Source organism: Brassica napus, chromosome C9 (assembly GCF_020379485.1).
Source record: "Brassica napus cultivar Da-Ae chromosome C9, Da-Ae, whole genome shotgun sequence".
In the NCBI taxonomy this organism is placed as follows: Eukaryota; Viridiplantae; Streptophyta; class Magnoliopsida; order Brassicales; family Brassicaceae; genus Brassica; species Brassica napus.
In genome coordinates, this window is record NC_063452.1 from 22,457,593 (window position 1) to 22,561,365 (window position 103,773).

Genomic DNA, 103,773 nt, shown 5'->3' on the forward strand with positions numbered 1-103,773 from the left:
CTTAGCATGATAATTTTTTAATGTGGTTTTCAACTAAAACGTGAAATCTATCTTATCCCTTTGTAGTTATCAAATGAAACTAACTTTTAGTTCACAACAATTACCACTGAAGTTAACTCAGTTTCTAATAGCATGATTGTTGGGGGTTCTTAGGATGGTGTTCTTAACGAAATATAAGAACTCATTTCTTAACTTTTAACTAAAAAAACTAAGAACCGGTTTTTAAATAAGAGTTTTAAGAGCCGATTCTTAATTTTTTTAGTTAAAAGTTAAAAGACGGATTCTTATATTCCGCTAAAAATCCCACTTTAAAAATCCCCAATAATCATGCTCCGAGCTTTATCAAAGTTATTTCAGTCATATTTGTTACATGTATAATAAACATATTGTGCATCTAATCACATGTGATTATCTATACCTTTTCGGGTTTAGGAAATAATAACTCACGAGCATGATTTGTCATTTTATACAGTAATGTTAATTTATTCTAACTCCAAATTATGCGATTATATTATAAGATTTTCATACATTTACGAATAGTTACTTAATAATCTAAATGTTGTTTTGGTGAAAGAATCCAAAAACAAATCGACAAAAATACGTAGCATAGTCTTTCCACTACATGAATATGTTAAAAATATTTTATAGCATAATAAATGATTCTAACAAAAATATATAGTATAATGTTTATTATTTTAAAAACGAATTTATGAAATATTAATAAGTTTTTATTTTTCTGTCTTACTAAATTAAGAACATTTTCAGTTTAGCAATATACTACCTATACTCTTTAAGATATACTGGAACACTTCAGGTTAAAAAATTCATAACAAATATGTAAAATCATGACTTCGCTTAAAATTCTTAAGAATATTCTTCAGTTGATAACTTGATTTTTATTTTTTCGTAAAAGTAGTTGATAACTTGATATTACTAACACTGTAGAATACACACTTGAAGCACTCATTATTTTTCATCAGTTTCTAAATTGTCAAACTAAATGAACAAAAAATATGGCAAAACGTGAATCAAACGACGGGATGAGTCGGTTCTACTGGTTAGAGTTTTGGGGGCCAATTGTCATGCTTCTGGGTTCGACGCCAGCCGGAGGCGAACTGCTCATCCATGTCACGAAGCGGGTATTGGGCCTTCGGGCTCAGGACTTACCCTTCCGGGTGAAGCCGGCCCGCTGCCTGACCGGGCCCACGGAATGATCCGTGAAGCGGGGAACCCTGGATTACCAAAAAAAAAAAAAAAAAAAAACGTGAATCAAATTCTTGTTTATCTTAATATATAGAGATGTTTTTTTCAAAAAAAATATATATAGAGATGTGGAAGAAGGTGGGAACAATCTCGTGTGTAGAAGCCGATGACAAATGTTAAACCGGTTACCGGAGCGGTCATATTTATGTAAAGAAGGCAACAACAAAGGCGAGTATCGTGAGGCTATTAGGATAACACGTGTTACTTACAGCAGCGGAATTTGACCGTAACCGACACATGACCTGGCACGTGGTGGACTATTCCATCTGGGTCCCTCAACCTTAATAAATATCAATACTAGACGTTATTTTATGAATATAATATTTCATGTCAAGGGGCATGATTACAAGTTAAGAAACTTTCTTATAAATACTAAATAAAACTAGAAACTTATAAAAAAATTCTCATGGATGTAGTTTGTATGTTTTATGTAAATCAATTGGGACTAAGCTTAATTTAGATGTACAATAACTCAGTAACTAATTTTAAAGACTTAAAATATGACAAAAGTATGTTACAAATATTCATTTACGAAAAAAAAGGTTACAAATATAAGATTGAAATTGCAGGATAAGGAAAATATGACTGATATGCTGACAGATTACCAACGTCATCAACGCTTTACAAATCTCTTTTCGGTCTTCACATTAGAAGTTGGAACTATCCTCAAACATGTAAAATGAACATCAATATAATAAAAGAATATATATGGTCAAACTAATGAATTATCATATACTCCCCATGTTTATATAATGTTCTAGCCTTAACACACAAATTAAAAAAAAAAATTACTTTTACCAGAAGCCAAATGTTATCAATCATTGTTATTCTAAACTAATAAAACAAAAACAACATATTAACATTTAATATTTTAATCACTTATTTTAATAGTTTTACATTTCAAAACATCTTACAAATTGAAATAAAAATATCTTCTAAAATATCATACAAAAAAACAGATGGAGTAAAATATATTTAATGCTTTTAAAAATAAAAATTATCATTGTATATAGTAAAAATAGTGGAATTGTTGGAAAATAACATATAACAAAATTCCAATAGTGACAAAGAAGTGAGCATATATTGACTTTACAAAGTTTACATTTGTTCGGTCAACATGATTTTTTCCTCTTTCTTTTGTCAACTGATTTTTTTCCTCTTTTAATAGCTCAAAACATCATATCTAAGAGTTTTTTTTTTTTTTTTCTGATAACTCTTGTATCTATACGGCCACATTCCCAACTATCCCTCCGAAAAGGGTCCAGCACCCCAACGGAAAGGATGTTAAATCCGTTGTGGCCAAGACTAAGAGTTTAATTCTTGTGTTCATAGGCTAATAAAATGATAATGGCACTTACGCTTCTTTGTGTTTTTTTTTTCTAACTCTTTTGCAATCAAATTCTATAGAAGTTACCTTAAGCATAATGTTAAACAACAAATATATGTGGTCATGTACATCTCGATCTTAAATTCAAATTACGAACTACAGCAGGATGCATATATATAGTGTATAAGAAACTTGGTTACATCATTCAAACAATTAATCATAGTGAAAATGTTTCTGAAACCCGAAAATGATGAAAACGTTTTCCAGAAACCGTATATAACAACTTCGAAACAAAATGTATAAATTTTAGAAAAAAGGAAAAAAAAACAAAATGTATAAATAATTGACTGGAGTCGTACATAACCATAATTATAGAAATCTTGTGATAGATTATCGTTGATCCCAAAAAAGCGACTAGTGCCTATTGAGTCATGATTTCGATGGATCATAAACGTCAATAATTGCTACTATAGTTCTTGATTCTTTTTTTTTTCTTTTCTTTTTGTCAACAATTTTTTTTAATCCACCAAAAATTAAGTAAGGATTTCAAGTACTATTTCCTCGTGTTGGTTTCGTGCATTTGGTCTCCATTTCACCTACAGCACTGAAGTGACCATTTTAGAAACTTGTCTTCTGCAGTATGAAGCTGCACGGAATGTGAAGTTATCTAGAGCACTGAAGTGTTCATTTCAAAAAAATTGCATTTTGCATTTTGATGTTCTAAAGATATTTGTTATGTTTGGGCCTTAGTAACTGAAACCCATTAGTGTTAAGGTTTAGGGAGACAATATATAAAGTATAAACTCTCTAAACCTAATTACTTGCTACTCAACACAGATAACACTCACTCTACACAAATCTGAGATTAGAGAGAGAGGCAAGAAGCAAGAGCAAGAAGAGGAGATTGAAGGAGTATCTACAGAAGGTTGAGAAGAAGCAAAGAGAGATCTGGTCAAGAGTCTCAAACTATTTCTTCTTCTTTGGAGTGTAGATTTCATCTCTTATACACACATGTTCAGTAAGCTCAAGTCTTAGCTTATTGTTTGTGTTGTTTCTAGGTGAATAGAGAAACACAGAGGTGGTTGTGTAAGTAAGCTCCTGTATACACTTGATACTAGTGAATCTTTGAGAGTACTGTCCTCTCCCCAGATGTACCAGTAAAGGGAACTGGGTAACCAAATCTTGTGTGTCTTTAACTAACTCAAACAACAACAAGAAATGTGCTAAAGTTAATTAGTCAAGTGAGATGCACCGGTTAATTGATTAAAGAATTCTCAACACCTTATATCCAAGGTTGAAAACAAAAAAAAACATCAAATGTATAATATATATATATTTATTCATAGGGTTAAACTTATCAAACTAGATTTATAAGTGCTTTTCATGGTTTATACATATGGTATAACTGGATTCGCTGCAGTGACATTTTTTTCCGAAGCAGCCACACAGTGCATAATCTTTTCTTTTTGTCCAATCGATTATATTAAAAACTAAAAGCTCGATGAACTAAGGCAATTATACAATAGAAGGAAAAATTAACGAAAAACTGAAAAATGAAAATAACCAAGATATGACAAAGGATAGATCATGGCTAAGGAGAGAAAAGACTAATAGAGAAGTTCACTTGTATTCCTAGAACCTGCATTCGAAAGAACACGCTAAAGTCGAGATCGACGTTGAAGAATCCAATCAATGGATTTTGAGAGCAGCTGGAACCTATTTTTAAAGATATATGAATCTCTCAACGTTGCAGTGAGGTGCAGAGAGACAATTGGAATAGGACTACAAACAAAATCGTCGATGGTACAATCTCTAAAAAATAGCAGTTGACATAGTCGGTAAACGCTGAGCTTAAGTTACGCTGCAGTGAGATGCGCAGGTACATAACCAAGACTCTGAATAATAACAAACTAGGTTTATATTATAACTATATATATTACATTTGCTTACTGCTTTTGGTTTTCTTTTGAAAAAGACCTACTTCTATTTTGCTCATAATCTTATTTGTCTACGCGTTCGCATCTTCATATCCAAGAGGTTTCTATGTACAAGATTTTGTAAAGCTTTTTATAATATTTAATTTGAAATTTTAGTATATTTTCTTGGGCAATTCTCTTAAATAGACCATTTTCAAATTTTGGTCACAAAAATAAACCGCAAGGAGGAAAATGACCAAAATGTTTCATTTAATAGGTAAAATGACCATAATACCCTAGATATATAAAAAAATAAAAAGATAAAAAAAAAAAATTTATAGTTTTAGATTATATGTTTTCAAATTCGAACTTTTTTATAAAAAAATATTTTTTTTTGAAATTTGTTTTTTTGAAAACTTTTTTTATTTTTTTTTCAAATTTTCTTTTTGTAATTCGAAAATACTTTTTGAAACTATTTTTAAAATTTTTATTTTCAAAATTTTAATATTTTTTTTTATTTTATAAAATTTTAAACCTCAATCCCAAATCTCCACCCCTTAACTTTAAACCCTAAAGTTTGGATTAGTTAACGCTATGGATATAAATGTATATTTACCTCTTTAATGAAACATTTTGGTCATTTTGATCCTTAGAATCTAGGGAAAATTAGAAGATTGGACAACTTTTAAGTTTGAATTAGAAATTTGGGCAAGCCCATGTTTTAATTAGGTTGTTGGGCAACCTAGTAGGAGAAAGAAGAAAAAGTGGATAGTTTTAACCTTTTTGCCCAACAATCTTGAGCTGAAATTCGTGGGACCAGGATGTCTTTTGCCCAGAAAAACTTGCCTCAGGAATACCGACACACGCGCGCCGGATGTGCGTGTAAGAGACGAATTGAATACTATATTATTTTAATTTCAGAAGGAAACATGGTATTGGGCTTCGTTTTTGGGCTATTTGACCCCAAAACTTGAAGGCCTTATATGTGATGATTTCTCGCGGGAAACAACGACTCCAAGGTGGACGAATGGCCATTAATGATTGGTGACTTTGGAAAACATGTGTTTTACTCTAATTTATTAATTAAAAACAGGGCAACTATTAATTATTTAATACAAAAACGTACGAACCCTATCTCTTTGTCTGTCTCCTTGTTGAGGAGTAAAAAAGGCTATCGAACCAGGGAACTTGAGGCAGCGAATTTTACACACAGAGGCATGAGCTGCATCCAATATGGTGAGGGAGAAAAGGGTATGGCGGATGGTGGGTGTTCTGTATCTAGCATCGAAGGTAAATCATATATAAGCCGTACACCATGGCATCTATGACATTATAGTTATTGCTGAAATCATTTATTACAGATTTGAGGGTGTTCGGAATTCAAGTGTTTTTTTGTGCGAAACTATATTTATTGCTTCTGATTAGCACATTGAATTTTTAAATAAATTTATGTTTTATTTTTCGTAGGTGTTCACGATTCATACATCGTTGTAATCTCTGGACGGTGGATTATGTACGACACTGGTGACTGGGATTTTAAACTTGATAGCGACCGTACGGTGAGGGCTGTCTATGCGAAGTTGATAACTTCTGTTGAAGACTTGAAGCGGGCCATTATTGAGTCATACGGTCTAGTTGGAATGTCTGTTGCCGTTGAGATGTCATATTGGCTTGGTGAACACGGATCTTGTGCTGTTGGTGAAAGAGAAGCTCCTGTTCAAATTTCCAACGATAAGAATTTCGACTTGTTTACTTCGGCACGTAAGGTAGACAAGTACATCAACGTATTTGTCAAATTCAAAGAGGAAATAAATGGGAAAACCATTTTCTGAGGCCAATGGGGAATCTTTTGAAGTCCAAAGAAGTTGCCAGCAGCAACGAAATGCAAGTTGGGAGTACGTCTGCTGATGTGCACACCCGGAATGAAGTTAATGACGGTGAGACTGATTTGACCGAAGATGAAATAATTCTGATGGGAGTTGCGGAAATTGAAGCAGTTTATGCCTCAAATGGTTTTGGGATGCGTGAAGTGGATGGAACTGCATGTGAAGTTCAGAATAAAGTGGACACGACTGAAGATGCTGCGTTAGGGGAAGGCGAAGATGACGACGATGAGGATTATGATTACAATTTATGGCATGATTTTGTTGGACGAAATTGCGAATGGGACGATGATAAGGATGAGGATGGAGGGGTAGGTGGTGGTGGTCGAACGAACGTAACATATGGAGGTGTACGTGGTGAGGTGGTGACTAAAACGAGGAGTGGACGAACTAATCCTTCTTCAAACAAAGGCAGTGGTTCATCTACAAACAAACAGCGTACCGCAAACCCACCATCAACTTTTGAAGATTACGTAGATGAGGGTAGAGATTACATAGGCTCATCTACGATTTCGATGGAGAATATTGAAGAAGCAAGTAACAATATAGGTGTCAAGTCAAGTGATCAACTGGCCGACACTGAGAATCATTCAGATCCAAATCAAGAAGAGGACCCAAGTTTGGACAACAGCTCCCAAATGTTGGTTCTCCAGACTCCTCCAAAGCCGTTCAACATGCATACTCGGGAAGTTGACGACAGTGATGATTTCGTTGGGCAGGTCCCTCAATGTGTTTCGTCTAGACCGACACATGATACATCTGATGGAGAAGACGAGGATGACAACTTTGTCGAACCGGTACCTATGTGTGTTTCGGTTGGTCAGACGCATGAAACTCCGGTTGGAGAAGACGAGGATGACGACTTTGTCGAACCGGTACCTCAGTGTGTTTCGGGTGGTCAGACACATGAAACCCTGGTTGGAGAAGACGAGGATGATGACTTTATCGAACCGGTACCTCAGTCTCGAAGCCGTGAGGAAGACGTCGTGAAAAGGATAAGGCTGATGACGAATCACTCATGAAATCCGTTAGAGCCGTTGAGCTATATGGATTTGAGGATGTAGAAGCTTCGTCTAACAACGAAGCAGTTAACGATTATACCGTCGATGATATTGACTTCACTCTAGCAGATGCTGATATGTACACTGGGAAGCTATTCAGTAGCAAGCAAGAATTCAAGATCAGTTTGCACATTTATGCCTTAAAGCAGGTGTTCAGGTTCAAGTTCCACAAACATGCGTTTAACTACGTCGCAACGAAATGCATTGATAAAAACTGTAAATTTTATGTTATGGCTAAGCAATTGGGGGAATCTTCGACATATCAGGTGAGGAAGGCGCAACTGAAGCATGTCTGCACATCTGATGCTAAAGCGCAATATAAGAAACATGCGACGTCGAAAGTAATAGCTGCACTAATGAGATCGAAGTATGAAAGGCTCCAAGCTGGACCGCGCGCATCTGAATTACCCGAGATGCTCCGGAGTGAGTTCTTGTTTACGGCCACATATTGGAAATGTTGGAAAGCAAAAGAGTTAGCAACTGTAGCTGCACAAGGAACAGAAGAGAGCTCTTACAAGCTCCTGCCAAAATATTTTTATGTTGTAAAGTATGCAAATCCTGGGTCCATTACTAATATCAAAACTGAAAAAGATGATAAGGGTCAGACAAGGTTTAAGTACGCGTTCATGGCGCTGAAAGCTTGCATTGACGGGTGGAAGCATCTACGGAAGGTTATCGGTGGATGGTACTCATATGTTTGGGAAGTACAAAGGGTGTTTACTAACTGCAAGTGGGCAAGATGCCAATTTTCAGGTATTCCCTATAGCGTTTGCTGTTGTAGACAATGAAACAAATGAGTCTTGGAGTTGGTTTTTTGAGAAGCTGACAGAGATCGTAGAAGATGGCTCCGATTTATCTATTGTGTCTGATAGAGCAAATCAAATATGTGTTGCTAAAGATAAGTGGTATCCTCTTTCACACCATGGGTGCTGCCTCGTACACATACAGAGAAACGTCGATGCAAAATTCAAGAAAAGGAATCAGAAGCAAATGGTTGGCAGGGCAGCCGAGGTATTCAAGGTATCCCACTTTAAGAGACTTTACGCGGAGATCAAACTTACAGATAAGCGCTGTTGGGATTATCTTGAGAAGATCGATCCTAGCATTGGACAAGGTCACACTTTGAGGGCGAGCGGTACAATCTAATGAGCTCGAATATAGCTGAGTCTCTCAACAAAGCACTAGTTCCTGCGCGCGATTCCCCGATAATGGCGCTATTTGAGTTCATCAGACGCATGATTAGTCGTTGGTTTGTGAGTAGACAGCGAAAGATATCGAAAATGAGTGGTGAGATCCCCCCGGCTGTTGACGAGTTGATGGAGAACAATCTAGAAGACGCAAGAGCGTACGCTGTGATGCCTCTGTCTGCTTTTGAATTTGAGGTAACTCTAAAAACAACCGGCTTCGGGAGTTCTGTTAATTTGGAAACCAGGTCTTGCACATGTCTTGAATTCCAGAAAGTTGGAATACCATGTCGACATGCCATTGCTGCGGCTATGTTTCGGGACTTGCAGCACTCAGAGTTCGTTGCAGACGCCTATCTAAAAAAGACATGGAATGAAACAACAAAGGGTGTTACACTCCCGGTTCCAGATCCGCAAGATCTTTTCATACCTTCGGAGGTTAGTGACCTTATCATGTTACCACCAAAGACGAAGAGACCACCAGGACGTCCACCGACCAAGCGTAAACGTTCTGCAGGAGAAATACCGGTACGACCTAATCTCATCTGACTGTAGTCATGGATATTTTCTGAATAAAGGCTGTTATGTTTTTTTCAGGAGGGGCCGAAGAAGAAGAAACTAAACACATGTAGTCGATGTCATATCTCAGGTCACAACAAAAAGTCTTGTAAAGAACCGCTACAATGATGGGTTATGGATGGAGGAGATTTTATGTATTGTTGACAAGGGAGTTATTGTTTAGGTGTTTCCTAATAACACATCTATAATGCTATTTTGCGAACTGATGAGATATGGATTACGCAGTGCTTCTTCTTGAATTTATTAGATATGTATGGTTTTATTGTCATTCCTAAATATGGTGTTCATGTTTATGATTTGATGTAACTTGTTTATAACTTGAGGTGTACGATATCTGTGTAGCCAATCTAGCCGTTAGAAAGACATTTAAATACAATGTAGCCGTTGTATTGTGGTCCAATAATAATATAGCCATTACAATCTCAATCTATTTAAGTATGAGTGCTTGTGTCGTCTATATTTCAGATTTTTAGCGATTCTCTCTTTACTCTATTTTTATACTAAAGATGGGACTTGATTATAGCTATAGCCAGCCTTCGGAATCAGAGGACTATGGTGGGAATGACTCCAGCCACACAGAAGACCGTGAGGTTGAAGATCTTATTCGTCGGGACCAAGCTGAGCTAAATTACAATTATGCTGCGACGGTTCAGTACCCTCCGCAACCCGAGGTCGAATTTGGATTCCCGCAGACATGCTACTGTGGTGGTCGGCCTAAGCTAGCAACATCTCGCACTGTAAATGATCCAGGTAGAAGATACTACACGTGTGATTATGTTAATGATGGAGACTGTCATGTTCATAAATGGTGGGATGAGGCGGTTATGGAGGAGATGAGAGCCAGGGATACGCACACACTTCAATTGTCTGAAAAGGTAGATTATCTTACCTTTTGGAATGACTATGACCCACAACTTAACAAGTTTAAGGATCTCCAGAATGAGACTGAGCAGAAGCTGGTTAGGCTAGAGAAGATAGTGTCTGAGTTAGCTGAAAAGAGAACAAGGTTAACCAATGGCTTCGAATACTTTGTTGGTGGAATGGTTATTATATTAGTTTTACTTGGGTTGGTGATCATATTCAAGTAACTCTTTATTTTGTAATGTAATAAATCGGATGAGTAATGAACTCTTGATGTGGTTTTTTGTAATGTGTCATTTTTTTATGATTCTACTAAAATTCTATGAACCAATAAACACGTTTGAAATAAAAAATGGTGAATATATCCCTCTCAATATTATATTCTACTATTTAAGTAGAAATGCTTTTGAAGCAACTTACCGTTAGAAATGCTTTTGAAGTAAAATATAGCCGTTACAATCTTGCACTATTTAAGTAGAATTCAGAACACCCAACAATCTCTCTTCACAACACTCAACAATCTCTCTTCACCACACTCACCAGTACCACAAAATGACGGATCCTTACTATAAAGAGATGAAGCATCACAAAAGGGAGTATGACTGGGTGAGCAATTGTGTCTATGCCAATTACAAAATTCCAACGAAGTGTATCTGCGGTGGAGCTATCACCGTGGAAGCTGATGACAGAGGAAGAAACTATTACGTATGCAAAGATTTTAAGGTAATATTGGAGTTCACAATACTTAAATTTGCCTCCATTGTTAACGGAAATGGTATTGTTTTTAGCTAACAAATCTAATATATTTTCTTGTAGAACGATGGTTTGCACATCCGTCATGACTGCCTTACCGCCCTCGAGGAAGAGCTGGATTGCTTGAGAAGTCAGTATGCTGAGGAGGTGTCGCTCCGCCGTGAGCTGCAATTTGAACTTGCGCAAATGCGTGAGGAGATCAAAGAGCTTAAGCAATTAATTATGGTGGATCGCTGATCTTAGCATTTGTCGGATCTATTATGTAATTTTCGCACTCTTCTATCAAATTTGTACTCTTTATGTTAAGGTTAAGGGATTCTAAGGTTAATTTGTACTCTGTTATGTAATTTTATATTAAGGTTAATTTGTACTCTTCTATCAAATTTTAACTGTTTATCTCATAATGGGCCTCTCCATATCCAATTAAGAAGCAAACCCATTTGAATTAATGTAGTTTCATAATGTGTACAAAAGTCATCATTATAGACCCTCGGTTAAGGTGTACGAAGTCATCATTATACCCCCTCGGTTACGTAAGCTTCATAACGTAGTTTGAAATTAGGGCTACCTTCTGACACGGAAAATACGTCTTCTTTATACATATTTGTACTAATTAATGTATGAACTTAAGGTATTCTCATCTCTCTCTTCGTTGGTGTACGAACACGCGTACACTAATGGTTTTAACACGAAAATAAATTTAAGTGAACTCTGTCTAGGACAAGAAAGTTTCCTACTTCATTTCATATGGTCTAATCAGTCGGAGATTTAATTCTACCGAGGAGTCGCAACGTTTAAATTCGCATGGTTTAAACCGAGGAGTAGTAATGGAACGCCGCGTCTGTTACCAAAAAATTAATTAATTATTTTCGTAATATATATACTACTCTGTTGTCATTTAATATCTTTTTCATCTTTCTAAACACATTCTCTGCAAACCTCTTTCTCTGCAAAACTCTTTCATTCCAAAAATGGTGTCTGATATCAGCCAGGGCAAAATGACCGTCGCAAAATACAAACGATTCTTTTACAGTTTGCCTATAGTCGGCGAACGCACCGAGCAGCAGTTGATCCTGTTGGCCAAGGCCGGTTTGAAGGAAGAGATCCGCGACGGTCTGGAAACTGAGGAGTTCGCCACACTCGAGGCCCTGTTCGAGGATGCGGAGGAAGTCGAGGAGGGGTTAAAGGAAACACCTCCATCCAGCCCTGGCAAACGCCGCCGCACAAGCCCCGATCACCGCAGTAGCAAACGTGCTCGCAAGGCGGAGAAAAAAGGTGACCCGGAGGATGAGGGTTATGGATACCCCGGCGAAGGAGAGACGGGGTTAAAGGACGATGAAGAAGGTGACTACTGGGAGTGGATGCAGATGGACACGGACGTGGATGACGACGCTTCCGACTGGACCGACGACACATTGGGTTCTGGGCAGTTCAGGATGGACAACTACCCAGACAGCTCCGGCACCGACTCCAGCACCTCCGACTCCGACTAGGAACCTCCTCCTCTTTTAATATTATTAAATATTTTGAATTTTATTGTTTTTTTGTAATTATGTTGAACTCTTTTTTTTTTGAACTCTTTATTATATTTTATAATAAAATTTATGATTTCTGTTTATTATTGCTATCTTTTTATGCATGTTTAATATTGGTAAAATTAGGAATTGCTAATTATACGAATACTGACGGTATACGAATACTAACGATATTCGAATACTGACGGTATACGAATACTGACGGTATACGAATACTGACGGTATACGAATACTAACGGTATTCGAATACTGACGGTTTACGAATACTGACGGTATTCGAATACTGACGGTATACGAATACTGACGGTATTCGAATACTGACGGTATACGAATACTGACGGTATTCGAATACTGACGGTATTCGAATACTTAAGGTCTTCGAATACTGACGGTATTCGAATACTTAAGGTCTACGAATAATTCCATTAATTACTCACTTTTATTACTCAACAATCATAACTAGGGATGTCAAATGGGCTTAATGATCATGGGTTAACCAAGACCAACCCCAAATGGTCTGACCATATTATGCCCAATTGACATCTCTATTCATAATTCCATTAATATTTATCTTTACTCACTTTTCATTGATTAAACGGTATACGAATACTGAAGGTATACGAATACTGAAGGTATACGAATACTGAAGGTATACGAATACTGAAGGTATACGAGAGAAAACATATAACATTGACGAATACTTTAGGTCTACGAGAGAAAACAGATAACATTGACGAATACTTAAGGTATACGAATACTTAAGGTCTACGAATACTTAAGCTATACGATAGAAAACAGATAACATCGAGGATAACATAAATAAAGTCCTAGAGGATGTGAGAAATGTTGCAGCATATCCAAAATAGCCTGCAGTTTTTACAAGAACCTTCAAAATCAACTGTGTAATCATGGCTATAAAGGCAACTTGGTGACTTGATTACCTCATCATCCGGAAATTTGAAAGATGCACCATATCTGTTCATGTATGGCGCTCCAAATGATATCAATCGCCACTCTAGATCAGCTCCCAGTCCAACTATCGCATCCGAGCGAAGGTCATAGTGATTAGCTTCGAACTGCTGAAACAGTTTACTGGCTTCCTTGTCATTGCCAATACACACGTTGAAAATGCCGACTGCTAAAGTTGATAAATCATGATTTGGGACATTTGGTTGCAATATTCTAATACATTTCTCAGGACCTACGATCAGTGCTGCATAGAGCCCTTCATAGTAGATAGCGTTTGTGTTGCCAGCTGTTACGCACTTGATGAAAAACTCCCGAAACTGACCACCAGTGCAGATTTGACATGTTGCAAAGGTGACCATTGGCTGAACATTACACTTCCTTAAGACGGAGGGTTCGTGGACAAGTGCATAACCGCGTTTCCCAGCCCGCAAAATACCACCAAGATAGTAGAATGAATCCGCTCCCACCATCTCTATTATTTTACACAAAATTTCTTCTGGAAGATTGGGGATGTTTAGAGATGCCATACTATTGAGTTCTGTTGGAGATGTTTATCAGAAGCATTGAATATGTATATATAGAATAAAGAAATAAACAAATGAGTCTTATGAGTTACTAGGAAAGTTATTGTCCCCTCCCACATTTTATACCTAACACACTCAGAGAAATAGTTATTGCAATCAATTTTTAAATTTTACACTAATACTTATTAAATGAAACAGTAAAAACACCAACTACTTCTGAAATTGTTTTCCTTTGAAACAAATAACTAACACACTATGGTGAGATCTTGCATGGATATTATACTCCAATAACCCTAAACCCTAAACATGCAACCCTAAACCCTAAACACTAAACCCTAAACCCTAAACCCTAAACCCTAAACCCTAAATATATAAGAAATACGATATAAAACCTTCAAAGATAAACTGATCTGTTTGAATTATAGTGTCTGGATGAATGAAAAGATACAATAACCGTTAACAATTCGGTTTAACAAACGAAATGAAGCAGGTAGTATACACGTCTTCAACCATTGTTTTGAACTTTTGCGTTTCCAATAAATTCTTCATAGGTATCCATCGCGTATTTCTGACGGAATATGTCCACCTTTTTGTCATCGATCTGCCCCATATCCTCATAGGAGTATCCCGCTGCATGCATTTCCAGAAATTTGACCGCGCATGGTCCACAGTCGCCAGACCTTTCGTTGAAGTAAATATTGTCTGGACGCACCCATGAAAATGCTTGGTCTTCTTCAGGATGACTACTATCGGAAGGAGGCGAAAACGCAGCTAAGACATGAGGCAATGCGCGTAGAAGATAAGCCATGTGCTTGTTCACCTCATTATCGGACTCATTAAGGGGAATGTTGCAGTCCAAAATCTCCACTTGTCTGCATGTCAAGTTGATCACAAGACCAACCCAATGATCTTTTCCCCACATCATTGGGGCGTACACCCTGTCCACATCAACCAACAACACCTTCTTGTCATTCCGACGCGGCGTTTTTCCGGTGAAACTGAAACTGACAAGCCCTCCCCAGTTGAATCCCAATTTATCTGAGGCCTTCTCGAACTCTGCGAACTTTGATATGATGCCCGCAATACTGAAGTAGTCTACAAATCTGCACCTCCGACTCAGATAATTGCGTCCATGTCGCCTTACTAGCATACTAATTAGCACAGAAATGTGCTGAAAAATATGTACAAACCATTAGAAAAATATGTACAAACCACTTGAATAAAACGGATTAAGTTCTGATGAATTGAATACCTCGGTACTGACCCAATTTGTTGGCCGCGCCAACGACAGGAAGAACTTATTTGAGACATGGATCCCAATAACAATTTCGAATTCCCTGAAATTTGAAAACAAACCAAAAGTCAATATTAAACATTTGACAGTCCAAGAAATTTATACAGTATATCCAAACAACTTACTGTGCCGGTTTCTCGCGGAGAATTGACTGAAACTCTTGAAACTGCGCTTTCTCCAAGTCTGCTAAGGGCGTATATTTGGGTTTCTTGCAGCTTTGGAAAAGCTTCTTCAATCTCTTGTCTGGGGTGTACACTCCTCCAATCTTTGTTGAACGTCTCGGAATACGCTTCGTCTGGAGGTCATCTTTTTTGGTTGAGCTTATTGGAATACATTTCCCTTCTAGCTCTGCTTTTTTTAATGACCTAGTCAGATATCGACTCAGCTTCGAATTCCCAACGTCTGGTGTGCGAGATTCAGTCATCGGATCATCCTCTGGCGGTGTCTTGTAATCTTCAGAATTTGTCGGTGACGCTTTACCACCTTGTTCCTCCGGCGGAAGGACGTAAGATTCAGGATGAGACCAAACGGTAAGCATCCTACAAGTGTTCTCCTGTGGATCTTTATAGACATTGTCACTCCGTGTCCCCTTTTCAACCTCTTCTGCTAACAAATTTAGCCCTGATATTGGAGACTCATCTCCCCCCTCGCCCTGACAACGTTCAGATATAGCTCATTCAAATACTTCGATTCAGATGTAGTTTAACATTAAAATACCTAATCAACATAATCTGTACACCTGGCAAAATTATCTGAACACTTGACTAACTAATATGAATACCTCTGATCTCTCACCTGAAAACTATCAAACAGATCAGTATACCTGACTACTTAAGCTGAACACCTCTTAAATTAACCTGAATACCAGACCAAACAAATGAGTATTCCTGTAAACCTCATAAATTAACATGAATACCTGAACTATTAACCAGAATACCAGACCAAACAAATCAGTATTCCTGTACACCTCAAAAATTAACCTGAATACCTTAACTAAATAACCTGAATACCTGACCAAACAAATCAGTATTCCTGTACACCTCACTAACTAAAACGAACAACTGATAATCTACGCTGAATACCTGGCCAAACCAAGCTGAACAGCAAAACATAATATATCTAGAGCCTATAAATTCATTGTTATAATCTATTTACCTCCAACGGTTCCGGGAGAGTCGGTTTTGCTGGCTTTGATACAATTTCTGGTCCAATCGGCGTTGAAACATCGACTTCTGGAATGTTTGCCGACTTCGAGAAAGAGGGGCCTTCGCCCGCCATTGAATCTACCTACACGTTGAATTTTCCTCAAAAAAGTTAGACCGGGATTCAGGCATTGTTTATCATTAAAAATTGTAGGAGCAGTTTGATTACCTTTTCCCAGAAGCGAGCATTTGGCGTACGGCCATCACAATGATTATCATGCATTCTCATCGTCTCATCGTCGCTAAACCCATCGCCGTTGTTCTTCTTGTGTTTCTTACTATCAGACCAAAATATTTCAGCTTCATCATTACCATCACCACTGAACGGACGTCGCTTCTTTGGACCTTCCATGCCGGTAGGGTCAGCGTGACTGTTGTCTCTGTTTGTTTTACCGGCTGCTGTGTTTTGCGGAACCGTGAACGAGCCTCCCCTATCATGATGCAACCAGTCAAAAATCTCGTTCCGCAATTTACCCAACTGGGTTTTCAGTTCAACTCGTATCCACTCTTTCAGCTCTTGCTCCTTATCTGATAAGTTTCCTGGTTCAGCCTGTTTACATATCCCACGACGAGGTCGAATAGGACGCTGAGGCGCCTGAGTCGAACTTCCAGGTTCATCACATGCTTTCCCAAACCACCTAGACGGCTTTTGACACTTCTTTTTGGCTGGCTTCAGAGGTGGAAGGGATGAATCACCTCCTCTAAAGTCTGTTGCTTTGAACTCATGCCCTTCCCGCATTTGACGAACTAAGTTATCTATTTGGGGATCGATTACTTCTTTCTTCCACTTTGGATCCCCACCTTCATCTGGGATTGAATACGTAACAATAACCTCAAACAAAGAACACAAACATTCATAAGTACACAAAGTTTGAGCGTCTTAACTTCTGTTTTGCAAATAAGATAGACAACAGCATTGTACCTCAGTTTGGGTTTCCACCAGAAGTATGTCTTCAAAATTCAGAAGTGCATTTGTTGAGTTGCATCCTTCTGGTTCTTGCAAGACAGAAGTGGTTTTATTAGGTTCGGGAATTTTCTCAAGCAATGAGGGGATAGCTTTAAAAGCAAAAAGTTGCAGCGCCAGAGGGAACCCATAACACGCTGTTGACTGCTGTTTCAAACGAAGGCGCATGACCGAAAGGGATTTATCCATTTTAGAAGGATCAGAAGGTTGAGGTGGTGTCAATCTAGACAGAGTGCTGACGAATGCCTCTCTCCCCCATGGATATTGAAGAAATGATCTGGTGTCTTCCAGCATCTCGACGTAAGCAGGCGTCACACGAAGAAGTTTGTGACCACAAACCAGGAGCCCATCTACAAGCGCAATGAGAGCTAGTGGCAACCGCTTCCACTCAGGAAGACTAGGCTGTTCAAGCATACGAAGAACATCTGGTACAGTCACGTCTTCATCTTCAGTTTCAAACAACTCTTTCCACATACGTCCAGGTGTGGCATCGATAGATTCTGACCCGTTTCCAACTTTTTCCCTTTCAGGCTCGCATTTCAGCCCCGTGATGTCTCCGAACTCACGCAGAGAAAAGCGTAGTGGCTTGTCTGCAAACAAGAACCAGAGCTCATATAGGCGCATCGTAACCAGCTGACGGCTGAGGAGAGAATGTACAAGTTTCGCAGAGTTTGAGCAGCGCGATACAGGTAAGTGGAACAGAGCTCCAAACTGACTTCCTAGCAGACAATTCATTTCAGGGGAGCCTCTTAGCAACTTCACTAACGATCCAATGATACTCGCCTTTGAATAGATGTTCAGTCGAGGTTTGCCAGGATAGCAATTATGTGCGAACAGTCTTTCCGGGAAAGTCGGCGTGGTGACAATAAATTCCGGCTCGGTGGATGCAGCTTCGTCTTGTTCAGTGGATGCAGCTTCTTCTTGGTCGGTGGATGCAGGTTCCTCTAGTTCGGACTCCGTGCTAAATACTGAAATACAATGACCAAATCAAGACATTTACCCAACGCTTTATTTTTAAAAACTTTTTCCAAAGAATTTCACAGCGAAGCTTAGCGAAAGGAGATACCTGCATAACGAGACGCAATTTTGCCTAGTCGGGGAATTTTCTTGGGATTTGCTTCTCTATCACTGGCGGATTGACTACGAGTCACCCTCCTCGAGGGCGTTACGCTGGGGGGGGATACCATGCCGATCTGGGTACAGTCGAGAGTGGTTCTTATGTGGGATTCTTCCATTCTTCTTATGTTTAGTTCTCAATTGCAGCTGTTTAAAGGTGGTTCTGGTATATTTTGATATTAGAGATGTTTTGGTTTTTCTAATTTCCTTCTTTTTTATTCTTTTATTAGGTCTTTTTTTTTATTTTTAAATAAAAAATCAAGAGGTGGCACGGTCGTAATATCAAGAACCACGCGCGCCCTCTGTCGACATTTCACAAGTCTGGAAAAGGCGATTTGTCCAATTTGCTTATTTAAACTTGAGGTCGCCCAACTCCCTAATATCAAACTTGCAATTTGCCTAATTTGCCAATTTTTTCTAGAATCTATATCTTTGACAAAAACTTTTTTAGTGCTATCTTAGGCTATTTCTCTATTTTTTTTTATATTTTCAAGCCTTACTGTAAATTACCTAAATTACTTAGCAGCCAACCTCAACTTTGATACGAGACAAAATTCGAAGCTTACACAAAAATACATGTCCTCAGTTGATATTTACGACCAGTTGTTTTGTGGAATATGCATGTGCGGATGCACCAAACTTCTTAAATATGTTGGTGCGTAGGAATTTTCATTCACTATCTTTGTTTGAATTTATATTTCTTTTTATTTTTTGTTCAAATAATTGTTGGTTGAACAGTTAATTATCGTATAAAAACTGAAAAGCATAATATTAAACATTATTGAAATCTACTCAACGCTAACAAAAAATAGTCAATGTGGTGATTGATATGTTAAATAAATAGTAGAATTATGTGTTTAATTAGAGCCGGAAATGAAAAAGGACACAAATTGTTATACTGCATACGTGTATTAAAGCTACAATCCCTTATATATTAATTGAGGAACATTTGAAAAGATGTAACCTCAATTTTGTATTAATTAAAAGAGGCCCCAATGCATAGGTGACACTCAATTAGGTAGTCAATTACATTCAATTGAAAAATAAGTAGGTCCACATTCGATTTTTATATGTTGTTAGATACATAAGTTGGTCAAACTATATGATATAATGATATGATATGATATTTTCTTTCCTTAAATAAAACCTACGGAATTATTATAAATGACTAATATATATATGACAATTAATGAGTTTAATAATAAAGATTTGATAACAATGTATATCTCCTCCATCATTTTTTGTTTAATTTTATATTATTAAAATAAATTAAACAATCAAATTAGCTATAAAAATAAAATTTAGATTTTTTCGTATATGTTATATTTTGAATTTTTAAAAACGACAATAAATGACTAAAACTATTAAAATTATTATGTTAAAAATTAATAATCAATTGGTTTAACATTTTTATTATAAGAAGATACACATGATTTTTTAAAACCATATGAGTAAAAAATATCATTTAATAATAAAATAAATGATATTTATTAAACACTATATACCATAAGATTACATAAATATTTTAATATTAAAACTTTCAATGAATTTTCAAGAACATTTATAAATTATAAATTTATTAAAGATTTCAGATTGAAAATTTTGTTATCGATGATTTAAATATTTTGTTATAAAACGATATGAACGATCATAAAACTGTATGATTATAAATTCTTATTTAATAAATAACTATACAAAATATACTATTCCTAGAAAAATAGGTTGGTTCATCTTAACTTATATTACACTTTTTATTAAACTAACTATCGAATTGATAAATAACGTACCAAAAAATATTTTGCACTTTCCTTAAATAAAAGCTACGAAATTACCTAATATGATTAACGTATATGTGAAAATTAATTATAATGAATAATAAATATTTGATAACAATTTTTGTATCTTAGTTCTTTTTTTAATTTTATATTATTAAAATATATTTAAAAATCACATTAAATATATAATAAAAACATTTATAATTTTTCTTATATGTTATATTATGAATTTTTCAAAACGTCTATAAATTATTAGAAATTTGAATATTCCCACTCTGAAAATTTTGTGATCAATAGATTATTTTTTTTGTCATAATAAGTTACAAATGATCATAAAATTGTATTAATATGAACTTTTATTTAATATTATAAGAAGATACACATTATTTTAAAACCATATGAGTAAAAAATATCATTTAATAATAAAACATATATATTTATATATATATATATATATATAGATTATACTATATACCATAAGATTACATAAATATTTTAATATTAAAACTTTCAATGAATTTTCAAAAACATTTATAAATTATAAACTTATTAAAGATTTCACATTGAAATTTTTGTTATCGATTATTTAAATATTCAGTTATAAAATGATATGAATGATCATAGAACTAGAGCTGTATGATTATAAATTATCATTTAATAAATGACTATATAAAATATACTATTCTTAGAAAAATAGGTTGGTCCATCTTGACTTACATTATATTTTTTATTAAACTAACTATCTAATTGATAAATAATCTACCAAATTTTTTTTTGCACTTTCCTTAATTAGAAGCTACGAAATTACCTAATATGATTAACGTATATATGAAAATTAATTATTATGAATAATAAATATTTGATAACAATTTTTGTGTCTTAGTTCTTTTTTTTAATTTTATATTATTGAAAGATATTAAAAAATCACATTAAATATATAATAAAAACATTTATATTTTTTCTTATATGTTATATTTGAATTTTTCAAAATGTCTATATATTATTAGAAATTTGAATATTCCCACTCTGAAAATTTTGTGATCAATAGATTATTTTTTTGTTATAATAAGTTACAAATGATCATAAAATATAACGCATATAAATTTTTATTTAATAAATATTCAAACTAAATAATATATATATATAAACACTAATGATTTAAAGCAACAAGATTGGCTGATCAATTTAGTCGTCCAGTTGAAATCTTTCAAAAGTATGTGAAAGACTAAAGTCAAAGTAAATATTGATTTAGAATAGTAGTTATATTTTACTAACCAAATACCGAAAAAAACCGAACCGAACCGAAACTAACCCGATATCCGGGTTGAACACCCGTAATCCAAATGAAGCCAAACTATTGTTTCATTCTCCAAAATATAATAAAAATAATAACTTAATCCCGCGCAAGGCGCAGATCTTATCCTAGTTTTAAATGTATTAAAGCTACAATTTTAAAGTTACAGAAAACTACAGATCTCACAGCTCAGATTTTAAAGTTACAGAAAGCTACAGATCTCACAGCTCAGATCGTTAAGGGCATGCAGCTGTCTCAAACAAGCAAACCCACAAATATCTATGAGATCGACCTGCAAACATCATGTTATTTTATTGATGTTAAAAATACTACTATTATTTTTCAATTTTGTATATTCAATTTGCTAAGTGATATTATATTGCTTTTTCTTTGTAAATTAATTGTAGTCTATAATAGAGACTACAATTCTTGTATAAGAACAATGAATTGAAAAAATCTATATATTTTTTTCTATAAGAACTAACTGGAAAATATACCTTTTAAAATGCTTAAACAAGAGATTCTTTTTACTGAATCTGTAATATGTGGGTCTCTAACCATAAATACTGTGTTTAGCTTTGTTGTACCTAAAGGTCCTAAACTAGTTTAGTTTTGTTGTCGGGTGCAGGGGTGGACACTTTACCCGATATCCGAAGCCGCACTCGAACCCGATCCGAAAAACCCGAACCGAAATCCGAACCGAAGTAGAAAATTATCCGAACGGGTATTGAGTTAGGAGAGATTGGATATCCGAATCCGAACGGGTAATATCCGAATCCGAATGGATATCCGAACATATGTATAATAATCTTATATTTCTAGTTTACATCTCTCATCTTATATAAAATGTTTATATTGATATTACACATACTTTAAATTCATATGATATACATACAATTACGGAGAAAATGATTTGATACTCACTTAAAATGCATGTCAAGCTTTTTATTTCAAGAATTAACAAAAAGTTACATCCAAAACTTAAAAACAATAACCAAATTAATGTATTTTTATTTTCAAAATGTCATGTCCAAATTTATTAACCATTTAATCTATTAAAAATAAAAAAAATTAGTTATGTGAAAGTTATAAATTTTAAATACAAGAAATTTGAGAAATGAATTTTTTTTTTCAAAATCTAAATATCTGAATCCGATCCGAAATAACCGAATCCGAACTAAAAATACCTGAACCCGACCCGAAGTACAGAAATACCCGAACGGGTTCTACACCTCTATACCGAAATACCCGAAAATCCGAAATACATGATCCGAACCCGAACGGGTACCCGAACGCCCACTCCTAGTCGGTGTTTTAAAACAGATTAATTAGTGTTTATTAATTATGTTGAGTAATTTATACACTTAAATCTAGTTTTTATATGATGATTATTCATCTTAGTTGAGTCTGTATATCGATGACAAAAAAATATATATGCGTATTCATCTTTGTTACGGTATAATTTTAACATGGACATTAATTATATTCACTTTTCAAATGTAAACGAACTAGAATAGGTCGTCTAAGGTATCTATCTATATATATAAAGAATAGTTTACTTCTCTCCCAAGGCGTCCACAGTCGTTTGCCACATCGCTAATTCGAAGTTTCCTAGTGCGACACATGTCCCACCATCACAAAACTCATCATTTCATTTAAAAATAGGCATCACGGGCTTTTTGTTAATCATCATAATTGTAGTCCAAACAGAAATGCCCAAATCTGATAACTCACATGAAGCGCTAGGGTTTCTGTTCTTCTTCCAAATTCGCTACCTATCAATTTTTTCCTGCGTTATCTCTCACACAGTCAACGGTGTTTCGACTGTTTTAATTACTGAAATCGTGATGGAGAATCTCTTTGTCTGTCTCCTCTCGCGTCGTTTAGCATTCTATTGCACTCAAACGAAACCGTCTGAGTTACAGATTCAACACCATTATGGCCTTCTTAACTCCAAAGAGCGACGTTTAGCACGATCTTGAAATTGATTGTGAGTTATCTCTCTGCAAGGCGGTCTATTGATCACCTATGAAAAGGTTAGCTTTCTTCACTTGAACAACATCCTCACAATCTGTGAAAACACTAAAACGAGATTTGCTTAATTCTTTTTTATTTTGTTTTGTTCTCTCACTCATCCTCACAAAATTCAAGCTAAAAACTTTTACGCTGCTAACAGATCGTCTGAAATCACCGGCAAGGGTCCTTCATCACTGCTCTTCAATGATGTCTAACCAGCCCTAGGAGATCCGTCCAAGTTGGTTTTCCGTGTTATCCACTAGCGGGAAGCAGGGAGCACAACGTCCTAATCGGGCTTGAGTTGCTACTGATTGATGAACAGGTATAGCTAAGGCCTTAGGCTTTCATATTTACTTATTTAGTAGCAAATACTCTCTCAATTTAGTATCCTCAAGTACATCACCTACAAATCAGTAAGATAAGAGAGAGCATATATTCACAAAATTCATCGATTGTTATTTTGATTTCTTTGCAGAGATCATGAATCGAGATGAATCAAAATTTATTGATTAGACTTTTAGTACAGAGCAAGTCGTGGAACTTTATTTAGTTATAAACAACGAATCACTCATATTGACATCTTCCAGCTTTTAGCTCTTGCATTGGTCTGATAAGGTTTTGATTTTTATGTGTATCATAAAGATCAATCTCCAAACTGGAGAAGAAGAAGCTGTCGTCGTGAAGCTGGTATAATTTATGAGCTCAGTTTTGGTTTCTCATTTAAATAAATGTTCTTTTTTGCTGAGAAACGTTTCAATTTTGAGACTTTTTGTTTGAATTTGATAGTATTAGCAAGACTTCATTGCTGTAGATGGTCATGTTTCATTGTTCCTTTATTGTTAATTGATCTTTTGTTGCATTTATGACACACAGGAACCTACGAAGACGAGGCTTCTCAACTACACTATGAATCGTAAATACTATTTTAGATGTGGGGAAGAGAGTTGGTTTCTCTGGTCATTTATATGAATTTTAATTTTCAACCCACTATCTCTGCCCTCTGTTGGCTTGACCTTTTTGGGCCGAGCTTGGAGACGTATTCAACCTCTGCAATCAGATGTTTACGTTCAAATCTATTTTAATGCTTGCAGATCAATTGGTAAGTACTGATAAAGATAAATTCCTCTTGCCGTTTTGTGATTGTTGACTTGTCAGATTCTTGTGGTTTTGGTAATTTGATTGACCTTTAGTGTTTGATTCTTGTTTTTTTTTTTTTGCTTATATCACATTGTATCCTAATTAATTTTGCTTTTGATTGATGTCAGGTTAATAACATTGATATGACTGGTGTAATCTTAGCCCTATGCAGTGTTGGTGGTGTGCAGAGTCAGTCTATTACAGTCGACATGCAAATGAGGAGATAAGAAGTTGCAAGAATCTACAGCAAATGGAGTTTACCCCAGGTAGAATTCTTTTACTCCCCTCTATCCTATGTAGACCTTCTCCTTGAAGATATTGTCTTTTAATTTTCTGGAAGCCTCTTATTCTGATATTTTGGGGTTTGGAATACATGTTATTGTAGGTGTGCATCCCAACACCATTTTGAGCAGAATCAAAATAAAAAAGCAAACAACAATGATGCACAAAAGCAGCTGGGAAGAAAAGAAATCGTAATAGCTCAGAAAAATGTAGCTAGAAACATTTTTCTAGCCTAAACAGGTGCTTTATGTATTTCGCTAACGATCTGGAATGTTACCAATAATATTTTTATATGTTAGTGTAATCTCAATAAGATTCACAATTGGTTAGGCCTTTAGAGGATCATATGTACAAAAAGAAAAGAAAAACAATGCAAAAATTCCATGTATATTGATCTGTATGAGAAAAGAATAGAAAAATAGATGCCAAACCATATGAAATTTCCTCTATACACACAACGCTTGCTCAAACATAATATAGGCTCTCGGGGAAAAAATATTCCCTATAACGTATAAAATGCAATTTATGATATAATTACTATAAACCAAGATGTTAACTAATATACTTTTATCATAAACCAAGATACTTTTATCTAAATGTTAAGTAATCAAAAAGACATGTGGATTTAGAAATGTCAATTTGAGAAAAAAAATGACTATCCTTCCAAAGTTAGAAATGCAAAGTTTTAATTTTGCTCACTAACCAAACAAAAATCAATAATCTATTACGAATATGGTAAAACTCTATAAATTAATATTGAATAAATTAACATTTTTTTTGGTTTTGAATTGTATCGATTCAAAATATGATATAAATCGATACGATAATAAGATAATAATTTGTATATATATGACCTATTTAACATTATAAATTTGTAATAAATGTTAAGTAATCAAAAAGACATTTGGATTTAGAAATGTCAGTCAACTTGAGAAAAAAATGACGACCCTTCCAGAGTTAGAAAATTCTACTTTTGCTCACTAACAAAACAAAAATCAATAATCTATTACTAATATGGTAGAAACTCTATAGATTAATATTCAATAAATTAACAATCTTTGGTCTTGAATTGTACCGATTTAAAATATGATATAAATCCATATGATAATAAGATAATAATTTGTATATATATGATCGCATAAAAATATAAGTTATATATATATATTTAATATAAGTACAAGCAAAAAAATTGTATTGTTTATTTCATACTCACACCATAATTTACCTCTATTTTTTAAATATTTCAATATATTTTGATAATATTTAGTAAAGTAATATCAAAAAATTTTAAAATCTATAAAAAATATTTTATATACATCAAATAATAAATAAAACAATAGAAAGTTGATTTTCTAAAATTTAATTAATGTATATGCACAATAAAATCTAAAAAAGGAAAGTTTTTCTAAATCAATAATTCTATAAATTAATAAAATACTATAGCAACAATATTCTTAATTTATAGATTTTTACTGTATTAAGGTTACCATACAATAGATTAATCATCTTATTAAGGATCCATCAAAAATGAACTTTTTGTGATTTTTTATTTATGATCAAGTGTAGAAAAAAATAAATAACAACAAAGCAGTAAGCGCAAATTGATAATAAAAATCCGCATAAAAAATTGTTGTTTAACAATAGATAAAGTACCCATAATAACTCATTATAACATAAATACAAAAAAAAACAATTGTTAATAATAGCAATTACTAACATTGTCGAAAACAACTATATTAACTTAGACAAAGAGTTCTTCTAAATTAAACCTCTTTTTCCACTATTTTATAAACCCTCGAAAAGATACAATGGTATTTGAGAACTCAATCTCTGTCTCTTTTGATCGATTTCAATTGATTTATGTATTTTATATTTTTATAATACTTAAAATACTATAAAATCTTACAACTTTTAATTAAAACAGCAACGATAGTAAGAATTCAGTCATTTTAGTTATATAATTGAAATTTGGTGTAGACAGAATAATCATACTCACACCCTTCTTAACATATAAGAAAAATTATACAAAATTATATATTAATAAAAACCGATACATCAGATCCCGCGTAGCGCGGACAGCCCTAGTTAATTTATAAAGGAAGAAGTTGAAGATGAGATTGTTGACCTTTTCCGTAGTTAAGACAGGTTTTTTCTTAGGGTGTGTGATAACTTAGGAACACAGTTTTTTTTTTTAGATATTATGAAAAATGTAAGTAAATAAACACAATACATTAAATAGTTGAGCACAAAGAAATTGATTGAAAATAGTCAAATATCATATTGTTCCCTCCATTTTTTAATATAAATCGTTTTAGAACTATGCACATAGATTAAGAAAATCATTATTTTTTATATTTTTTAAACAAAAACATCATTAATTATTTACCTAACCACAAATCAACCAATAATAAAATAGAAGATATATTATCATTGGTCATATAACATTAATTGTTAATAAATTTTACATACAAAACCGAAAACGTCATATATTTTGGAACATAAAAATTTCTCTTAAACAACTTATATTAAAAAACTAAAGGAGTATACATTAACATTTACAGTCTAATATTTGGACTTATATTAAAAAACGAAAGGAGTATACATTAACATTTACAGTCTCATATTTGGGAACACAAGTTGCTTTACTTCAAACGGTAACAACTGACTTCAATCAAACCGAAGTATTATCAACAGTATATGCATAATATAAACCCGTCAACTCCTGAACCCTATATATCAAACCGAAGCAAGCCATTGGCAATGTACCCATTTGGTATGACATCGAACAGGTCAAAGGAAACCAAACATCAAACACCTTTCTCTTCATCATCTTAGGTGAGAAGGGGACAAACGAGAGCTTAAACCGGTTCAACTGCATGCAGATAATTCATTGTTATGTTGCATGCAATGTGGGATCCTAAACCGAAGTTGCAGAGGGTAACTCGTTGGTGCTGGTTTCCAATAAGTCTAAAAGAGTAATCCTTCCACTATTGGTTTTGTCAAGCCTGTCAAACTGGTTACCGATCGGATCAATGTCCTTATCGGTTATCTTCTCCATCTTCTTTAGTTTGTATATCACAAACTCTGCTTTACTGCAAAACCAAGATGATCATTAGACCAAAGATCATGATATTAGTTTGAAACTTTACTAATAGCATGAGTACCTAACGCAGCCATTGTGGTCGATATCAGCAGCAAAGAACTGAGAGATAGACATGTTCTCACCAAGCACTCTCTTAGCCCTCTCCCTATTCCTCTTATCAACCCTCGCCTCAGCCAAATACAAAAACGCTCTCGCAACAGCCAGAGTAGACACAAGCAACCACACCGCAGCGAGAAGCCTACCAGGCAAAGTCTTAAACGCCCTGTCTCCATACCCAACCGTAGTAACCGACATAACCGAGAAATAAAACGAATCCAACCAGTCAATCCTCTCCACAAAATGCATAATCAAAACCCCAAATCCAAGACACAGCATCACAACGCCCAAAGCCAACCCAACCTTCAACCTAATCCTCATCCTCCCTTTCTTCACATCGATTATATAAGACCTCTTCCTCTCCGGCTCATCGAAGCTATCGTTCTTCGCGGCTTCTAGCATATAGTTTTCTTGAAGATCAAGAACGTAACTAACCATCGCGCTTAGCAATATATCCACGAAACCGAACCCGACGAGGACGAACAAGATAGAGAACATCTTTGTCAGGACCGTATCTGGAGTTATGTCGCCGTAGCCGATCGTGCACATTGTGACGATGCAAAAGTATAAACCGTCGACGACGGGGTGAGTGTGAACCACCGAGTAGCTGTCCCGGTTCAGCCAGTAGATAAGCACGCCTAAGGAGAGGTAGACGACGAGGAGAGCAACGGCTTGTCTCACGACGGACTTGGAGTCTGATCTCTCCGTTTTGAGATCGAACGGGTGTGTCAGGTCGTTGATCGCGACCATGGCGGGAGCTGTTTTGGAGCGGTGGAAGGTCGGTTTGGTTTTTTTAGGGGGTAAGTTGTGTTCCGGTGGCGGGAGGAGGATGTCGACGGTGGAGGTGTCGGAGAAGGAAGTGTCGGCGGAGGAGGACGGCGGCGAGAGGTTTTGAGAAATGGCCTCGATGAGGAGAGAGGAGTCGCGTTGGGAGCGAGGGAACGGGCCGAAGATTAAACGGTTTTTGAACTCCGTTGGTGTCATTGGCGGCATCGGGACGGTTACGTCGTCGTTTTCGGGTAAGGGAAAGAGAGGCGGTTGTGGTGGGTTGGTTCTTGGGCTGAGAAGGTATTGGAGTAACGGGTCAATCTCGTTTCCGCCGTTGGCCATGGTCGGAGAAGATAAAAGGACGAAGCTTTCTTTTGAAACCTTTATGATGGGGTTTGGCTTATTCTTGTGGAGAATCGTTCATAGGGACTGTGATTATTATAGGATGATAGTTAGTTTGCGATGTTGACAGATTTTAATAAAGGGATTAGTTTGACAACGCCGTATTTTGATTGACACGATTATTCTTTCTTTCTTTTTTTTTTTTTTTTTTTTTTTTGGCAACACACGATTATTCTTTCATAGTTGTCTGTGTATGTGTTATTATTGTTTACAGCTCTTTTGTATTCTTATTTAGATGGTGATTAGATTCTTGTAACTATTTTGATTAACGAACCATCTGTTGTTGATCATTTATAAATTAGCACCATAACTTTCATTTGTTTCAATCGAGCCAGAGAACTTGAACCGAATTCAACGCAAAATATAGTATTCTATAGTTTCTTAGGGTTTGAATTTTATATAGACTGGACTTAGATCTAAATAGATACTTGAAAAACTTGAAAATTTTGGAAAAAATAGTTATAACCAAATTCGAATTCAGTTTCAAATAAGTATCCAAAATATTCAAAAATTTCAATAACATAAATTAGTATTCAAACACAAACCAAACCCATATAAATTCAATCTGTTTAGATTAATATTAACTTATTAAGTGATTTGGTGATTTCATGTATTTTTACTAGGATCTATAGTTAGTATGATACATGTGGCTATTAGCTATCTGTCAATCAGTATTGATGAAAAATGTTTATATTATTGGAAATTTGAAAATCATACAAGTTGGTATTGTTATGGGCGAGATACGTTAGTATTAGAAATGAAGGGGTCAAAACGTATATACTATGGAAATTTGAAAATCATACAAGTTGGTATTGTTATGGATGAGATACGATAGTATTAGAAATGAAGGGGTCAAAACGTATAAACTTGGGGTGGACGTCCGGATACCCGTTCGGGTTCGGATCGGGTATTTCGGTGTAGAGATAGAGAATCCGTTCGGATATTTCTGTATTTTGGATCGGGTTCGGGTATTTTTAATTCGGGTTCGGTTATTTTGAATCGGGTTCGGATATTTAGATTTTAAAAGAAAAAAAATTATTTTTTTCATTTTTTAAGTTTCTTGTATTTAAAAATATAGATTTCACTTAACTGATTTTTTATTTTTATAGATTGGATGATTAATAGGTTTGGAGATAATATTTCAATAACAAATAGATATTAATTTGGGTATTGTTTTTAAACTTTGAATGTAACTTTTGTTAATACATAAAACAAAAATTTTGACCATTTTAAATTGAATATCAAATTATTTTCTCTATAATTATATATATATACTTTGATCTTGTGTAACATCAATATAAATATTTAAAAAAAATAAGAGATGTAAATTAGAAATATAAAGGTAAGTATATATATGTTCGGTTATCTTCGGATATCCATTCGGGTTCAGATATTACCCGTTCGGGTTCGGATATCCAATCTCTCCTAAATTAATACCCGTTCGGGTATTTTGCTACTTCGATTCGGATTTTTTGGGTCGGGTTTGGGTGCGGCTTCGGGTATCAGGTAAAGTGCCCACCCCTGGTATAAACTATGGAAATATATACCAAGTTAGTGCATATCATATAAATTAATTGAAGGGTCAACTTTGTTTGTCAGCTCTCAGCGACACCTTGTCACTTTCTAGGTGCGAGTGACAAACGGCACGACGTGTCGTTTTCGCCGTCCCAGATTACGTGGTTTCGGCGATTTGAGCATTTCTTACACCTTTTTCTATAATATCATTTGACACCTTACTCATTTTGAGAAACAATCAATCATAAAGAATATTTCTATTGACAGTTTCATCAGATAAAACAAGTGATTTAAAAAAAAATGATTTATCGTAATGTATATCTTGAATATTTGATGAACCTAGTATTAACAAAAAAGAAGCATAGAACGTAGTATATCCACAAAACGTTATCAGAGTATTTTCGAAGGCACAAACAAAGTAGCTTAAAGCCATCTAAAGAAAGTCATTAGTTCTGATATGGTTGATTTTTGACTACTCTAGTTGTCTCTTGGCCTTGACCGTTGTTGGGTTTGGTCAGATGGATCACTCCTATCGTTTTGTTGGTCCAGAGATGCATAGATATCATTCCAAATTTGCTGTTCTTCTGGGCTGTGGCTGGAATTAGGTCGCCACGCATTTGAATCTCCACTCTGAGAACAAAACAACGAGCAAGCGAAAATAGAAAGCAAGAGTCACGGATCATACCAAACCGAAATTTTCAAAGGCTCAAATTAAGATTTGATGGGTTTCACACCTGATGCGGCTGAATTGATGGCAAGTAGTTGCTCGAGTCACCACCTTCATACCCAAACCTCGAATTTGCTGGGTTATTATCACTCCACGTGCCAAAGGGGTTAGCAGAACCATAAACAGAAGGAACCATAGAGGCAGCTGAGTACTGAGGCATGTTGTAGCTGCCGTGCTGTTCTGGCCGCCAGTAAGGAGAGTTCGTGATATTACCATAATGCGCCATGTTACTACGACCATGTTGCTGAAATGCTGCTGCTGACTGAGGAGGCATGTTGTAGATATCGTTCTGTTCTGGTCGCCAGTAAGGAGAGTTCGTGATATTACCATAATGCGCCATGTTACTACCACCATGTTTCTGAAATGGTAGTACTGCTGATGGTGGCAAGTAAGGAGGTCTCGTGATATTACCATACTGCCCTGAAGGAACTTGCAACTGAGAGTAATGAGGGTTTATGGCTTGTGGGTTCCTCTGTGTCTGTGGTAGTAGGTTCATGGCTTGTTGGTTCCTCTTTGGTACAAAGTCAGTGGATGTTATAAATGCCTGCGCCAAAAAATGAAAATCAAAACTAAAAGTATGAAAGAGAAGTAGTTTTAAAGAATGTAAGAAAAAAAAATATTAATGGTTTATGAGAAAAAAGACTTTACCTTGGTCATGGGAACGGATAGGCTACGACCAGGTGAAGATGCAGTAGTAGTAATGGTTTGTCTTGCAGGCATTGGCTGATTCACCGGCTCATGAGTTCCATACTGCACATGTTCTGCTTCAAGATGGTCCGAGGAGGAGGGATCTCTGTGAAATAAAAAAAACATTTAAGAGATTATTAATAGAGCAAATAAAAAATGGAGAGGAAGCTAGAGAAGCAGACTTACATTTTGCTCAGCTCTTTTGAGTCATCATTCTCTATAGGCATTTTAAGTCGATCTCTTGTTTCATCATACTCACTAGATGTGTAATCAATTGAATTAGTAACGTCTTCATCATCAGGCAAGCGACGTTCATTCTTGACAGGAGCTTTAGTTACAGTCTCTTTGATATACTCATATCTCGTCTTCAAAGCACCAGCCATTTTTGGCGCCCCAAAAGAGGAAATCATCTCGTCTTCACCTGAATTTACTGGCACACTCTTGGTTTCAACATTTGTTATGTCACTGCAAAGAAAAAAGGAATGTTGTTGTTACAAAGCGAGATACAACCATTGATTGGTACCAAGCAGATTTAATACCTAGAAGATGGCTGAGATGTTGTTGCTTCAACCGAGGTTACAGGCACATTATCAGTAGTAGATGAAACAGCCAATAGTTGATTAGTACTGGTTCCTTGCTCATTACTCGTCTCTGAACCAACAACAACCACAAAGATCAAGTCTTTTTGCATCACATGATCGATCATCTAAGATAAAAGCTTGTTAATTTTCACTACCTTGATCACTACTAATATTCTGGATGCTTCTATCAACTCCTAGAGAGCAAGAATCTGACGTGTCCGTGGTCTTGCAATAATAATAAGCAAACAGGGAGAGAGAAAAGGTGAAGCTTTTTAAGATTAAAGATTCACAAACAGAAGGGTCTGTTGATTATGTTTCTTCTAATACCTCTTTCTTCTCGCCTGGGTTGCTCTCATCTTCATGAACAAGAGGAGCTGGAACACAGGTAACGAAGCAATATCAACTTGATGGACAAGCAAAGATAACTCAGAAGCAAAAACATTCGATGGATATATTGAAAACAGAGCGATCTTGCAGCAACTGTACAAGATAAATGCACAGTCGAAGAATAAGAAGACGAAAGCAAAGGGAGAAACCTAGAGAACGAAGAACGTCCGATATTGCCTGCAACAGCTCATCCATCTCTCCCGCTTCCGCCAGATTACCATCGGCGTTTACGTTGCCGTCTTCCTCTTTCGCCGCCATTTTTGTCGAAACTTGTCAGAGCTTTCTTTCTTTGTTTCACAGTCGCATGCAAGAAGAAGGAACAGAAAAGGATTCTCTCTCTCTCGCGCTTCTTCTTGAGTATCAAGAAACCTTCTTGTCTCCTTTCCCTCTCTGTCTCACTCTTTCAATCTTTGAGCTTTATATAGTTTTCTTTTTGGATACCAGAAGAAAATATATATTCCAATTAAGTAGACTTTATTGAAGAAACTAGTGACGGTGACCATCAGTTCCATTCCATTTGTATTTGTAGTCAACGTACTCATTGTATTTTTTTGGGCAACTCTCTCTATACTATTAGTATTAACACATGAACTCTTTTTAAGATTTACCCTTTATTTGCTTTGAACATTACATCTTCTACCATTCCTATATCTCTATCTCTAATACTAAAACATGATTTTTTTCTTACATTTACACTATTAGTTTGAAAATTTGATTAAAATACCATTAATTAGATATCACTTTAAAAAAAAAAAAAATTATATATATATATATATATATATCATAACATTTGGGTTTAAGGTTTAACGATTATTGTTTAAAAATTAATATTTATTAGGTGGACTTGGTTTATAAACTTTAATTAATATTTCTTAAACATTTATCATAGTTAGTCTTTAAAAGTAAAGTTGAAAACTTGTATTAAATTTGTGGTAAAATTAAAATTCTCCCCATATTGTGGACAAATTCTAATGTAAAACTTTGTTCTTAATAGTTTCCATGGATCTGAAAGAGTAATCTATCCACTAATATTTGTAGTACATAAAAAAAACATAGGCTAAGGCCTTTATTATTCACAAACAAGCAGCTTAAAGCCATTAAAAGAAAGTCATTGATATATGGCTGATTTTTGATTACTCTAGTTGTCTCTTGGAAATAACCGTTGTTGGGTTTGGTCAGATGGATCACTCCTATCGTTTTGTTGGTTCAGAGTTGCAAAGAAATCACTCCGAAGCTGCTGTTGTCGTTGTTGGCGGCTACGTCTGGGACTCAGTGGCCACACAAATGAATCTCCACTCTGTGAACAAAACAACAAGCAAGCGTTACTTGTATGCCAAGTCATCCACACCCTAAGAGATATTTGTTTGGGTTTCACCTGATGCTGCTGAAGCGATGAGAAGTGGTTCCTTGAGAGACCACCTTCATAGCCAAACCTCGAGTCTGCTGCAACGTTATCACTCGACGTGCCAAAGAGGTTAACAGAACCGTAAGCATAGGGAGCAATAGAGACAGCTGAGTACTGAGGCATGTTGTAGCTGTCATTCTGTTCTGGTAGCCCGTAAGGAAAGGTAATCACATTACCATTATGCGCCATGTTACTACCACCTTGTTGCTGAAACGCTGTTGCTGATGGTGGCATGTTGTAGCTCTCGTTCTGATTTGGTGGCGAGTAAGGAGAGTTCGTGATATTACCATACTGCCCTGAAGGAACCTGACGCTGAGAGTAATGTGGGTTCCTCTGTGTCTGTGGTACAAACTCAGTAGATGTTATCAATGCCTGCGCCAAAATGGAAATCAAAACTCAAAGTATATATGAATCAAAGGATGAAAAAAGAATAACGCTTTATTAGAAAAAGACTTTACCTTGGTCATGGAAACAGATGGCCTACGACCATGTGAAGATGCAGTAGTAGTAATGCTTTGTCTTGTAGGCATTGGCTGATTCAAAGAAGAAGCTGAGTATCCAGGATCCAGTTCACTTGTGTGTCTTTGTCGATGCTATAACATATGGAAGACACAAGCTTTATATATAAAGATCTTGATTTCAGCTATATATATAAAGAGACATTAAGAGAAGCCATTTTGATCTCTCACCATAGCGTTCTGCCTCTGAAGACTTGGTTTAGGAGGAGCTTGCGCAGGATTAATCACAGGTTTCCTAATGTCAAATGTGAAATCAGAAGCATGCTCATGAGCCTGTTCTGCTTTAGGATGGTCTAAGGAGGTGGAGGAATCTCTGTGAAAAAAAAACATTTAAGATATGATTAGTAGAGAATATATAAAATGGAGAGAGAGAGGTAGAGGTAGAGAAGCAGATTTACATTTTGGTCATGCACTGTTTGAGAGACGCATACTCTTTTGAGTCATCATTCTCTAGAGAGAGTAGAGAGAGTTGATATCTTACAACATCGTAGTCACTAGATGAGTAATCGATTGGATTAGTAACTTCTTCATCATCAGGCAACTTGTACTTGGATGCCAAATCAGAAGATGGCACGGACAAGGAAGACACTGCTTCACCCGAACTTACAGACACATTCCTCGGTTCTAGATTTGCTAGATCACTGCAAAAACAACAAGGAGTGTTAATTAACAAACGATGAAGATGAATCAACTGTCAAGAGAAGGGGAAGAAAAGAAGGAACCTCTTTGTATATGCAACAAGGACATTATAAGTAGCAGATAAACCAGCCAATTGATGATTACTGGTTCCTTGCTCATTACTCGTCTCTGAACCAAACACGGCGTTGATAAAGTTTTATAGACTTTTTCTGTAAGATACAGAACCAAAAAGATAAGTCTCGTTACCATCTGAGTTAAGCTTGTTCTCACCACCTTGACCAACACCTTTCTTCTCGCTCTCATCAACTTCATCTGGAAACAGGTATGGAAGCAACATAATCAGAAATCAACTTGATGGACAAGGAATTGTACAAGAAAGAAGTAAAAGAAACAACACAGACGAAGAAGAAACAAGTGATCCTAAGGGCGTTGCTTTCATCTTCGGTTCACTTGAGCGCTTAAAACCCAGAAAGAAAGAAAGAAAGAAAGAAAAGGAAGAAACCTTGAGATATAATTTGCTGCATGAGCTCAGCGAGATCTCTCAGTTCCCCCAGAAAACCATCGTTGCCGTCTTCCTCTTTCGCCGCCATCTCTTGCGAGCTTTCTTTGTTTCACAGTCGCATGCAAGAAGGAGGAACAAAAAGGATTCTCTCTCTCTCTCGCTCCTTCTTGAGTATCAAGAAACCTTGTTCAGTTTCCCTCTCTCTCACTCTTTCAACCTTTGAGCTTTATAGTTTTTTATTTTGGGATACGAGAAAAAATATATTCATGTTGTATTATATACTACTTTCCACACTTTATTGAAGTAGCCATTCCAGTTTTAGTCAACGTCCTCATCGTAAACTTTTTGGGGTAAATACTGTATCTTATAAAGTTAGTATCTGTATATATAGTACTTTAAAAGTAGGAGGGTATATATTGCAAATACGTCGTACCATATATATCTGTTACCACCAAATAAAAACTAAACCGTTAAAACAAGATGAGGCTCTTGCTCCCATTCTCCTCGCCGTTATCCACCACGTCACCGCCGTCATTACCTGAACATCCACCTCCGTCTAAAATCGACTGCTCCGGTCTGACTAAAATTTTCAAAAAATCGGTAATCGGAACCCTAACCGGAGCTCTCACGCTCACTCTCGTGCTCTCGTCGCCGATTCCCTCCGTCGCTGCTTCCATCGATCCTTACCTATCCATGACTCCGCCTTCGTTATCGCCTGATTCTTCTCCGGAAGATTGCCCTAACGAGGAAGAAGCTGATACTGAGGTGCTAGAAGATGACGTCAGGCCTCAGTTAGTAACTAACGAAGGGATTGTTGAAGAGGCGTGGGAGATTGTTAACGACGCCTTTCTGGATGCTCGAAGCAATAGATGGAGTTCTGAAACGTGGCAGGTAGTTAAACATAGATGTGGGTAATGTTTAATAGCTTGATGGGTAGATAAAGGAAGGAGCTTTTATGTGTAAAGATTGAATGAATCTTTCTACTTGTTGTTGTTACTTTCCAGAAACGGAAGGAAGAGATATTGAGTAGTCCAATTAAGAGTAGATCAAAGGCTCATGAAGTGATTAAGAAAATGTTGGGAAGTTTGGGTGATCAGTACACTCGCTTTCTCTCACCAGATGAGGTTTGGATTCTATGAGTTTGGTTGATGGAAAGTTGTCTCGGTTGCACATCTCTTTGGTGTTGAGTCTTGAGTGATCTCAGTTACACATTTTTTTGTTTGTTTGTGTGACTTGTTGAAGTTCTCCAGGATGTCCAAGTATGACATCACGGGCATTGGAATAAACCTTAGAGAAGTTTCTGATGGTGGTGGAAATGCAAAGCTGAAGGTCCTTGGTATTGTGTTGGACGGTCCTGCTGACATTGCTGGAGTGAAACAGGTTAAAAAGACTGCTCTAGTTTCTTTCTAAGTAGCTTTGTTCGTTGATAATTTCACTTTCAAAGTGTGCAATGCATTTATCTTGCTAGGGAGATGAGATTCTTGCTGTCAATGGAGTTGATGTTAGTGGGAAATCATCATTTGAAGTGTCATCTTTGTTACAAGGCCCTAGTAAAACTTTTGTGGTTCTCAAGGTTATTGTTCTTAATCACAAGATAAAAACTAAGCTCATGACTAAAGATTGATGATGTGTATGCGTATTGCAGGTGAAGCATGGGAAGTGTGGACCTCTTAGGACAATTAAAGTCCAGAGACAAGTTAATGCGCAGACTCCTGTCTCTTATCGGCTGGAGAAAGTTGACAACGGGAAAATCTCTGTTGGGTATATCCGTCTAAAAGAGTTCAATGCTCTGGCTACGAAAGATTTGGTGATTGGTAAAGCCTTTCCATGTTTAGTCCTGTCACATCTACAGTTTTCAACTTGTGGTTCCATCCCTTGATTAACTTGTGTTTATGCTTATATATTTGCAGCAATGAAACGACTCCAGGACAAGGGTGCGTCTTATTTCGTAATGGATCTTAGAGATAACCTTGGTGGACTTGTGCAGGCTGGAATAGAAACTGCTAAGCTGTTCCTAGACGAAGGAGATACGGTAAATCACAAAATAGCTTACTTCAACTACAAGAAGAGATCCGTTGAAAGTTACTTAAAACTATTGTTGTATGTTTCAACTGCGTGACAGGTGATATATACAGCCGGGAGAGATACAGAGACTCAAAAGACTGTTGTTGCAGATAAAAAACCATTGATCACCGCCCCTCTTATTGTATGTGATGGATCATGTAAGCCGTTTAATTTTCACACTGATGATGATTTTTTGCATCATGAGCTGATTAGAATCCTTATCATTGTTTCAGGTAATGGTAAATAACAGGACGGCAAGTGCTAGTGAAATCGTGAGTAATCTTAGTAGATATAAGCCACTTAGACACGTCTTCTTGGATCTTTGAAACGAAATGAGTTTGTCTGTTTTTTTTAGGTGGCCTCTGCACTTCATGATAACTGTAAAGCAATTCTTGTGGGCGAAAGAACGTATGGAAAGGTTACTCCAAAGTCTTAATAGTTTTATATTGAATCTATCCTTTTGAAAATGTTTGTGATCAGCTTCTTGTGGGTTGAATTTACTGGTTGCAGGGTTTGATTCAGTCGGTGTTCGAGCTCAGGGATGGATCAGGAGTTGTTGTGACAATAGGAAAGTATGTCACTCCAAACCACATAGACATCAATGGTGGTGGAATTGAACCTGATTTCAGAAACTTACCAGGTTCGCTTAATCTCTGAATCTTTTGATATTTCCTCTTTTCTTTTTTTGATGACCATTTGAACATTTACTCATTGACCTCGTTTTAAACTCTGTGTTGGATGATACGGTAATGACCAAAGCAGCTTGGGATGAAGTAAAAGAACGTTTGTCTAAGTGCAACACTCTCCAACAAAGCTGAAACGTGATGAAGTTCATCAGGCTATCTCCTCTTATTTTTTCCCCAAGCTACAAACAAAAAAACAAACTATTATCTTTGGGTTATATATTATATAGAGTTATTCTTGGGTTCACCCTATAGCATGAACCTCTAGGTTAACCAACCAATAAAATTTTATTATTTCAAATTTTAAATTCTATATTTTTTAAAAATGGAAACAAAATATTGTCAAGTTATATTATGTTTTTAAAATAAAAAAAGTAAAAAAAAAATAGTAGTTACAGAAAAAATATTTTTTTAAAAATTTTTTTTAACGTCGTCAGCAAAACCCTAAATTCTAAACCATAAACTCTTGGTTAAACCTTAAACCTCAGGGTAAACTCTAAACCCTTAGGTAAACCCTAAAATAAAAAGCCACTAAAACACTAAAACCCTAAATCCTTGAGTGTTTTAGTGTTTAGTGATTTTGATTTATAGTTTAAGATTTATCCTATAGTTCAAGGTTTACCAAGGATTTAGGATTTAGGGTTCAGGATTTAGGGTTTAGGAATTTAGGATTTAGTGTTTTGCTCACGACGTTAAAAATGTTTCTTTTGTAATTACTACTATTTTATTTATTTTTTATTTTCTTATCTTTTAATTGTAAAAACATAATATAATTTAACAATATTCAATTTTTTTTTAAAGATATCGAATATGAAATAAGACAATCCTATTGGTTGGTAAACCTATAGGTTGAATACGTCTATTATATATATATATATATATATATATATACACTAGGGTAAAATCCGCCCTACAGGCGGGTAAGCAAATAAAAAAACTGTTAAAATAAATTAATTGGTAAAATTCATTTAAATTATTTAGTTTACTCTATATTGAAAGTTAAGTTATATTGACTAACTGTTTTTTTAATTATATATATATTTATATATATATTATTGTTTAGTTCTCAGAATATAATTAGTTCGGCCGAGAGGTATTAGTATTTGTAATATCTAGCTAATTCTATATACTGATTTATTTTATTTAAAATAATATTTGTATTCGTTAAATTTAACGTTTACATTTTTCAATTTGTTTGTGTATTATGTGTCAATTGTTATTTTATTTATTTATGGTATCCTATCTTTCTTTTGGAACCGTTTATGTGAAAATATTTACCTCGTCTTCAATAGATAGATCTTTTATAATTCTTATTTTATTTTATACTACTCTAAATATGATCCAAGTCGAGTTGTTTTATATTATGTCTCTTGTTCGAATTGTGTAAGTACATATTTTTTTTATTTTCAATGAGTATTTGAATTATTCGAATCATTCTTAAGTTTTGTTTTATTTTTTCACTTTTATTTGGTACAACAATTATAGATCTTTTGTCGATTCCATGGAAACAAACTGTTTCATTTGTTTGTAATAATAATGTGTTCCACATCTATTTTCAAATCATATATTTATTTCTCAATTATTTTATTTAATGAAAGTGTTACCGTTTTAGTTTGATTCTAATGTTCATTCTACTTTGATTTTGATAGTAATTAGAATGTTTTTTAAAAAACTTTGGTCGGCTGAGTTTAACACAGAAAACATAGATTATTATTTTTATTTTATTTTTTGAAAAAAGGGCTAACATAGATTATTTTTCTCTTATATGTTTATTTTAAATTCACTGTTTTTTGGTACATTTTTGTATAATTCTTGTTTTTAGACGATGCAGACAAATAATAATAGTCATTTTATTATAATAAAAGTTATTTTAAGTTAGGTGGGTAGCATGATAACCTAATATCAATAGTTACTATTTAGGAATATAGATATTTATTTGAATTTTTTATAAGTTATTACATTTGGACACCAAATAAACCATGTTATATGAGTAACTATTTAAATTTTTTGATATGTGTTATTGATTAATTTTCTGAATATGAATTTACATTAACTTCTTACAGTGACAATTTACAATCGTCTTTCATCGTTCACATAGATTTAGAGCTTCCTTCCTGATTTATAGAGTCAGTTTGAGTACGTATATTGATGACAAAAAACTATATTTTATTATTGAATGACTTTGAATTTGTTACAATTTTATTTTATTTATTTAATAATTAATTTCTGTATATAATAAATACATTTTTCTCTATGTGAATCCTTTTTTTTAAAGTTAACTTTATATGTTTACCGTTTTTCCTAAATTTTTCTTCTGCTGTAATTGTTATTTTTTCTATTTAGAATTCTTTGTTGGTGTAACACTGATGTGCTTTTACTGTAAAATAATATTGCATTATATTATAATTCCTAAAAGAAAGATACATAAAAAATATTAAATAAGAGGAAGGTGAATGTATGGTCCTCATCACATTATTGCATGATTTAAGTATATCCGACTGTTCGTGACAAAAAAAAAAAAGTATATCCGACTGAAGTCATTGAATCGGCTAATGGATTATTTGCAGCAGCAAAAAAAGGGAAGACTACCACAGGAAGAGGTGAAAGACTTCACTTGTCCCTTGCTGATATGAGCCTCTCGATTATAAGGTCACCACCTCAATTTTCCTTTAGGCCAAGTAGTGAGATGTCGTGTCACCAAGAACCGTAATCCAAGCATTCTTAGCCATCTCATGTCACATGGATGTTTCACCATCAACATAGCTAGCAGTGATGAGATGCTTCTTCAGCTGAGGGAGTCACAAAGTGGAAGCAGAGGTTACAATCAGAAAAAGAAAAACGAATGTGTTATGCCAAGGGAATCAAAGTCTAGTGTTTTGAGGATAGTATTGTACCTCAATGCATGTCTTTGATACATCAGCATGAAAACTTAGAGGTGATAATGACAACATCAACCTGCTCACAACTCTGAGAAAATAAGATTTGAGGGATGGTAAAGTTTGAAGTTAGGAAGTGACATCAAATTTGATTACTTAGACACTGATGCTCGAAACTTACTTCTAAAAAGAGCACAGATAATGAAATAGGAGGGATCCTGCTACTCCGCTCTTGAGAATGTTTTATGAGATGACTCCTGATTACTGACTCTTGACAGAGAGATATGGAATGAGTGGTTGTGTAGAATAAGGTTTTGACTCACCGACTGGTCCATGTATGACAGTGTGCCCACCAGGTGGTTGACCTTTGGAGAGAACAATACCGATCTTCAGTTTTCGTGGCGACGAAGCTGCCCATAGTAGTTCGTTCTCTTACCCCGTTGAACTGTTGTCATCACCTTAATAAGCATAAACCAAAAATATTAATAAATGATCATCTTTAACATCATAACCATTGTAAAAGCTTTATCCTTTCAGAGAAAGGAGCACTATCTCCGTCATTTTCATGCGCGGAGGCGCCTCTCACGACTGCTTCTGTTAGTTTGCCGTTACTCTTCCTTTGTTTCTTTGGTTGTAGGCTGAGTTAGTAAGACGGCCACCTTTAAGCTCCACATATCTCAAACTCTATGCAATCAAGACATGATAGCAAGAGTCCGGTCATTATAGTCCGCCGCAAACGATGGTCTGAGATAGAAACGGAAATCGATTGTCTGATGAGAGTTTCGATTGGGGAGGTTAGGGTTCGCCAGTTTGGTTGCGGTGAAGAGTAAAAATTATGGATGAGGGAGAGAAATAAGTTTTACAGAAAATTCTAGTGTTTTTAGGAGTTGTGAGGATGAGTTTTACGGGAAGAAAGTTTACCTTTTTATAGCTCAAGTTCCACCGCCTTGATGAGTTAAGATGCATTGAATGAATTATCGTGGATGGAGTGAGGCTAAGGAGTTAAGAAGGTCGTCAATGGCATCGCATCAATGCATTCTGTAACGGTTGCCTCCAGAATCTACACCGTCGGTTGCCCTGATTACAGAAAGACGAAGACGACGCTATGAAACCTATGAATCTGTAACCGGCCATTGTTGAGGAATGAGAGCTTAAGAAGAGGCCGATGTATGAACCCTATTAATCTGAAGCAGCCATTGTTGCAGAAGGAGAGCTTGACAACTGGGCTAGGTTTTTATTACTTTTCGTAGCCAAATAAACATTTATCAAGACCAACAATAATCTTTTTGGTTCAGACCCAAACTTGCGGCTAGCACACGAGTGTAGTAGTTTCTTCATAGTTTAATTAAGAGCCCGAAAAGAAATTATAATGGGCCATAACATGGGCATGAGCCCAATTCATGTGTAATCAGAAACCCTAGGACACTCTTACAAAACATTTTTTTCCGCTGTCAAGTAATACGCCTCTGGGATCCCATACGCAAAGGAGCAAAAATGGCGGTACCTTTGCTAACGAAGAAGGTCGTGAAGAAGAGGTCTGCCAAGTTCATCAGACCCCAGAGCGACCGTAGAATCACCGTCAAGGTAGCCATTTCAGAGTTACTGATTTAAACTTTCTCACTGGTTCGTTGAAGCTTTAACGATTAGTGATGATAGTCTAGCTTGTTCAGTTTCTTGAATTTATATAACAATTTAGCTGAAAATTACTATTCTTTCTTGATAGTTTCAGTCTCCATTTGCATATCTATGCAATGCCCTCTGGTATCTGGTGGCCAGGATTAAACTCCTGTTTCTGGTCACTTCGTTTTTTCAAGGACGTATAGTGAACACTCTTACAGGTCTTGCGACACAGTTTGCTTTAGTTCTATAATCTTACTGTTACTTTTAACCCTGTTTACATTTCATATTCTCGTACAATCTGCTGACTTGTATTGTTTCTTTTTTTATTGGGCTCAGACATGGTTTTTATTTGTTACTACTGTGTTCAGGAAAGCTGGAGGAGGCCAAAGGGTATTGATTCCAGAGTGAGGAGGAAGTTCAAAGGTGTCACTTTGATGCCCAATGTTGGTTACGGATCTGACAAGAAGACCCGTCACTATCTCCCCAACGGTTTCAAGAAATTTGTTGTTCACAACTCTGCTGATCTTGAGTTACTCATGATGCACAACAGGACTTACTGCGCAGAAATTGCCCACAACGTTTCCACCAAGAAGAGGAAGGCTATTGTGGAGAGAGCTTCTCAGCTAGACATTGTCGTTACCAACAGGCTTGCTAGGTTGCGTAGTCAGGAAGACGAGTAAAAAAATGCCCTAACTAGGGTTACTTTTATTGGTCATTGCCAATTTTTCAGTTTATTATCTGTTTTGTCATTCGATACAATTTCACATATTTTTAAAGTAAAACATTGAGCCGTAGCTTCAAACTTTTTAGGCCAAATCTGTCAGAAGCTTATTTTGTTAGAAAGTTCAAAACATTGAATATGTTGGAAGCGACTTTACGTTTATCGTTGCATTGTTGACAAATGGCCCTGTTCGTTTCGAGAAACGCCAGCGTCTGCGAGCAGCAACAATAAATTTACAAGCATGTCAAGTAATTTTCTTCTAAATAAGATGCCGCTAGCGTTCATCTTCAAATTCAGAATTTTGACTTGAACCTGACCTGTCACATAAAATCCCTTATAATATCTTTTAATCGCTTGTCAGAATAGGGCTATGTTGACATGAAGTATAATTAAGCTGCCAGACTTATAAGGTTTTATAAAGTTTTTATAATGCTTTATAAGGTTTTATAAGGGTTTTATAAGCTCGATTTTATTGAAGAGAAGAAAAAGAGAGAAGAAGATATTTTATTATATTGTGTACTGAGGTCACTTGTCTTTAAATACTTGTACCCAGATCCACAATTAAATTAAGGAAATTATTCTCTCCTTCTCTCTCTTACATCTTGAGATCTATTTTCTCTCTCTCTATGTTCTTCATGTTCTTCATTCTCCATAAATAAACTCTCAATAATTCTCTCATTCTAACATGGTATCAGAGCATTAAGCTCCTGAAACTCACAAAAGCTTCCGCAAATTTCTTTCTTTCTTTCTCAGATTATCTTCAAAATCTGTTGGATACATCCTTTTATCCACTGGTCCAAAGGTCTTTCAAAAGGGAAGAACCTCACCAGAACTCAAGATAGAGGAGTACCCTATTCTCTGGAACTCAAGAAAGCTTCAACCATATCAGGAAAAACTTCTTCAAAGTCCAGTTTATCTCAAAATCAGTAGGAACAATCTATTGTCCACTGGTCCATATCTCTCCATGAGGGAGAACTCCAACATGGTGTTGTTTCCAGAGTACAAGAAGGCTAAAGAACAACATAAGAACCACAATATGCCAAGAAAAAGTGACTTGAATCAAGCCAGGAATGTAATCAAAGAGTTTGAGCATCCATCGATTCAAGGTCGAACCATGTATTCATCTGTCATTGGTGGTTCAAATGAAGAAGGAACATGGAGAAGTACTGATAGTGCAGCCAACACTGATGGTCCAGCAACCATGAGTGACCTACATTCCCTTATTCAAGCCTTTATCTCATCCAAGAAGGCTGGTATACACTCTCTTGACCCTAAACCTATCATTATAGATTCAGGAGCAAGCCATCACATGATTAGTGATAGAAACTTGATGAGTGATGTCCAGCATGCCTCAGGGAATGTTCAAATAGCAAATGGTGATAAGATTAAGATAGAAGGGATAGGGAACCTGAGGTTATTTGATAGGGAATCTACTGCCTTGTATATGCCTCAGTTTACATCAAACTTGTTATCTGTGAGAAAGGCTACTGTTGATCTGAGTTGTGAGGTTGTCTTCAGACCAGATGAGGTTGAATTTCAAGACTTAAAGACATGCCAAGTGATTGGAAAGGGGCACGTTCACAATGAACTATATCATCTTCAGAAGACAGAGATGTCTAGACCATCCACTTCTCAGTGTTTGGCTAGTACATCCAGCGGGGTTGATAGCACACTATGGCATGCTAGATTGGGACATCCTCATACAAGAGCCCTAAACTTGATGTTTCCAGGTGTGGTCTTCAAGAATGATGATTGTGAAGCTTGCATATTAGGGAAGCATTGTAGAACAGTCTTCTCACAGTCTAGCACCATCTATGAAAGATGTTTTGACCTAGTTCACTCTGATGTATGGACTGCTCCATGTGTGTCCAGAGAGAACCACAAATACTTTGTCACCTTCATTGATGAGAAATCCAAATACACTTGGGTGACACTGATTCCGTCTAAGGACAGGGTGTTGGATGCTTTCAAGAATTTCCAGACCCATATCTGCAACCATTTCAATGCCAAGATGAAAATTCTAAGGTCAGATAATGGTGGAGAGTATACAAGTCATGCATTTAAGCAATATCTTGCTCAACATGGGATTACTCACCAGACAAGTTGTCCTTACACTCCTCAACAGAATGGAGTTGCTGAGAGAAAGAACAGACATTTGATGGAGGTAGCAAGATCAATGATGTTTCACACCAATGTTCCAAAAAGATTCTGGAGTGATGTTGTGATGTCTGCTACTTATCTGATCAATAGAACTCCAACTAAAGTCCTCAACAACATGTCTCCTTTTGAGGTTCTAAATAAGACCAAACCATCTTTGGACCATTTGCGTGTGTTTGGATGCCTCTGTTTTGTGATGATACCTGGGGAGCTGAGGAACAAGCTTGATGCTAAAAGCTCAAAAGCTATGTTCATTGGTTACTCTCCAACTCAGAAGGGGTATAAGTGCTATGATCCAGAGTCAGGAAGGGTTATTGTCTCGAGGGATGTGAAGTTTGCAGAATCTAGAGGCTATTATGATGGAAAGAGTTGGGATGAGCTCAAAGATCTTTCTCAATCAGCCTCAGATAGAGCAAATAACATTAGGGGAGTAATGGAGAGCCTGGGAATCAGTATGCCCTCTTTACCAAGTGTGGAACCTGTCCCTGAAAATTTATCATCTACTGCAGCTGATAGTGTTGAGAGCACTCATCCTAATCATGAGGGGGGCAGTAGAAATGTTGAGCAGTCTACACAAGCTCAACCTGAAGAGAGCTCTGTAGCTCATGATCAAGATGAGATGCCATCAGAATCAGATGTTGAGACTCAAGTAGAGGCGCCAAGTGAAGGAAATGAAGCAGAACCTGAGCAGATACAACTTTTGAGAAGGAGTACAAGGATCAGGAAACCCTCACAGTGGATCAACACAGAAGTTTACTTCAATGCTGAAGCTGTAGCTCACCCAATAAGTGCAGTATGCTCCCTTGCTCAATATCCAGAAGATCATCAAGTCTTCATCAGTGAATTGGATCAGGAATACATTCCAAGAACATATGAAGAAGCTATGCAACACAAGGAGTGGAGAGAATCTGTTGGAGATGAGATGGGAGCCATGATCAAGAATGATACATGGTTTGAGACTGAACTTCCAAAAGGAAAGAAGACAGTGACAAGCCGGCTTCTCTACACTATCAAGTATGGAGCCAATGGAAAACCAGAAAGAAAGAAGACAAGACTGGTTGCAAGGGGATATACTCAAGTGTATGGTGAAGATTATCTAGACACTTTTGCACCAGTGGCCAAGCTTCACACTATAAGGATTCTCTTATCTCTTGCTGTCAATCTTGAGTGGGATTTATGGCAGATGGATGTGAAGAATGCATTTCTTCAAGGAGAATTGGAGGATGAAGTCTACATGAGACCACCTCCTGGTCTTGAGAACATGGTGAAGCCAGGAAATGTTCTCAGATTAAAGAAGGCAATTTATGGCTTGAAGCAATCTCCAAGGGCTTCGTACCATAAGTTGAGCACCACCCTCAATGGAAGAGGCTTTGTAAAGTCAGAAGCTGATCACACCCTCTTCACATTAACTAGTAAGCAAGGTATTGTGGTCATCTTAGTCTATGTGGATGACATTATCATCACTGGTAGCAACAAGGAAGGTATTCTCTCAACTAAAACATTTCTTAAAAGTGCCTTTGATATCAAGGATTTGGGAGAGTTGAAGTATTTTCTTGGGATTGAGATCTTCCGCTCTAAAGAGGGGTTATTCTTATCTCAAAGGAAGTACACACTTGATATTTTAAAGGAGGCAGGAAACCTTGGGAGTAAAAAGGCCAAGACTCCATTAGAAGAAGGATACAAGGTGCTGAGAGAGGGGGAGTATGGGTCTACACCATTTGGAGATATCAAGAAGTATAGAAGAATGGTGGGCAAGCTCATCTATCTAACCATCACCAGACCCGATGTGTGTTTTGCTGTGAATCAAGTGAGTCAGCACATGGGAGCTCCTAAGGTGCATCATTGGAATATGGTGGAGAGGATCTTAAGGTACCTAAGAGAGGTGCCTGGCCAAGGAGTATGGATGGCATGTAACAAGAGTACTGAAGTTGTTGGGTATTGTGATGCTGATTGGGCTAGAGACAGAGTTGATAGGAGATCAACTACAGGCTATTGCACCTTCATTGGAGGAAACCTGGTCACATGGAAGAGCAAGAAGCAGAAGGTGGTGTCTTGTTCAAGTGCTGAAGCAGAGTATAGAGCAATGAGGAAGCTTACTAGTGAGCTCATTTGGATCAGAAACTTACTAAAGGATTTGGGCATAGAGACAACAACACCAATCACAATGCACTGTGACAATCAGGCGGCCATACATATAGCATCAAACTCAGTGTTTCATGAGAGGACAAAGCACATTGAAGTTGACTGTCACAAGGTGAGACAAGCTGTGGAGCAGAAGATCATTTTACCCTGCTATACTAAAAGTGAAGATCAGTTAGCTGATATCTTCACTAAGGCAGCAAGCACTAAAGTCTGTGAGTTTATCCATCCAAAATTGGGACTCGTAGACCATTCATGTCACTGATATCTCCTTCATGAAGTGTTCTACTCTTTTTCCTTGACTTGAGTTTTCTCCCAAAGGGTTTTACCTAGTTGAGGTTTTAATGAGGGAATACTTCATGGCTTCCAAGCTTGACTTGTTCCATATGGTCAAGCTTGAGGGAGAGTGTTAACATGAAGCAGAATTAAGCTGCCAGACTTATAAGGTTTTATAAAGCTTTTATAAGGCTTTATAAAGTTTTATAAGGCTTTATAAGAGTTTTATAAGCTCGATTTTATTGAAGAGAAGAAGAAGAGAGAATAAGATATTTTATTATATTGTGTACTGAGGTCACTTGTCTTTAAATACTTGTACCAAGATCCATAATTAAATTAAGGAAACTATTATCTCCTTCTCTCTTACATCTTGAGATCTACTTTCTCTCTCTCTATGTTCTTCATGTTCTTCATTCTCCATAAATAAACTCTCAATAATTTTCTCATTCTAACAGCTAATATATTGTTAATTGCGAATGAGAGTGTTATATAAATGGAGAATCGAGCCTTTTTTGAACGACTTTGGTGTCGATATGAGGAATGTGTATCTGCTTCCCTCATAACGTTTTACGCAAACTGCTAAAGAACAAATGAATCTGGGAAGGTGTTTGACGAGAAGGTTCATGAACAAGTTGACTGCTATATAGTCTGAACAGAAAGCATGAAAATGCGCTAAATCAGTACACATTTCCCAGCGGATTAAAGAGATGTAGTAAAGGTTGGTTTAGGAACTGATGCCTTTGTATGTATTTAAGTTGTCATGTACAGTGACTGTGGAAATGCAAACAATTCTGTTTCGGTGGTTCACAGACGATCATGATGAAGATCATCATCTCGTGGAATTAAATTATTGCTGTCTTCGCGCAGCATGGGCGAGAAAAGCGGGGAAAATGATTCAGTTAAACATAAAGCCAGATGAGATCACTTTCACTAGCTTGTTCTAAAGACTTTAAATATTAAACAATGTTGGTGGTAATCAAGTCACGAAATAGTCAAGAAGAGGAAACTTCCGCAAAGTTGCATCTGAAAAGTCGCATAAACACATGCAATTGCTCGGTCTCTCAGTTTATATAATATATGTGTGCATCTTCTCCGTTTTTTTTTGTTTTACGGAATAACTTATCTGAACAATCTTGTATGGCTTCTTCTTATTCTTCATCCTCTTCTCGCAATTGGTCATATGACGTTTTTCCGAGCTTCAGCGGAGAAGATGTCCGCAAGACCTTCCTCAGCCACTTTATGAAGGAGCTAGATCGCAAACTTATCATTGCTTTCAAAGACAACGAGATCGAGAGAAGCCGGTCCCTCGATCCTGAGCTTAGGCAGGCAATCAAGGATTCAAGGATTGCAGTGGTCATTTTCTCCACAAACTACGCCTCTTCAAGATGGTGTCTTAATGAGTTGCTTGAGATTGTGAGGTGTAAGGAAGAATGTGCTCAGATGGTGATACCGGTTTTCTACGGTTTGGATCCTTCCCACGTGAGGAAACAGACTGGAGACTTTGGGAAGATCTTTGACAAGACATGCCAAAATAAAACAGAGGACGAAATCATTCTATGGAGGGAAGCTTTGACTGATGTAGCTAACATCCTTGGATATCATAGTGTCACCTGGTACAAATTTATGGATCAATATATGATATGTACTATTGTTTAACAAACATGATTGTGGAATCTGAAATATATTTTTCCTTATTAGGGACAACGAAGCAAGGATGATCGACGAAATCGCCAATGATGTTTTGGGTAAATTGAATTCATCTCCATCATATGAGGTTGAGGATTTTGTCGGAATTGAAGATCACATCAGAGCTATGAGTTCATTGCTTGACTTGGAATCCGTGGAAGTGAGGATGGTTGGGATATGGGGCCCCTCTGGAATTGGCAAGACTACCATTGCAAGAGCTCTATTTAGTCGCCTCTCTCGTCGTTTCCAAAGTAGTGTTTTCATAGATAAAGTTTTCATATCCAAGAATATGGATGTTTATAGAGGAGCTAATCTAGGAGACTATAACATGAAGCTGCACTTGCAAAGAGCTTTTCTAGCTGAAGTTTTAGACAATAGGGATATAAAGATAGACCATATAGGTGCTGTGGAAAAGATGCTAAGGCACCGAAAAGCTCTTATTTTTATCGATGGTTTGGATGATCAGGATGTGCTAGATGCCTTAGCTGGAAGAACCCAATGGTTTGGAAGTGGCAGTAGAATCATTGTGGTTACAAAAGATAAACATATTTTAAGGGCCCATGGGATTGATAACATTTACGAGGTCTGTCTCCCTTCTAAAGACCTTGCTCTTGAGATATTTTGTCGATCTGCTTTCAGAAGGAATTCTCCACCTGATGGTTTTATGGAGCTTGCTTCTTAAGTTGTATTCTGTGCCGGTAACCTTCCTTTGGGTCTTGACGTTTTGGGTTCTAATTTACGGGGCAGGGACAAAGAAGACTGGCTGGATATGCTGCCGAGGCTTCGAACGTGTTTGGATAGAAAGATTGAGAGAACACTAAGAGCCAGCTACGATGGGTTAAATAACAAGAAAGATAAAGCAATATTTCGTCACGTTGCATGTCTTTTTAGTGGGAGGAAAGTTGATCACATTAAACTGCTACTAGAAGATAGAAACTTGGATATTAATATTGGGCTTAAGAATTTAGTTGATAAATCTCTTATCCATGAAAGATTTAATACTGTCGAAATGCACTCTTTGCTACAAGAAATGGGTAAAGAGATCGTCCGTGCACAGTCCGATGAAACTGGAGAACGAGAATTCCTTATGGATTCGAAGGATATTTGGGATGTACTTGAAGATAATACTGTAAGTTTTATTGTGCTCGTTTTCATATATCTCGCTCAGAGATTAAATGCATGTCATCTTATTGTTAAGCTAATTAGTTTTGTTTCCGTGTGTTGATCTTATATTTTCAGGGTACCAAAAGGGTTTTGGGTATAGAGTTGATTATGGATGAGACTGATGAACTTCATGTACATGAGAATGCATTCAAAGCGATGTGTAATCTCCGTTTTCTAGAAATTTTCGGATGTAATGTTGTTAGATTGCACTTACCCAAAAACTTCGACTACTTGCCCCCTAGTCTCAGATTATTGTCTTGGCATGGGTATCCGATGAGATGTATGCCTTCTAAGTTCCAACCTGAAAACCTCATCAAGCTTGTGATGCGTGCAGGCAATCTCGAGAAGCTGTGGGAAGGAGTTGCGGTAAGCTATGCTAATATGGCTATGTATTAGTGGTCACCCGACGAGTAATTTCTACTTAACTATGTGTTTTTTATTTGTTTTGGTACAGTCACTTACATGTCTCAAGGAAATAGATTTGACGCTATCTGTAAATCTAAAAGAAATCCCAGATCTTTCAAAGGCCATGAATCTCGAGAGGCTTTGTCTTGACTTTTGCTCGAGTTTATTAGAGCTTCCTTCCTCAATTCGGAATCTAAAAAAACTCAGGGATTTGGAAATGAATTTTTGCACAAATTTGGAGACTATTCCAACTGGGATTTATCTCAACTCTTTCGAAGGCTTTGTTCTCTCTGGATGCTCACGGTTGAGAAGGTTTCCTGAAATCTTAACCAACATCTCAGAATCCCCTTCTTATTTGACTCTCGATGTGCTTAACATGACCAACCTAAGGAGTGAGAACCTATGGGAAGGAGTGCAGCAGGTATGTCGTTCCAAACTTAACCTACACATATATGCAAAAATAAAAATATAAGAGAAAATTTACATCGGATGTTACATGTAGGAGAATATTTGTATTGGAACTTTCTTTGCATTTCTATAGTTGCTTTATACATAGAAAAATTCTCTATGATAACCTGTTTTACATTTTTATATTGGATTAACTAATCTAAAATGGGTGGAGTTTTGAGGATAGATTTTTAAATTTTTAAAAATTAAAAATAAATATTAAAAATTTCAAAATAAAAAGAACCTATTTTGGTCATTTTCTTATTTGAAGACTATTTTGTGACAAAAATTAAAAAAACACTATTTGAAAGAATTGTCCTTATAAATAACTTTAAATAGTTTTTAAAAAGATTCAAAATTAAATCGTATTACTTTTTTCTTCTTCTACATTTACAACTTTTCGAGAGAGAGAAAAAAACACAACAGTTTTTTCCTATCTTTAACTGCATTAAACAACTTTATAAAATATGTAAGTATCATTTTATAGATGTCAAAAAAGTATCATTTTATATCTTCTTAGCAGGAAATGAGCAAATAGAGTAAAAAGATATAGTTGTAGTAATCTTTTCAACTGACATACAATATATTTAAAATTACTGGGTGATTTCATTTAAAATTAAATTTCTTTTGTTTTTGGGTCCAGCCGTTTACTACCCTCATGACGAGATTGCAACTCTCGGAAATCCCAAGTTTGGTGGAGCTTCCTTCTTCATTTCAGAATCTCAATAAACTGAAGTGGTTGGACATTAGAAATTGCATAAATCTGGAGACTCTTCCAACTGGCATTAACCTCCAGTCACTCGAATATTTAGTTCTCTCCGGATGCTCACGGTTGAGGAGTTTTCCTAATATCTCAAGAAACATCCAATACCTCAAACTAAGCTTTTCAGCGATAGAAGAGGTTCCTTGGTGGGTCGAGAAATTCTCTGCGCTCAAAGATCTAAATATGGCTAACTGCACCAACTTACGACGTATATCCCTAAACATTTTAAAACTGAAACATCTCAAGGTGGCTTTATTTTCAAACTGTGGGGCATTGACTGAAGCTAACTGGGATGATAGTCCACGCATTGTGGCAATAGCAACCGACACTATTCACTCTAGTCTTCCTGACCGTTATGTCTCAATCGCCCACCTCAATTTTACAGGCTGCTTCAACTTGGATCACAAAGATCTATTTCAACAACAAACAGTTTTCATGCGAGTGATACTCTCAGGTGAAGAAGTGCCTTCATATTTCACTCACCATAATAATGGAACCTCTCTAACCAATATCCCTCTACCACACATCTCTCCCTCCCAACCAATCCTCAGACTAAAGGGCGTGTGCCTTGTTTGATATCGCTACATTTAGTTTTCATTCATTCAACATCCAGGTATGTTTTCGGTTCATAGACATATCTGGGAATCACTTTGATTATGTCGATGTGCAACCAGAATTCTCAACATCGAGGTTGGGAGGTCATCTGGTTATATTTGACTCTTGTTTCCCTTCAAACAAAGACATTACACTTCTATCTGATCAACTTAACTATGATCACATTGATATACAATTTCGTCTCATTGAGGAAGACTATGAGCTTCAGTTAAAAGGATGCGGCATTTTGTTTCCCGAGAACGGTCAATCAATGGGTAACCCAAACATTCTTCCACATGTTTTTGGAGGAAACACAAGCAATAATGGTTACTTGGGAGGCCATGAGACCGTACACAGCCAAGAGTATGGAGATAGCGCTCTGGAGAGTAATCCAGATAATATTTCACATGTTTTTGCAGCTGATGAAGACAATGTTGTTAATGATGGATGCCATGTGGCTGACCAAAGTGTAGAGACATTGAGAAACAACAAGCGCATGCGGGTAAGAACTAGGCATGAACTGAACATAATACTCTTTTGTCTTATAGTTCGTTTTCTGTTTTAGTATCCTTCATAATTTTGCATTTACTGGACCTCTTTTGGTGCAGACTACGTGAAGAAACATTGGATCTTGATTGTAAATCTTCGAGAAACTTTACCTTCATGCTCATGATTGTAATCTCTCTCGCAGCCATTTTTCCGGTTCAGGGCTTCGCGGTTTTTTTTACTCTCCCCCCAGATATGGTGGTAATTTATTACTTCTTCTGTTTCGGGTTTGTGAACACAGATTAAGAAAACAATTAATTTTGTATATTTTTTATGAAAACAATTAATTTTGTATATTTTTTATATAAAAAACACAATTGAAAGTCAAACGACACTTATTTTGTAACGAAAAAATTTCTCTACAACAACATTTAATATGAAACAGAGGAGATGAAGTATATATCAGTGTCAACTTTCGGTTCAAAGGCAGACTTGGGGACATCTTTGATTATTTTAGCCAGCAACAAAACTTCTGGACAGAAAAGAAGGATGGTCATCTGTTTATAATGGACTATTGTATCCCTCTACACAAAGAAAGTGCTCCTCTAGCTCAACTGAACTATGATCACGTGGATATACAACTCCATGTAAGTACTAGAATGGACTTTGCATTAAGTTCAAAGATATTTGATAAACAATATCTTCTCCGTCGTAGTGAGTCTAAGTTCAAATTAAAAGGATGGGGTATACGACTCGCTGAGGATTGTTTATCACCAATGAACCAACTTGGTACGTAATCCAAATACGCTTGTAGGTGTTTGTGAAACCAATGAAGACAACATGGTTAATCATGAGCATAAACAAGATTGTGAAGACAGTTGTGAAGGGACAGAGAAAAACAGGAAGCGAATGCGGGTAAGGATCAAACTACCTGAATATAACTATTTTGTAACTGATCACTGGCTTTTTTTTTTTTTTTTGGCAGATTACATGAAGGACCATTCAAGAAACCTCTGCTTTCGCTGACATCAGTTTGAATCTTTGATTGTGATACCTTGAGAAACTTTCATGGCGATGAAATGAGTTGTTTTTTCCGGTGCCAAAGGAACAACATGAATCGTCACAGTGAGTTGGAGAGACTTTTTTAATTAACCATAAATCTCATACTTCAGAATATGTAGGTCTTTATTATTAACGTAACTAGGTAAAGAACCCGTGCGATGTCGCACGAAAACTCATTTATAAAAATAAATGATCACATATTGCAATATTAAACTTTATAAATGTATCAAAAATATTCATCCTATTTTTGGTCCTAAAAATATATTTTATATCAAATATTTCATAATTTATATATATTAATTTTCATTTGTAACGTTTCCAAAAAGCGTGAACAAAAAAATATGATTGTTCAAACAAAAAACTTCATCATCTTTCAATTTTTATGTTCTTATAATATGTTAATATATAAACATATCAATTTAATATTTTTAAAATATATCTTTATTAATGAGTCTAAAACATATTTCAATTTATTTAATCACAAATCAAAGATAAACCTATATAAAAAGATTAATATTTATCTGAAATATTATTTAAACTTAAAATATTAACTTTTTGAAATGATGCACTTTTACAACATTTTTAATATTTTTAAAGGAAGCATATCTTCGACAGAAAACATTCTTGAATAAAAAATGCATATTTTACATGTAAAATACAATGGAATTTGATTAAATAGAGACCAAAGCAACAAGAAAAAAAGAAGGGGAAAAAAAAAAAAGAAGCAACGTGGACCCAAGGTAGGTCGTGTTATAGCTGCCTCATCAAATAGGCAATGAAAATATTTATAAATTTTCAAAAATCTATTTGAATAGTCATATCTTTTCAATCGAATACATGTCTTTTTTTTGAAATGATACTTATATAAAAAGTCACAACCTTTCATTTTAAATAGTCACAACTTTTAAAATAAACATATAACCTTTCAACTTAAATTAAATTCACAATCCTTAAAATTAATTGGGATTGCTTTTTTTTTAATATGATACTTATATAAAAAGTCACAACTTTTCATTTTAAATAGTCACAACTTTTAAAATGAACATATAACCTTTCAACTTAATTGGAATTCACAACCTTTGAAATTAATTGAGATTGCTATTATTAGTAGATTAATTAGGTTTATATTTTTTATTTTTAATAAATGTTATTTTGAAGAATTTTCTCTTATGTGCTATTTTATATTAAAAATTGTTTTTATTTGGAGATACTTTTTCATAGTATAATTACAACGAAAAAACACTTAGTGTGCATTTAGGCGATATGTAGTGGTATACCTATGTAGAAGAACATAAATGATGAGAGCAAAAATAAAGTCACCATTGACAAATAGCAAAAAACAGATTCAGAAATGAAAAACAGCCCTGGACTTCACACTCTTCACCGTGGTCAGTCTCATCAGCCACATTGTGTTCATCAGTGGATGGACTAAATAGTTGGTTCTCCGGTGATGAAAAATCCTCTATCAGTCGTATACCCCATTCTATCAGTTTGCAGGGAACATTCGAAGGGAAATGAAACTGTATATCCACGTGATCGCAGCTAAGTTTAGCTAGATGAGCATTGTCTTCGTTTAGAGGGAAACAATAGTCGAATATAAACATATGGCTACCCTTCTTATAAGCCGTGATGTTTTCTTGATGATAAGCAGAATCAAAGTAGTTTCCGTGTTCGTCTTTGAACCTACAACTTACCTTGATATACACGCAAACGGAACCAAGGGTTGGTATAGGGTCAAAAACAACAACAGCGCAAGCTCGAAGTCCGAAGATTTGTCGAGAGAGGGAGGTTTGAAGCAGAGGGACGGTCAGAGATGTGGATGCTCCTGCAGCTTTATGAGTGAAATATGAAGGCACTTCTTCACAAGACAAGATGAGTTGCTCAAAAACTGATTGTTGCTGAAGAAGAGCTTCAAGATTCAAGTCAAAGCAGTTGATGAGTCTGAATTTGACTCTTGGGACAAAATTATCTTGAAAAGAAGAAGAGGCCTCCTCGGGGACTAGTACCTCTGTTTCAATATCATCTGGTCTCATTGCCTCTCCACTTTGATAACCAATCATACCAGCTCCAGTCAATGCCCCACAGTTTGAAAAGTCAACCATCTCAAGATGTCTCAGTGTAGAAATGGATACATATTTTAACTTAGGGCAACTTTCCATAAATAGGTATTTGAGCCTAGAGAAGTCCTCAACCCACAAAGGAATCTCTTCTATTCCTGTTTGGCTTAGATTGAGATCTAAGACATTTCTTGAGATATCAGGAAAACTCCTCAACCGCGAGCACCCACTAAGAATAAGGCGAATGAGCGATGGAAGGTTGATTCCCGTGGGAAGAATCTCTAGGTTTTTGCATCTTGTAATGCTCAAATTTGTAAGTTTATGGAGATTATGAAATGAAGAAGGAAGCTCCACTAAACTTAGGATATCCGAGAGAGACAAGATTCTCAAAGAAGGAGATAACATGGTCATGAGAGGTGTAAGCGGCTGAAAAAAACATTTTTAAAATGTTGAATGTGTTAGTTAAAGAGCTCCGAGAAAACTTTTAGGTTTATAACTAAGTACCTGTGCTCTTTCCCATAGCTTCTCACTCTTTATACCTTCCATGGAAAACAAATTAAGATGCTCGAGATACAAATTTGAAGGGAATTCGGTAATGGATGTTTCGTCTAGAATAAGCTCTGAGATGTTTCTTGAGAGATTTGGAAAAGTTCTCAAGCGTGTGCATCCTTTGAGATTGAGGCGGTTGAGAGATTCAAGGTTCATTCCAGTCGGAAGAGTCTCTAGATTTGTACATGCTGGCATGTTTAACTCAGTCAGTTTATTGAGTTTGCTAATAGAGGAAGGGAGCTCCACCAAACTAGAACAGCCCTTGAGATCTAATTTCTCTAGACTGGTGGCTTTCGAAAGATCGGGAATTTCTTTCAAGTTCTTAGATCCCCACAAATCCATTTTCTTAAGACGTCCAAGCGGCTGCAACCAAAAAAAATTAAAATATAGTGAAGTTACACATAACCATTTTCTAAGAACATAACAACCATTCTATATTCTTACCGAGACGCCTTCCCACAAGTTTTCAAGATTGCTATTCTTCATTTCAAGAATGACGAGGTTTTGAGGACAAAACTTGGAAGGCAAACATCTCATTGGATATTTGTCCCAACACAATAATCTTGAGTTTTGAGGGCAAATAGTCAAAGCTTTCGTTTAACCGCAATCTGGCTTCTTTTCCAAACGTGTAAAATTTAAGGAAACGGAGATTACTCATCCTTTTGAAGGCATTTTCATGGACATGTAACTCATCATGAATCTTGTCCATATCCAGTGCTACACCTAAAACTTTCTTAGTACCCTGAAAATAAAATTAAAAAATAAGATAGAAAAAAACATTAGCTTAATATTGTCTATAGTTCCTCCTTTTATCAAATGACACGCTATTAACCCTTACGTAGGAACCACTTACACTGTTTTCACCAAGTACATCGCATATATCATCCAAATCCACCAGAAATTCTCGGTTTCCAGGCTCGTCAATGGACTGTGCACGAACAATTTTTCTACCTATTTCTTGCAACAAACTGTGCATCTCCACGGTATCGCTTCTTACGTGTATGAGAGACTTATCAACTAGGTTTTGGATCCCAACAATTACACCCAGGTTCCTATCTTCCAGCAACAACTTAATGTCAGGGATTTTTTCACCATTGAAAAGACATGCAATGTGACGATATATCACTTTATCTTCTTCTCTATCCAACCCATCATAGCTAATTCTTAGGGTTTTCTCTATTTTCTCATCAACACCGCTTTGAAGCGTTGGCAGAATATCCATCCAATACGCCTTGTCCCTCCCCCGCAAAGTGGAACCTAAAACAGTAAGACCCAAAGGAAGACTACCGGCATGTCTTGTAACTTCAACTGCAAGCTTCTCAAATCCTTCACGTGGAGAGTTTTGCCTGAAAGCAGATCGACAAAGTATCTCCAGAGCACGCTCTTCAGATGGGAGACAGACCTCGTAAATATGATCAATCCCATGAGCCCTTAAAAAATGCCTATCTTTTGTAACCACAATTATTCTGCTTCCACTTCCGAACCAATGAGCTTGACCTGCCAATACATCTAGCACCACTTGATCATCCAAATCATCGATAGAGATAAGGACTTTCTGGTTTTTTAGTCTATTTTCCACCGCACCTAAGTGATCTATCTGTGTGTGCCTTGTGCCTAAAATTTCAGACAGAAAATGTCTTTGCAAACTCAACTTCATGTTATAGTCATCAGGGTTGGCTCCCCTATAACCTTCCATAATCTTAGATATGAATCTCCTGTCAATGAAAACACTGCACTGGAACCGACGAGAGAGTCTACTAAATAGAGCTCTTGCAATGGTAGTCTTGCCAATTCCCGATGGGCCCCATATCCCAATCATCCTTACTTCCTCAGATTCCATATCCAACAGCAAGCTCATCTCAGCAATATGATCTTCAATGCCAACACATTCCTCAAAATCTTTTGATGAAGTATAATTCAGTTTGCCCAAAAGGTCATTGACGATTACTTCAATCATTTTTGCTTCGTTATTGCTAACAGGAAACAACAAGAATACATTGTCAAATGTCACGTAGAAACATATATTTCAAGACATACATATATAGCACTAATAGAGTTTTAGATTGTCGTACAAATTTTGGGAATGATATCCGAGTAGATTCGCGACAACGGTCAACGCCTGCTGCCATCTGATTTTCACTGCTTTTGTTTTCATCTTACAAGTCTTGGCAAAACCCTCTCCAAACTTTCCCGTTTGTTTCCTGACATGAGATGGATCTAAACCATAGAAAATGGGCAGAACTAGTTGACCCAACTCTTCCATACATCTCACGATCTCAACCAACTCGTCCAGACACCAACTGGAAGAGGCATACTTTGGCGAGAACACAACGACCGCGATCCTGGAAGTCCTAATCGCGGTTACAAGCGCAGGGGCAATCGAGTGGCTTCTCTCGATCTCATTGTCTTTGAAAGCCTTGATCAGTTTTCGATCTAGCTCCTTGAGAAAATGGCTAAGGAAATTTATGCGCACATCTTCCCCACTAAAGCTCGGGAAAACATCGTATAGCCAATTACGATAATCCATTAGGCAAAGAAAAAGGAAAAAACAACTATTGGAAACTGGAAAGTCACGAAGTGAAGAACAATAGCTCGTAACTGAGAGGAAAACGTTTACAGAACTTGGGATACATCATCGTTTTTATGAATAATGGAACCCATTATGAAACTTGTTGGATACATGTTTGGTCGAAGAAAGTCAACGCCACCCGTTTTCATTTTACAAAAAAAAAAAATTGTATACATGTTTGGTCGAAGAAGGCCAACGACACGGCCGTTTGTGAACAAGTCTAACGGAGACTTTTTGGGTACCAATAGAATATTTCCTCTACAAGATCAAACACTCATCAGAGAGGTTGCTAATTTTGACCCATTATATTTTTTGTTATGTTCATGGAGGAAGAATATGGATGTTCATTTGCTTGATTTTCATTAGTTGAGGCACTCGAATGAGTAGCCTTCCTCGGAAGCAGGATAGCTAAGGTCGTTCGGTTGCTTAGCAGGGCCATGCGTCCATGATCACTTGGATTCGCCTTATATCTGGTACCTTTTATTATGTCAAAGTTAGAAACTTTCTCAACTAACTTTTTTACCTATAATCACATATATACTGTCTTTGATTTAGTGTTGTTTGAGATTAGTGATCAATTACATAATACTCCATTTTTACCTATTGTTTGATTTATTTTTAGTGATGTTTTATGTAACTAAAATAATAATAGTATAAAAGTTTATATTTTCTTAATCTATGTGTATTAACTTTAAACACTAACTGTAATGAGACAGAGGGAGCACTACAAGAAAATAAGGGGATTCTGATGGCCGAAATCGTCAGAAATTCGTCGGAATAGACCGATTCCGACGAATTTCCGACGAACCTGTCCGTCGGTATCGTTTTGTCGGAAAAAAAAAATTTCGTCGGAATTTCGTCAGAACTTCCGACGACTTTCTGACGAATACCGAGAAACGTCATTCTGACGAACTTCCGACGATATTACGATGCGGACACACGAGACCAAAGTTCATCGGAAAAACTATGTACCGACGGAGAACGTTCCTCGGACAATTCCGACGTAGTGGATTCCTCGGTGTATTCCGACGAATTTTGGGCGTCGGAATATACCGACGAACATTGGTCGTCGGAATATACCGACGGATATTTGTTCGTCGGTATATTCCGACGGAAATTGGTTCGTCGGTAAATTCCGACGGATATTTGTCCGTCGGTATATTCCGACGCCCAAAGTTCGTCGGAATATACCAATTTTAAAAACGAATTAATTTTGCATTTTTATATATTTTTTTATATTAATAAATTAAAAAAATCAGAAATTTAAAACTAATAATATTATATAATTTAAATTCATACAAACCGAAATAGAAAAAAAAATATTCAGAAAGTTTAAAATTCATACAAACCGAAATAGAAAAAAAAACATTCAGAAAGTTTTAAAAAGCCGAAAAAACTAAGATGAACTCGAAGACATCAAACGATCTAGCTTCTGCATTATCTCGGTGTTGAACTTCTTCTGGGATGCCAACTCCGCAAGGATAGTGGCATTCTCCGAACGGATAGTGGCATTCTCCAAAAGGATAGTGGTGTTCTGCTCCTCCAATGCCCCAATCCGTTCATCTTTGTCATGTAGCTCCTCGAGAATCATGGGATCGGCATACGGAGCTTGCGAAGAAGATGCCGGATACGAAGAAGAACGGCGGGCTAACCCAACTAAACAGCCTCCTTTCCTTTTAGGAACCGCCTACAAAAATATTTAAAGTTAGTAAATAGGAAAAAATTAGTAATCGACATTATAAAAAAAAATATATTAATAAAAAAAATTACCTTTTCAACCATCTCATTTATTTGCAATAGAGACAAGTTGGTTGAAGCTCCTGTAGAGTCGCCGTCATCAGAGAGAGGCTGAGATTGAGATACTATTTCAGCTTCCACCAAATCAACGACACCTTTGATCACGGGGTCCTGAATTTGACCCGTCGTCTTGTTAGTGTGAGCCACCTTAATGAGTTGGAGACGATCAACGGGATTACCCGTCATTTGCTTCGATCTAAAAAAACCGCCATTATTAGCCAAGGAATATATAAAATATTTATTTAAAAAATATAAAGATAAATAATAATAAAAAACTTACAAGTTCATCCTCCTTAGTAGACATAGAGCAAGCGCCGAGGTTGTGCACATACATACCTTTCCCGCCACGATCGCTCTTCCGGTTCTTGGAGTTCCTAGAAGACGTCTCTGCAGTTTCTTCCTTCTCCCAATGAGCTATCAACTGCTCCCACACCGTCCCGTTGATGAACCGTGGCCTCTTGTTCTTCTGCCAAACTGTCTTCCACGCGTTTATCTGCTTTGTATAAGAGTCCATGGCCTTTTCATTGAATTTCTTACGGACTGTTTCCGTAAGATCGGAGTGCCAGTTGAACTCTTGCTACAAAACAAACACAATTTAATAAGTAAATATATTTAAAAAATGTAAAAACTTTAAAAAAATGAAGAGTTACTATACCGCAAACTGACGAAACCACAACTCTCGTTCGTCGGAAGGGATCACACTCCACTTTGGATATCCAAAACGGAGCATGGAGTACATCATCTGGTTGATGCTCCGGCTAATGCCATTTTTCGACCAGATAAAATATATTTCTTTTATCTGGTAAAAAAACTTGGCTTCTCAAAATAAAGAAAACAAAAAAAACTAATGAATATTCAAAAATGTGAATAAAATAGAGAAACTAATAAATTGGAAATTATTGACCGTAAAATAGAAAAAAATATTGTAATCAAAATATACAAATTAGCCAATTGGAGAAACAACATAGTAGAGTCAAATATGACTAAAAATAACATGTGTGAATTTCACCTGAATACAAGAATCAATTTGTCAATATTAACAAATAAATATATATGATAACTGAAATGAAAAGTTGTAATTAATCCAAATAGATGTACAAAAGCTAAATATCTGGAAACATGAAAACATTTAACTAAAATCTAGATAAATAAATATATATAATCATTACTAGTATTTTCTTAGGTTTCTCTATATGTGTGATTTTACATGGCCGTTCCAATAAATAAATAACTATTATTAGTAGTATTTTTATGTTTCTCTGCAAATTTTTGTACATGCAAAGTCTAGAATTGATATTTTAGAGAGAAAATTTGATGGTGTTAAAAAAAAAAGAGAAAATTTTATCAAATTATATGATTTTTAAAATTTTAGTAGCCATTTGTCAAAAAAAGAAGATCATGTTTTAACTTTTAGTGCCAAACTAATTAGGTTTCTCTGTGTTTAAAGTTTTAATCATTGATTTATCATTAGTTAAATTATGTTTGATAAATACTAAATGATGTTTTATGTTTAAAATAAAATTAAACGATTTCTTAAGTTATGCATAAAATTTAATTGTGCAAGTATAGCAGAAATTTGACTTTAGAAAGTTTCAAATTTTGACCCGGTCAAAATGTGGAAGTATATTTATGTCTGATGACTCGCTTGCTCTCGTAGCAGAAAGATTTGGTTGGCCCATAATTTGTATTATTTGCTTAGAGAGGGACATTGTTGACTTTCCTCAACTATTGTCCAACAAGTTTCGTTTTATTTTCCATGAAGTTCACCAAAACTAGTGACATGATATGAGTTCCATCATCAAAACGACGATTACCTGCTCTAGTTTCTTTTGAGTTTGTCCTCTCAACTACCAGTTATTGTGTTCTATATCTTGCCACTTCCTAGAAAGATACTAATGATCTAATGGCCTCTTCCCGCAATTGGCTATTCGATGTTTTCCCAAGCTTCAGTGGGGAAGATGTCCGTCAAACTTTCCTAAGCCATTTACTAAAGGAGCTTGATCGCAAACTGATCAGTGCTTTCAAAGACAGTGAAATCAAGAAAAGCCAGTCCATTGGCCCCGAGCTGGAACAAGCCATTAGAGATTCAAGGATCGCCGTGGTAATCTTCTCGAAAAACTATGCATCTTCAAGCTGGTGCCTTGATGAGTTGCTGGAAATCAAGAAATGTAAGGACATTTTTGGCCAACTTGTCATACCGATCTTCTACAGGTTGGATCCTACTCATGTCAGGAAACAGACCGGAGATTTTGGAGAGGTTTTTGAGAAGACTTGCCATAACAAAACAGAGGACAAGAAAAATCAATGGAAGCAAGCGTTGACCGATGTTGCTAATATCCACGGATATCATTCTCGAAATTGGTATCACTTTATCTATTCTATTATTTAGAATATTACTTTTATCTACCAATACAAAATTGTCATTTAAATTTAAAAATATATTTTGACCCGCACTGTTGTGCGGATGATTATTTTCATTTTTATACATATAAATATATGATATATACAATTAGTGATATATAATTTTAACATTTATCATATTACTAATAGTTTAATATAATATTTTCAAAGACAACAGTTTTATAGTTTACATGCAGTAATTTAATCTATTGTTTTAAAATATTATTGATATCTCTCTTATTAAACACATGAACATTAACTAAAACCTTACATTATGTGATATTTACTACAAATTATGTTCAACTTATTAATTTAGATAGTAATTTCTTTGCGATTATACTTGTATTTTAGGTTTAGGTCATACATGTAAATTAATCGAATTATTTGTATGAATTAAATCTTTGACTGAATAAACTATATTAGTATAATTTATAAAACATCTGTTTCATTTAGATTATTAAACCAGAAATTGTAAATTGTGTTTGTTTTTATCCTTTTAAACCTTAATTTTCTCTTTATTATATGTGTTTCTTAGGTTTCTTATGTTGTCTATTGGTGATTATACTTTTCTACCCCAAAACTCTTGGATTATTTACCAATGTTCTAAAAATCGGTCTAGGCGGCGTGGCGAAAACTCGGTCTTATCCAAAATGATTTCTTAAAATATGATTTATACCAATTTATACGATTCAAATTTATTTAAACTGTTCTAAATTGGTTAAAATTGATTAAACTCGATCTAAATTAGTCTAAATATGATACATTCAGAAATAATGTTATTACAAATCTACAATTTTTTTTCTAATTTCTTTTGTTTTGTATGTCTAATTTTGATAATTCATTACAATAATTTTATAATTAAATTTGAAGACTAAAATATGTCATATAAATATAATATATATATATATATATATATTAATAATTTGCTAACGCTCGCCTAGGCCTCGAATAATCTGCCTAGTATCTAGTACAATGAATCTTTCAATGTTAAACTTTTCTTGCAATTCTTCATCTATCATACATCATGTTATATAATTAATACTTAAACCTACAACTACATGTGATAATAACCACACTAAAAACAAAAATATTCATATGAAATATATTTTTTCAATCATTCATCTGTTATTTATGTTAATGACATAAATTGGTAAAATAGCTTTTGTAGACCGATTATTTAGATTGATAGCATATTTTTAACAGTGTGGTACAAAATTCTAAATTAACAAATCATAAATGTTAGAGATGAAAGATTTTAAATGGAATATATTATGTTAAATTAATATCACAAATTTAATACAAAATTATACATGAGTTTAATATAACTACAAAATTAATTAGAGACTTAAAAGGTTTATTTTAGTGAAAATGAAATAATTTATATTTTAAGAATTACAAAATTAGTTAAATATTTAAAAGGTTTGTTTAAGTAAAAAACAAAATATACATTTATATAATAAACAAAAACAAAAGTAATTCAATATTTTAAAATATTTTCTTTAATGACAAATAATATATATATTAATATTCTAAATAAAAAGATATGAAAATATTTTATTTAGATGTAATCAGAGAGAATATGAGAATATCTCTTTGATTTATTTTAGAATAGTTAAAATAATCAAATATGTATATAAAAATTCATTTAAGTAATTTTTTAAAGGATGATTCAACTTAAAAGAATCACGCATGATATGAGGTTGTGACTTCTATTTTAATAGAATAGATGATCTGACAAAAAAATATAACAATTTTTTGAGCACATTTATTTTAATTTGGTTATTAACAATCCGGGCATCCGAATATATTGTTTTTGGTTAACACTTAAATAAGTGAATTTTACCAACCACAATATATTGAAATTATATGCATAAATTTTAGTATATAAACTTTTAGAAACAATTATACAAAATATTTTATTTCAAACAGTATATTTTTTATAATAAGTGTATAAGAAATATTTATATAGTTTTTTACATACTGTTTATTTTGTATAGTGTTTTATTTGGTAAATTTGGTATATTTTGTTAATTATATATATATATATATATATATATACATATTAATATAATACTAACTTGTATAGTGTTATGTTTTGTAATGTATAGTATTAAGTTTTCGTATAATGTTATGTTTCATTATTATTTTTATATAGTATTTTGTTTAGTAAAACTGGTAGATTTTTAATAATTATATACAGTAGAACCTCTATAAATAAATAAAGTTGGGACTTTGAAATTTTATTAATTTATAGAGATACTAATTTACAAAAGTTTCCTTATTTAGATTTTTTTTTTATTTTAAGATATATTTATTCTAAGATAAGAAAAATATTTTATTTTAGTGTATAGACATTAATTATTATTTTTTTGAAATTTCACATTTTATTAATTTTATTTTATTATTTTGTGTATATAATATATATCGCATAGAACTTAAATATGATTTTAAATATAATATTACTAAATCTCATCAAAAATTTATCAAGTGTTAAGAAAATATAAAGATAATTCTATTGTTAATATAAAACAAATAATATAATAGTAGGTTCTTACTTATATAAAACATGCATATATAGAAATTATTAATTTATAATTTTAATGGGACCATATATTTACATAGAATTTTCTGAAAAATTATTATCTTATTATTTTATCGATTTGTGTCAAATTTTGAACCAGGGGCCGACAAAATTTATTAATTTATAGAGATTATTAATTTATCGAGTATTAATTTATAAAGGTTCTACTGTATATATTTTATATTATAATTTAGCAATCCAGATATTAAGATTTTAGACTAACAAAATTTTGAAAAATACAAAGAAATTTTGAAAAACATTTTCTAGGTTATATTTGGTAACTAATACCTATAGAAATTTGAAGTTTGGAAATTACTAGTCTAACAATAGATTTACTTACGAAAGAATATGCTCAAATTTTAGTCTATATATTATATATATTGATATATATTTTATGAATAATAGTTAGGATCTATGCAGATTTGTTATATATCTTAAAATCTGCCTAAATTATTGCAAGATGTATAAAAATATTCCTAGCAATCTTTATAATTAAAACTAGAGATTGATCCGCGCACCCGCGCAGGTATTGGTTCCTACATTTTCATATGATATTTGTTTTCATAGTTAGTATTATACATTTTAGATGGGTTTAATATAACTAATGGTATTCAAAAGACCTGGATCGAATCGGCTAATATGGTTATTTTTGGTAAAAATAACCGAACCCCTTTTAGATACATTTGTTATTTAGATATTTTTAGGTTCCTATACATCAGAACAAAACTCATCCAGATCCAGAAGGACCCAACTCAAAATAATTATATGGAGTGAAAAATTGTAATACATTTTTATTATTTTGATTTAAGTTATTATTTTATTCACAAAAACATGTATTTGAATTATGTTTTTGGCTACGTAATTTTCCGCCGATTGAAACTAAAATTATAAAAAGGGGTTTTAGTAAAACAAAGTAACCGAACGTTTAACCATATGCAAAACCCAGTTATTTTACATTTTTGATTTTATAATTGGCACAAATTTTATGTTGATTAACTAATAAATAAAAAATTGTACTATTATTATTATTGTATTATAATTAATGATGTGATGTATTGTTAAGATAATATAATGAACGAATTTGTTAAGCCGGGTGAAATATGGAAAAATAATTAATGTAATTATATTAATGAAATTATTAAAATACATTATACTTCTTTTTATGCTGTTATCTATGTTTCTAAACAATTCTCATTTATACTGTTATCTATGTTTCCAAACAGTACCAAAAGGTACTTCAGTTTTAATAATATAGATAGATAAACCGTGTAACTAAATTTTTTTTTTTTTCTAAAATCCTCCATAACGGGTTGAGAACCTGCATAATGTTTTTTGGAATATGTAAACCGAAGTTTTGTCAACTTTCTAATAATCTCAACAATTTTAACAAATGGTTCAGATTTTGTGTGTATACAACCTGCCAAATTAATGCTAATACAAATTCATATATTAAATAAAATATAATATCTAAAATATAAATATAAATAATTCTTACTTATAAACTTTTGTTCAAGACTCATGTAAATAATTCAATACCAATATGTAAAAACAACAATATTTTACACCAAATTTTAATATTACAAGAAAATCATCTATAAATCTATCTATACTCTGATTTGTCATGTTCTGCATAATTTCAGCTATTTTTGCTTATTTGTCATGTTTTTATTAGGTTTTAGCTAAATCATTGATTTATTATTAGTTTTTCATTGATTCACTAATTTATTAATATAAAAAATTACCCAACGAATTTTATTTTGATAATATTAAATTTATATGTTATTATTAAGTATCTAGTTAATTTTTCTTATTTTTTCATATTTTTATTAGGTTTTAGACTTTTAATTATCTAGGTTATTGATTTATTATTAGTTTCTAACTTATTCACTAATTTATTAATTTAAACAATACCCTTGATGAGTTTATATATAATTAAAAACAAATTTTATTGTAATAATATTAAATTTATATGTTATATTAAATATTAAATAACAGATTATAAAATAATATAATATAATTATCAAAAAACATATTTAGAAATGAGATAATTTATATTTTATTCTATCCGGAAACAATATTTTTATTATAAAAGTTAAAAAATTAAGATACCAAAAAATTTATAATTAAATATTAGTCAAGCAAAAACATCTATATAAAGATTTTTTCTAAACTACTTCTATGATATGAGTGTTTTAAAACAACTTAACACAATAATAAGTATATGTTTTGATGAAAAATATTTGACATATAAATACTTTGATGATTAATTTAACTATTTGAAAACATAAATAATAAATTATTATGCTAGTTTTAGATTAGTAAGACATAAACTAATAGGAAGATTATGCACGTATGTGTGGGCAAAACGCTTAGTTAAATTAGTGAATAAGTTAGAAACTAATAATAAATCAATAACCTAGATAATTAAAAGTCTAAAACCTAAAAAAATTATGACAAAAATAAGAAAAATTAACTAGATATTTAAGAACAACATATCAATTTAATATTACTAAAATAAAATTTATTGGGTATTTTTTATATTAATAAATTAGTGAGTCAACTAAAAACTAATAATAAATCAATGATTTAACTAAAACCTAATAAAAACATGACAAATAAGCGAAATTAGCTAAAATTATGGAGAACATAACAAATCAGCAAATTCACTTTTAAAATAATAGTATAGATATATAAAAACGAATTTTGTTCTAATAATATTTAATTTATATGTTATATTAAATATTAAATAACTGATTATAATATAATATAATATAATTATCAAAAAACATATTTAGAAATAAGATAATTTATATTTTTTTTCTGTCCGGAAACAATATTTTTATTATAAAAGTTAAAAAATTAAGATACCAAACAATTTATAATTAAATATTAGCCAAGCAAAAACATCTATATGAAGATATTTTCTAAACTATACTTCTATGATATGGGTGTTTTAAAAAAAATTAACACAATAATAAGTATCTGTTTTGATGAAAAATATTTGACATATAAGTACTTTGATGATTGATTTAACTATTTGAAAACATAAATAATAATTTATTATGCTGGTTTTAGATTATTAAGACATAAACTAATAAGAAGATTATGCATGTATGTGCGGGCAAAACGCTTAGTTAAATTTTAAATTGTAATCTTAATTTGTGCTTTTACTTCTTGAGGTATAATGGCCACTATTTGATAATTCAGTATTCATATTTGTTTCATGTTTGTTGTCCTTGTTAGGGGCAACGAAGCAAAAATGATTGAACATATTGCCAATGATGTTTTGAATAAATTTCTTTCAACCACGTCCAAGGATTTTAATGACTTTGTCGGCATTGATGATCATATTGCTAAAATGAGTGTATTGTTGCATATGGAATGTGAGGAAGTGAGGATGGTTGGGATATGGGGTTCTTCAGGAATTGGCAAGACTACGATTGCAAGAGCTCTATTTAGTCGTCTCAGTCGCCACTTCCAAAGTAGTATTTTCATAGATAGAGCTTTCATATCCAAGAGTATGGAAATTTATAGTAGAGGCAACCCGGATGACTATAACATGAAACTGAACTTGCAAAGAAATTTCCTATCTGAAATTTTAGATAAGAAAGACATAAAGATTGATCATTTGGGAGCACTAGCAGAGAGGTTGAAATATCATAAAGTTCTTATCATTATAGATGATTTGGATGATCAAGTAGTGTTAGATACTTTAGCTGGTCAAGCTCAATGGTTTGGACGTGGAAGCAGAATCATTGCAATTACAAAAGATAAGCACATTTTAACGGCTCATGGGATCAATCATATTTACGAAGTCAAACTCCCGTCTGAGAAACTAGCTCTCGAGATATTATGTCAATCTGCATTTAGGAAAAACACCCCTCCTCATGGTTACATGGAACTTGCTTGTGAAGTGGTAGAGCGTGTTGATAGTCTTCCTTTAGGTCTTAATGTTTTGGGTTCACATTTGCGGGGGGAAGATAAAGAGTATTGGTTGGATCAGTTGTCAAGGCTTCGAAAAGGTATAGATGGAAAAATCCATAAGACACTAAGAGTCAGCTACGATGGATTAAATAACAAAGAGGACAAAGCGCTATTTCGTCATATCGCATGCCTTTTCAACTATGCTGGTATCATTGAGATCAAGAAGTTGCTAGCTGATAGTGACTTGGATGTTAACATCGGACTTCGAAACCTCAATGATAACTCTCTCATACAAATAAGAAGGCAGACTGTGGTGATGCATTCTTTGCTACAAGAAATGGGTAAAGAGGTCGTTCGTTCACAGTCAAATGAGCCTGGAGAAAGAGAATTTCTAACGGATTCGAAGGATATCTGTAATGTGCTTGAAGAGGACATTGTAAGTTTTTCCGCGCACTCTTCATATAACTCACTATAAGATTCAAAATTTTCCATACGGCTTGGAAGTGTAGGCATTTAATTTGTTAAACTAATGAGTTTGTCTCTTCTCGTTTATTATCTTTTCAGGGAAGTAGAAATGTTTTGGGTATATCACTGAATAAAGATGAGATAGATGAGAAACTGCATGTACATAACAGTTCGGATGCGTAATCTCCGCTTTCTAAATATTTACACAAACCAAAGTAGGACGAAAGACCGGTTGCATTTACTAGAAGGCTTAGACTATTTGCCACCTAAACTCAGATTATTGAGTTGGGACAGATATCCGATGAGATGTATGCCTTCTAAGTTTTGTCCCAAGTATCTCGTGAAACTCAAAATGCAAGGGAGCAAGCTTGAGAAATTGTGGGAAGGAATTGGGGTAATATATATAACTGTTTTTTTTTTTTTTGACACACAATGTATATTACTATTGTTCTTGTTTTTTATGTATTTTTCGATGACATTATTTTCACCTAATGTGTAACTTACTTGCGTTTCAGAACCTTACATGCCTCGACTATATGGATTTGTCGGAATCTGAAAACTTGAAAGAGATTCCAGATCTTTCTTTGGCAACTAATCTAAAGACACTTAACCTCAGTGGTTGCTCGAGTCTGGTGGATCTTCTTCCTTTGTCTATTCGGAATCTGAATAAACTCATGACGTTGGAAATGTCAGGATGCATAAATCTAAAGACTCTTCCAAGTAGCATCAACCTCCAATCTCTCGTTAGCGTAGATCTACGGAAATGCTCCGAGTTAAACAGTTTTCCTGATATATCAACCAACATTTCAGATCTCGATCTAAATGAAACAGCTATTGAAGAAATCCCTTCTAACTTGCGTCTTCAGAATCTTGTTAGTCTTCGCATGGAACGAATCAAGAGCGAGAGATTGTGGGCAAGTGTGCAGGTATCTTTATTTTCTAGCATTGTGATAAACGGGGTTCTAGGTGACAGTGATGTGCTATGACAATATATGTTTATGACTAATAGAGACACGACACCCGTAAAAATATAAGAAATATCATACGATAGTAATGAAATACACAAAGAGAAAAAAAAATCCAAAATAATATTTATTAAAAAAAATTATAAAGTTAATTTTATATTTGAATATATGATTTATGAATTAGGATTGAGCAATTCTCCTAAATATATCATTTTCAAGTTTTTGTCACAAAAATAGATTCTAAGGAGAAAAATGACAAAAATGTTTCACTTAATAGTTAAAAGACCCTAATACCCTACATATATAAATACAAATAAAAATAATAATAATTCTAAAAAAATTAAATTTTTTTATAGTTTAGATTATATGTTTTCAAATTCGAACTTTTTTATAAATATTTGTTTTTCAATTTTTTTTTCAAATTTTCATTTTGTAAATCGAAATACTTTTTGAAACTATTTGTCAAATTTTTATTTTCAAATTTTTAATATTTATTTTTTATTTTATAAAATTTTAAACATTAATCCCAAATCTCCATCCCTTTAACTCTAAATCCTAAAGTTTGGATTGGTTAACCCTAGGAGATTAAGTGTATATTTACCTCGTTAATGAAACATTTTATCATTTTGATCTTTAAAGTATATATTTGTGACAAAAACTTTTTAATGCTATCTTAGGGTATTTTTCATTAGGATTTATATTTTAATATATAGGGGTAAGGGGTTAGACCGTTAGAGTAAGGTTTAATTGTTTGAAATATTTAGCCATTTACTTTTTAAGGTGATTTGTCTAACATTCTAAACATTTTTTGGTTCAGTCGCTGGCAGCTCTCATGACTGCGCTGACTCCTCTTTTGACAAAATTGTATCTCTCGAATATCACAAGTTTGGTGGAGCTTCCTTCTTCATTTCAGAATCTCAATAAACTTGAGCAGTTGAGAATTACAGAATGCATATATCTCGAGACGCTTCCCACTGGAATGAACATAGAATCTCTGGATTACCTCGATCTCAGTGGATGCACAAGGCTGCGGAGTTTTCCTGAAATTTCAACCAACATCTCCACAATCTATCTAAATAATACAGGGATTGAAGAGGTTCCTTCCTGGATCGAGAATCTTTCTAAGCTCAGGTTTCTGTATATGAGGAAATGCTTCAAGCTAAAATGTGTATCCCTTAACATTTGTAAAATCAAACAGCTTGAGAAGGCTGACTTTACAGTCTCAAGGATACATTCTAATAAAGCTAGCTGGTGTGACAGTCCAAGTGCAGTGGTAATGGAAACAGACAACGTTCACGTTCACCCTACATTACCAGCTCCCAAGGAAGCCTCCTCGTCAACTTATGTGCCAAAACTCTACCTAAAATTCGTCAACTGCTTTATACTGAATCAAGAAGCTCTCCTTCAAGAACTCTCGGTTTTAAAGGGACTGATATTTCCAGGTGAAGAAATGCCTTCATATTTCACTCACCGATCTATTGGATGCTCTCTGACCATCCCTCTACTCCACAACTCTCTCTCCATACCATTCTTCAGGTTTAGAGCTTGCGCCATGGTTGAACTTGATCCTAGGCTGTATCCACTTTATCCCTACATTGTTATCCAGATATGTTGCCGGTTCAGTGACAGATTCGGAAACAGTTTTCAGTTCTTTGGTCACCCACATAGCTTCACGCCTTATCATCAGAAGGGTAGTCATCTGTTTATATTTGACTGCCGTCTCCTTCTAAACAGAGATAATGCTACTCCAGACGAACTTAATTACAATCAAGTTTGCATTGAGTTCCGTATCATTGAGGACCGCTCTATTTTTATACTCAAAGGATGTGGTATACGAATCTTTGAAGATCATTGCCCATCTCCGGATAACCAACCTGGTAAGCCACATATATCTAGAATATTTCAGCATCTATATATCGAGATTTATGTATCTCATAATTAATTTTTCAGGATCAACCTAATATTTATTCATATAATAGATCACTTGAATGCTCTGCAGATAATGTGAGCTCCACGTTGGGTGTAGCTAGATGGGCTCTGCCACATCCTACCAAACGGAACGTCTTTAAAGATTTAACGTTGGCTCTCAATGGCGCAAAGCAGCAGTTTTTAAAACGCCGTGCACGTGGAGAATGAAGGAAAGGCACATGAAAAATAAAAGGCAATACTAGTTTCGTGCTGAGAATGGATTTTCCAGTGGGGACTTAATTCCGATATTGTATGAATTGTGTTTCGGACAAATAAAAGTTTTGTAATATCAGGGTCAGGAGTCCGTTTGTTTTTACTATATATGTCCCTCCTTATGTATTGTAACTTTGCTGATTCGAACCAGACTTCTTTGTTGTTCATGAATCAAGAATTTTCTAGATTGTGTTTGCAATTGAATCTGGTCCGGGGCATAGGCAAAGTATTACGATATAATATGTCAACATTACCATATATTCTTGTGTATATACGTTTCTTGGATATTTCCTATTCTGGAGTTCTTCTTCTCCACGGTTTAGGTTTAGTAACCGACCAACTAGTTGTATATATACTTTGACATCGTCATTTTAATAAGACAAGTTGATATTAAGCAATTCATATCTTGTCATGGTATCAGAGCATATGATCCAATTCTTTTCTATTGCTTGATATATCGATCTCTTACCAGCTGCCTCTGTTTTTCATACACGAAACAGAGCCGCTACTTACAAACTCAATAATCTCTGTGCACGATGTCTCTTGTGGAAACAGCCGCAACACCAAAGAGGCGAACAATCTCGCCTTATGATCTCACATCTGGAGATAACCCCGGTGCCGTCATCTCATCCCCGTTGCTCAATGGTACGAACTATGATGAATGGGCAATTAACTTGCGGATGGCCTTGAGCTCACGCAAGAAATTTGGATTCATTGATGGAAGCATAGCCAAACCTGCAGCTGACTCGCCAAATCTCGAAGATTGGATTGCCAATAATCATCTATTGGTGGGGTGGATAAAACAGACTATCGAACCTAAGATACGATCGTCTATATCTATTCGTGACGTTGCAAAAGAGCTGTGGGATATAATCAAGAAGAGGTTTTCGGTGAAGACTGGAGCAAGACTCCAACAGCTCCGCAATTCTCTGGCCACTTGCAAAGAGAACGGGACTTCGGTGGACGACTACTTTGGGCGCCTGACGAAGATCTGGGATGGAATAAAGGAATGTATGAATTCGAAACAGTGTAATTTTGGGAAGTGCGAATGCGACCTCAACACAACTCATGAAAACGAACGAGAGATACTAAGAGTTCATGATTTCTTATCAGGTCTTGATGAGTCGGTACATGGTGTGATCAGATCACAAATCTGCGCCATAACCCCGCTTCCAAACCTTGACAGTGTGTATCATACTGTGGGGCAGAATGAGACGATTAGATCGAATGCGACCGCAACACAACAGACACAAGTCATGAGTCTTGTTTCTCAGCTCACGCCTCCTGCGTACAACAAACAAGGGAGCCCTGGAGTACGTTCTGTGCATCCAACTAACAGAGACCCTACTTGCAAATGTACTGCATGTGGTCGTACAGGACATGATGTAACCTCGTGCTTCAAGATAGTGGGGTTTCCTGAATGGTATGGTACGACTCCTGCTCGGGGTCGTGGTTTTTCTGGACGAGGACGAGGTGGAACTCCTCATGCAAATAGCACACAAATAGTGGGGGCTAACTCAGCGGTTCTTCCATCCTCTGTTGTTCTTACCGAGAGTGACATGCAAGGACTAAGTGGCATCTCTGATGAGCAGTGGAAGATCATTCAACACATGGTGGGGAACTCGTCTAAGCCTGAAACTCTGAGTGGTAAGATGAATGGTATTGAATGGATTTTAGACACAGCTGTGACTCACCATATGACCGGAAGACTAGACATACTGGAGGATGTTCACTCGATACTTCCAGTCTCTGTAAAGCTGCCTGCTGGATCGAATGTTTTTGCTTCCAAGCAAGGGACTGTTCGATTGAATCCCAAACTAGTACTCTATAATGTTTATCTAGTTGACGGATTTGATACGAACCTGATATCGTTTGGCCAATTGGTCACTGGTAATTATTTGGTTGGGCAGATTACTGATAAACTGTTGGTGTTGCAGGACCGCACTACGAAGACGCTGACTGGAGTGGGTGAAAGAGAGAGAGAGGGACTCTACCGGTTTTGTGGAATTGCAGAAGTAACATCGCTACATACAAAGGTTCGCGAGGACTCAGTTTTGTGGCATAACCTGTTGGGTCACCCGTCTTCACGTGTAGTTGGTTTAATTCATGGTGTTAGTAGTAATAGTGTTTTATTTAAAGACTGCGATGTTTGCTTTCGTGCGAAACAAACTCGCCAACCTTTCCCGGATAGTTCCAATAAAGTTGATGCAATTTTTGATTTAATTCACTGTGATTTATGGGGTCCGTACCGAACAACTGCTTTCTGTGGTACACGATATTTTTTGACGATTGTAGACGACTACTCACGAGCAGTTTGGGTTTATCTTTTACGAGATAAATCTTGTGTCTCACGCCATATACGAGATTTTGTGGCGCTTGTGCAGACACAGTTTTCAAAGAAAATAAAGACAATAAGAAGTGATAACGGTACGGAGTTTGTTTGTCTCACCCGTTTCTTTCTGGAGAATGGTATCCATCATGAAACTTCGTGTGTTTACACACCGCAACAAAACGGATGGGTGGAGCGAAAGCACATACATATATTGAATGTGGCAAGGGCGCTGCGATTTCAAGCGCATCTTCCTACTGAGTATTGGGGTGAATGTGTTAAAGCAGCTGTATATCTTATGAATCGGACACCTTCACAGTTATTGGATGGTAAAACTCCATTCGAAAAATTATATGGTCGTGAGCCATCGGTACGGCATCTTCGAGTATTTGGCTGTCTCGCCTATGCTCACAATATTAATCATGCTGGTGATAAATTTACGCATAGGAGCCGGCGTTGTGTCTTCTTAGGCTATCCTTCTAGAAAAAAGGGCTGGCTGTTGTATGACTTGGAGAAAAGAGTCATCTTCCATTCTTGAGATGTTGTCTTTAGTGAGAATCAATTTCCATTCGCTAATCAGTCTGATGGAACAGTCCCTGTCACACCAGAAATATCACCAGAGTTTGGAGAAGTATCATTCGATGACTCTGCTTCAGAAGATGTTGAGACTGCAACTGTAACAGAGGAACAGAGGATCGAACAGAGTCTGGATGGAACAGTTACTGCAGCACCGAATGATTCATCTACTGAAGTGCATAATGAAACGGTTTCTGCAGTACTGGCTGAGATGGTTCCGACAAACAATATTGAGGTTGCTGTCACGGAGCCTTCTACATCGTCTGCTTCAGCTGAGACGTCCTTAGGACGAGGCCACAGACAGAAAACTCAGTCTACTCGTCTCAAGGATTATGTTGTCAACACAGTAACTATTGAGCAACCTCTCTCTCTCTCGTCAACTTCACCCACTACACAGCTGTCTTCAGGTTCGGTCTATCCTCTGTCTGATTACTTATCTTCTCATAAATTCTCTCCTAACCATCGCAGCTTCCTGGCATCGATCTCTTCCCATACCATCCCTCGTACATTCTTGGAAGCGATGGAAGATGACATATGGAAGGGAGCGATGGGATCCGAGTACACTGCTCTTGATGAACAACATACATGGGATCTTGAACCTCTTCCACCCAACAAATGAGCTCTTAACTGTCAATGGATCTACTCGTGGAAGTACCATGCCGATGGAACGGTTGAACGTCCCAAAGCAAGGTTGGTTGTATGCGGCAATAAACAAAAGGAGGGGATTGATTATACATATACTTTTTCACCGGTTGCAAAGATGACTACAGTCCATGTGTTTCTTGATCACGCAGCGAAACGTAATTATGAGGTGCATCAGATAGATGTGCACAATGCTTTTCTTCACGGTGATCTCCATGAGAAAGTATACATGAAGATTCCACAGGGGTTCTCTTCGCCTAATGAAACTCGGGTCTGTCGTCTTCGGAAATCACTTTACGGCTTGAAACAAGCTCCTCGTTGTTGGTTTGTGAAGCTTACACAGGCGCTTCTTGGTTATGGATTTACTCAATCTCGGGCAGACTACTCTTCCCTTGTGTACTCTAAACGTGGAGTGTATATTCGGCTGTTAGCATACGTGGATGATTTAATTATTTCTGGGAGTACGCCTGGGGCCATTCGGTTACTTAAGGATTACTTATCGACATGCTTTAGCATGAAAGATCCAGGAGTTCTTAAATATTTTTTAGGGATAGAAGTGGCTCGTAGCCCAACTGGTTTCTACTTGTGTCAAAGAAAGTATGCCACCGACATTGTGACCAAGACTGGTCTTCTTGGTTGCAAACCAGGTGGATCACCAATGGACCAAAATCATCAACAGAGTCTTGCGAAGAGTCCGTTCATGTCTGATCCAGAGAAATATAGACGTCTGGTTGGTAGGCTTTTTTATCTTTTAGCCACTCGCCCAGACCTTACATATGCCGTACACATCTTGTCTAGGTTTATGAAGGCTCCGAAAGAAGAACATTGGTTAGCAGCATTGAAGGTGGTTCGTTATCTCAAAGGCACACTCGGTCAAGGTATCATTCTTGACGCTTCATCATTGTTTCACTTGACCGGGTGGTGTGATTCAGATTGGGGGCTTGTCCTCTTACTCGACGTTCTCTCACTGGGTGGATAGTTCAACTTGGAGCTTCTCCGATATCTTGGAAAACCAAGAAACAAATTACAGTTTCATGTTCTTCCGCTGAGGCTGAATATCGCGCTATGGCAGCACTTACAAAGGAGTTGTTATGGTTAAAGTCGTTACTTAGAGAGTTTGGTGTGACGCATGATGGTCCGATGACATTGTTGTGCGATAGCAAGCCTGCCATTCATATTAGTTCTAATCCGGTGTTTCATGAGCGAACCAAACATATTGAGCTGGAGTGTCATTTCATTCGAGACGAGATAGTGAAGGGAGTTATCAAACCAAGACATGTGTCGACTAAGGATCAATTTGCCGATATTCTCACTAAAGCATTAGGGAGAAAGGAGTTTGATGCATTTCTCTTCAAGTTGGGTATTCGAAACTTACATACTCCAACTTTAGGGGAGGTATTACGATATAATATGTCAACATTACCATATATTCTTGTGTATATACGTTTTTTGGATATTTCCTATTCTGGAGTTCTTTTTCTCCACGGTTTAGGTTTAGTAACTGGCCAACTAGTTGTATATATACTTTGACATCGTCATCTTAATAAGACAAGTTGATATTCAGCAATTCATATCTTGTCACAAAGGAACCGGGCTGCTTAGGGCATTCTGATTTTATAAAATAATTTTAGTTGTATGTAGGACACTATAAAAATTTATATGAAGAATATGGGCATAAATTTGTATTTGAGCATAGGGCATTACAAGTATTTTATAAAAGTTAGACCGGCCCTTCCTGTGGGTTCAATTCCATACAAAAAGAGCAAATCAGTTTGTATGTATGACACAATGTTTATAGAGAAAGAAATAAGTCACAGTTACGGAATGGTACCCTTTCGAGTTTCGACATACGCTTTTTGCCAATCGCGCCAGCTCAGCTGCAAAACATTTTTCTAATTTGATTTTAAATTTATTGAGAAACTCCGCAGATTAAACTTGAAGAATGCTAAAAAATTGGAGAAAAGGTTCCATGGATGCAAAATTTATTTTAGAACTATTTTGATTATATGAATGAATAAATTACAATCTTTAATATCTATATTATATTCTTTAAAAATCAGTTATTTGTGGAAACTCTTTTAGTCTAGCGGCTTGACCAGTGACTGACCTGTATTCTCACAAAACCGAGAAGCAGGATTTATAGCCTCCGATTTTAATCATTATTTAACATGTCTCAAATGATCTTACACACGTTCTTTTGCGTATTGTTATTACTTCTCATACACGTTTCTTACTCTTTTTTCTTTTTCTTTTTCTTTTTCTTTCTAAAAAGTCTATGAAATGGATCGTGAATGTTATAACTGTATTCATACTGAATTGACTAGAGAGCCTTACATATAGACATACTTTGGGCTTCATCCTTTACACAAATAGATACTTAGTGCATGAGGTGTACTTTATGCCTTAGGTGTAAATTTTATATGATAAAAATACCCCTATAAAATTAAAGAAAAATAGTGACCAAAAAGAATATGGTTTTGTTGGCTTTAAATGTTAGTTACGCTTTTTTTGTAACTAATATTAGGTAGGTTTATGGATGTTTGAGATTTACTAAACATTGTTGGATTAATAGTGAACGACTTTGATCTGAGTGTTGGGTTTTGTGGTCAGAAATGCGTGGTCAGGCGCAGATTTTGCCTATTTAGGATTGATGTGGTTAATAGGAACAGAGATTTCCGGCCAGGGTTATAGTGAAAGGTTGGTTGCTCTTTCGTGGTTAGGGGTTTCGTTGAGCTGGTGGTTATGGTTGGAAACCACATAGTCATAGTTTTCGTGGAGAGAAAGGATGGTTAGGGTATGTGTTCATATGATCAGAATCGGGGTTAGTATTCATATGGTCAGAGTTACAATCAGTGTTCATGTGGTCATGATTATTGTTCATGTGGTCAAAGTGTTTGTGTGTTCAGGGCTTTCTCAAAAACGGCGGGGAAAAAATTGCAGTGGTGGTTCTGCAAGTGCGGCGGCGGCCGCAAGAAGAGTTGTGGCAATGGCGATGAAAGAAGTTGCGGTGATGACGGTAATCGTGCAAAGAATTGAGATGATAGTGTTGTTTTGATAAATTCACGGATCTGAGTTAGATAAAAAAAAAGAAAAGGAGAAAAAGGAAAGAGGAGCCAATCAAGAAAGATGAAAAATAAAAAATGGAAAATGGAAAAAGAAAGAAAAAAGGAAAAAAAAATGATAGATTCTGTAATTTGAAAAAGAGATCTGATGTTTGACGAAGGAGATATGTGGGAGAGAAGAAATGCAAAGAAAAAACAAAATAGAGATGTGAAAGGCGATTGATTGAGTAACCAACTTTAACCCACGTTTCCAACCAACCAGTTAAAATTAAAAGGGCTCTTTAGGTATTTTGTCAAGAGAAAATATGTCACATGCTCAAAATATGTCTATATGTAAGTTGACAATGAAAAAGTACGTCTAGATGTAATTTTTTCAATCGAATAATGAATATTTATGAACATGTATGATACAATAAAGTCTAAAAACTATATAAAACAAAACAAAAATTACGAAAGAAACAAAGTGAACCAAAGAATCTTTTATAAGTTTCCAAAGGTTTTCAAATTATTTAGTTGTGCCCTGTGAATGAAGCAAAACATAGATTCTTTGTAAGAAAAACAGCAACCCAGCTTTACAACCTGCAAGAACAAGTATATAATTCCTTAACGAATCCCGAAAACCCAAACAGCCGTAAACAAGAAAAGCACCATCTAATCAAAAACTATATATAAATCTAAGCTCTTAATTCATTCCACAATTAAGATCTTAACTTCAAATATCTTCCTCAAAAATTTTTTTACATAGTTCTGGATTTGTCTTGTCTACGGCGACACGAAGAAAATGGCGGAACAACGAATGCAACCAGTGGCTTCTTTGCTTCTACTCCTGAATTTCTGCATGTACGCCATTGTTCTCGGAATTGGAGCATGGTCCATGAACAAAGCTATCAGCCATGGCTTCCATATTGGTATACAATATTTTTTTGTACTGTTTACAAGATATACTTTTGTTCAAAAAAAAAGAGAATACTGTTTCAAAACAAACAAAAAATACTGTTTACAAGATATACTTTTGATGATTAAGCAATAATTCTATTTAAAAATAAAATTTACGATTTTTTGTCAGTAATTGTACACCACAACAAATCTGAAAAATAAAATAAAAACTTGAAATGTAACAATTTGGTAGTTAATCCAAGCTTGGTTCTGTGTTCCTGACGAACTGTGTGAATAATATTTATGTACTTCATCGATTTAGACTTTTAGTGTCTAGCTTTAAATATCAATAGTATGAATCCCTACCTCAAGTAAAGCAAGTTTCTAAATTTGCATGATAAATGAATATGTAATTTTTTTCTGAAAAGATGAATATGTAATCTTTCTTAAATATAAATCTAAACCAATCTTTTGAAGAATATTTGATGATAGTTTGAACTAAGCATCTCAAGTTTCTTTTTCCAAAAATTAAAGGTGCGGATTACAGCCTTCCCGCTCATTTCTCGCCAATATATTTTCCGATGGGTAATGCGGCCACCGGATTCTTTGTGATGTTTTCCTTAATTGCCGGAGTTGCTGGAGCTGCCTCTGTTATCACCGGTGTCAGTCATATCCAGTCATCCACTACAGCGAGTCTTCCGGCAGCTGTCTCTGCTGCCACCATTGCTTGGTCGCTCACAGTTTTAGCCATGGGGTAAACATAAATCAAAAAAACACTTTTGACATAACATTCACTCATTTTATTTCCTACAATTCTGTACCTTTTAACACGCCAACGATAAAAAGCCAATCATAGTTTATTAATTTTTCTGTTTGTTGAATGTTCTTGTGCAGATTTGGCTGCAAGGAAATTGACCTTGGAATGAGAAATGCCCGTCTGGTAAGCAAATTGTCTTTGCTATAATAATCTGTATAAATATATACACACACATATATATATATATATATATATATATATATATATATATTTGTTATTTAAATATTTTTGACATAAAGTTTAGTTATTTTAATTAAATATCTTTTACCAGAAGAGTAGTTACATAGATCATATTTATTGCAGGTCTCTTAGGTTGGGGGTTTTTAGCGTAATATAAGATACGGTCTCTTATCTTTTAACTAAAAACACTAAGAGACGTCTCTTAAATAAGAGATATAAGAGACGTCTATTAGTTTGTTTAGTTAAAAGTTAATAAACCGTATTTTATATTACGATAAGAACTCCAGCCTAAGAGACCTGGAATAAACATGCTCTTACACGAGGATAACAAAAAAGTTTATTTAAATACTTAAGTAATTAAGTTTGTGACCAAAAAAAACTTCAACTAACTAAAGAGCCTTAATTTCATTTGAATTTGTTTTTGGCAGAGGACAATGGAGGCATTTCTAATAATTCTTTCGGCAACGCAACTTATATATATTGCTGCTATATATTTAACTCGAAAATAAATCCAGAGAAAAACTGATTTATTTTCTTCTTATTTATTTGTATTGTAATTTATATTTTCTTATCTAATTTGCTTATTTGAAGATGTGTATTTGTGTGGTTTGTATTATTTATTGAATTTACACTAAAATATATACTATAATTTTCAACATTAATAAAAAAAAAAGAATTAGAATTCCAGGCATGGGATGATTACAAAAATAATGTGTGCTAGAAAATTACAAAAGTAGGTAAAAACACAAGCTTTTAAGATCATTACAAAACAAAAACGTTTTTTTTCAATTCGCACTCATGTGAAAAGCTAAAAGCGAAGCATAAGCACCACCTGATATCTCCATTAACGTTTCATGTCTCCCTCTCTCGGCGATCACACCGTCCTTCACAACCGCAATAACATCCGCGTTCTTAATCATACTGAGCCGGTGAGCCACCACAACCGTGGTCCGGTTCACCATCACGCTGTCAAGCGCATCCTGCACCACCCGCTCAGACTCCGCGTCTAACGCGCTTGTTGCTTCGTCAAGCAACAAAACCTTAGGATCCTTGAGAATAGCCCTAGCTATGGCGATCCTCTGTTTCTGACCACCGGATAACTGTACACCGCGTTCACCTACCGAAGTTTCGTAGCCTTGCGGTAACGTGCTTATGAAGTTATGCGCATTAGCTGCTTTGGCCGCGGTTATGATCTCTTCCTCCGTGGCTTCACCGGTTTTGCCATAAGCTATGTTTGATCTGATTGTCTCGTTGAATAAAACCGGTTCTTGACTAACCAAACCCATCTGTTGCCTCAACCAACTCAGTTTCAATATTCGAACATCAACTTGATCCAAGAGAACTTTGCCTGAATCTGGATCGTAGAATCTCTCGATTAAGCTTATCACCGTAGATTTCCCACTCTCGCTCTCTCCAACCAATGCCACGGTCTGAAAACCAAATCGTTAACCGGTTATATCAATTTGGTACAGTTAAACCGGAAATATCCTATTAACATGTTTGTTACCTGTCCAGAGGAGATAGTTAAGCATAAGTCACTAAAAATCTGAATATCTGGTCGTGTCGGATACCGGAAACTGACGTGTTGAAACTCGACATGACCGTGCACAATTGGTAACACTGCCCCCTCGTTGGAACTCGAATCGATTTTCGGTTTACTATCAAGTATCTCGAAAATATAAGCAGCAGAGTCTTTGGCTTTGTTTCTATCAGGTGCCATAGCACTCGTTTGAGACACTGCTAGTGCGGTCATAGTTATCGCAAAGAAAACCTGAAACGTTATAACCACTTAAATATTACAAACAAATCATATCTAAACCGAACGGATAATGTTTTACTCTTTTATACCTGAAAGAATTCTCCAAACGTGGCAATCCTCTTCTGGATTAACCAGGAACCAACGTAAAAACATAAGGAATTGATGCAATAGAGAGCCAAGAATGAGATACCGTAGCCCGAACCGCTCACTAGTCCTAACCGGACACCTTGTTTCTTTGGTGCCTCGCATTTCTGTTGGTATAGATCCATCACTTTATCCTCTGCACAGAATGATGCAACTGTTCTTATGCTACTCACCGCATCACTGGCGACCTGACTCGCTTCTTGGTATTTTTCCTGAACCGAAGTAAACCGGATTAGACTAGGTTGACCTAGAAATTAAACAAAAACATTGTTGAATACTACTTTTTTTTTTGATCAACCATTGTTGAATCTATACTAATAAAAGAGACCTTTTGAGGCTCCGCAGAGCGTCCACATCAGCGGAAAAAATTTCTCCCGAAAGATGACACGTGGCATAAAATATAGTTTTACATTTTAATATTACTAATTTTCGAAAATTATAAATAATATGTAAACATACAGCATAAAAAATAGAAAAACTACATTAAACATATGTAAAATTACCATTTTTTCACTTAAAAAAAAGACGGCTTATCTCCATAATGTAACATTACCGTTTTATAAAAAAAAAACAAAAAACATTATATATAATTTTGAAAATAATAAATATATGTAAACATACAACATAAAAAATGGAAATACTACATTAAACATATGTAAGATTACCATTTTACATTTTTATTTTTAAAAAATAATATGTAAACATACAACATAAAAAATAGAAAAACTACATTAAACATATGTAAGATTATCATTTTTCACTAAAAAAAAGACGGCTTATCTCCATAATGTAACATTACTATTTTGTAAAAAAAGCATTATATATAATTTTGAAAATTATAAATAATATGTAAACATACAGCATAAAAAATAGAAAAACTACATTAAACATATGTAAAATTACCATTTTTTCACTTAAAAAAAAGACGGCTTATCTCCATAATGTAACATTACCGTTTTATAAAAAAAAAACAAAAAACATTATATATAATTTTGAAAATAATAAATATATGTAAACATACAACATAAAAAATGGAAATACTACATTAAACATATGTAAGATTACCATTTTACATTTTTATTTTTAAAAAATAATATGTAAACATACAACATAAAAAATAGAAAAACTACATTAAACATATGTAAGATTATCATTTTTCACTAAAAAAAAGACGGCTTATCTCCATAATGTAACATTACTATTTTGTAAAAAAAGCATTATATATAATTTTGAAAATAATAAATAATATGTAAACATACAACATAAAAAATGGAAATACTACATTAAACATATGTAAGACTACCATTTTACATTTAAAAATAACAATAATATGTAAACATACAACATAAAAAAAATAGAAAAACTACGTTAAACATATGTAAGATTACTATTTTTCACTAAAAAAACGGCTTATCTCCATAATGTAACATTACAATTTTATAAAAAAAGAAAAAAACATAAATATAACTATTTGACTATTTGTCCAAGTTCTTCTATTAAACATTGCTGTTTTACATTAAAAATGAAAAAAAAACATTAAGATTTAAACATCTATCTTAAAATATAAAATATAGATATTAACTAAATATAAAGTATAAGAAAGAGAAATACTCAATAAATAGAAAAATAAATAATAAGTAAATATTATAAATATATAAATATATGAATTATATATTATTATCTATACTAATAAAAGGGACTTTTTGAGGCTCCGTAGAGCGTCCACATCAGCAAAAAAAACTTCTCCCGAAAGATGACACGTGGCATAAAATATAGTTTTTTATTTTAATATTACTAATTTTCGAAAATTATAAATAATATGTAAACATACAACATAAAAAATGGAAAAACTACATTAAACATATGTAAAATTACCATTTTTCACTTAAAAAAAATGGCTTATCTCCATAATGTAACATTACCGTTTATAAAAAAAAAAAAAAAAACATTATATATAATTTCGAAAATAATAAATATATGTAAACATACAACATAAAAAATGGAAATACTACATTAAACATATGTAAGATTACCATTTTACATTTTTATTTTAAAAAAATAATATGTAAACATACAACATAAAAAATAGAAAAACTACATTAAACATATGTAAGATTACCATTTTTCACTAAAAAAAAGACGGCTTATCTCCATAATGTAACATTATTATTTTGTAAAAAAAAATTATATATAATTTTGGAAATAATAAATAATATGTAAACATACAACATAAAAAATGGAAATACTACATTAAACATATGTAAGATTACCATTTTACATTTAAAAATAATAAATAATATGTAAACATACAACATAAAAAAATGGAAAAACTACGTTAAACATATGTAAGATTACCATATTTCACTAAAAAAACGGCTTATCTCCATAATGTTACATTACAATTTTATAAAAAAAGAAAAAAACATAAATATAACAATTTAACTATTCGTCCAAGTTCTTCTATTAAACATTGCTGTTTTACATTAAAAATGAAAAAAAAAACATTAAGATTTAAACATCTATCTTAAAATATAAAATATAGATATTAACTAAATATAAAGTATAAGAAAGAGAAATATTCAATATATAGAAAAATAAATAATAAGTAAATATTATAAATATATAAATATATGAATTATATATATAATAATAAGTAAATGCACAATTTTTAAAATATGGAAAGAGTACATTAAATATTAAACATCTATCTTAAAATGTAAAATATAGATATTAAGTAAATAGAAAGTATAAAAAAAGAAATACACAACTTAAAAACAATGGAAAAAGTATATTAATATTTAAACATCTACCTTAAAATGTAAAATATAGATATTACGCAAATAGAAAGTATAAGAAAAGGAAATACACAATTTAAAAAAATGGAAAAAGTACATTAGTATTTAAACATCTATCTTAAAATGTAAATCTATATAGAGCGTCCACATCAGCAAAAAAAACTTCTCCCAAAAGATGACACGTGGCATAAAATATAGTTTTGCATTTTAATATTACTAACTTTCGAAAATTATAAATAATATGTAAGCATACAACATAAAAAATAGAAAAACTACATTAAACATATGTAAAATTATCATTTTTCACTTTAAAAAAAAGAAGGCTTATCTTCATAATGTAACATTACCGTTTTATAAAAAAACAAAAAAACATTATATATAATTTCGAAAATAATAAATATATGTAAACATACAACATAAAAAATGGAAATACTACATTAAACATATGTAAGATTACCATTTTACATTTTTATTTTTAAAAAATAATATGTAAACATACAACATAAAAAATGGAAAAACTACATTAAACATATGTAAGATTACCATTTTTCACTAAAAAAAGACGGCTTATCTCCATAATGTAACATTACTATTTTGTAAAAAAAAAACATTATATATAATTTCGAAAATAATAAATAATATGTAAACATACAACATAAAAAATGGAAATACTACATTAAACATACGTAAGATTACCATTTTACATTTAAAAATAACAATAATATGTAAACATACAACATAAAAAAATGGAAAAACTACATTAAACATATGTAAAATTACCATTTTTCACTAAAAAAAACGGCTTATCTCCATAATGTAACATTATCATTTTATAAAAAAAGAAAAAAAAACATAAATATAACTATTTGACTATTTGTCCAAGTTCTTCTATTAAACATTGTCGTTTTACATTAAAAATGAAAAAAAAATATTAAGATTTAAACATCTATCTTAAAATATAAAATATAGATATTAACTAAATATAAAGTATAAGAAAGATAAATACTCAATATATAGAAAAAAAAATAATTAAATATTATAAATATATGAATTATATATACAATAATAAGTAAATGTACAATTTTTAAAATATGGAAAGAGTACTTTAAATATTAAACATCTATCTTAAAATGTAAATATAGATATTAAGTAAATAGAAAGTATAAAAAAAAAAAATACACAACTTAAAAACAATGGAAAAAGTATATTAATATTTAAACATCTATATTAAAATGTAAAATATAGATATTACGCAAATAGAAAGTATAAGAAAAGGAAATACACAATTTAAAAAATGGAAAAAGTACATTAGTATTTAAACATCTATCTTAAAATGTAAATCTATCTTAAAATATAAAATTATTAGTAAATAGAAAGTATAAGAAATAGAAATACACAATATAAAGAAAAATAAATCATAAGTAAATATATAATATAAGTAAATACGCAATTTAAAAATGGAAAATTACATTAAGATTTAAAAATATATCTTAAAATTTAAAATATAGATAATACGTAAATAGAAAGTATAACAAATGGAAATATACAATTTAAAGAAAATGGAAAATGTACATTAAGATTTAAACATCTATCTTAAAATGTAAAATAGAGATATTAAGTAAATAAAAAGTACAAGAAATGGAAATACATATACAGGAAAATAAATAATAAGTAAATAATGTAAATATATAATATATGAATTATATATATAATAATAAGTAAATACACAATTTTTAAAAAAAAATGGAAAAGGTTCTTTAAGCATTAAACATCTATCTTAAAATGTAAAACTTAAACTATTATATTTTATATGAATAATGTTTTTGAATAAAAATAATTTCTGATTTAAAAATAAAAATAAAAACAACAAATGGTTATTTTCAAATAATGGATGTAATTTACATTATACTATCATTTAACAAGTATTAGATACGTTTTGATAAATTATTATTTTCTATTTCCAGAAAAAAATTTGTTAAACATCAATATCATCTAGGTTAAATCTAGGTTAAGTACACTAACATCACAAATTCAAACATCACAAAAAATATTTACATAAACATTATAATACAATAATTTAATCAAAAAATACAATTCAAAAAAACAATATTCAAAAGAATAGTTATATACTTAATATTTGAAAATCAAAGATATTTTTGCTAAAATTGTACTTACCTGGCCAAGGAGATCGACCATCTTTTTACGGATCGATCGATTGTTGAGCATGTGGTCGATCTGAAAATACTCTGCAGTTTAATTAAATATCTAAAACATTTATTCCAACACTCAACAGATAGTTTTGCTAAATATGATAACTAGGTAGCCAACAAAATTACAAAAAAAATATTTAAATAGTAAAAAATATGTTAATTTAAGGTGTTAAAATTTAAAAATAAATTTTAATTATGACATGCATCTTAACATTTATATAAATATATATCATAACCTAAATATAAATAATTTAACAACTTAAATTAGAAAAAATAAAAATCCCGGGCGTCGCCCGGGTTAATCTCTAGTACTACTAACTTTGGCGTTTGCGCTAAAACCGGCTATACACTTGCACTACAAGAAAACAGCAAGATACTGAGGGAAAAAATCGTCGGAATTTCGTCGGAATAACGTTATTCCGACGACATACCGACGAAACAAGTCTTCGGAAATAATTCCTCGGAATTTCTTCTTTCCTCGGAAATCCCTCGGAATTTTCCGACGGAATTCCGAGGAAACAAATTTCCGAGGAAATTCTGAGGATCACTAGTTTGTCGGAAATCTCCTCGGAATATACCGAGGGAGAACTTCGTCGGGATATTTCCTCGGAAGTTCATCGATCGATGCGTGTTTGGACATATATCCATCGATCGATCTGTTTATAAAAAAACGTTCGGAATATACCGAGGGACATCTTCCTCGGAATATACCGAGGGACACCTTTCCAATTGATTTTTGGAGATAAGAAAAAGTTTGCCTCTAATGGGTTTGATTTTGTGCAGAAACAAAGAAACCAAAGGAATAGACAAAACATGTTAGATGATGATGAGAAGAGGGCCAGAAATGGTGATCGTCCCTTCACCAAAGTCAAGAGAAGCAACTGTGATATGCTTGATCAGAACGAGTTTCAAACTTACCTGGTCAAGGAGATCGACCATCTTTTTACGGATCGATCGAGTAAAAAATATAATTAATTTCCTCGGAATGTAAAAAATATTAATTTAAAAAAAAAATAAAAAATTTTGAAATTTAAATTCGAAAATATAAAATTAAAATTAAAATTGAAATCATATTAATTAATATTCAAAGTTTCACAAATAAAAATAAAATATTGCGAGTTTTTGGAAAAAAAAAAACTACGGGTTTGGCACGTCCGGGAACACCTCGTTCGGGTACATCCTCTGCATCATCTCCATCATTTGCTGGCGAAGGGGAATCCTGAAAATGGCTGGAATCCCGAGACTGGCTCCCCGTACCACCACGACCACGACGCTGTCGAGGCCGGGTCTGATCATCATGAGACCTGTAAATTAAAAAATTTATTTAATAAATACATAAATATATAAATTATTTTTTTTTAAATCCCAAATAATAGTTTTTAATCACAAAAAAAGATTTATAGATATTAAAAATATTTAATAAATATATAAAAATAGTTCTAATAAAGAAAAAATAGTTTTAATAAATAAAAAATAGTTTAATAATTACAAAAAATAGTTTTAATAATATATATATATATATATATTAAAAATATTTTTAAATCCAAAATCATAGTTTTTAATCGCAAAAAAAGTTTTATAGATATTAAAAATATTTTGTAAAATCCAAAAAATCGAATTTATATACAAAAAAGATTTTGTAAAATCCAAAAAATCGAATTTATATAGAAAAATCGTTTTGTAAAATACAAAAATCGACTTTATATACAAAAATCGATTTTATAAATACAAAAAAAATAAAAAAAATTATAAAAAAATTCTAAATTAATTCAACAAAACAAATTATTCAACCAAATCACAATTCTAAACCTATTATACAACCAAATCACAATCCTAACCAATCACCCTAACAAAAATCTATCAAAACTACACAAAAACCTAACAAATAGAACCTAAGTGAGTGGGATAGGATCCTTACATGATTTGTGTAAGAGAAGGGGGAGATCGCCGGAGATATCGTCGGATTTCAGGGGGAAATCGCCGGAGAGAAGAGAGGAGTCGCGCAGAGGAAGAAGAGAGAAATGGGGAAGAAGAAGGGGCTCGTGGTTATAAAACCTAGGGTCCGACGGATAATTCCGTCGGAATTCTAATTTCAATGTTCGCGAAATATTTGCCCGGTAAAATGAAAATATTCCGAGGAAATTCCGATGGATAGTAAAATATCCGTCGGAATTTCCTAAGAATATTCCGAGGAAATACCGAGGAACTAGTGTTTGGGGTTTCAAAACATCAATTTTTTTTGCCGTATTTCATTTCTTATACAATTGTAATGCATACCATTGAGGATTCTTTGTATAGATGAGCATAAACCATGAAATAACAAATTTCAAAACTAATTGAAAGTATTCCCTTTACCGTTTATTAAAAGGTATAAGTGTTTCTCTTATGTTGTGGGATTTCGTTCATACAATCGGAAAAGTGTTAATTATACGGTAAGGAACAAATTTTTGACTTCATAATGAACGTAAGACACTTAATAAGGGTTATATAGGTGTTATTCAAACCGCAAAACATTGTTTTCGGTTTAAAAACCCTATTTCCTCGGAATTTCCTCGGATTATTCCGAGGAAATTCCGAGGAAACCCTTTTCTTCCTCGGAATTCCGTCGGAATATTCCGAGGAAATTCTGAGGAACTAGTGTTTGGGGTTTCAATACGTCAATTTTTTTTTAAACGGATCGATCGATGGATATATGTACCAAAACGCATCGATCGATAGAGTATATCAGGTGTTCCTCGGATATTCCTCGGATATTCCTCGGATATTCCTCGGAATATTCCGAGGCTTTTCCGAGGAAACAGGATTTGGGGTAACAAAATCTCGTACGTTTTTTTATAAACGGATCGATCGATGTATATATATCCAAAAACGCATCGATCGATCACTAAGATGGACCAAAGCGTAACAATGTGATCGATCGATTAGATTATCCCATCGATCGATCGAGAATCTCAAGCGTTCCTCGGAATGTCCTCGGAAAATCTTGTAAGTTTTTGTATAAACGGATCGATCGATGGATATATGTCAGAAAACGCATCGATCGATCACTAAGATGGACCAAAGCGTAACAATGTGATCGATCGATTAGATTATCCCATCGATCGATCGAGAATCTCAAGCGTTCCTCGGAATGTCCTCGGAAAATCTTGTAAGTTTTTGTATAAACGGATCGATCGATGGATATATGTCAGAAAACGCATCGATCGATCACTAAGATGGACCAAAGCGTAACAATGTGATCGATCGATTAGATTATTCCATCGATGGATCGAAGAAAATCTCGGGAGCTTTTTTTTAAACGCATCGATCGATCTTTATTTGTACAAAAACGCATCAATCGATCTTTATTTGGTTGTGTTTTGAGTAGTTTTTAATTCGTATTCAGCTTTGCCTTGCTAGATAAACCAAATAACTAATATCTGAGTACCATTCTTTCAGCTATCAACTGCAGGCTGTGAAACATGGAAAAGCCACAAACATTGATCAACCAACAACATCCATGCTTTTAAGAATGTTCAAAGGATTCAAACTGACTGACCACTCAATCTACTCAAGTTTTCTCATCTTGGGGCTTGGTATACACTAGGTTCGCTAGTACTACCATGTTCATAATCAGTTTCCTCATGATGATACCAAATTTTGTAACTTCGTGTAAACCCACTCAAATATAGATGAGTCCAAACATCCCACTCTTTAATAACCTTTCTATTTTTACAATTAGAGCAAGGACATCTTAACATACCTGTTTTTGCTTCCGGTTGTCGGTGAACTAACCCCATGAATTCGGTTATACCTCTTTGGTATTCTTCCGTAAGCAATCTCGTGTTCGGATCCAAATGAGGTCGATCGATCCAAGAACGAAAATAATTTGAAGAAGACATATTTTTTATGAAACAAATTCGTGTGTAAATAGAGTAAGAGGGAGGATGAAGATATGGAGTGAATGAAGAGGAAGATGACTGCTTGTATTTATAGTTTAAATCCTGCCGACAAACCGAGGAAATTCCGAGGAAATTCCGACGAACTAGCCGTTGTAAAATCCCCCAACGGCTATAATATTTCCTCGGAATTCATCGGTTTTTTTCGAGGAACACATTTTTCCTTGGAATTTCCTCGGAATATTCCGACGGATTGATATTTCCTCGGAATTCCGTCGGTATATTCCGAGGAAATTCCGAGGAAACCAAATTTTGTGTTTCCTCGTAATTTCTTCGGAAATTCCTCAGGATATTCCGAGGATTTCATTTTCCGTCGGAATGTCCGTCAGAATACCGCTGTTTTCTTGTAGTGTTGGTCTGAAAGTAACCCTGAAGGACTATAATTGGTGTCATAAGAAGGATTATTATAGCTAATATCCAATTAGCCGTAAACGCTATAATCAATGCAGCGATTACAGTAGCTATATTTTGCATGATCAACGCCAAAGCGTCACCCACAATACTCTTCACTACTGAAGCATCGGTAGACAACCTTGCTCCAATCACGCCACTGGAAAATAAAAAAACGCAATATTAAAAAGAATTAATTTAAGATTTCTTTTCCAAAGAATTAACATAAGAAAATGATTTATTGACAACAATGACATGACTAATGTAATAATGGTTGTACTAGGTGATATAAAGTAAATACATTATAATAATTTATTTTTAATTTATAATTATTCTGCTACTTATGTTGTAATCAATATACATAGTTTATTTTAAATAACAATATGTTATTTTAGTTAGACATATAATTTTGGATATATCGTATCTCAAATGTTTGGTTACTATTTGATATATTACATAACATTTATTTTTCCAATTAAACTATAATATTTTTGTTGTAAAGATTAATATTTTGATTAATTTTGTTATTTTCATGTAGTTTGATTATTTTCTTATATTTGTAAATATATTTTAGTAAAATTATGTACAATCTAATATATGTTGTTTTGAGAATCAAATATTAAAAATAAACTGAAGTGTTGATGATTCAAAGTTACATATATAAATATAAATGGTAGTCCTTTGAAACCCTATGCATATATATATATATAGTTATACAAAATACTTAATTATGCATATATATATATATATATATATATATATATATATATAGTTATACAAAATACTTAATTTTGATAGTTGGTTAATATATTTATAATATTTTTTGAGAATTTCATATTTATTTAGTAACATGTTGAGTCGTTCTATAATTTATATGTATAAAAGTATTTCTATAAATAAAAATATATTATTTTTAATTTAATTTTTGACTTTGTATAAAAATTTTGGATGAGTCTAATTGCTCATTTTGTGGGTATACTGCGTCACATATATTCCATCAAATTAAAGTATAACTATTTATAATCTAATTCAACCAAATTGTATTAACGTATTCATTGCATTAGTTTGGTTGTTCATATATTTTTGATTTTTAGTAATTTAGTATATGTTAATTTGCAAAAATAAAATTATAAAAATAAAGTGATGATAGGTACAAAGTTATATAAAAACATAACCGATAAATTTTAAAAGAGAAAATTATTTCTTTACTTTAATATCAATAGTATTTTTCTAAACTTTTGTTTTTATGAAATCACATTATATATAAAAAATATATTCATTTTAAATTTTATTAATATTTTCTTTATCATATATGTTATTTGAAAATATAATAGGGAACTTATAAAAAAGAAAGATTAAATTAAATTTTATTCATTAAATATATCTTAGTTTATGTTATTTAAACTATTTTGTAATAATTTGAGAAATAGATTGATTTAAATAAAATGCTTAATAATTTTAAAATATATATTATGTTGTTTAAGATTATCTTTTAGAAGTGAAAATTATGTCTGTACTTTAAAATCAAGATTATTTTATGAACTTTCCTTATTATGATTACAATATATATAAACGATATTTTTCGTTTTTAAAAGTTATAAATTTTCTTTTTTAAATTGGTTATTTGAAAAAAATAAAGAAAAGGAAACCTAAAAAAAAGGAAAAATAAAGGGCAAATCTCCAAAATAGCACCTTTCTAAGTTTATATCACAAAAATAGCACTCCAAAACTAAAATGACCAAAATAGCACCTTTCTAAGTTTATCCTTTGAAAATTTTATTTTTTTTTATTTTTCAAAATTTGAAATCTTATCCCCCAAAACCTCATTTCTCAACTCTAAACCCTAAACCCTAAATTCTAAACCCTAAACCCTAAACTCTAAACCCTAAACCCTAAACTCTAAACCCTAAATCCTAAACCCTAAACCCTAAACCCTAAATTCTAAACCCTAAACCCTAAATTCTAAACCCTAAACCCTAAACCCTAAACCCTAAACCCTAAACCCTAATCTATAAACCCTAAACCCTAAACTCTAAACCATAAACCATAAACCCTAAACCCTAAATCCTAAACCCCACCCTTTAACTCTAAACCCTAAGTTTGTGACTTTTGATAAAACATTAAGTGCTATTTTTGTGATTTTTGACCTTGAGTGCTAGTTTGGGAACAAAAACTTGATTTAGTGCTATTTTTGTATTTTTCTCAAAAATAAAATACATATATAATAATGTTAATTAGATATATTTGATTCATTAAGGGTATATCGTAATCAACTACGTGAGATTTAACGTGAGAACGACACGTAGAAAACTGACTTCTCAAATAATATTACAGAGATTACCTAGAATTTTCAGTATTATCGAACCAACTTATCTCCTGGTGAATAACTTTATCAAAAGATAATGATCTAATGCGTTTGATAAATCTTCCTCCAGCTATAGCGAACAGATAGTTTTGAAACGGAACCACGATCAGATCCGTTAAACCGAGCAAGACGAAGATGATAGCCCAGAAATGTGAATCTTTACGTAGTTGATCTAAGGCTCGAAGAATATCTTGATAGTGCTAGACATAAGCAGCCCTTGGACCGGGTACACAATACCGTGAACCGCTGCAGCCAATGAACCGGCCAACAAAACTGGAATCTCTGGTTTGTTGAGGTGAGCAAGCCGTCGCAACGATACTTTCTCTCGTTTCTTGGACGCTTTGTTCTCCGTGGAAGACTTATTCTCGTGGGTTTCTTTGGTTTGGTTCAAATTAATCGGTCTCGGTAAACCAAAATCGGTTTGGTTGTGGCTAACGGATATATTCTCACGCAGCTCCAGTTCCTCCACTCCTCCTTTCTTTGATACTTCTTGTAGACTAACAAGCTGTGAATACGCTCCCTCGGGATCTTGAATCATCTCCTCGTGAGTTCCTGATTACAACTTCTGTTAATATACACTTATAAACTGATTACGTGCGTAGCGCGGTACTAAATAAATCCCAAACCTTTCTCAATGATTTTGCCCTGCTGCACAACGGCGATCATGCTGGCGGTTTTAATAGTGGTAAGTCGATGAGCCACCGCGATGATTGTCCGGGTTGACATTAGCTTAACAAGAGCGTCCTGAACTGTTCGTTCTGATTCCGCATCTAAAGCACTTGTTGCTTCATCAAGAAGCAAGATTTTAGGGTTTTTCAATATGGCCCTAGCAATCGCGAGCCTCTGCTTCTGTCCACCAGATAATTGTGTCCCGTGATCTCCTACCATTGTGTCCAAACCCTAAAAATATAGAGAATTAAGAAATGTAAACTCGATTTATTGGTCAAAATCGTTACACCTAAAGTTTAAGTACCTGCGGCAGTTTGTCGACAAACCTAGTAGCATTAGCCAGCTTAACCGCGGTTCTAATTTCTTCATCGGATGCATCTTCTTTCCCATAAACAATGTTCTCCCTGATTGTGGTTGCGAAAAGTATAGGCTCTTGGCTTACTAAACCAATCTTGCTTCTGATCCATCTTAACTGAAGCTTCTTTAAAGCAATTCCATCAATTAAAACTTCTCCTGATTCCGGATCATAGAACCTCTCAATCAGACTGATCACTGTTGATTTTCCGCTTCCACTCTGCCCCACCAAAGCCACGGTGGTGCCATTTGGTACAACCAACGAAAATCCAGCAAAGATCTGCACGTCAGGTCTTGCTGGATATCGAAAATACACGTCTTTTAGCTCAATGTCTCCTTTAATCTCGTCCAAAACCTTACCAGTCATGCTATAAGCATCTATCTTTGGTTTTGTTTTTATAGTCTCAAACATTTTGTAGGCTGCGGCTTGTCCAGCCGCGAAAGCGTTAAGAGAAGGTAATGTCTGCCCCAACGACCTGAGAATGTGTAAGAAAATTAAGATTTTCAGTATCACAAAAAAAAATTATGAGAACATGTAATCGTTATACTCACATTCCTCCACCCAAAATTGCGAAAATAACGTTCATGACTTGACCTCCAGTATATCCTTTCTCCATTATCAGCCAAGCACCGTACCAAATGGCAATACCATATGTACAATAACTTACAACCATCATTATTCCAAGGCCTAGACCCGAGAAGAGCCCTTGTTGAACCATAGATTTATAGGCAATCTCGACCTTCTTCTCGTGTTTTTGGGTTGCTTGTTTCTCTCGGGTGAATGCCACGACCTGACAAAACATCAAAAATTTGTGATATGAATCTATGTGATTATCTAGAAAAAAAAAGAATTTCGGACTGCGCGAGAACTTACTGTTCTAATCGACCCAACAGCTTGTTCTATTACATTTCCAGCTTCCGCATAAGCGTGTAGGCCACGACCAACCATTTTGGACATGATCAAGGCCATTGCACCACCAGTGGCCACGATCAATGGAATGCATGGAATAAGAGCTACTGTGAGGCGTCTGCCAATTATACAAGCGACTGTGAATCCACCAAAGAATGTTGATATTAACGGTACAAATTTCCCAACCTGAAAATTTTGAAATCATAGAAAAAAAAAAGAATATTCACTAACTTGTATCGCAAGAAACAGCCGATTAATATAAAAAAAATTAAAGAAAACCTTTTCTCCCATTGTAAGAATGGTGTCCCCGGACATTTTTTTGATAACTCTGGTATCTGGGCAGCCACATTACCAACTATCCCCCGTAGAGGGTCCAGCGCCCCAACGGAAGGGATGTTAAATCCGGGGATGTTAAATCCGCTGTGGCCGGGGCTCGAACTCGTGATGGCGGGCACCTCAGCCGAGGTTCCTATACCACCAGACCACGAGGCCCGGTTAAAACTGTATAGGTTGAACTTTTTATAGTGACTGGACTCACCCCGAAGGGCCACCTCGCCAGAAACCGTACATTCTGCCGATGATTTCACCGGTGCTTGTCTCGGTGTCAAAAAAGCCAATATCTTGTCTTAATATTGTTTTGAGGTATAGCACTCGAATTCTGGCGGACTGACGCTCCCCAGTTACCTTCCAACATGAGACCTCTGCGAAAGAACGAAAAGGCTTTGTGAACAAGTTAGGTCGAGCTAAATGTGAAGAAGGAAAACAGAGTTTCGACTTACGCAGAAAAGACACAACGCACGCGTAGACTGCAAGGTAAAGAAACTTCAAAGCAACCTGAGATTAATTAATTGAGATCATTCTATATTAACAGCAAGCAATTGAGATTTAAATTTACAATTCGTGCATATGAGAAAATTCAAATTTTAGTTTTCCATTTTGTACTCAAGACGCAAATGAGGAAGTAAATTTTCATTTCAATTCAAGAAAGTAGAAAAGAGGAACAAAGTAAAACGAAACTATAAATTGTTTCCAGTTGTCGCACAAAAAAAAAAAATGTTTCCAGTTAATAATAATCACATTAAAGAACTATTGAACCTTTTCATGCATATGCACCAAATTTTATAAGGTATATGCACCAAATTTTATATTTCTGTGAAGAAAATTTAAAATAGTGTAAAATTGAGAAAAAAAAAGAATATCTCTTTACAATTTAAGAATTAAAGATCAAAGTAGAAGAAAAACATTTGGTCAATAAACCTTGGTCAATCTGACGATTTATGTAATAAACGTAACATATAAAGTCTTTTGGATTTTTCCCCTTTAAGAAATAAAACCAAAAAATACATCTAAATATTATAACAATAATAATAATCTTAACCAGACATCAATTTTTTTTTACAAAAAAAAAAAAATCAGTTTTGTTGTGAAGGACAACTCCTTTCATTTTAAATTTATGTTATGCTGTTTCCTCTTTTCTGTGTAAAAGGACCAGCTAAAACTACAATTAGGAAAAATCAAAATCCATACAGTGAAATCCTCAAAAACCCTTGAACTGATATCAGTAATAACAACTACAAAATGTCATAAATCATTTGAGTTCCTAACCTTGGAGACTTCTTTAACCATGTGATCATGATCAGAGAAGCCAAAGACGTTAATGATTTTGCCTATGAGTACTGACATAATCGGCTGAGCTAGGCCGTTGGCCATGGCGGAGATAGTCCCAACCGCCATTAAAATGATGTCGTATCGATCTGCAAACCTGAAAAGCTTGTAAAACGCTACTTTCTGATTGCCTTCGTCTCCATTCGTGATCCTCTTCGCTTTCTCCTCCATTGGTTTCTTGCGGGGGGGGGGGGGGGGGGGGGGGGGGGGGGTAAAAAAAAGAGAATTTAACCCAAAAGAAAAACTATTGGAATTATACGAGTCAGATGTCACTCTTTGGACTTTATAAACTCGGTTCATCTGGCCGGTTACAATGAGTGAGAGCAAAAGGAACAAAATTCAACATTGCCTTCTCAAGGTACTTTGTCCATTTAAGTTGTATTTATTCAAATGCTTTTGAATCCTTTGGACTTTGGTAGTCCTTATAATTTATTCTATCCTTTTTTGCATGATCTACTTTTTCGTTTTATTTTACAAGGCATGATCTAACTCCTTATAATGAATTGTCTCATATGTACATTACGATTGCCATTTTTTTTTTTTTGTAAACTTTAACTACGACTGCCATTATTACATGGTAAATCTACCTTCCTTTGAAAATCATGCATTAGACCTTGGGCTAAATCTCATCAAAAACGGGTTATAGACTTATAGTTTCTTTTGCTTTAGGCAGCCCAATACATATGATCTGATAAATGATGACCGCTAATCCCAACTGAAAGAAAAAGCTAAACGGTATAGTTACGCCAGCTTTAAACAAAGAAATGAAGGACTCGGTATTGAAGTTAAACTTGATTTTGGGTTATGCTTAATTATGGACCAATAAACTTTTATTGGACTAAACCCAAAATTAAACTTAAATTCTAGAATCTTTTTAGAATTATCATCACCTCCTCAAATAGAAAAATATCTAGATATTGTAGTAGAAAAATCTAGAGAATAAAGAAAAATCTAGGAAGTAAGGAAGTTGTAATATAACCATCTAGATATTTTTAATAGAGTTTAGGAGGCTATAAATACCTCTTCATCCTCTCATTTGTAAGTAACACAAGAAGTTGAACAAGTAAAGTATAATAAAGTTTTCTTAAAGAAAGAGTGTTCTACTCAAAGTTCTCTAAATCTCTTTAAGAGTTCTTCCATATTATTCTTCATACTTGGAAGTTTTCTTGTTTCTTTTGGGTTCTCGGGTATTACGGTCTTGGGCTAGTGCTAAGCACTATCAAGAGTGGTTTCTTTACATGGTATCAGAGCCAAGCTAATCTTGTGCTCATCAAGATCGGTTTTTAAAGAGAGCTAGAGTATATTCTAAGTATGGAATCAACGGGTCGTGTTGTTGGATTGAGAATGGAAATCTTAAACCAATCTAACTACCGGTTATGGAAGTCATGCATGGAGTCATACCTGGTGAGTGAGGACTTATGGGATGTCGTCGGTGGTAACAACACAACACCACCAAGGGGAAATGCTGCAACCCCGGAAGCGACAAAGGAGTGGACACGGAAGAATGCCAAGGCGGAGTTTGCTTTGAAGAGGTCCATATCTTCAAGCATATTTGAGCATGTCTCAAGGTGTACTTCCGCTAGTTCCATTTGGCAAGCTTTAGATCAATTGTTCAACAAGAAGAATGAGGCTAAACTACAATTATTAGAGAATGAGCTTGCGAATGCGAAGCAGGGGGACGGAGTTTTTTTATCAAGGTAAAGAACCTATGCTCTGAGATTAATACTCTAAATCCGGAGGAGTCAATTTCTGAAGCACGGTTGAAGCGGTCTATCATTCGAGGTCTACGGCCTGAATATACACCGTTTGTGACTTCGGTTCAAGGATGGGCTACACAACCTTCCTTGGAAGAGTTTGAAAATTTGCTAGCTTCGCAAGAGTCATTAGCCATGCAAATGTAGGAGTCAAAATCAATGATGACTCGGGAAGCGCCTTTGTAGCTCGGAAACAACAAAGCTTCAAGGCGAAAAACAAAGATGGAGGTTCAAGACACAATGATGGAAGTGAAGGATCTTCTATGGATAAGAAAAAGTTCAAGTGCTATCGGTGTGGAAAGCTTGGGCATTTCAAAAGGGATTGTCGAGTCAAGTTGAAGGAAACAAATATGGTGGAGTCAAAAAGTCATACGGAAAATGAAGAATGGGGGAAATGTTTCACGGTGGAGGCTACACATCCAGGTACACCCACAACTAAAAACTTGAGAAATGATTGGATTGTAGACTCGGGTTGTAGCCATCATATTACCGGAGATGAGAAGTTATTTTCTAGTCTTCAACGTCATGACGGGAAAGAAGCCATTATTACCGCTGATAATTCAATCCATCGAGTTGAGAAAGAAGGGACTGTTGTCATTAAAGGAGATGATGAAGAATCGATCACCCTCAAGAATGTGTACCATGTCCCTGGAGCAAAGAAGAATCTTCTTTCGGTGGTGAATGCGGTCGACTCAGGTAATTATGTTCTATTTGGCCCAAGAGACGTTAAGTTCTTAAGGAATATTAAAGAATTAAAGGCGGATGTTGTTCACACTGGAGCACGCGTCAAAGATTTATATGTTTTATCGGCCTCACACGCCTATGTGGAGAAGATGAGTACGAATGACAATGCTTCCATCTGGCATGCTAGACTTGGCCATATAAATATGACCAAGCTTAAGGTCATGGTGAATAAAGATTTTGTTCATGGGCTTCCAAAATTGAAGATTCAAGATGGAGGAAAGATTTGTGAAGGTTGTCAATATGGAAAGTCACATAGACTTCCATTTGATCATTCAACCTCAAGGTGCAACGGTCTATTGGAGAAGGTCCATAGTGATTTGATGGGTCCAACAAGAACATCCTCCTATTCCGGGTTTCGCTACATGTTGCTGTTCATAGATGATTTCTCACGGTACACCTGGGTATACTTTGTGAAGAAAAAATCAGAAGTATTTCAAAGATTTCAAGAATTCAAGGTTACCGTGGAAGGAGAGTTTGGCCGGAAGCTAAAGACTCTAAGGACGGATAATGGAGGAGAATTCATGTCAAAGGAGTTTCTCTCTTTTTGCCAAAAGAATGGTATTAAGAGAGAATATACATGTCCGTATACACCTCAACAAAATGGAGTAGCAGAAAGAAAAATTAGACATCTAACTGAGACGTGCAGAAGTTGGCTACATGATAAGAATTTGCCAAAGGCCTTATGGGCAGAAGGCATG

The 103,773-nt window shown here is 34.5% G+C and overlaps 14 protein-coding genes, 2 long non-coding RNA genes and 3 pseudogenes across 21 annotated transcripts; 9 read left to right on the forward strand and 10 right to left on the reverse strand.

Moving 5' to 3' along the window:
• The first annotated feature begins 7,407 nt into the window (after window positions 1-7,407).
• LOC125592541 lies at window positions 7,408-8,596 on the forward strand. The gene is made up of 2 exons (XM_048767768.1): window positions 7,408-8,121; window positions 8,204-8,596. The coding sequence occupies exons 1-2, from the start codon at window positions 7,408-7,410 to the stop codon at window positions 8,594-8,596; spliced, it is 1,107 nt and encodes a 368-aa protein (XP_048623725.1).
• A 3,202-nt stretch (window positions 8,597-11,798) lies between these two features.
• LOC125592542 lies at window positions 11,799-13,244 on the forward strand. The gene is made up of 2 exons (XM_048767769.1): window positions 11,799-12,960; window positions 13,012-13,244. The coding sequence occupies exon 1, from the start codon at window positions 11,799-11,801 to the stop codon at window positions 12,318-12,320; it is 522 nt and encodes a 173-aa protein (XP_048623726.1). The 3' UTR covers window positions 12,321-12,960; window positions 13,012-13,244.
• Window positions 13,245-14,180: 936 nt separating this feature from the next.
• Window positions 14,181-17,107, reverse strand: LOC125592982. Its single transcript, XM_048768756.1, has 5 exons — window positions 16,521-17,107; window positions 16,305-16,436; window positions 15,275-15,801; window positions 15,108-15,192; window positions 14,181-15,026 (listed from the first exon to the last, which is right to left on the reverse strand). Exons 1-5 carry the CDS (start codon window positions 17,088-17,090, stop codon window positions 14,361-14,363), a joined length of 1,980 nt encoding a protein of 659 aa, XP_048624713.1. The 5' UTR covers window positions 17,091-17,107; the 3' UTR covers window positions 14,181-14,360.
• A 15-nt stretch (window positions 17,108-17,122) lies between these two features.
• On the reverse strand, window positions 17,123-18,550 carry LOC125592543. The gene is made up of 3 exons (XM_048767771.1): window positions 18,382-18,550; window positions 17,274-18,283; window positions 17,123-17,158 (listed from the first exon to the last, which is right to left on the reverse strand). Exons 1-3 carry the CDS (start codon window positions 18,548-18,550, stop codon window positions 17,123-17,125), a joined length of 1,215 nt encoding a protein of 404 aa, XP_048623728.1.
• Window positions 18,551-22,637: 4,087 nt separating this feature from the next.
• Window positions 22,638-25,248, forward strand: LOC125593053. Its single transcript, XR_007328972.1, has 2 exons — window positions 22,638-24,615; window positions 24,782-25,248. It is a non-coding gene; the product is annotated as an uncharacterized LOC125593053 (long non-coding RNA).
• Window positions 25,249-27,413: 2,165 nt separating this feature from the next.
• On the reverse strand, window positions 27,414-29,432 carry LOC106417863 (two-pore potassium channel 2). Its single transcript, XM_048768997.1, has 2 exons — window positions 28,100-29,432; window positions 27,414-28,027 (listed from the first exon to the last, which is right to left on the reverse strand). Exons 1-2 carry the CDS (start codon window positions 29,242-29,244, stop codon window positions 27,853-27,855), a joined length of 1,320 nt encoding a protein of 439 aa, XP_048624954.1. The 5' UTR covers window positions 29,245-29,432; the 3' UTR covers window positions 27,414-27,852.
• A 720-nt stretch (window positions 29,433-30,152) lies between these two features.
• On the reverse strand, window positions 30,153-33,817 carry LOC111204143. Its single transcript, XM_048768717.1, has 8 exons — window positions 33,351-33,817; window positions 33,142-33,188; window positions 32,970-33,039; window positions 32,773-32,884; window positions 32,420-32,698; window positions 32,195-32,339; window positions 31,554-32,090; window positions 30,153-31,449 (listed from the first exon to the last, which is right to left on the reverse strand). The coding sequence occupies exons 1-8, from the start codon at window positions 33,457-33,459 to the stop codon at window positions 31,297-31,299; spliced, it is 1,452 nt and encodes a 483-aa protein (XP_048624674.1). The 5' UTR covers window positions 33,460-33,817; the 3' UTR covers window positions 30,153-31,296.
• Window positions 33,818-34,034: 217 nt separating this feature from the next.
• On the reverse strand, window positions 34,035-36,632 carry LOC106416974. Its single transcript, XM_013857847.3, has 8 exons — window positions 36,266-36,632; window positions 36,010-36,075; window positions 35,847-35,931; window positions 35,523-35,765; window positions 35,296-35,437; window positions 35,065-35,199; window positions 34,577-34,978; window positions 34,035-34,498 (listed from the first exon to the last, which is right to left on the reverse strand). The coding sequence occupies exons 1-8, from the start codon at window positions 36,351-36,353 to the stop codon at window positions 34,340-34,342; spliced, it is 1,320 nt and encodes a 439-aa protein (XP_013713301.1). The 5' UTR covers window positions 36,354-36,632; the 3' UTR covers window positions 34,035-34,339.
• A 75-nt stretch (window positions 36,633-36,707) lies between these two features.
• LOC106416413 (carboxyl-terminal-processing peptidase 1, chloroplastic) lies at window positions 36,708-39,313 on the forward strand. Of its 5 annotated transcripts, none has more exons than XR_007328119.1 (11): window positions 36,708-37,156; window positions 37,270-37,389; window positions 37,508-37,645; window positions 37,734-37,838; window positions 37,911-38,079; window positions 38,176-38,297; window positions 38,388-38,471; window positions 38,563-38,601; window positions 38,685-38,737; window positions 38,840-38,969; window positions 39,092-39,259. XR_007328119.1 is itself a non-coding variant. In XM_013857284.3 (11 exons), exons 1-11 carry the CDS (start codon window positions 36,746-36,748, stop codon window positions 39,145-39,147), a joined length of 1,437 nt encoding a protein of 478 aa, XP_013712738.1. In that variant the 5' UTR covers window positions 36,709-36,745; the 3' UTR covers window positions 39,148-39,313. The 5 variants fall into 5 exon arrangements, 1 of the variants encoding a protein (XP_013712738.1); XR_001283151.3 differs by having other exon boundaries at window positions 36,709-37,156; window positions 38,388-38,487; window positions 38,685-38,747; XM_013857284.3 differs by having other exon boundaries at window positions 36,709-37,156; window positions 38,685-38,747; window positions 39,092-39,313.
• A 259-nt stretch (window positions 39,314-39,572) lies between these two features.
• LOC106381842 lies at window positions 39,573-43,130 on the reverse strand. Of its 2 annotated transcripts, none has more exons than XR_001276742.3 (4): window positions 42,810-43,130; window positions 42,070-42,658; window positions 41,907-41,979; window positions 39,573-41,801 (listed from the first exon to the last, which is right to left on the reverse strand). It is a non-coding gene; the product is annotated as an uncharacterized LOC106381842 (long non-coding RNA). The 2 variants fall into 2 exon arrangements; XR_001276740.3 differs by having other exon boundaries at window positions 42,070-42,632; window positions 42,810-43,128.
• Window positions 43,131-43,315: 185 nt separating this feature from the next.
• Window positions 43,316-44,302, forward strand: LOC111204780 (60S ribosomal protein L32-1-like). The gene is made up of 2 exons (XM_022700208.2): window positions 43,316-43,472; window positions 43,877-44,302. The coding sequence occupies exons 1-2, from the start codon at window positions 43,383-43,385 to the stop codon at window positions 44,186-44,188; spliced, it is 402 nt and encodes a 133-aa protein (XP_022555929.1). The 5' UTR covers window positions 43,316-43,382; the 3' UTR covers window positions 44,189-44,302.
• A 5,576-nt stretch (window positions 44,303-49,878) lies between these two features.
• LOC106418142 lies at window positions 49,879-55,555 on the forward strand (annotated as a pseudogene).
• A 1,106-nt stretch (window positions 55,556-56,661) lies between these two features.
• Window positions 56,662-60,730, reverse strand: LOC106416975 (annotated as a pseudogene).
• Window positions 60,731-64,088: 3,358 nt separating this feature from the next.
• Window positions 64,089-64,850, forward strand: LOC111198258 (disease resistance protein RPS6-like). The gene has a single exon (XM_022700209.2). It carries the CDS (start codon window positions 64,284-64,286, stop codon window positions 64,767-64,769), a length of 486 nt encoding a protein of 161 aa, XP_022555930.1. The 5' UTR covers window positions 64,089-64,283; the 3' UTR covers window positions 64,770-64,850.
• A 5,489-nt stretch (window positions 64,851-70,339) lies between these two features.
• Window positions 70,340-75,420, forward strand: LOC106418143 (annotated as a pseudogene).
• Window positions 75,421-82,094: 6,674 nt separating this feature from the next.
• Window positions 82,095-84,040, forward strand: LOC106416976 (membrane protein PM19L-like). The gene is made up of 4 exons (XM_013857848.3): window positions 82,095-82,413; window positions 82,916-83,135; window positions 83,276-83,321; window positions 83,807-84,040. The coding sequence occupies exons 1-4, from the start codon at window positions 82,287-82,289 to the stop codon at window positions 83,885-83,887; spliced, it is 474 nt and encodes a 157-aa protein (XP_013713302.2). The 5' UTR covers window positions 82,095-82,286; the 3' UTR covers window positions 83,888-84,040.
• A 123-nt stretch (window positions 84,041-84,163) lies between these two features.
• LOC106416977 (ABC transporter B family member 7-like) lies at window positions 84,164-85,406 on the reverse strand. Its single transcript, XM_013857849.1, has 3 exons — window positions 85,227-85,406; window positions 84,886-85,149; window positions 84,164-84,808 (listed from the first exon to the last, which is right to left on the reverse strand). Exons 1-3 carry the CDS (start codon window positions 85,404-85,406, stop codon window positions 84,164-84,166), a joined length of 1,089 nt encoding a protein of 362 aa, XP_013713303.1.
• Window positions 85,407-96,870: 11,464 nt separating this feature from the next.
• Window positions 96,871-98,829, reverse strand: LOC111204145 (ABC transporter B family member 7). The gene is made up of 2 exons (XM_022698351.2): window positions 97,606-98,829; window positions 96,871-97,531 (listed from the first exon to the last, which is right to left on the reverse strand). The coding sequence occupies exons 1-2, from the start codon at window positions 97,865-97,867 to the stop codon at window positions 97,152-97,154; spliced, it is 642 nt and encodes a 213-aa protein (XP_022554072.1). The 5' UTR covers window positions 97,868-98,829; the 3' UTR covers window positions 96,871-97,151.
• LOC106416978 (ABC transporter B family member 7-like) lies at window positions 97,938-100,748 on the reverse strand. The gene is made up of 5 exons (XM_022698004.2): window positions 100,518-100,748; window positions 99,597-99,746; window positions 98,877-99,098; window positions 98,555-98,793; window positions 97,938-98,478 (listed from the first exon to the last, which is right to left on the reverse strand). Exons 1-5 carry the CDS (start codon window positions 100,746-100,748, stop codon window positions 97,938-97,940), a joined length of 1,383 nt encoding a protein of 460 aa, XP_022553725.2.
• Window positions 100,749-103,773: the final 3,025 nt, after the last annotated feature.

Excerpts from the sequence above, each read along its gene's own strand:
- LOC125592541 (XM_048767768.1), top strand. The coding sequence starts at position 7,408 with ATGAAATCCGTTAGAGCCGTTGAGCTATATGGATTTGAGGATGTAGAA. Across the intron at positions 8,122-8,203 it reads GGTGGAAGCATCTACGGAAG|GTATTCCCTATAGCGTTTGC; the intron begins GTTATCGGTGGA and ends GCCAATTTTCAG.
- LOC125592542 (XM_048767769.1), top strand. The coding sequence starts at position 11,799 with ATGGTGTCTGATATCAGCCAGGGCAAAATGACCGTCGCAAAATACAAA.
- LOC125592982 (XM_048768756.1), bottom strand. The coding sequence starts at position 17,090 with ATGCGGGAAGGGCATGAGTTCAAAGCAACAGACTTTAGAGGAGGTGAT. Across the intron at positions 15,802-16,304 it reads CTCTCCCGGAACCGTTGGAG|GGCGAGGGGGGAGATGAGTC; the intron begins GTAAATAGATTA and ends GAACGTTGTCAG. Across the intron at positions 15,027-15,107 it reads CAAATTGGGTCAGTACCGAG|CACATTTCTGTGCTAATTAG; the intron begins GTATTCAATTCA and ends CATATTTTTCAG.
- LOC125592543 (XM_048767771.1), bottom strand. The coding sequence starts at position 18,550 with ATGGAAGAATCCCACATAAGAACCACTCTCGACTGTACCCAGATCGGC. Across the intron at positions 18,284-18,381 it reads AATTGCGTCTCGTTATGCAG|TATTTAGCACGGAGTCCGAA; the intron begins GTATCTCCTTTC and ends ATTGTATTTCAG. Across the intron at positions 17,159-17,273 it reads TGGTGGAAACCCAAACTGAG|ATGAAGGTGGGGATCCAAAG; the intron begins GTACAATGCTGT and ends ATTCAATCCCAG.
- LOC106417863 (XM_048768997.1), bottom strand. The coding sequence starts at position 29,244 with ATGGCCAACGGCGGAAACGAGATTGACCCGTTACTCCAATACCTTCTC. Across the intron at positions 28,028-28,099 it reads GACCACAATGGCTGCGTTAG|TAAAGCAGAGTTTGTGATAT; the intron begins GTACTCATGCTA and ends TTGGTTTTGCAG.
- LOC111204143 (XM_048768717.1), bottom strand. The coding sequence starts at position 33,459 with ATGGCGGCGAAAGAGGAAGACGGCAACGTAAACGCCGATGGTAATCTG. Across the intron at positions 33,040-33,141 it reads ACCCAGGCGAGAAGAAAGAG|ACCACGGACACGTCAGATTC; the intron begins GTATTAGAAGAA and ends TATTATTGCAAG. Across the intron at positions 32,340-32,419 it reads TCAAAAGAGCTGAGCAAAAT|AGATCCCTCCTCCTCGGACC; the intron begins GTAAGTCTGCTT and ends TTTATTTCACAG.
- LOC106416974 (XM_013857847.3), bottom strand. The coding sequence starts at position 36,353 with ATGGCGGCGAAAGAGGAAGACGGCAACGATGGTTTTCTGGGGGAACTG. Across the intron at positions 35,438-35,522 it reads AAACAGTGCATGACCAAAAT|AGATTCCTCCACCTCCTTAG; the intron begins GTAAATCTGCTT and ends TTTTTTTCACAG. Across the intron at positions 34,979-35,064 it reads CATCTGTTTCCATGACCAAG|GCATTGATAACATCTACTGA; the intron begins GTAAAGTCTTTT and ends ATTTTGGCGCAG.
- LOC106416413 (XM_013857284.3), top strand. The coding sequence starts at position 36,746 with ATGAGGCTCTTGCTCCCATTCTCCTCGCCGTTATCCACCACGTCACCG. Across the intron at positions 38,298-38,387 it reads TCCTAGACGAAGGAGATACG|GTGATATATACAGCCGGGAG; the intron begins GTAAATCACAAA and ends ACTGCGTGACAG. Across the intron at positions 38,602-38,684 it reads CGGCAAGTGCTAGTGAAATC|GTGGCCTCTGCACTTCATGA; the intron begins GTGAGTAATCTT and ends TGTTTTTTTTAG.
- LOC111204780 (XM_022700208.2), top strand. The coding sequence starts at position 43,383 with ATGGCGGTACCTTTGCTAACGAAGAAGGTCGTGAAGAAGAGGTCTGCC. Across the intron at positions 43,473-43,876 it reads ACCGTAGAATCACCGTCAAG|GAAAGCTGGAGGAGGCCAAA; the intron begins GTAGCCATTTCA and ends TACTGTGTTCAG.
- LOC111198258 (XM_022700209.2), top strand. The coding sequence starts at position 64,284 with ATGGCCTCTTCCCGCAATTGGCTATTCGATGTTTTCCCAAGCTTCAGT.
- LOC106416976 (XM_013857848.3), top strand. The coding sequence starts at position 82,287 with ATGGCGGAACAACGAATGCAACCAGTGGCTTCTTTGCTTCTACTCCTG. Across the intron at positions 82,414-82,915 it reads CAGCCATGGCTTCCATATTG|GTGCGGATTACAGCCTTCCC; the intron begins GTATACAATATT and ends CAAAAATTAAAG. Across the intron at positions 83,322-83,806 it reads GAATGAGAAATGCCCGTCTG|AGGACAATGGAGGCATTTCT; the intron begins GTAAGCAAATTG and ends TGTTTTTGGCAG.
- LOC106416977 (XM_013857849.1), bottom strand. The coding sequence starts at position 85,406 with ATGGATCTATACCAACAGAAATGCGAGGCACCAAAGAAACAAGGTGTC. Across the intron at positions 85,150-85,226 it reads CGTTTGGAGAATTCTTTCAG|GTTTTCTTTGCGATAACTAT; the intron begins GTATAAAAGAGT and ends ATAACGTTTCAG. Across the intron at positions 84,809-84,885 it reads TAACTATCTCCTCTGGACAG|ACCGTGGCATTGGTTGGAGA; the intron begins GTAACAAACATG and ends TTTGGTTTTCAG.
- LOC111204145 (XM_022698351.2), bottom strand. The coding sequence starts at position 97,867 with ATGGTAGGAGATCACGGGACACAATTATCTGGTGGACAGAAGCAGAGG. Across the intron at positions 97,532-97,605 it reads GGGCAAAATCATTGAGAAAG|GAACTCACGAGGAGATGATT; the intron begins GTTTGGGATTTA and ends AGTTGTAATCAG.
- LOC106416978 (XM_022698004.2), bottom strand. The coding sequence starts at position 100,748 with ATGGAGGAGAAAGCGAAGAGGATCACGAATGGAGACGAAGGCAATCAG. Across the intron at positions 99,747-100,517 it reads TGGTTAAAGAAGTCTCCAAG|GTTGCTTTGAAGTTTCTTTA; the intron begins GTTAGGAACTCA and ends AATTAATCTCAG. Across the intron at positions 98,479-98,554 it reads GCAATTTTGGGTGGAGGAAT|GTCGTTGGGGCAGACATTAC; the intron begins GTGAGTATAACG and ends ACACATTCTCAG.